Below are 144,179 nucleotides of genomic sequence, written 5' to 3'. Positions count from 1 at the left end.
AATGACATATATAATTGGGATCTCAGTCATCAGAGTTATATGGATATTCAATAAATCTATTTATCTACGTTCGTTCACTCAAAGAAAACTTCCCCCTTCTTACTCGAGGGGAACTTTTCTCATAAGTAATGGGTGCAGTCCATATAGGAGACTCGACCAGATCTCTTACCCATTCTCATTTCAAGAGGAAGGGTTTGACTATAACTCGATTTGGGGAAGCTACCAGAGATTGGAATCGGACAGTCTGGGAATATTTTCAAGAAGAAACGTAGACTCTTAGCACGCATAGCTGGTATTCAGAATGCTCTGGCGAGGAGAAGAAAGAACAAGGTTATGGCCCTCCTCTCCTCTCCTCTCCCTTATGGTCGAGCACCCTAAAGGGACGGAGTCACTCACTATTCATATGGTGAGGGTCCTCTCCTCTCCCTCTCCTCTCCCTCTCCTTAACAGTCGAGCACCTAAAGGTCCTTATGGTCGAGTACCTAAAGGTCCTTATCAGTCGAGCCTGCTTACGCATCCTTATCAGTCGAGCCCCCTGTCGGGTCCTCTCCCTTTTGGTCGAGTCTGCTTACGCATCCTTATTAGTCGAGCGTGCTTACGCACCCTAACGGGCCTTATGGTCGAGCCTGCTTACGCATCCTCGTCGAATCAATAATCCAGCGGTGTTCCATAAGTGCTGGCAGTATTTGTTCAATCCGGTTCCAACCATTCAATCTCCATCCAACCTTACCCTTTTACCTTCAGTGTGAACAGAAAACCTACCCACCCGAGTGAAGCAAGCCCATGAGTCATTCTCAAAGTTTAGGCAAGTAAGCAACTGGCGTTCCTAGCAATGCTCAAAGTGCTTACTCCCATTTCATCTCTGAAGTGAAAGCTGGCAGTAGTTAATAATTCGGGCAGTTGTGACGATCCAATCCAATACTGGTTGTTCCTTTCCTGTGTCATTTCTAGGCCAGCTGAACCAGGTCCTAGCGTGAGGTGCGAAGCATGCATAAAAGCTCGTCCTCCCTCCTTCCTGTAAGGGTCTGTATCGTGGTATAGTGGGTCGATTCTGGTCGATATCAAAAACCTCCCCTCGTACCTCAGGAGAGCGCCTTCGGTCCTTCCCAAACACGCTTTTGATAAAGAACAATTGTGTTTGTCGGGGACCCAATATGTAATATTCCACCAGGGTATTGAACTCTTTGTTTTTATTTAGCCAAATAGCTTATTTCCAGCACGTCAGGTGATTCCTTACTCTAAGGCAGGTGCAGAAAGGGGCACGAAGTGATAAGATTCCCATATTAAGGCACCAAGTTGGGGGTAGACACCCAGGTTGGGTGGTTCCGATCGATCCAAAAGGAGGTAGCTGTAAGACTTCCATTAATCCAGTAGGCATAAGCAGGTCCTTCCCTCCAAGCAAGAAATCAGAGCGTGTGGTGAAGTAGTTGGATTCTGAAAGCACTTATAAGCTGGGGTTGTAGGGTACTGTCTTAATTAAGAAATTGTATCCGGTGAAGCCTGTCCCCCCCAACAATCTCAATAGTGCCTACCCGCCCGCATGACTCCAGCAAGTGGTTGTTTCGAACGCCCGTCCCGTCCAACAGCTCTATGTGAAGCCCGTCCCCATTCCTATCGCTCAAAGTTTGGGGCATATTGGCGGGTTCTCAAACTTCATTTTCATAAAGCCAAATCGACTTCGTACCAGCATTTAAGGTGATTCCTTCCATCCAATAAGACAAGTGGCAGCAGGCGCGCAGCGGTGAGCGAAGCCTATTCAAAGTTAATGAACCTCAAGGCAAGTTTGGTCAGGGTATAAAGAATCAAATCCTAAAGGTGAGGAGCGGAGCGGTTGGTAACAGTGAAGTAAAGGCCACAAGTATAATAAAAATCAATGTTATGCCCGTGGGCAGAATGGCCGCCACACTACTAGAAGCCGCAGAAAGTTGCGAGCTGAGATCTGGGCCTATCAACCAGACAGCAATAGATGTTCACCAACCCAAGAACTAGCCTCAAGTACCGGCTATTGGGAACGGCTTAAATGCCCAGAACGGTTTCAAAGGGCATTTGCGTGCGACCGGGCAAGGTGAATTCCGCAAGGTTCTACTGGCGAGGGGAAGGTTATACCTTTCAGATCACCCTCTTGGTAACGCAGTTCAAGGTCCGGAGGGCTTGCGCTTCTGAGGGCAAGGTTGCCCTCTACATCTGCGGGAAGGCTATCCTTCGAGATAGGTCATTTAGTTCGAGATCTCGATTGCATAATGACATATATAATATATGCTTTGGCGGAGGTTTTCACATATTTATCTCCTCTCGATGGCGGCCTTAACAGTCGAGCCTGCTTACGCATCCTTAACAGTCGAGCCTGCTTGCGCATCCTTATCAGTCGAGCCGATGGCGGCCTTATTAGTCGAGCGTACTTACGCACCCTGCCGGACCTCTCTTTTGGGGCAATATCTCACATCGAATCTGGTATGACACATATCGATGCATTCATTCGTTATATACGTAATTACGCCAACCAAGCACTATGACTGATTTGGAAGGGATGGCTGGCTTTCTTTCTAGCTTTCTTTCTGGCTGACTAACTGACTGACAGGAACTTCAATGGCGGAGGTTTTTCAAGATTTCCCTTAATTTACTTATTGGGTGGGGGGCCTGGTCGAGCGTTAAAACCCTACTAATTTGGCCATTTTAGTTTGGCGGAGGTTTGAACATATTTCGATGGGTGAGGGATTATGAAACTCTAGATTATTAACCAATTATGAAGAACCGGAGAAGGTGATCCCTGGACTGATAAGGTCCTGAAAGGCAGGCCCCAACACTACTATTCTGTCTTTCTATGGTGTGGTGTAACTAGTAAGGTCCAGGCCAGGCGGCTATCCCAGTCAGTCCTTTCTTGAAAGAGACAAGCAACAAACAAGGAACAAACAAGGAGCCCTTGAACAGGTTTGGTAATGAACGAATCGAAATTTCCCTCTTCGCCCGCCTCGTAGTCCCCTTTCTTTATGCTATGTTATGGCTCTGTCTCTAGCCCTCTTTCATGCTATGCCCTGGCTTGGTCCAGCATCAGTAGTAGGGGCAACTTACCTTCGCCCAGTTTCATAATTCTAACCAGTGAATGGACCAGTCGGTCGATCCAGTTGATTCATCAGTTTCAATGCCAACAGATCCCCCGAACGTGCATTCACAGCCCCACGATATCAGTGACCCGCTCAAAGTGAACAATGGAAGTCGCATCAAGCATGTCCCGCGCTACAGGTATACCGCAACTACCGTAGCATTCTCTACTCCAGAACGCCAAAACTCTGCCTAGTCATCCGTCCCCTATCCATTCTGTATCAGCCCGGATCAATGTGTATCGAGAGGGAACACGCAGGTTCTATTGGTTCTCCATTCGCATTGATGAGTGGGTTATTGCTGCAGTTGAATGTGCTACGATTGGATGGGTGTGCTACTACGATTGGCTTAGTGTGTCGGTACTGTACTACTGAGCGTGTAGGGCTCCTGTAGGCGTTCTCCTCCTGTAGGTGCTTCTCTAGGTGCATTTGGTAGATGTGGTTTGCTTTGTTGTTCATCGGCATCATAGGTGTTACTTTATCGACTGTGTAGTTTCAGCGCTTTCGTTGTTCCCATCTCTCGCTTCCTTCCAGAATGAACGCACATTATACAGAATTATGAACCACAAACATTAGGTTGACTTTCCCTCGATACCAGATCCGCTTGCGGAAGGACATGAAACGAAAGGCAATTCCTTACACGACACGTTACAGCACAGCAAGCATTCCCTCTCCGTAGACAAAGAGGTGCCAGATATCTCTATGTAATAGAGTCAAGGGCCAAGATGAAACCATTCGCTGTCGCTAGATCTAACAAACCAAACCCCCACCAATAGCTAGCGGCATCGATTAGGTCTTTCTGCATGAAAGAATAGTATTCCAGGCAGGATTGGTGTAACCACCTCCTTCCTACCCATTGCCCATTGCCCCTTCACGCACGAGTTACATAAATGATTCTGACCCAAACAGGAAGTATGAGGGAGGAGAGTGAGAGCGTGGGTGGTTTACTCCCATTCATTCGTAGTCGTAGCCGCGCCTCTACCTAATTGATTGAGTACCGTGTCCCCATTATGCATGCAAGGGGTACGCCCTACACACACTGACTGAATGGCCGTTCCTAGAGAAACTATGAATTCTTTGTTGGTTGGGAGAGAGAGTGAATGCTTGCTATCTACCTCGCTCGACCTCCTCTATTCAGCAGGCGCATAAATGCTTTATTTCGGTCGATCACTGGGGCATTTCATGCCCGCCCTGCTGGGGGCCCTGCTGGGGGGGGGACATGACATGAATGCCCAATATATCATATAGGCCCAGAGAGAGTGAGTTCGCCGAATTATTTATATACATATTGATTCCCAAACTTATGGCACAAAGACAGATGGCCACGGGTTCAAACTAGGAGGTATTAATTAGTGAGCATTTATGTAGGCACTCGCTCGGCCTTTAGGGAGGGCTTTCAGGCACACACGGGAGAGCGGCCTGCCTTTAGGCGCGCCATCAATAGATAGGTAGAGGGGAGAGGTGATGTTCACAGGTCATTTATGCGGGGGATATATCGCAAATAATAACCACTACCTACGCCCCAGAGGGAGAGGGCATTTATGTATGTTTGCATATTACGTATATAAATAAATAAGTAATAACGATCACTACTTCGTTCCCCGCATATAAATTGAAATATGACCCACATAAGAAAGAACAAGCTTTGATGAGTATAAACGAGAGGAGGGAGCTAGACCGCCGCTATTACGCTTTATCTGAGGCCAATCAATAGGAAGGAGCCCTCCCTTCACGGTATACTATATGTATGTAATTGAGTAGTTGTATGCAAAAAGGGGTCACGTAGGGCGATGCCGGGCACACCCGCGGAACGGAATCAATTTCCGGAGTTGCAGAGAAAAAGAATGTGGTTGCTCCACCCAATAGTTTTCTTTCGTCCACCGGCATCGTATCATGGATCTTGAAGGTGTATATATTCTCTTTGTTCTTTTCTTCTTTCCGAAAGGTGAGGAGCGGCAACACCGCATAGACATATCACTGTTTTGCCTCACTTCCTTTCGCTCATTCCACATCTCATTTCCTCCCTTACTATAACCCCCAAAACGACTATTTCTTTATTGGCTATTGTTTTTGACTTCATAATCCAAACTAATACCTCTTTTTGTTTCGGTAACAAACTATATGCTAGGCCAAGCTTGAGATAAGTGAGTGCATAAGGGTCTTTATTCTCTCTCTAGTGACAATATCCAGTACCGTGTCATTACTTACCTTATATAAGGCATGATCTATTTGAGGGGAAGAAAGAAAGGGTAACGAGTGTCCTTGCATCCGTCTTTCTTTCTTTCCCTGCCCCACCAGGAAGCGAGCAGATAGTAAAGCACCCCCCCTCCCGATGAGTAACTTAAAGGTCAGAACCCTATGGGAATTATCCCCTGGTAAGGTAAGTGTCCTCCCTCGTTCCGACCGATAAGTGTTTTCAAAGCCAAGCCAATCGCCCTGTCTTTCAATGTTACCCTTCGATAGATAAAGAGATCCATAGAAAGCAATTGTGAGGGCTAACTCAGGGAATCATCCTGCCCGAAGGTCTTCATCAATGAGAAGGCTTGGCTAAGACCGAAGCTACTCCTGCTCCTGTTTCCGGCCGGTAAGAGAGAGCGGTACCGGTAAGTGAATGAAAAGTGTCTTTCTGGCTGGCCTGCCGTAGCGGTATGTAAGGCTTGCTCCGTAACGGTACTTGCTTTCCAAAGACTGGGCTATAAAAGCTTTGCTTCCCTAGGTCCCTGCGCAATGTCTGATTGCTCGTAGCTCGTGCTTGCTAAGAAGGCTGCCTGAGAGTTGTTCGTTCCTGTGCTATGCGTACCTGGAAAAGAGGTAGTAAAAATACAGGTGGGAATTCGTGGTATGTGGGCCTGTCCGTGCCCGAAGTCTATCCCTAAAGAAAGGGTGTCCATTCCAGCCTGTACGAGAATGCCCCATCAATCAATAAGAAGTAGTCTCATTTTTCTTAGTTTCACCTTCCTGGCAATGAAACATGTTAATACGTAGATAATGGTGAAAGCCCAAACTAAGTCTTTCCTTTTTTATCCTTCAATGGTATGAAAATGACGACTCTTCTCATCTCTGCAGTTCCTAAATAAGGTTTCTAATATCAATGGTTGGTCTAAAGCGCATAACATATCAGCTGCACCAGGGATTGAATCGAATGGTGATCCCTTCCAAACCTTCGGCCATCATCTACCTACTTTCACTAATATCTTCGTGTTTCTAATTCCCCTATTTCCCCATTTCAGTAAAGAACCTCATATACAAGCTTGAACCTATCGATCCCTGACCCAGTGGCTTAATAGTCATTCCTCGAACGAAAGATGATTGCACCTCTCTTATGAAAGAAATTAGTTCAAGGATGAAGCCGAACCTAGTCCGTAGGTAATGAATCGGTATTATATATGAGTTATCACAAGTGCAGGGGAGACCTACTGTAACTAAGAATGAGAAACATACTGTGTCTTTTGGGTTATGTCTCTAAACCAGTCTAGGGTGGGAAAGAAAGACCCATGAATGTATACTTTTTTTCACTACTTGAATAGGGAAATAGCCTATTGATCACTCCTATAATTAAGGATCCAGCCACCTACCTTGTAAAACAAACTTCTTATGTTGCTCAAGGCTGCTTTTTCAAAGTGTTCCATGGGTTCCTTAGGCTCTGGACATTAGTACTATGCCCTGAGTGAGGTGTGAAATAGACAAATAAACTAGTATCACATGCAAAGTCAAAGATGACATACATTTCTTGAAGCGGGAGGTTATAGGTGTCGGCACCTAAAAAGCTCCAGGCTCTCCCCACAAAGGTCTCCTAAAAGACAGGGCTTTATTCAAACTGTCAAACTGCCCATTGCGGAAGCTCTCAAGGGTCGATATAGTAACCAACCACCCCAATAAGGTTTCATGGGAGGGGGGTTTCATAATACCTGTTCTTACCTGAATGCTGGTGATACACCATTGCGGAGCAAGTACCTGTCGCGAACTAGTGCATCAACTTAATTGGTCTACTCTTTTCGGATATGACGTATCTAACAAGAGGCAAAACATGCGATCAAGTTTAGTTCCGAGGTTACAAATGGCTCAAGGCCACCGCTACAAATAGATTAGACTCCGTTGAGTTGTTTCAAAACTAAGAGGGAATCCGATAATAGAGTAATGTGAGCGGCACCGAGGGTGAGGGAATTGTCCAAGGCTCTTATGGCTGCTGAGTATTCTGTAGTGTTATTAGTTCCTCGAGGTATGAAGAGTCCCGTGTTAGAGATGAAACACCCGAACTGATCCCTCAAGGTCCAAGCGGCTGCCCATCTGCATGAATGATGACCGAGTAAGCACAACAAGGCGCCCCTACTCCAAGCTTGGTGTGAGCCTGGATGGGAAGATCCATCCAGGCAGGCTTACTTGTTCACTTCAAACGGAGAGTGGCGTTCCCGATGGGTTTTGATCAGATGATTGTGTCAGCTCAATTAGCTACCCTTGGCATAGGTCTTCACCTCTTTGAAGGAGAACTCATATAGGCGAGGAAATGATTAGGGTTCTTGCAACAACAAAAAATGAGAAGAGTTAGAGGAGAGCCCATTCAAGGGTGACTGAGCTTGCAAAAAAGAAAAAAAAGAGAGAGGAGCGAAAAGCACTTTCCCGCATCGGGGAAGGGGCGTGGGGTGAAAAAAAGAAAGATAATAAAGAAGAGCCGAAAGAAAACATGAGGAAGAGATGAAAGAGTACAGGGGGTATACCCGAATAGGGAGTTAGCATCCTTGAGGTGTAAGGAGCAACGGGTATGACGTGGCTTTGCAGAAAGGGAAGAGACTGCAAAGGCCTTGATCAAGATGAGGACCAAGTGAAAGCACCTGGAATGTATCCCAAGGACCTAGTAATCCTTCTAGAAACATTGGTCTCTAAGACTTGGATTTTGTGATAAACCCAACGAGGGGTGTGCAGTCCTGAAATAAAAAAAAGTAAATGAAAGAATAAGAGATCAGGACTGGAGAGGTTAAGAAGGCTTGGATTATGCCGGGTTGAGCAGGACTTATGCAGGGTGATGATTAGCTACAAGGACAAGGAGTCCGTCTCTTAAGGTTCCCCAGGGACACATGACGATCTCCCTAAAGGAAATCTACAGGATGCTGGGGGTGCCTATTATAGGGAATACACCCTCATACATAGAGGTGGATAGAGATGCAACATGGATGGCCCTGACAGGAGTAGAACCTACAGATCATCTAGATAAGAGGAGAGGCATGAGGCTGGTGAGCCACGCCTATATTACCATCGATCACCTATGGAAGGTGATTATGGCAGTGATAGGGGGGGGGAGGTTCTTCCTCACGTAAGCTACAGAGCTACTTTTGGTGTATACACTAACTTGGGTGGAGGGGATAGAGCAAGGAGAGATCTATGACTCGGGAGGTTACGTCTTAGCTCATGTATATTACGAGCTGAGTTCGGTGAGGTGAGCAGGATACAGTGGGCTTCACTATTGTTTTATATTGTAGGCATGGGCTTAACTCTATGGCTCTAGCAGCAGAATTGAACAGACCCTATGAACTGGACTCTGGTGATGGTCTCTCTGACAAGGCAGAACTTCTCCATGCGATTGAAACCCGCCATAGGAGAACATTGCCAGGACTAGAGCCATGCAAGCTCTTCTAGTAAGAGGTTGTAGTAGTATGCAAGTGAAAGTGAAAACGCAGATATGCACTTTAGACCTGCCTCATAGAGCCAGGACTTATCCCATGGCGATGAGGAGGAGCCTCCATAGTACCAGGTCCAACCATAGAGAGCGAGGAGACCAGCAGCCTCCTCTGGCAGGGGCTTTGTCTAGGAGAAATTAGAGCTATAGAGAGAGAATCAATGACTTTTTCATTACGAGATCATCATATATGAACCACGTAGACATGGATGAAACGGGCATGTATGTTGTTCATGGCCAAGTGGAGATATGCCAATATAAGCCAGGTCAATATGGCAATATCGCGTATATGAACATGACCACAGAGGCACCACCGGTGAAGATCCGACCGAGGACCAGGTTCATCCACTGGGAACTGGCCTTATGGCAGGGGCTTGGAAATTGCTTGCCCAGGACCATGGCGAGATCGTCTAGGAACTTCAGAGCAGCGGGGAAAACATCCAACCAAATCAACTTCAGATTGTTGCATTTGCGTGCGTTTTACGGCTACTTGAAAAGGCCCAAGCTGGGGACGGGACCTAGCGGGGACCTAAAAAATAGCCTAAAATGGCCATCGAGAGAGCGTGAATGCATATATTATATATGTTATTATGCCATGAATGATAGATCGATTTCTTCCCCTCAATTCAAAAGGCTGGTCGATGAACCAAGGTCCCGGAGGGGCTTGCGCTTCCTAGTGCAAGGGCCTGTTCTCGCTTGCTGGTTGAACCCGAGGCTTGACGAAATCACTCGAAGCTGGTCGAAAACCTCCGCCAAGCTAAAATGGCCAAATTAGTAGGGTTTTAACGCTCGACCACCGGGAGAGGGAAATATGTTCAAACCTCCGCCACCCCCCACCCAATAAGTAAATTGAAACTTTAGTTGCTCGACCATAAGGACCTTTAGGTGCTCGACCAAGAGGGAGAGGATGCGTAAGCAGGCTCGACTGTTAAGGCCGCCATCACCTTTAGGTGCTCGACCAAGAGGACCTTTAGGTACTCGACCATAAGGACCTTTAGGTGCTCGACTGTTAAGGATGCGTAAGCAGGCTCGACTGTTAAGGCCGCCATCACCTTTAGGTGCTCGACCATAGGGAGAGGATGCGCAAGCAGGCTCGACTGTTAAGGCCGCCATCACCTTTAGGGTGCGTAAGCACGCTCGACTAATAAGGACCTTTAGGTACTCGACCCCAAGGGAGAGGATGCGCAAGCAGGCTCGACCATAGGGAGAGGACCTTTAGGTACTCGACCCCAAGGGAGAGGATGCGTAAGCAGGCTCGACTGTTAAGGCCGCCATCACCTTTAGGGTGCGTAAGCACGCTCGACTAATAAGGACCTTTAGGTACTCGACCCCAAGGGAGAGGATGCGCAAGCAGGCTCGACCATAGGGAGAGGACCTTTAGGTACTCAACCCCAAGGGAGAGGATGCGTAAGCAGGCTCGACTGTTAAGGCCGCCATCACCTTTAGGGTACGTAAGCACGCTCGACTAATAAGGACCTTTAGGTACTCGACCCCAAGGGAGAGGATGCGCAAGCAGGCTCGACCATAGGGAGAGGACCTTTAGGTACTCGACCCCAAGGGAGAGGATGCGTAAGCAGGCTCGACTGTTAAGGCCGCCATCACCTTTAGGGTGCGTAAGCACGCTCGACTAATAAGGACCTTTAGGTACTCGACCCCAAGGGAGAGGATGCGCAAGCAGGCTCGACCATAGGGAGAGGACCTCTAGGTACTCGACCCCAAGGGAGAGGATGCGTAAGCAGGCTCGACTGTTAAGGCCGCCATCACCTTTAGGGTGCGTAAGCACGCTCGACTAATAAGGACCTTTAGGTACTCGACCCCAAGGGAGAGGATGCGCAAGCAGGCTCGACCATAGGGAGAGGACCTTTAGGTACTCGACCCCAAGGGAGAGGATGCGTAAGCAGGCTCGACTGTTAAGGCCGCCATCACCTTTAGGGTGCGTAAGCACGCTCGACTAATAAGGATGCGTAAGCAGGCTCGACTGTTAAGGACCTTTAGGTGCTCGACCATAGGGAGAGGATGCGCAAGCAGGCTCGACTGTTAAGGAACTTTAGGGTGCGTAAGCACGCTCGACTAATAAGGACCTTTAGGTACTCGACCCCAAGGGAGAGGATGCGTAAGCAGGCTCGACTGTTAAGGCCGCCATCACCTTTAGGGTGCGTAAGCACGCTCGACTAATAAGGACCTTTAGGTACTCGATCCCAAGGGAGAGGATGCGCAAGCAGGCTCGACCATAGGGAGAGGACCTTTAGGTACTTGACCCCAAGGGAGAGGATGCGCAAGCAGGCTCGACCATAGGGAGAGGACCTTTAGGTACTCGACCCCAAGGGAGAGGATGCGCAAGCAGGCTCGACCATAGGGAGAGGACCTTTAGGTACTCGACCCCAAGGGAGAGGATGCGCAAGCAGGCTCGACCATAGGGAGAGGACCTTTAGGTACTCGACCCCAAGGGAGAGGATGCGTAAGCAGGCTCGACCATAGGGAGAGGACCTTTAGGTACTCGACCCCAAGGGAGAGGATGCGTAAGCAGGCTCGACCATAGGGAGAGGACCTTTAGGTACTCGACCCCAAGGGAGAGGATGCGCAAGCAGGCTCGACCATAGGGAGAGGACCTTTAGGTACTCGACCCCAAGGGAGAGGATGCGCAAGCAGGCTCGACCATAGGGAGAGGACCTTTAGGTACTCGACCCCAAGGGAGAGGATGCACAAGCAGGCTCGACTGTTAAGGCCGCAATCACCTTTAGGGTGCGTAAGCACGCTCGACTAATAAGGACCTTTAGGTACTCAACCCCAAGGGAGAGGATGCGCAAGCAGGCTCGACCATAGGGAGAGGACCTTTAGGTACTCGACCCCAAGGGAGAGGATGCGCAAGCAGGCTCGACCATAGGGAGAGGACCTTTAGGTACTCGACCCCAAGGGAGAGGATGCGCAAGCAGGCTCGACCATAGGGAGAGGACCTTTAGGTACTCGACCCCAAGGGAGAGGATGCGCAAGCAGGCTCGACCATAGGGAGAGGACCTTTAGGTACTCGACCCCAAGGGAGAGGAGAGGTACTCGACCCCAAGGGAGAGGAGAGGTACTCGACCCCAAGGGAGAGGAGAGGTACTCGACCATAAGGGAGAGGAGAGGACCTCACCATATGAATAGTGAGTGACTCCGTCCCTTTAGGTACTCGACCATAAGGACCTTTAGGTGCTCGACTGTTAAGGCCGCCATCGAGAGGAGAGGACCTTTAGGGTGCGTAAGCACGCTCGACTAATAAGGAGAGGTACTCGACCCCAAGGGAGAGGAGAGGTACTCGACCCCAAGGGAGAGGAGAGGTACTCGACCCCAAGGGAGAGGAGAGGTACTCGACCCCAAGGGAGAGGAGAGGTACTCGACCATAAGGACCTTTAGGTGCTCGACTGTTAAGGATGCGCAAGCAGGCTCGACTGTTAAGGCCGCCATCACCTTTAGGTGCTCGACCATAGGGAGAGGATGCGTAAGCAGGCTCGACTGTTAAGGCCGCCATCACCTTTAGGGTGCGTAAGCACGCTCGACTAATAAGGACCTTTAGGTACTCGACCCCAAGGGAGAGGATGCGCAAGCAGGCTCGACTGTTTAGGGTGCGTAAGCACGCTCGACTAATAAGGATGCGTAAGCAGGCTCGACTGTTAAGGCCGCCATCACCTTTAGGGTGCGTAAGCACGCTCGACTAATAAGGATGCGTAAGCAGGCTCGACTGTTAAGGCCGCCATCACCTTTAGGGTGCGTAAGCACGCTCGACTAATAAGGATGCGTAAGCAGGCTCGACTGTTAAGGCCGCCATCACCTTTAGGGTGCGTAAGCACGCTCGACTATTAAGGATGCGTAAGCAGGCTCGACTGTTAAGGCCGCCATCACCTTTAGGGTGCGTAAGCACGCTCGACTAATAAGGACCTTTAGGTACTCGACCCCAAGGGAGAGGATGCGCAAGCAGGCTCGACTGTTAAGGCCGCCATCACCTTTAGGGTGCGTAAGCACGCTCGACTAATAAGGAGAGGTACTCGACCCCAAGGGAGAGGAGAGGTACTCGACCCCAAGGGAGAGGAGAGGTACTCGACCATAAGGACCTTTAGGTACTCGACTGATAAGGCCGCCATCGAGAGGAGAGGGAGAGGAGAGGGAGAGGAGAGGGAGAGGAGAGGAATTTCTTACTTGTCCCGCACCGGGCAAGGACCGGTAGGGGCTTGCTTGACGTTAGGAAAGCAAGGAACTTTAGTTGCTCGACCACCGGGAGAGGACCGGCAACGGGGCTCGACCACCGCCCCCCCACCCAATAAGTAAATTGAAACTTTAGTTGCTCGACCACCGGGAGAGGATTGGGGTTAATCGCAGTATTCTACTCCTCCTCTCTGCTAGTCTAGTGGTTAGTCCATCTGTTCCCAATAGTCAATTCCTAGATAGTAAGCTCCTAACCTACCCGTTATCGATAGTAGGTTCTGTCCGGAGATAGATCCGACCCAACGAATGAATAAGTCTTTCAATCCCACTCACCGAAAAACGCAAGCAACCCACTTACTTGACCCTATACTTATTGCAATGAATCAACAAGTCTCCCAATCTTTATTACGAATTTCTTCCTATATCTATAGTTGATAAGCAGGCGGTACCTCTATATTATGACACAATAGGATAAGGCGAGTTCTAGGGAATTGCTTCATTCAACATGGGTAGCAGTTGGAATTCAGGGGTAAGTCACTAGCCCGAATAGCTCATATGAATAGTATGAATAAGGCAATGCCTAAACTTCATTAATAGATGTTTCCACTTCACTCCCGGTTCCCAGACTAACCCCCTGGTAGTTCTGCCAACATAGCCACACTGAATGAGCATAGCTCCTTATCACCTACTATCAGCCATTGCAGAATGAGCATAGCCTCCACAGGACGGCAGCACAGGGCGGGAAGAAGTACGGTACCGGGAAGGTACACAGGGAATATAGTCTCTGGTAGTGCCAGTATGGGAAGGTAGGTAGGTAGGTAATGCTTGCCCGCATAATGAGAGATTGGTTATGGTTTTTTTGTGCCTCCAATGGGTCCTTTTGGTGCCCAAATGGGGTCCTTCCTCTTGGCTCTTCTAGCCAAGAGCACTACCTCACTATAGTCTTTTTCCCTACAAGCTATCGACCCTGCCTCAATATCTCTCGGAGCCTTGGGGAGCGAAAAAAGGACCCGGAGGGCGCTTTCCTGTAATCAGGGAAGGAAGCTTTTCAAATGCCAAAAGTGGGACTCCAATGGATATTGCTGGATGGTACAGCTGTTACTTGCTTTTCGTTACTACCTGGCTGGCTTAAGAACCGAGCTGGTCGAATCAATGGGAGGGACACCCTTTCCACCATGGGCTCTTAATAAAAGAAACGGGCTGGGATAAGAGCCAGGCTTGCTTGCTGCAATTGCTGGCTGGTTAGCTTGTTAGCTGGGGAGCTGGGGAGCTTGCTGGTTAGGCTGGCGGGTATCGCTTGCTTGCTGTTTGCTGGTTGATTAACCAAGAGCGAGGCCAGCATATGCTTTTCAATCTCAAAACCACCTAATGCTTTATACCCCCACCTCCTTAACATAGGCCACCCTGAAGTATTGAAATTACCAGGTCAAACCAAGGTCGAGTAAGCGGTTCGTATCTCACCCTCACCCTCAGCGGGACGAGCTATCCTTTTCATTAATTTCATCGCTTGAGAAACGTATGCATCATATAATAATGAAAAGTACTATTAATCGGGTTCTCAATTTACGTAATTCGATCATTAGATAAACGCTCTTTGAGGGGAACAAATATAGGAGAACCCTACCTTCTAGCTAGCGATTTGAGGGGCGCAGCGATAGAGGGGCCTTGCGATAATGCTTAATTGACCGTTGAACTTGGCAAACAACTGCTTATAAAGAAGGTGTTTCAAATTGACGGACCAGACCAATCGGCATTTTTATATATTGCTTCAGGAACGAAGTAGCTGTAAATCATCGATTTGGATAATGAAAAATGCGAGTTATCGACCCGGATGGATCTCGAAAGGCCCTATAATGTGTTGTAGAGTTATAATATAACAGAAGAGAAAGATACCTCATGAACTTAGAATAGAGGCTCACCTCACCTGTATAAGCTTCCTTCTGCTGTCACCTTATCGAAAGGAATCACCTTCACTGCATGAAATCATCGAGTTCCTTAAAGCCAAAATTGAGTTTTGGTGCAACTCTAGAGCAACTATCAAAGGGAACCACCATGGGAGATAACCTTAATTACTGCGAAGGAGTCGTTATAAAGACTGACTGACCGATATATCCTCTTCTAACGGATGGAAATACGGGTTATACTGGATGGGTCTCTTCTACTGACCTAATGAGTGAGGCGCTGGCCTAATGAACTGGTCTTATGAGTGGGTTGAGTCAGTCCCATTCAATCATTCACCCCACTATTCTCCTGGCACTGAAAGGAAGGAAGGGGTGACTAGTCTCTTGCTTATGTTATATAGGGAACATAGCACCACTATGAACTAGTCTTTATGATGAATCGTATAGAGCTATTCCAATCACGTATCCCATTACTATTACTCGTATCTATTACTAATACTAATATGAATATTAGGCAAATACACCACCTTTATTGATAACATAGTATGATTTACACATCATATAAGAGTGAACCAATGGAATTACATCACATATCTTGAATATACCATTATGTAGTATCCATGTCCATGTTTTCCCTAACCTTGTATCGATTGCATCTCAACGGGAAACCAAGTCCTGGTACTAGACTAATGGCATATCACTACTACTTATACCTGTGTGTATCTCCTAATCGAGATCATGCTTACTTGTAATGGTTGAACAAGAGCTTAGCTTCTACATGGAATGAACTATACCCCTCACTATAAGCTTATTACTACTAATATACCTTGTAACACTGGGCTCATATCAAACCTTGCCTTATCCTTGCCCTCAGAAGCGCAAGACCTCCGGACCTTGTTATAGTGTAGATTCGATGGTAGTAGTACTCCTTACCCTTATGGTACACTGATAGATTACGTGTCTAGTGATAAGGTCATTATATAAGAGTAATCCATATTCATTTCATATACTAGAACAGTCATTTCCACCATTATACAAGGCTATTACATCAACCTTATTAATTAGGCTAATATTGCTATCCTAATAGAAAGGTTACGTTACAGCTACTTAAGCTTACATAGGTTTCAATGGGAATCATACTAATATAGATACGTATAAGTATAGCTATTACGATTAGCTTGTACTCTTAGCTATAAGGTGAATTAGGGGAATAAGCTCAATCACTACATGCTTTACCCGGAATAAGCAGGTCATACTCTATTCTCCATATTCTATCTCATAAAATCTTCTTATTGCCATCATATTAACTGTACAGAATAGGTTAACTAAAAGTCATTACGTAAACAATAAGATCACATAATAAAGGTTGATTACTTATTTACCTATACCATTGTGTACTAACCATTCCCTATTGGTTCTTATCACTGCTTCACTAGTATGGATATTGTATATGTATGATTCAAACACTGATCTAACTGTCATTGAATATCGAGCCTTATCACACCGTATTCATACATAGTACCATCTCTGTACCCATTGTTGATGGAATCAGCTTCCATGTCACTTATAAGGTCAACACCCTTATTCTACATATTAACTATAAACATAACCAAATGTGAACTGGTGATCCTGAACAAGAGGTATAAGGGAATTGCTCTTACAGCTTATTCAGCTTAGATTGATTACTTATATATAAGGGAGATTCTATCTTGTACATACTGGAAGGGTAGTATGGATAAAGAACACAGATTAGGTAGTGTAAGCTCGATCTTCATAGTACTCATAACCATTACACTGTAATAGCTAGTTACCTTTTTGACAAAGCTTTACATGTAATCAGGCTTAACCATATTCAATTACATGACATAACCTTATCTTAGCTTATAGTTACTTGCTTATATGTAAGGGTTGTTTCCTAGCTTATACCTTATCTAAGCTTACTCTAATCACAGTGTGTCCATACTTGGAACCATTGACTAGTATCTAAGCTAGCATATGTAATAAGTCAAACATCTATGGGATTCACTGTTTCCATTAGTATAAACAAAGCTCTATACTCACCATAGTTAATGATGTGGTTTATTAAGAATCAAACGCTATACATATCTAAGCTTGAATCCCATAGCTAAGAGCATAGTAAATCCAGCTTTAGTTCACCATTGTACTATTTATCACTATGATGAATGGGAATGAGACTATTCAAGTCATTAGCTTCCAGGTAAAGGAAAGGTATAGTGCAGTAGCCACTAAGCGATTAATTCAAGTGGTACTAGGCTAGGTATAAGGCAGGTCTATTTCTTTCAGGTGGTAAAAGAGAAAGTGGGTAGCAGGCAGTATAAGTAAACTCAAGGCGGGTAGGTCTATTCCTTCCTAGCAGTAGTTTCTAATAACTGAATCGTATGGGCAAGGTTCGGTGGGAACAGTAGTTCATAGTGTTTGTTACCCATAAGAATTCCTAAGTAAAGGTTCGGTAGGGTAGTTAATAGCAATAGTGTTTTCCCACTAAGATTCCTGGCTGACTTAATTGGTTGTTAAGGGTGAGTAAGCGAACTCTCGACCAGCCCCCCCACCCAATAAGTAAATTAGGGATCACTCCATTCACAAAGGTTGGGTGAAGCGGTAAAGTATGAAAAACCACAGGTATATGCACGTAAGGAAAGGGTAAGGTAAGGTTGTATCATGCATGCCGTCCTGATAATAAGTAAATAGCAGTACCCATTAAGCAATTCATGAAGCAAGTGGTCTAGGGTTAACAGGTCTAGGTATTCAGGTGGGTGAGTTTGTAGACAAGGGAAGGGGAAAGGAAGGAGAAGGAGGAAGCCTTTCCCTCTAATTCAGACTCACATAGAAAGGTTGTAAGGAAGATGAAGCTATATATACCCGGACTCATTCAGCTTAGAAGCGCCTAGCCTAGAGAGATCTTTCCTTAAATAGGAGGATGGCTCACTCTTAGGGAGAGGAAGGAGGGGCAAGTCTGGTGAGCTTTAAGTAATAAAAGACTAAGCCTGACCCAACAAGATGAGCCCAGCATGACCATGAAGCTCTCAAACCCCTTTCCTTTCAAAGCCCGTATGAAGCTCCCCAACCAAACCCCAGAAGCTCAAGCCCTAAGCCAGAACCCGGCAAGCAGACCCAGCAAGCATCCCAAGCATCCAAGCAAGCATACCGACCCAGCATTCAGCATTCAGATCCCCTTCTTCCTCAATCAATCCCATAAGCTCAAGCAAGAAGCAAGACCCAAGCACTAAGCCAGGGAAAAGGGTTCTAACTAGGCCTAGGCTCCTCCGAGAAAGAAATGATCTAAGCTCCGCTAGGGTGATAAGGGTCAAAATGAGGTGATAAACGATCTAAGCTCCGCAAGTGAAGGTTCAACCATATAGCAACATAGCAACATAGCAACTTATGGATCCACTAACAGTAGCCATCTCTTCCAGCTCTTCCAGTATAAAGTAGCAGGAGTCAAGCCAGTTGCAAGAGAAGAAGCAAAGCATATCGATCTATTTTCAATCAGGTCAGATCGAAAATGTCTATTTCCCCTTATTCGATCGTAATCAGCTTGGATCTCAATCTCATCAGTGAAATACATAACACAATAAGAGCAATAAAGGCTATAGTGGTACTAGTAATCCCATAACTATCATGGAATAGAGAAACGATCATTACAAAGAGTGCAATACAAGTCTCGATCTTAGAGACCCATGTTACAACGGTAATGACCTATGATTTCACCTGTATACATAACATAGGGACCAGTTCATTATGCTAATATAGTACATATCACACTATTCATAACATACTTGCTGTTTCCATATTCTAATAGAGTAGATTGAATGCTTAGAACACAGATTAGGTCAATACTGTAGATATGACTAAGCTTGATAACACGTAACCAGTAGGCTTAGTTCCGTAATTGAGTATACAACCAGCTTTGTTTCTACATGTACCTGTATTTCATCGATAGGAGCTTCATGTCAGCTTTAAGCAAGCAGCTAGTATTTACTCTGTTTTCCACCCTTCTTGTTTCTCTCATAACCACCTATCGTAATAAGCATATTGATATTGCTTACTCCAATGCTCGTCGCACTATCTCAGACTTTGACTCGGGGTAGGTTATAGGGAGAGTATTAGTACTACTACACATTCACACAAACATAATCATAACAAGTGCAATCATAGTACATGCAGTAACTAGCTTGATCATGATAGCTGGACTAGATATACCACCTCTTTTGACTATTGGTTCCATATAAGGCAATCGATGGTATTGAGACTATTACTAAGGATTGAATATTATATATATGCTGGTATCTGTGTTTCACCTTTCATACGTACCTGCTTTGTATATCCTATATCAGTAATTAGGCTTACACGTTATCAAGCTTATAAAAGATATGTGATGATTACTTGATGAAACTAAGCTATATACCTTGCTTAAACCATATAGTATTGACACCAGTTACATATGGATATCATACTAGTTAACCAAATAAGCTGTAATACTATAAAGAGCAGTACTATCATATTACGTTCCAATTTCTTGTATTTCCATAAGTATCATGGTTGTTACTCCATGGACTACTAAGCTTCTACTATGCTTACTCTACTTACTGGGATAGTAGTGATATAAGATGTATTGTATTTACATAATATACATATACGTGATACCAGGGATAGTTAAGCAGGATGAAATGAGGTATAAGCTGGAGCTTACTGATGATTAGACTAGTATGTGCACTACTATTCCTGTGCAAGGGTAATAAAAGGCATTACTAATATATACCAATCCCGAGGAGCTGTATATGATGGATCATTGAGCTAGACATAGCGAATAAGAGATAGCATAAGACAAGCTACGATACAATAAGGGATAAGCAATGGTACTACTAAGATGATATGAGCTCTTAGTTAGCTCGGCATGGGATTCATAGGGATATACCAGTACTAGAGATATACAGCTCATTGTACAAGCCTAATCTAACTCTTTACACTATATGGGTTTAGTACTACCTATCCAAGTTAGATGAGTAATACATATAAGTAAGCATCACGAGCTTATGTTAGATACAGGAACGTGTCCTTTTATTAGTGTTAAGTTATACATAGAAGCTTACAAGCAAGCGTGTTGACTATGAATACGAGTATTCCATTACTTGTGTATCATATGCCATTAGTATCAGCAAACCCATATTCATTACTATACTGAGTCCAATTACTACAAGAGATGTGTTAGAGTCTCATTGATGACAGTTATAGGGAACCATACTACTATCCTCATTATTATACCAATACTTATAGCTTACTCTGAACACTATGTTGGATATGCTTTCACTAGTAGCTTGACCATTAATATGTATACTATTATCATATAAGCTATGTACCTTAATCACTACTCTTTCCAACTTGAACCGATTGACTTAAGCTAAACAGTAATCATTGAGCTATTAGAGTCATAACACTGATCATGACGGTAATAATACATAGAGTAACTATGGGAATAAAGGTCAGGTTACTGCTTATTGATAAGGGTAATTAGACTACCATTGTGATTAAGATGATAGCTCTGTATGTTGTATCTAATATAGGGTCCTTAGTTATCCTATATCACTAGTATTCAAACAAGAGTGGTATTCGAGTGCTATGATCTCTTGCTTATACCCAGCTTCTTCAAGCTAACATACGTATGGTTCTATAACAGGGCTTATAGTATTTACATAGATACAACTCCATTGGTCTCATATGATATACGAGGTTAATGTGATTACCTTTATAATCATATTGAACTTACACTGTTATGATTGATCCCGTACAATGGACTTACTTCATTACCACTATTACGAACATTGTATAAGAGATCACCTATGTATGAATACGCTTTTCTTTATATTAGAACTAGTATGATTACAGAGTGTAACTACCTTAGCCGGTTTGGTCCTAACCTCCACCTTGCCTAGCTGCTTTGGGCCTGACCTTCTTGCTGCGTTGGTCCTAACCTTGAGGCGGCCAATGAGTTGGTTCTCTCTAATACGAATGAGTGTTTTGCGAATGAGTGGTTTCTTGTTTATATTGCTTGTTCCTCTTGGGCGGCGCGGCGAATGATCTGGCTCTATTTACAAGTGGGTTCCGTACAAGTGGGGTTCAGCTGAGCTGATAGGTTGTCCCCTTGACCTCGTTCTTCCTTCTACTCTTGGGTGATCATCCCTACCTTGCAGCTAGTAGGCTCCGGTGCCTTCCCTTGCAGCTAGTAAGCTCGGACAGCTAACCATTGGGACAGCAACTCTCTCTTCACTAACCGGATATAGGTTGACACCCTTACAGTTGTTACCGGAAGCTACTAATAAAATACATTAGCTCACTGAACCAGGGCTAAACCAACCTGCTAACTCCAATAGTTGAGGTAGAAGCAGTGACCGAACCCTCCCTCGTACTTCTCTTGCTCGGCTGATATTCCCTTTGGTAAGCCGAGAATATGTATCCTGTTCCTAGGGCTTATTCTTTCATCCTACTTTGATAACATTCACTTTATATAGATTAGATATAACATCTATAGCAATTAGCGGAGGAAGTCATTCTTCCTTTGACAGCTTCCAACCCCGCTAAGCGAAACGAACGCAAGAAGGGTTGAGTGAGTAGGCGTAAAACGCAGCTGGTCTAGTCCGAAAGAAAGCTTCCTCCAGCAGTAGCTCCAGCCGCCGAAAGAAGTGGAAAGGTGGTTGTTTTTTGCCTTTCTATTGAAGAGAGGGAAAGCAACTTCAAGTTCCTTGCACTCGGAAGCGCAAGACCCTCCGGACCTTTCAATTTACTTATTGGGTGGGGGGGCTTATGGTCTTTAGGCCTTACGGCACCTGTGATGTCAACACATATTATATATGTTGCGGTGGTTTGTCCATTTTCGATTGGATCTACTGCTGTTTTGACTCGGTCAACTGCTTCATCAACCGGATCAACGGGGTAAAGATCAGAAGAAACTGGATCAATCTATTCCTCTATATACGCTACTAGGTCTACTGTTGCTGGAACTAGGTAAGCGACTACTGATGGTACTAGTGAAACCAGTGCTTATTCTACGATTGGTTTTTCCACTGATGGCACTACAGGTGCTTCCACGGGTCTTGCTGTTGGGCAAGACGGCTATATACATAGCTGCGGGGTAGGGGACAGCTATAGCTGCCCATTTGCTCTCTCCATATCAAAGTATAGATTTTCCACGTAAGTTTATAATAAGTTACTATATTCTATATTTTGATTTTAGGGAAAGGAGGAATCCGATCAAGTTCACAAGTCATATCTCGGAGCCTGACCTTAGAGCGGCTTAACCAACCAGCAACCTACACCTCTTGTCTTTCTTCTTTGATTGGCAAGAGGAGTCCGGCAGTATCCCGTAGGTCAGATTGCAACCTACTTGATAGAAGTGTTAACCCAGCACTAACTACTCTAAGAAAACATAACCCAAAGGAAGGATGGCTCACCTGAGGTAGGAGGGTGAGGAAGGATGGATCAAGAAAGATTGCAAAGAAGATAGATAGATGGCTCAAGAAAGATTGCAAAGAAGTGGAACTAGCCTTCTTAGAGCCATATAGAGTTGAACGATCAATCCATAGCCTTCTTAGATGAGTAGTGGGAAGTTTAACCAGCTCAATAGCCTTAAGAGAAGCTTAGGGAGGAGAAGTGGGAACTCACTACTCACTAGCCAAGACAGATCAGATTGCTTGCAAAGGAAGTGGAACTACTCACTAGCTAAAGAAGCATGCAAAGAAAGTGGGAACTCAATCACTACTTCTTAGAGCCATAGAGTTGGAAGTTTCACTCAATCACTCATATAAAGTTTGTGAAACGATAAACACTATATAGATTAGGTTGCGGTACAGACAAGAAAGATTCCGGGATAGATAGAGTCAGACCATGCACCATATAGCGCCCGGTACAGAAAGGCCTAATGCATGCATATAGAGTCAGGCCAGGCACAAATAAAAGCATGCATAGAAAGAAAGATTCCGGAACCATATAGTGTGTGGTTTCACTAGCCTTAAGAGAAGCTTAGAGAAAAGAAGTAGGTTCAAAAATGTCAAAAACTTCCCTTAAATTAAGAATAAATGGCGAAAATGCATAACTCTACGCTATTATGGTCCATCGATTCGAAATGGGTAGTGTACTACCATTACATGAAAATCGATTGAATTTGACGCCTGATCTAAAGTGTCTGATATTATTAAGTAAAAAGGAATCTCAGTTTATCGCATGGCACGGAATCAAGTGTCCGCTTCATCTGCTGAGTTTCAGGCGCGTAATATCCTCTGGTCCCATACCGTTAGTAAAGGCTAGGTAAGATGCTAACGCCCTGAAAGAAGGAAGGCAAGGCTCCGCTCTACGTTTCTGAATGATGAAACCCGAGCATGGTGAAACGCGATGCCTGTGTTGCCGCGGAGCCACTATCACGAGAGCCTCGACGGGGGATCATCCTGCTTAGGACTTGAGTTCTCCAAGGCAGGAGTCCTCGAGCTGTGGGCCTACCTGATTGATCCCGACCTCCTCTCTAAACTCGTCCTAGGCGTCTTGGAAAGGAATGGCTTGGCCTGGGGTTTTTTCGCTGATCGACCAAGGTGCGAAGCCGCTTGTCCCTCCGGGGGGCAAGGGCTCACGATGTTTGCGCCGACTCCGTAGCATAGGCAGGTCCAAACATAAATAAGGCACAGTGTATCGTATATTCTTAGATTATTAGTCAATGATTCCGACCAAAGCAGGTATAGGATCCGATCAGTAGACATGCAGGGGTGGAGGTAGACGCAGTAAAAGCATTGGTTTACCTTCCATCAGTTAATCCCGCGGAAACTCGGGTGTAGACAGTTCCTCTAGCCATTGATTTAGTTTACCCTGCAGTAACAGAACCAATTGAAGATGAAGTTTACCTTGTTTCGGTTTCCACTACAGAGGTAAGTGGGTAAATGAAATCAGCTGGTTCAGGATAAAGTGCTTCAATGGTTGTTGGTGGATAAACGGATTATGATTCAACGGGCACGGATGCTGCATTTTGATCTGCTCGATCTGGATCAATTAATACTTTTGTTTCTTCAACTGCTTTTGTCTTCCTTGCCTCTGTCTCTGCGCCTAGACCCCTTTCAATCTAGATATTTCATACCCTATCCCGTTAGGGAGAGATATTTCATAACCTAATGGCCTATCTATTTCATAATCTAAATCTGCTACTGGTGGATCTGGGTCTCGCTCTGGATCTATATCGTGGTGAGGTGATAGCTCTCTAACAGGCACCACGATATAGATGTGCACCCGCCCCTGCTTCTGACTCAGCTGCTGGGTCTTTATTTCGAAATGACATAAATGCTAGGCGAGCGGTGGCTAAGATGCTTGCTTTGCTCCAGCTACTTTTGGGTCTTGATCTCGATGTGGTGCTGGTGGTGCTTTAACCCTTGTCTCTCCAACCTATGCCTTCGCTGTCTTTCTGCTGGATAAGCTGTAGGTGCTGTAGCCCTTGCATATGTCTTTCCTAGTAGCCTAGTAGAAGTGCGAGCCTTTGTCTCTGCATCTTTAGCAACTCGTGCTGGATCAACAGCTGGTTATAGGTAAGCTACCTCAGCCTCTCCTACCTTTGCTTGTGCTGCTCCTGCCTATGCTTTGACTGGTGCTTTCCCTTAGTAAACTACAACTGCTTCTTAAGCTGCTATTCGTGCTGGTGGTGGTTCTATCTAATTCACATTTGCTGCTGGTGGTGCTAGAGGTAATGGTGGAGAAGCTGGATTGTGTTTCTGGCTTTATGGCTGCTTGCTATGGTAATAGAGGCGCAGTCCAAGCTATCAAGTAGGTTCTGCTTAATATGCTCTTGATTCAAATCTAAATTCAGACCCTACATATTAATGCAGATCGAGCAGCACCCAGAACAAAGTAATATACATGGACATAGGCATCACCCGCTAGCTAGGTTTAAGCATCTGAGTAAGCGGCAGCAGAGACAGGGTTAGAGATAGCAGCAGAGACGAAGGCAGAGACAGCTTACAATAGCAAGTGTAACGCTCGCCACTGTACTTTTCTACGAGCATCAACCCCAAATACAGTCTACCAAACCCACACACATACCTTTTGGAAGTTTGTGAGGATAACCTTTTCCACTACTAACAAATTGAGAGACTATGTATGTTGGCTAGTCTATTTAGGCGGCTTATTTACACACGGACAAGTTTCAGTCCTTCGTGATTGATCGATTGATGGGAAGAAATCATTTCCATTCGATCAAGTCATTCATGCATAATTACATATATGCGGTCGAGCCTGCTTGCGCATCCATATGCTCATATATAACTACCACCATTTCACCGGGCTATCAATTAGGAGGGCTAGATACGGCATGGTAGCATGGGTACCTCCTTTATATGCTTTGAGAAGAAAGCGGTAATTCTAGATATTATCTATGTCATTATGAAAGATCAAATCTCCACTGATGCTGCTATACGAACTGTAGTAAGAGATGTTGGGCAAGCCGGCGAGGGTGCTACTGGTAGTGCTGGTTCAAGGTCATCGACTGGAGGATATGAAACTGGTACAGGGGCTGCTGCTGGTGGTGCTGTTGAAACCCGGTAAGCTCGATCTCTAGCTGTCTATAGGGGAGCATAAACTCGGTAAACTGCCCTTCCCCCCAGGATACGCATCATCTACAATATCTGCTCCTGACTCGAATGCTGGCTCCCTTGCTTCTTAAGCTGCTATATAAACTACCCGGTTCACTGGCCCTCTAAACTCTTCATCTGGATCTCGAAATAGAAGGTATGCTTTGACCCCTGCACCTGCCTTTGCTCTTGGTGCCTTAGCCTATACCTCTGTAGGATCCGCGTCCGTATCTTACTTTGCCGTAACCTCTATCTCTACTGCTGGTAGTAGTGGAACTGCTCGCTTTGGTTCTAGTGCATCAACAGAATTGACTGAGTCAACAGAATCAGCTGCTTAACCAACTGGATCAAGATCAGAAGAAATAGCATACTTAACAGCTTAACCAACTGAATCAACCGGATCAGCTGCTGCTTAAGGCTCTGCTTCTGGATCTCGATATGGCTAGGCTGCTCCAGAGGGTGGGCGCTTCTGTCCCAACCTTTGCCTATTCTCGCCTTCTTACTCAGTCTATGCCTCTTATGCTGCTGGATCTACCAAGCCGAAGGGATGCTACTGGAATTGGATATACTAGTGCACCCACCCTTGCTTCTGCCCCAACCGTAGCCTTTGCTCCCGGTGTTGCTTATATACGTCATTATGTCGCTGGCGGTACAGGTGATGCTACTGGTATTGCTGCTATCTGGCTAGGTGGATCTACTGGATCAAAAGAACTAGTTCTGGGTCAAATGTTGATGGCGGTTCAAATGAAATGACTGAAACTAGATAATATAGATGGAACGGGTCCAACTGAAACTAGCTCTGCAATTAGTTATTGAACAAGCTCTCGATCCGCTCTCACCGGCAGGAAGGCAGGCAGGCCAGCCCCTCCCAGTTGTTTAGGCAAGGTCCCGGGCCCGAGACCCCCTCCTATCCTACAGCTACTGCGTCAATGGCTTAATCAGCTGCTTATTCAACTGGATCCGCTTCTGTCTATGCTGCTGGACCTGGAACTGGTACTTAAACTAGGAATATCAAGGTGCTCCAAGACTGAGCCATCGGCCTAGTAAAGGTTCAATGGACCTGCTACAGTCCTGATGACACTATGTGGGAGCATATAAATCAATATCTATAAGAAAGGTCACAGGCGTTCGAAAATGGTTACGGAATGAAAGCCCTAACAGTTAGGATTCAAAGCACGAGTTATTGTACTTTAAGTCTCATTACTCTCTCTAGGAAGGGTTACTAGGGTCACGTCACAAGATCCAGGGTGACAAGGTTACGCCTTCCTTGACCAGCCCAAGAAATCAATCCTTCTAGTCACATAACTAGCCATCTCCCCGATAGTAACAGACATAGCTAGCTATCTCCCCAATAGTAACATACATCACTCACTCTATTCACTCACTCTATTCATTCACTAGCGTGGGGAAATACAACGATTCATAGCCCTTTCAGTCCACCGCACTTTCCACTGTACTTACCACCGCAGTTGGCTTTTCTCTTTACCACCGAATACAGACCTGCCGGCCACCATCCGGATTCCTCCTTTGCCAGGGAACAACTGCTATAATAAACATCCCCAACCCATTATTTATACACCTCCTCAATTCAGAGAAAAACGACTCAGAGAATAAGGCAGTGAGTTACTTAGGTTTGGGAGAGTATAGATCCCGAATTCTTGCTATTGGTGAGGTGGGACAACTCTATAGCAGCTCTATAGGGGGAAGGCGTAACGAAGGGGATAGCGTTAACATATATAAGAGGGTTATATATAAGAGGGTTAGTTACTGAAGTATGTACATTAGTTACTGAATTTGAAAATTGACCTTAAACTTTGCTTTTGATCACTTTTCCTAATTTTCAATTTACTTATTTTTTTTTGACTTAATTTGGGGGGGCAAATAAGTCAAAAAAAGGGCCCTTACTTCTTAGGGGTCACTCACTATTCATATGGTGAGGGCCCTCTCCTCTCCCTTGGGGTCGAGTACCTAAAGGTGATGGCGGCCTTAACAGTCGAGCCTGCTTACGCATCCTTATTAGTCGAGCGTTCGTTCCTCACCCTGCCGGGGGCATGATGGCGGCCCGTTGGTCGAGCCTGCTTACGCATCCTCTCCCGTTGGTCGAGCCTGCTTACGCATCCTCTCCCGTTGGTCGAGCCTGCTTACGCATCCTCTCCCGTTGGTCGAGCCTGCTTACGCATCCTCTCCCGTTGGTCGAGCCTGCTTACGCATCCTACTAATTCGGCCATTTTAGCTTGGCGGAGGTTTTCACATCTTTCCCTCCTCTCGATGGCGGCCCTCTCCTCTCCCTTATGGTCGAGTACCTCTCCTTATTAGTCGAGCGTGCTTACGCACCCTAAAGGTGATGGCGGCCCTATGGTCGAGCCTGCTTACGCATCCTCTCCCTATGGTCGAGCACCTAAAGGTCCTTAACAGTCGAGCACCTAAAGGTGATGGCGGCCTTAACAGTCGAGCCTGCTTACGCATCCTCTCGATGGCGGCCCTCTCCTCTCCCTCTCCTCTCCCTCTCCTCTCGATGGCGGCCTTAACAGTCGAGTACCTAAAGGTCCTATGGTCGAGCGCCTCCGGTCCTTATTAGTCGAGCGTGCTTACGCACCCTAAAGGTGATGGCGGCCTTAACAGTCGAGCCTGCTTGCGCATCCTCTCCCTTGGGGTCGAGTACCTAAAGGTCCTCTCCTTAACAGTCGAGCCTGCTTGCGCATCCTCTCCCTTGGGGTCGAGTACCTAAAGGTCCTTAACAGTCGAGTACCTAAAGGTCCTTATGGTCGAGTACCTCTCCTTATTAGTCGAGCGTGCTTACGCACCCTAAAGGTCCTCTCCTTAACAGTCGAGCCTGCTTGCGCATCCTCTCCCTTGGGGTCGAGTACCTAAAGGTCCTCTCCTTAACAGTCGAGCCTGCTTGCGCATCCTCTCCCTATGGTCGAGTACCTAAAGGTCCTTAACAGTCGAGCACCTAAAGGTCCTTATGGTCGAGTACCTAAAGGTCCTCTCCCTATGGTCGAGCCTGCTTACGCATCCTCTCCCTTGGGGTCGAGTACCTAAAGGTCCTTAACAGTCGAGCCTGCTTACGCATCCTCTCCCTTGGGGTCGAGTACCTAAAGGTGATGGCGGCCTTAACAGTCGAGCCTGCTTACGCATCCTCTCCCTTGGGGTCGAGTACCTAAAGGTGATGGCGGCCTTAACAGTCGAGCCTGCTTGCGCATCCTCTCCCTATGGTCGAGCACCTAAAGGTCCTTAACAGTCGAGTACCTAAAGGTCCTTATGGTCGAGTACCTAAAGGTGATGGCGGCCTTAACAGTCGAGCCTGCTTGCGCATCCTCTCGATGGCGGCCCTCACCATATGAATAGTGAGTACCTCCGGTCCTTATGGTCGAGTACCTAAAGGTCCTTGGGGTCGAGTACCTAAAGGTCCTCTCCCTATGGTCGAGCCTGCTTACGCATCCTTAACAGTCGAGCACCTAAAGGTCCTTATGGTCGAGTACCTAAAGGTCCTATGGTCGAGCACCTAAAGGTGATGGCGGCCTTAACAGTCGAGCCTGCTTACGCATCCTCTCCCTCTTGGTCGAGCACCTAAAGGTGATGGCGGCCTTAACAGTCGAGCCTGCTTACGCATCCTCTCCCTCTTGGTCGAGCACCTAAAGGTCCTTATGGTCGAGCACCTAAAGGTGATGGCGGCCTTAACAGTCGAGCCTGCTTACGCATCCTCTCCCTCTTGGTCGAGCACCTAAAGGTCCTTATGGTCGAGCACCTAAAGGTCCTATTATAGCCACTATTTACCCACCCACCCCAATCCCCGGAGGTTTTCACATATTTCGATGGCGGCCAGTCGAGCATGCTTACGCATCCTACTAATTTGGCCATTTTAGCTTGGCGGAGGTTTTCACATCTTTCCCTCAATTTACTTATTGGGTGGGGGGGCTTATGGTCGAGCACCTAAAGGTCCTATTATAGCCACTATTTACCCACCCACCCCAATCCCCGGAGGTTTTCACATCTTTTGAGTCAGTCCGGGGCTAAGCATTGGGACAACTAGTAAGCTAGTAGAGTCGCTTACCCACCATCTTGTCCAGCGTACTTTCCACCTAGAGAGCTAGAAGTGAGAGAGGCACCAAGAGCAGTGGTAGATCCAGCAGCATCCATTGCTAGAGAGTAAGATTCTTATGTTCTTGATCGTGATAGGGATTATTACTTTATAGAGTGAGACCCTCGTAAGCGAGATTATGATTCATATACTCGTGGTCCAGATTCTAACCTTTATGAGCGAGATCCAGACCCATAGCCAGTCGCAAAGCATGGTAAGCAGCTAGCTAGACTAAGTTCAGTACCAGATACACCAGCAGCATCTAAGGCCAGATCCGAACGCACGAAAGGAGCAAGGGTGACCAGAGTAAGCAAGGCCAGGTTAAGGTTCTTTCTTGATCGTTGCAATGTAATACCTCTAAATATAAGGGTTATAGCCCGTTCCAAATCAAATCGATTATTCCATCATTAGAAATGAAGCACTAATGGCGGGAGAGGAAGCAGATCCGTAGCGAGAACCACCAGCAGGAGTTTCCAATCCAATTTTCGATTTTAGTAGCCTCCAGGGTGGACATTCTTCTATCCTTCTTGACTCAGGTTCCCTAATAAGGTTATGATGAGGCATGCTCCCGGGCATAGGTAAAAACAAGGTCATTTGCGTCTTCTCCAGTGCTTAAGTCCAGTGGCTCTCTTCAGTCCAGTGGTTCCTCTCCTCTCCAGTGGTTATTATCCATTGCTTTCCAGTCCTTTCCCGTCCAGTGAAAAAACCACCTACCTCTCCCCATCAGTGGTAGCACGACCAGTGAAAATGCCCCATAAGTTGGATGTTCCCATAATCTCTCTAGTGCATTCAGTGTAAGCCCTTCTTTCCAACACATAAACATAAAGCAAGCGATCAATTTACTTTTTATTTCCCCCTTGCTAGGCATACTACTGTCTCGGGTCTGTGTTGAAGGTTCCTCAGCTATGTGGGGCTATGTCAGAATGCCGTATGAACCTCAACCAGCGAATCATCGTATGTAACGCGCATCATTCATTAATTCATTCCATACCGTTGAGGTAGAAACATAGCGTTGTTCCGTAGCGTTAAGTGAGTTCGAGGTATAGGTTAGAGGTCTAGTTCAAGGGCTATGGTTCCTCCGTGGAGGGTCGAGTTCGAGGGCTGTGTATCCGTACAGGTCCGGTGGGAACACGTCATGCTGCATGGGTGTATAAGCAGTTGTAAGGGTAATCGGTGACCTCACAAACACTCTCGGGTATGAACTGAGGTATGGATTGAATGTATATAGATTTCACGTAGACTGAACTGAACGTCTTTCTTTCATGGCTGGAATGGCTGGAACATAAGGTGGCGTGTCTGCTTGAACCACCTCCTATCTAGTAACATTTGCCTGCCGTTCACCTAGAGCACAAGCAATGATAGCGTTATATACGTGAATATACACCCGTGCATAATCACCGCCCACCTCACACTAGTTCTTCCTTGCACTAGGAAGCGCAAGCCCCTCCGGGACCTTAACTTCCGTCGCCTCTGGCCACTCTTCCCGGCCATCCTCAGCATCAGAATAAAATAAGTATTGGTTACCTCACTAACACTCTCGGTATGTTTTCTGGCTTGAACTGAATGCTAGTGCCGTAGCCGTTGGACCGCCTTACCTCAAACTATGTTGGCTGTTATCGTCCCCGCCTCACCCCTTAAAGATGTTGTCTGTCAATCTACTAATAAATTACTACTCCTAATTGGTGACCACCCCACACAAACACAATTCTCGGTTCATTCTGGATCCGTCCGTTCGTTGGCCCACTCATCTCGCTCGAAGACCTCCCTACCCCTGGCATCCATCTTAGTCCCGCCGGGTGAAAGTATAAAATGAAATCCATTTACTGGTCCGTCCTTCCTTCTTCGACAATACGTGTCCTGGGCGGTATCCCCCTTGCTTACATGTACTGGACGATCGACTGGGTGACGGTGGACTGGGTAAAGCGTACTGGGGAATACAGATGAAACGGAATGGGAGAATGCGGATTGAACTGAAAGCGGACTGGGTAATCTAATGCGAACTGACTGGGTATATATATTAACAGCTACAGGGTTATCAGTATTTATAGGAATTATTACATGGAGTATGATAGAGGGGCAGTCCAAATTCGATCGATGACCAACAAGACTTTATCCCATCCATAAATAATAGGCATGCATATTTATTTGCCTTTATGGTTGGCTCCATTATGATATCACGAGTAGCGGAGGAATAAGCTTATTCGCTGGGGTGGGGTCGCATCCATTCCATTCTGAACATTTAGTGAAGTGGGTTTCAATCTGTAAAGGCAACCGCAGGAGCAAGATCTGGATAAGCTACGGAGGCAAGAACTGGAACAACTACAGGACCTGGAACTGCTGCGGCTGCTGGCAGAAGAAATGGGCGCACGGGCTAATAAAGAGAAGAATAACAAACGACGGGCGCGCTTACTTACGTGCTGCTTCCTGCCTGCCTTCATCGACCTTGCGACCGAACCGGAGACCTTAGATCGAACTCTTGCTGCCCGTCTATCTCTTGCTAACTGGAGACGATGAACTTTACACGGATGAATTGCTTTGAGGCTAGACCCTTTGGCTAGACGATTCCAAGTGAAGAAGGCAGATGTGTTAGTGGAAGCTCCAACAGATTGTGTTAGTGATGAAGGCACCTTGTCAGAAGGAAGTCGGAAGGAAGCAGTAAAGATCGAAGCAGGAAAGGGAGAAGAAGAAAGGTCGAGATCAGCAGGTAGGTCCCACTATGGCTTTAGGTGAACTGTGTAACGATGGGTGCCAGCCCTGATATAGGTGTGTGGTATGTCCAGGCAGGTGAACTGTGGAACTTTAGGTGAACGTACCAATAACTTGTTGGGCTGTGTCTCCAGGTCTCAAGGTATAGGAGGTAGATATATAATCGATCGGGCATTTGAAAATTGATTCAATCTGAAGTTAACACGAAGTGGAATCAACGTCTATAATGCGATGTGGTCTCTGCATCTTTTTATAGGATGCCTCATGTAGGCCCATGGATCTTGGCAGATGGGTTTTCATGAGAAATACCATTGCATTGCTAGGCGTCAGTTATTGAGACCATATTTAGCACTATGCTCCTTTCTCATGTTGAACCATAAATTGACTAGGATCCTCGAATAGTATATCAACGTATATAACGCCATGTTGTATCTGCATCTGGGTGTTATGGTATCATCGCTAACCTATTGGTGACACATATTCGTTTGTAGCACCTCATTAGCAGCACCTGTTCGTATCACCTAATTGTTCACTGCACATAGCCCGCCCCTCTCCCTGGTTCTAGTCCCTCCCGGAATACTGGCTCTAGGCCCTAGCCCCTCTCCCTGACCCTAACGGCTCAACCTAATCCCCTCTCCCTGCTGAGGTTTAGTTCTAGGCCTTTGGTAAACAGATCGTATATCTACTGTCTGTTGCATATGATCCTCAACAGGCTTCATCATATACACTTATAGCTTTCAGGTTATATATGAAATTATGCTATCGAATTCATTATTCGATCGATAGAGCGTGAATGCATATATTATATATGTAATTACGCTTTCTCGAATCCAATCACCGTACTTATCTGTTTGTTCCCCCACCCGCGGCACTTTGGTGAGGAATCGAACTCTCGACAAGGGGGAGAGGAACATCTTTCCCTTCTAGTTTGACTTGTTTCCCCACCGGCACTTAGTTCACTTTTACTTACTTTTTGATCAGCTCCCTTGGCGGAGGTTTTGGACATTCTCCCTACGAGATTGGCCATTTTCCCTTGGCGGAGGTTTGCAATATTGAGCAACGCAAGTCATTCATGCATAATGACATATATAATAGATGCATTTCAGAAGGATTGACCTTATCAACTCGTAGCGGTCCTTGCACTCGGAAGCGCAAGACCCTCCGGACCTTCCTTATTTCCTCTCCCTTTAGTCGAGCCCCCTACCGGGTCCTCACCATATGAATAGTGAGTCGACCAATGTATGTAGATCTAAAAGCATCTTCGGAGCATCTTTCTTCGGACGTTGTGTCAGCATCTAGGAAAGCTTTTCTCAACTCTCGCATGAAGAAGACTAGTGTGACCCTGCCGGGCTTTACCCCGCGTCCCTATCCTATCGGTCGAGCAGCCGATCTCGCAGCGCATTCTCTCTCAGCCGATTCCCTGGTTTCGGTTGAATCTGTTGAGGTTGTGAACCCCTCTATCTCAGGTGATTCCCCGGTTTCGGTTGAATCTATCTTTGAAAAACCTATTGGGTCAACTACAAACCTTCTTTCAGAAGAGTTCCTCTCTGTCTTTGTCTTTGCCGCAAGATCCACTAAACCTGATATTGATCCCGATTCAGTTCCTGCTCCTGAACTAGGTGGTGCTTTTGCTGATACTGAACTAAATGCTTACGTCGAGGATCTCCCTTCGATCCGGGATATCCTATTCTCTTTCTCCTGATTCTGATCCCGATCTTTATTCGGTTGAGGTTGAAGAATCTTTCCTATCCGGCTTAGTCTTTGCCGAGCTTCTTTCTTCCTTCCTTGGCTCAGAAGAGTGACTTTCGTTCCTATCCAACTCATGAGAATGCTTTCACTCATCCCCGGCTTAGCCGAGTCTTCATTCCCTTGCCTTTGGTTCACCCCAAGACTCAGTGATAAGATATACGCGGTAAGCCGACTCCCTTCTTTACTGCAAAGTAGACTGCTTACTATAGGGAATACCCGGATTAGATTGAGCCTTTCCTGTCCAAGATCTTATTTTCTTTCAAAGCTAAGCCTTCACTCCGCCATACCAACTACTGGTCAAGCTTAACTACTCTCCCTACGAGCTGTTTTCAACTCATATCCCGGTGCGAGAGTCTCTGGTGAAGAAGATTTCTTTACATCGCCGTTGGAATAGGAAGGTTCACTCTGCACCCCCTACTATTCATACTCATTAATAGACTGACTCGCTTCGCTCTTCTAATTGCATAGAAGAGAGAACATCATGTTGACGGCAGGAGTGGTACTACTGCTTCCAACTTCATGAATGGGAAGAGGATTTTGGATAAGGCTTGTCCTCGGGAATATCAGGAGCTTTTGATCAATGAGGTCCTGGACCCGATGTTTCAAATTGTAGCAGTTGTCCGTGTCATGACCAACTCCGCCGGAATGAAACTCACACCTCGAGTTGTACCATCTTGGTAAAGGATTAGGCCTTGTCCTTGGAGGGATGGACCTTAATGCTCTCAATTGCGGCAGAAGTTGTGACAGGGTCGAACTTTCGCACTCCTTGCTGCGACAAGCTGTTCTCCGGCTGTTGGTACCACTGTGCTTGCTTGGGGAACCAAACCGGTTGTACCTGTGATGGTATGAGGAAAAAGGCTGAGTCACAGCTGGTTGAGCATAGGTTGCTTGCTTTTGCGTATGATTCACCTTAGAAGCTGACACCATTTTCACTTCTCCTTTCTGAACTCCTTTTTGTGGTAGTCTGTTGCTAGTAGAAGCTCCGGACTCTTGCTCGAGTAATGCTCTTACAGCTTTTGTGTCTAACAACTCACCAGACCAGACGTGACTTTTTCTTGAAGGCAAGTCATAAGGCAAGCAAGCATAATTACTTCTCTAATGAGATCTTTGCTTGGTATACGATATTTTCTATGAAGGACCTTCCTTCGTTATCGTTAGAAGGGCAGTCCCTCCTCCCGACTAAGCAATTTTCATTGAGCAAGTGGTATATGGAGAAAGGTCTAGGTATTATGGTGAGTCAGGAGGTATTGCGGGCAGTAAGAAAGAAAGGTTAAGGTTGGTTGATCCATCCGTTCCTGAGAAGAGAAGGTCATGGGTAGGGCATCACTCCATTGACTAGGGTGAAGGTAGTAAGAAAGTAAGGTAGGCGGATAGCATGCACTTAAGTAAAGGTATCGGTAGGCAGGGGCGTAGCGGTAGTACTAGTGGTACCCCCAAGTAGGAATCTTGAAGCAGGAAGTTTCTCGAAGTCCTGTTCATGCTGTATCTGAAGCCCATGCACCAATGCTCTTCTTTCTATTTGATTTAACACCTGTGCAATGCTGCTGCATCGAAGCTAATCTAAGGAAGGGTTCCGCAGTGTATCTAGTGATGGTGGTTCTGTCTGTGTGGTGGGCAGTAATAGAAAAAGTAAGGGTAAGTTGGTTTATCCCGGCTGGAAAGAGAAGTCTCTAGCAGTCAGTCCCCACTAAGTGATTCATGAAGCAAGTGGTATAGGGCAGGTCTAGTTATTCTGTTGGGTGGTTGTGTGTAAACAAGGTAGGGGGTATCCCTCCTCTTCCTGGCTGAAGGCAAGTGTTTGTTGTTGGGTAAGGCAGCACTCCGTTCGTTGGGTGAAGACAGTAAGTCAAGGGTCTGGTAGAAAAGGGTCCCTTTAAATGGTATATTGTCAAGGTAAAGGGTATGGTACGGTGGAAAATAGACCCAACTTCAGACAAAATAATAGCAAGTGTGAGCCTGTGCAATGGCGTCTGGAAGTCCGTTGAAAAGGTCCTCCTCCCTCTCTCTATATCTATGGAAACCCTTCCCTTCCTAGGCTGTAAGTTGGGGGTGGGTAAGAAGAGTGTCAAAAAGTGAAGGTTGGGTAAAGTGAAATCGAATAGTGCCGTACCTACAAAGTATTCCTGGCTGAATCAATTGGTTGGCAGCACTCCCTCAATCCCTCCTCCATCCATATTCTAAGTAAGGTGAAGCGGTAAAGTCCGGTAAACAGAACAGGTGTATAGCATGCACATAAGTAAAGTCCAAGAGTCTTCAGAAAGGAAAACAATCAATAGCCCACGCACCCAAGCAAGCAAGCAAGCCGCTCCTATTCCATCCAATATCCGCTGGCTGTAGGTAGGTAGTTCCTCAATTCAAGAGGTAAGTTCGATGAAATTATTAAAGACGGTTGCTGTCCAAAAGAAAGGTAGTCCTGTAGGAGGCTGACCAAGACTGTATTCCAGCAAGAAAAGAAAAGAAAAGTGAGGCACGCTGCGCTTCACTCCGCTCTTCACTTCGTTGCTCTATATATATGATTCACTTTCGTGATCGATCTTGCATTTTCTGATCCGTTCTGGTTCAGTCCATGCCACGTACGGTCGGTCGCGTACACACGAGCCGCTCCATCTAGATCCAAGAAATCAGAATGATAATCCGGAGCCTCCTAATAATAAGCTGGATAATCTGGACCTGACGTTGAATTCTAAATCCCAATCTGCTACGGGTGTGGCTCCCACCTCCACTGCTGGCTGAGATGCTACAATAAGCTTAGTCCAGTCCGACGACAAAAACACCTGGAGTCACACCAGGGCCGAATTGCCTTCATAGTGCGTGCACCTTAGGTCGGGGGACCAACCTGGACTTCACGCTGCAATACCCGGGACTGGACTATACGCTGCCCGCCACGTCCCGTACTTCACCCTGAATCCGTACCTTACCGAGGGAACCACCTATAGGTCCTTCATGTATGGACCGGGGCCACTCTTATGCCCTCATAAAGCACATGGAAAAGGATAAACTCCCATGAATCTCCGCTCGTAGCAGGACCAGCAGACACGGTTACTCAACTCCTAGGGCAATCCCAACGAGTGGAATATAGCTATGGCTCCTCAGCTTTCCTTCGCTCTGTTCCATATCCAGTCGCATTTACTCCAGCAGATCGGTTATATAAAATATCCACTTTTATACATTACATATAGAGAGTGAAAGTTTTTGAGTTTCGTGATAGAGATTCTAATCATCCGTATGAAGTGACAACCGGACATGACATGACGTACCTTTCGGAGCTGTTTCTTGCATTTTCCGCGGACGAATATATAGTAAATACTACTGGTTCAATTTAGTAAGGTTATTCCTATATATGTTCCCCTCAAGGAGATCGCTCAGGTAAGGTCCTGAAAGGCAGGCGGTAACTAGTCAACCCAGTCCTGATAAACCCTCTCATTAGCTAGAAGGAAGGATGGCTCACCCGAGGCCCCCCGTCGACGACCTAGCTCAACCAAAGGCAAGGACCTTTGAATCCTTTAACGAAGCCTTGAAATGACATCACAGAAATGACATCACAGAAAGGGCCTTGAAAGGGCATCCTTTTCTATTATATACTCAGCCCCCTATAGCTAGGAAGATAGATAGATAGATAGAGAAAGAATTAATAAATAAAGCTACTGTGTCATCTTTATAAAGTGACTATACCTCTTTACCAGCCAGTAGAATTACTGTACACCTACTTACCATACCTTTAATAGGGTTATCACGCCTATCCTACTAACAGCTTACAGTCTTCTACTAACAACTAAAAGGCAGAGCATTGTCCCATGGTTTAGGAGATCTCACAGTACACGCTTTAAAACCTCAAATAATGAATGGATCTATAAAGTCCCCATGGTATAGGATAAATCCCCCATAGTATAGGCTTTATATACACAATCGGAAAAGAAGTCCCCTTAAAAGAAGTCCCCATAGTGCACACTTTATACCTGCACAATGAGTAGGCTTAAAGAGATCACATAGTATAGGCTTCAAGAAGTCCCGTAGTATAGGCAATCTACACAGTATAGGCAATATACTATGAAATCTCCAACATAATAGCATAGGCTTCAAGAGATCCCCATGGTAGTATAGGCTTCAAAGTATAGGTTTCAAACCCGAAACAACGAATTGGTATAGGCTTCACTCAGAAGCGAACATAGACCAGCTAACCTTATAGGACACATAGAATCGGAAGATGTAGAATGCATTAAATCAGAATAAAACCTTTATATACCGCGTAGAATAACAATTATAACAGAGTGGTACAGAAATAAGAAAGTGGCTTTAATACGCGCTAAAATGGCCTTTCAGGCGGTTTACCATTCATCCATGAACCCCCTCATCACTATATTTGAAACATTCTACCATTCTACTTGGAGAATTACGGAGAAGTTACGGAGGTTTGATAAAGAGAAATAGCTCCAAGCTTACGGAGTTCTTTATGAAGGACCCGACAGGGGGCTCGACTGATAAGGAGAGGAAATTGCTCCGAAAAGAGTTTGTGTTACGGAGACTTGTTAATTTCGTGCATATCATCATTGATTAGGGTAACTGCCCCATTACTCACCTCCCCATTACTTGCCTTATGAATAGGGGCCTTATGGGTAGGGGATGGATCTACTGGTTTGGATTAAGACCCTTAGGCCTATATTGGCTCGGTTAGTTCTGGCGAGACAGGTTTATAGCCCAGTTAGAGCTCCGGCGGGAAAGGGCAAATCAATTTCCCCGAATCCCCATAGGGAGGGGGAATTAGCCCTCCGCCCAGATAGAAAACCATCTCTAATGAGGAGCTTATAATTCAGATCCTTATTTATGTTATAATGGTTCCATCTTTGATGCCTGCTTAAACAATCTTCTATGCTCATTCCATTAGGCTCTTATATATGTAATAAACATGAATGAAAAGCCTTAATGAAAAGGCCTTATCAATGAAGTAATAGAAAATGGTAAGCATGAAGTGGTAAGCATAGAGTGGTAAAGGCACGGAGTGGTATGTAGACCGGTTCACTGACCTTAACTTTGAGCATTGTACGAGCTTGGGTCAGAGCACTTACTGAACTTACCAGCCTACACCAATACTGATGTTCGGACCTATACCAACAACCTAGCGTCTTGACCTTATATACCAGTTGGTTTTCAATTACCTGAACTTAGAGCATTCATTGCATGGGCCTTTGATTGAATACACTTGCTTGAGGCAAGAATTGGGGGTACGGCACTATCGTGCCTCTTGTCGGGCCGAACTGAACCCCCATATACGATTGATGAATGAAGACAGACAGCCAGCATTGCCAGGATATGGATGGGATGATGCTTGCTCATTCTTAGACTTACTGCATCGGACGGATGGAAGGGTAACTCACATAGAGTAGAGAGAGCATCAGTGTACGGGCTTCATACAGCATAGCATTCACCAGCGTTCCATAACACCGCTTACTGAATGAATCGGGTACCACGTATTACCCTATTGGTATGGCTGAGCTTTGCCGATACTTGGAATCAATTAGAACACACTGCAAGGAATAGACCTACCTGTCAGTTAATGCCTGCTACAATTGTGTTTTTGAAAGACCCAGAATATTGGGCATTCATGAAACACAATGTCTAAAAGGTTCAATTTACTTATTGGGTGGGGGGCTCATGGTCGAGCCTGCTTGCACACCTCCCCCTCTCGATGGCGGCGATGGCGGCTGCTATCAGCACACTCTTTACTATCAGGACACATTACGCCTTTCACATTCTTACATTCTCCTGCCCAGGAAAGCTCTAACGCTTTACCCTGTGTGAACTGGACAATAGGCACCGACCCTCCAGAGTGACTCCATAACTGCCTCAACCCAATAGCAATAATTCAGGATCTACGTCTATGCATGAGGTCCCCACTTGCCTATGAAAAAGACAGAGACATTTTCTGCATTTCCTGAGATTGAAAGCATATCTCCTTAATAGCCCTCTCCCTCTCCGGTCGAGTGACGGATACAATTCTCTCTCCCCAAGCCAAGCAAGCAAGGCGTACGGAAAAGCTGGAGATCGCCCCCATTGAAGTCAGCTACACTCACTCCCTAGTAGCCGGCTATGCAACTCGGTGAAAGCACTCTCACTAACCTACTGAGCAATCTTCCTCCATCTCCTAAACCATCGCCTATACCGGCAGGCGGGGATTGGGTTCGCCTAGCTACGAAGGGAAACCCTCGTCGCTGATCCCATTTTTGACCAATATAACCTATTGGTTATTTTCAATTCAAGTTGTGTACTTAGGGAATTTAGGTGTTTAAATGGAAAAGTGACACGTAGAGATGCGGGTCTCACGTAGATATGTGATATAATATCAGCTTTCACCTCCTTCCTATCAAACATTCCTATAAAACAAACCATAGCTATAGATTTAGTTCAGACAAACCAGAGCTATATATTTTTTTAGTTAAGAAGGACTAGATTTATCAGAAGGAATACTGACTAGCTATCATATAGAAACAAAATAAAATGTATAGTTTAGTATATAAAAAAAAAGATATTTTTCTTGCCCGGATGAATATGGGGATGGATTCATCTTTCCCATCAAAAATCAGTTTTGACTATGGCAAAATATGAAATGAGGAACTTTAGTTGCTCGACTGATAAGGACCTTTAGGTACTCGACCCCAAGGGAGAGGATGCGCAAGCAGGCTCGACTGTTAAGGAGAGGGACGGAGTCACTCACTCATTCCGATGCCCCCCCACCCAATAAGTAAATTGAAACTTTAGTTGCTCTTTGGTTACTTATTTGAGAGGGGCCAACCAATAAGTAAATTGAATGCGGAAGCAGGCTTTTTAGTTACTTATTTGAGAGCCCAATAAGTAAATTGAACCTTTAGGTGCTCGACCAAAAGGGAGAGGAGAGGATGCGCAAGCAGGCTCTCAATATAGGGAGAGGAAGTTTTTGAACTTATCCAACTCCACCTTATTGATTGTTGTGCCTGGGCCAAACCAAGTGGGTGTACACTTAGGGTGCTAATACAGAGCTATAGATTGATTTGGTTCACTATTATTTGGTTCACATAGATATATAAGAGAGAAACCTCATGAAAATGGTATAGTTGATTAACACAATAATATCCCCTACCCTATGCGGTTGTGCAACCTCATCAGCTGACCCTACTAATAGTGCTGCCCCTACTAGAAGCAAGGAATCATGGCTATCAGATATAAACTTCCTGAAATGGCATTCTAACTAAATAAAATCTCCATTTTATATACCCGCATAGCATAGCCTAGTAGAGGTGTTTTTTGTGGGGTTTCATCGAACCCATCAAAATGATGAGGATGCGCAAGCAGGCTCGACCGCTAGGGAGAGGTTTTGACTATGGAAAAAGATGAATTGTGAATCAACATATGTAACGCTTCATCATAGCATCCACCAGTCGAGGTAGTAACCTCGTGTTCTGCGCGTACAATCCTGTAGGGTCCCTATATATCGGGTATGTCAGTCTGGCTCTGACTGTATGGCTATGATTGGAAAAGTGAGGTTATGTTGGCTGCTACAGGTCGTCGTCTATGTTATCCGGGTGGTGCTGCTCTGTCTGGCTGGTAGGGTGTTTAGGCCTCCTGTTTAGTCCTCAATTGTCCATCTCGTGGGACCTGCCTATCTCGGAAGATCGGGCTATCAATCAATCACTATCAAGCATCATCACCAACCTCGCTTACAGGCACTGCTGCCTTCCTAGCGTGAAATAAACCTTGTGTCCTTTTGATGATCCTCAGGTGCATAGTAGGTAATGCATCTTCATGTCTTAAATTGTTCCGAACCATTAATCCTTTCCGAGTAGCCGGGGAGCTAAGCTAAGGAGCAAAGGCAAATAAGACACCCGACAAAAGAGAGACACCAAGTGAGGCCGCCATACGTGAGATAATTGATGGCTTGCTTTTTGGAAATGAAAAAACCGGAAGGTGCGAAGCCGCTTGTCCCTCCGGGGGCAAGGATTTCATTACTTCACGTGCTTCCTTGCTTATCTTACTGGCTGGGATGGGATAAGAACCGGCGCGCTTACTTACGTGATTACTGCTTGCCCGAAAAAGAAATAGAATGACTCGACCTTGAATACTTCCCCCTGCTTTGACGAACAAACTCTGAACGAACGGTACGGTTCCATCAAATAGGAGAGCAAAGAGCTTTCTCGCAAAGGTCCATCCGATCGGCGTCACGCTAAGAATTTAGATTCCCGCGTCTCGCCTTCTTAGTTGGTTTGTCTCCCCGGCGTAGCACTTGTGATTATCTGGTAGGTGTTCGCTGGTGGGCATTCCAGTTTTGATTGATTGGACGATGGGAATTGCACTTTTTGATGGTCCGCTGAGCATTGGGTTAACTAGGCCTACTGCTACTTGGTCAATTACAATGGATTATGGGTAAATAGGCTGCTTATCTGGTTCTTCGACTGAATGCGGAACGGATTATTCGACTAGATCAAATGGAGCTGGGTCAACTTCTGGATTTGGATCTGCTTGAACTCAATCTGTTTGAACCGCTGCTTATACCTCCGCTGCTGGATCATTTACTGGTTCTGGTCATGGATCGGCCTCTCGCGGCTCTTCCATGCAAAGAAAGAAGAGAACAAATGAAAATGAAAAGAATAAGGGACGGAGTCACTCACTATTCATATGGTGAGGGTCCTCTCCCTATGGTCGAGCCTGCTTACGCATCCTTAACAGTCGAGCCTGCTTACGCATCCTTATCAGTCGAGCACCTCTCCTCTCCTCTCCCTAATGGTCGAGCCCCCTAAAGGGACGGAGTCACTCACTATTCATATGGTGAGGGTCCTCTCCTTAACAGTCGAGCCTGCTTACGCATCCTTATCAGTCGAGCCCCCTAAAGGGTCCTTATTAGTCGAGCGTGCTTACGCACCCTAAAGGTCCTAACCAGTAAGGTGCATCCTTATCAGTGAAGTGCATCCTTACCAGCGCATCATGGGAGTGGATCCAGTCGGTTCAGAGAAAAGCGCGGGGAGTGGATCCAGTCGGTTGTACCTCACCCTATTCGATCGAGAGAGCGTGAATGCATATATTATATATGTTATTATGCCATGAATGATAGATCGATTTCTTCCCCTCAATTCAAAAGGCTGGTCGATGAACCAAGGGGCCTGTTCTCGCTTGCTGGTTGAACCCGAGGCTTGACGAAATCACTCGAAGCTGGTCGAAAACGAGGGCTGGCTGTCAACACTTCTTCTGTCGGTGGGGACCGCCTTTGGGGATGCGCTTTAAGGCTCGACCACCGGGAGAGGTACGTTAGTGACTCGACTGATAAGGACCCTTTAGGGGGCTCGACTGATAAGGAGAGGAGAGGGGAATCTTGAAAAAACCTCCGCCAACCTAAAATGGCCAAATTAGTTGGGAGAATGTCCTCTCCTTATCAGTCGAGCCTGCTTACGCATCCAAAACCTCCGCCAAGGGAGCTGATCAAAAAGTAAGTCAAATAGGTGCTCGACTGATACCTTCCTTCATTTCATAAGGGCAAGTATTCATGAGCATAGTGTAAGGCATAAAATAAGGTAAGACCTGGCTGGTTGCACCCACCTACGGAGACTAGTGTTGCTAGATACCTACGGAGACTAGTGTTGCTAGATAGGGACCTTGACAAAGTCTTAGTGGATTGTGCTAGATAGCTGCTGTACTTTAAGGAAAGGGCCTAAAGGACCTTTTTAGACAGACTCCCCTTTTCTTTCAGACAAACTCAGATTAGGTAGGTTCTGATGAGATGAGGCAGATGGGAATCGAAGAACATATATTGGCTGGCTGGTAATGACAAACTCACTTTCCTTCGAGGTAAGCCAAGGTAAGCAGTCATAAGTGTCAAATCAGGACCCCTCACACGCACCTACCGGTGTAAGGACCTATCTTCCGGCAATGAACGCCTGCGAATAGAGGCGAGAATAAGGAGGGGCGGATGATGAGATAGGTGAGATTAGTTCGGGCGAGACCAGTTCGGCCGGACATGCTTGCTTGTTATTACGGCCACCATTATAAAGGGAACCCATGAAAGGGAACAACCATTATCGAAGTAGGTAAGTGACCTGGGTGAAAAAGTGACCTGGTCAATGTCCGTATTTGTTCTTCCCTACTGTCTTACCGTATTTGTTTGGGGGGCTTTGTTGCCGGCCATCTCCTTGTGCCGCATCTTCTTGTTGCCGCATCTCTCCTTGCTGCCTGCACATCTTAGGTCGGTGGTGGATCCGTTATAACGTGTAGGGATGAGTTTGTGGTTTATATGAGGAGGAGCCGTCCTTCCTTTCCTTTCTTATTAAGAAGAGTTGTTGGATTGGTGCTTCCTTAAGATGCTTGCTTGCTGGTTCATGGGTGGGGGTTTGAAGAGAAAGAATTTCTCCTTTGCATCAACGTCGTCATTCATTGAGCATTGAAAAAAGGTAAGAGCATCGTTCAAGTAGCAGTTAAGGTGGTTCTTTTCCTTTTTACTGACTCTTGCCTCCTCCTTTCTCTCTCTCTTTGACTAACTGATAGAAAGTGATAGTCGAGAGTTAAGCGAAGAAATATCATCACTATTCGAAGGTGAGCCGTGTGGGTAGCCGTAAGGGATGGGAACTGTCTTTCTAAGGCTCTCTCAAGGGGGATCAATGGGTGATAACCGTCGTGAGAGGTGAGGAACCGAAAGGGAGAGATTGAGAGGTTGAAGGAAGGTAACTGTTCATTTCTCACGAACGCATTCATTGTCTTCCTCACAATATATGAAATCGCTTATTCATTCGGCTTGTTAAGGTATAAAGCATTATTACGTATATAAGAAACTATGACTGAACGGCTTTCACTTACTGGTGGCTTCTCTCTCTTTTTCCTCACACACAATATTGGAAAGAAGGGAAAGTTGACTTCTCTTCAATAATAAGGAAGCCAGCCATAATTACGTATATAACGTGCGTGACACCGAATCTACCCTACCCAATGACAAACTTCTTCCTTTTCTTGGTTGATTTGGTCAAACTGAAAATCGAAATAACGTATAAGACGGGTTGACGCTGATTGAGATCTCCAAGAGAAATGGCAAGTTGTGACATAATCTCATATGTAATGAAAACACCATGTTTCCCCAAATGCTCTAGTCGAAGTGAAAAACGTAGTCGAAATAGGAAAAGTATAATATCATATATAACGAGCATCACCATGTGACCAAGTCGAAGTGAAAAGAGATAATGGACCATGTTAGATCCTTCAACCGATGACTTGCCGCCGATGACTTGACTCGATGACTTGCCGTCGATGCCCCGTATATTATTTCAAGCTCTCCTGACCGAGAAAGTAATTACCAGTTCTTATCCATCGACGAACCCTTCTATGACCCATTGTCTTGGTTGGCCAGGAAAGAAATGCATAATGACATATATAATAGATCTCATTCATGACTGGAATCACTGGTCGAACTAAAGCGTTGTCGAAGGATTGACCTTGTCAACTCGTATCGGATTGATCGATTCTTTTCTCAATTCTTCGATAGCGTAATGACATATATAAAGAATGACTGGAAGAACGTTTTCAGCATTCTTAGAACACCGAATTGTTATTACATATATAAAGAATGACTGGAAGATCCCTCCACATTCTCGTTAGTTCAATAGAATCTGTACGAATTCTATAGTCAGTCGCGCTCAAAATGCAAGGCACTGCACTCTAGATCTGATCTAGGCGAGGCTCATCTAATCCACAGTAAGGCTTGGTTATACTAGACAGCGAGTAACCGGCCATTTCTTATCTATCTATAGACGCCCATTCCCGTCCCGGTTCTGGGTTCAGGGTTGGCCATTCCGGAACTCTTCTCGAATGCAGCGGACAACCTTAGATAGTACTTGTGAATGTGGGGAAGAATACGTTGATCGTAGTCTCGGAATGGAATAAATGGCGTTGTTTCCATCTCCTGTTTCATCTTCGGGTGGGGATCTTGATAGATAGGGGAGGTGGTTTATTGGCTCTCCCGACCGGTTCTTCCGCAGCGAAGAGACCTGGCCGCCCACAGACGTTGGGGATCAACTACCGGTAAATGGGCCTGCGATCAACCAACCACTTCATCAAGTACCGCTCCCTACCCACCCACCGCACAATATATTCAAGGCTAGCCTCACAAAAAAACACTCCTCAAATACCCATCACTGCCACTCCCAGAGGGGCGGAGTGGTCAAATTCTTCTGCCACCTTGGCCCACCACCCCAGGGGTGGGGATATAGAAGTTCGCTGGCGCAATGGAATAGTTGCTCGGGTGGATAGGGAAATCAAAACGTTGATTGGCACGCCTTATATTCCCACCTACCTTTCATATATGCAGTCCTCCTTCCCTGACAACGTGAAACACCTATGTTCGCGGAGATAGGAAGCAATGTAGGGGTATAGGGCCTCGATGGAATGTTCTGCTAACTGGATCTTAATATAATACCACGAGGAGTGCAACGACCTATAGAGGGCGATTCGAAGTTCTGCCGCCCCACCGTTCTTAATGCTGCGTCGCCCCTGTACTGCGGCAAAGAAAAAGTGGCTGCGTACCGGCATTGCAATAACAGGTAGAAGCCTTCCCTACCACCTTCTGGTCGATGGAAAGGTATGTACGTAGGTCGATTCCTAAGCATATTTGTCGATTGAAAGGGTCCATATTATGCCAATGGAAAGATCCCTCACCATATGAATAGTGAGTGACTCCGTCCCTATGGCGATCGTATGAGTCAGGAGGCGGGGAAAGAGGAGTGGTTCTTTGGACATGGATTACTACCTTGTGCGTGCATAGATCATGATGGGCTTATATGCTAGGGGGAGGGGGGTACCTTTTTGTCTATTTGAGAGATATATGGTCTGCCGCTGGTAGATCAACGAGTGCTTCAACAGGTTCAACCACAATAGGTGCTAACCTTGCCTCCGCCCCTAGTGCTTTCGTTGCTGGTGCTGCTTGCTTTGATGCCTATCCTGCTGGCGAAACTGTTTCTTTGCTGCTTAAACAAATGCTACTTCTACGGCATCTTTGTCCTGCCCTTGCCCTAGCTTTTGGCTTTGCATTTCAATCTGGGTCTGGAACCATAATTGCGAGAGGATGCTAGGCGAAGTAGTGCTACTTAAGGTGCTGGGACTGGGTCAACCACTTATGGATATGGAATTCAATCTCGAGCTGCTTCCGGCTCAAATGCTTATGTTAGTGAGGGTTAACCTTCCGCCTTGACTCGGTCAACAGGCACAGGATCAACTGGCTTTTGAAGGAGCTCCGCATCTAGAACCGTATTTGCTCGACCTCCCTGAACCCCTGAAAGCGTCACCCATCCATATAATACATGGTTGAAGTCGCGTCGGTCTTGGCCGATCAATCTCTCTCGGTAGTGGTTCTGTCTTTCGCGAGAATCTATTATTTCATTCCCCTCACTTTGCTTTTTCAGGTATGCCCCCCCTGTGCTTTGTTCCTGCCCATCCATCCTGTTTCATAATCAAAGCTTCCCACCTCCCGCTCTGGCAACTCTGCCTGTTTGATTGTACTGGTTCGTGCATAGTCTTGGTATGGTATAGTCCAGTAACACTCGTATGACTGACTGTCAGGGGGTCCGACAGCTGCCGAAGAAGGAGTAGCTTCTTTCTGTCTGTCCTGTGAATGCGTATGAATGGGTAAGAGTGTCCCTATTGTATGTAGCCGGATGTCTGAGTGGAGCTAAGTATGCTCCCTTCGGTAAGACTGTTTTCTGCCCCCGAAATAATGAGTCGTCTAAGTGGTAGCTCCTTTGTCTAAAGGATGGATAGGGTGTAGTTCCACTGGTTGGTGTGAATTCTTTTGCTGACATTGTCGCTGCCTGCCCATTGATTGGTTTTAGTTGCTCTGCTCGCCCGTAATATAGTGAATGAATGGCTCTCGTACATGACTGGGTGATTCTGGTAAATGAAAGAAATCGGATGCCTTAAGCGATAAGGCACGTTGAGTGTGCCTTTTCCCTCACTCCAGCCCGCTTTCTCTCGGGGTGACCTGTTGGGGGCTGATCGGACCAATCCTTGTTCAACTGTCTCGCTTGGCTTTCTCCTTTCCATCTAGTTGTTTGGTTGGATTGATCGCATTAGAAATAATAGAAACGAGGATTACTTATGATTTGGTTTCTTTGTATTGATAAGTGTGTGCGTAAATAGAGAATTCCCAGCAATGAATAGAGCATAGGACCAAGAGATACAAGGAGAGCAACGAGGATGCGCAAGCAGGCTCGACTAAAAGGAGAGGACCCTTCGCATCAAGAAGCCAGACATAGCTGCACTTGTTAGCCCTGAACCTGTAGCCCAACTCGCCCGGGGATAAGAAATCCCTCACCATATGAATAGTGAGTGACCCCTATAAAGGAGTAGGGGCGATGGCGGCCCGGGAAATCCTAAAGGTCAAGGCCCTCTCCCCCTCTCCCGGGAAAGAAATCCTCACCATCGGAATGGTGAGCCCCTACCGGTCCTCAAGGCTAACGGCTAACTTTCGGTAGGTTGAGCACCTTGCTCTCTCTTTGGTCGAGCAAGCGGCTTCGCACCTTGCACTCAGAAGCGCAAGACCCTCCGGACCTTGCCGAAGTACTTATCGATTCCTTACCCACCATCCCTCACCCATCGGAATGAGTGAGTGACTTCGTCCCTAAAGGAGATTGAAAGGCCAAAAGGTAGGAGATGGCATAATGACATATATAATGATATATCTCTTTGTATACGATATTCTTCTCCAGTTCCTCTCCTCTCCCGCTGGTCGAGCCCCCTAAAGGGTCCTCTCCCTATGGTCGAGCGCCTCCGGTCCTTGGAGCCACGTGAAAACATTTTAGGCTATTTTTTAGGTCCCCGCTAGGTCCAGGCTATGATGGTCGAGGGATTGGGAATCAGCCCCGGTAGTGGTTGTGGAATCGTAAGGTATTGGGAATCCGCACTGGTATTTCAAGCCCTCTCTCTCCATCTTCTGTAACGCTTGCCTCCAGTTCTCAACCGACCATTAATTGATTCCGGTCCTGCCCGTCTTTACAGTTTAGTTGTTAACACATATGTAATGGAAGTGAGGTACTGTGTCTGGTGGATAGAGTTCATGAGTGGGGAACCCGACCCTATGGATGAGTGCACCGTGATTGATTCATCGATCCCTATAACCTTAACTCGCTCTCTCAAGCATCCATCTGGAACTCAACCTCATAGAGCATTGGTTACAGCCTGCCCTTGCATTCCACCGGTGCCGGATCCCTAACTCCTATCTGACCTCATGGGATTCGACACGAGCCTTCCACCGCCCGAGCAGGCTACCTATTGGATCGCCTTGGGCGCTCCTCCCCCTGCCCCATCGGACCCGAGATAGCTCTATCCCCAAGTGCAATAAAAGAAGCCGGTAATGGAAGGATTGAGGGGTTTCACCCCATAAATGATTTTATCATTTTGGTATTGGGGAACTCATTGAGGAGGGAAGGGTCTCCTAAGAGAGTCTCTAAAGTCCACAAATTGTCTAAGGATTCTCTCTTCAAGTTGTTGCATGTAGGGCATGAGTTCATCACATATCCTATATGAGGTAGTTGGTTGCAAGTTGACTTGGTTAGGAGGAGGGTACAAGTTGTATGATAAACATGGTTGGGAACAATGAAAGGCATCATGTTGGAGGAAGTGGTTAGTATCCTCCATGATGAAATTGATTCACCTAGTATGGGGTTGGTCCTCCTATGTGACAAGGCTAGATTCGAATTCTTGTATGAGTAATTAGATGACTATTGGAAGGCATGTTAAGCACACTTGTCTTAGTGAGGTGGGATAGATTATACATATTTTGAGTATAGAGCTGGTTGATCCCAAAATGCATGGAACTAGGGTAGAAATAGTTAGAAGGAATACAATAATAAGACTGCAAAGTCCAAGAAACAAGGGACGGAGTCACTCACTATTCATATGGTGAGGGAATAAATCAAAATCATTTCAAATCTGATTGACGAATTTCATTATAACACTTCTTTCATGGGCATGCCTGTGTATGGTGAATGTCTTACATCGAGCATGTGCTATCTGAGATGTAATTCTTCAATTCAAGAAAGAGAATGTAACATGTATTTATGTAAGTTGTGAAATGAAAAAGATGCATTGCTGCAGTATAGAGCTAGCGTAAATAGCTATAGCCGGTGAGAGAAGCCGTAGTGAGCGAGACTAGCTAGCGATAGAAGCAGTAGTAAGTAGTTCCGAGTGATAGCATTAGTTAGCTGCGATGCCAGGCAATAGGTTCGGGTAGACCAGGTTCAGCTTCGGTATTGATGGTTTGGTGGGGTTGGTTCGCGAGGGATGGGATTGATTGTGAGTGATTGATGAGATTGATTGAGAACTTAGTTGGAGCTGGAGCGGTACAACGGACGGACTACAGATCACATAGTTTGGGGTAGGGCGGCCCATCGGACGGACGATAACAGCCTCACCCACCAGACAAGAATAGAGGTTCAGACCAAACGACTGAGACGACTCACCTTCACCACGTCACACATCCATCCAACACGCTAAGAAGTGACCGGGGGACGGATAGAAATACCGCACCGGGAAGAAGGTACCGCAACCGCTAGGGAGGGCACACCCAACATTGCCAACTCACCTTCACCACGCCACATCCACCCGGCAATAAATACGGCACCGGCAAGGGACAGAGCCGCCCGACAGAGCCGACTGAAGCGACGATCAGACCCACCCGATCAGACCCGCCAATCATAGCTGAACTCATCGAGCCCGCCGATAGAACCTCATTACCCACCCGTCAATGCCAGCCGAGAGCCGATCCACAGGATGGAGGTTAGGTACCCATTACCCTCCGATTCACCATTGACGATGAGGGAGCACATACCCACTGAAACATGCATGCAGGCCGAGAATCGTTCAATTTGAGCGGCAAGGAGAGGAGGTAGGCACTTACTGCTTTGTATTGACCTGCTACCCGCTTAGATTACTTTATGTGCGACAGCAACCAACTCATGTTGTCTTAAAAAACCTTGATAGACCGGTTCACTGACCTTAACTTTGAGCATTGTACGAGCTTGGGTCAGAGCACTTACTGAACTTACCAGCCTACACCAATACTGATGTTCGGACCTATACCAACAACCTAGCGTCTTGACCTTATATACCAGTTGGTTTTCAATTACCTGAACTTAGAGCATTCATTGCACGGGCCTTTGATTGAATACACTTGCTTGAGGCAAGAATTGGGGGTACGGCACTATCGTGCCTCTTGTCGGGCCGAACTGAACCCCCATATACGATTGATGAATGAAGACAGACAGCCAGCATTGCCAGGATATGGATGGGATGATGCTTGCTCATTCTTAGACTTACTGCATCGGACGGATGGAAGGGTAACTCACATAGAGTAGAGAGAGCATCAGTGTACGGGCTTCATACAGCATAGCATTCACCAGCGTTCCATAACACCGCTTACTGAATGAATCGGGTACCACGTATTACCCTATTGGTATGGCTGAGCTTTGCCGATACTTGGAATCAATTAGAACACACTGCAAGGAATAGACCTACCTGTCAGTTAATGCCTGCTACAATTGTGTTTTTGAAAGACCCAGAATATTGGGCATTCATGAAACACAATGTCTAAAAGGTTCAATTTACTTATTGGGTGGGGGGCTCATGGTCGAGCCTGCTTGCACACCTCCCCCTCTCGATGGCGGCGATGGCGGCGATGGCGGCCCTTATGGTCGAGCACCTAAAGGTCCTCTCCTCTCCCTAATGGTCGAGCCCCCTCTCCTCTCCCTTGGGGTCGAGTACCTAAAGGTCCTTATTAGTCGAGTGTGCTAACGCACCCTAAAGGGTCCTTAACAGTCGAGCCTGCTTACGCATCCTGAAAATGCTATAATAGTAGGGTGAGGCAACGAACGCTCGACCACCGGGAGAGGGGAATCTTGAAAAACCTCCGCCAAACTAAAATGGCCAAATTAGTAGGGACGTAGTTGCTTGTCCGCATCGGGCAAGGGTTTTAACGCTCGACCAGGCCCCCCACCCAATAAGTAAATTAAGGGAAATCTTGAAAAACCTCCGCCATTGAAGTTCCTGTCAGTCAGTTAGTCAGCCAGAAAGAAAGCTAGAAAGAAAGCCATCCCTTCCAAATCAGTCATAGTGCTTGGTTGGCGTAATTACGTATATAACGAATGAATGCATCGATATGTGTCATACCAGATTCGATGTGAGATATTGCCCCAGTAGTTTAGGTTCAGTATGGCGTAATGACATATATAATGATAGTGATTTCCTAGCTAGAGAGAGAATAAAGACCAGTTATTGTTATATATGAGCATGTGGTAGTTGCGGCTTCATAAAATAGAGATTCAGATCGTAATGACATATATAATTCAATGTAGACCTACTCGATCTATCTCTCTTTAGCTAGCCTATGTTGCGGTAGTTTTCCAGAGGCATGCATCGAGAGTGGAATCTCGTCTGAAAGGATGCGTAAGCAGGCTCGACTGATAAGGACCCTTTAGGGGGCTCGACTGATAAGGACCTTTAGGTACTCGACCCCAAGGGAGAGGAGAGGAGAGGGCATTTGCGCGCGTTTTACGGCTACTTGACATGCTCAAGCTGGCCCTCGCTGGACGAGCTTTGGCGAGAAATATACGTATGTCTGCTCATAAAGCGCGTAGAGTAATTAATCAAATTCGTGGTCGTTCATATGGGTACCTGATAGAAAATATGGCACGAAGACTGCCCGAAAGGGGGTCTCATCTCTCACCGCAGCACTTGCCGCCTACCCCTGAAATGGTCGAGAAAGTAGATCTGGTGAACGAACCAGACAGAGAAGTTGCACTTCCAGTACCAAGTTCATATTCTAATCGCAGGATCTATAAACGAGACTGAAAGTCGAAGTGGACTACAACTCGATCTCGTGATTGCTCGGGTCTTGTAACATCCGGTTGCTGCCTATTTCACTAAGGCTCTCTCTTGACCGGCTTGGCATTGGGGAGCGAAGCGATCGATCTTGTTTGCCTGAGGTGCTCACTGGGTCTTTCAGATTGGTAGCTTCTTTCCCGTCTTGGTCCGTGTCGAAGATAAATATGGAACCCATCAATGCCCAACCCTAGACTTGAATGAAGCAGCCCGTCTTGTCGCCTCCTATTACTGGTGGGCCACTCCCGCTTTTCTATGTTGTATAGAGGTACGACAGTCACATCTAGTCGGCTAATATGGATGAAGCGAGTAATCGGAGTGACAAATGATTACGGTTGCGGAAACCGGAGACGGCTATACTTGTATGTTATCGTTATGATCAGGACTTGGATGAGTTCTTTCTTCATCTTCCTTCTTTAATCGATCGAGAAACCTAAGGCCCAATAGTGCTAAGTCCCCCATCCAACATCCAAGAAGTAGGTATCCTTCAGGAAAGATCAAAGAGAAGGAGAAGGCTTTCTTCGTCTGCTTGATCTGCTACGGATGCCCATTAAAAAGATTCATTCCCCGGTGGATTGATTTGGCTATTGCTTTTCAGCCTCTTTGGGCTTTGGAACATTCATTTACTACATTCTCCTCCCACTGGCCATCCTGACAACAGCTGGTTTATGGCACCGGGCTAGCGAATGAGAATCGGAGTTGTCCAGAATCAGATCTCCTCAGAGCACTATTCACCAGCCTTCCTTCGCCCGGGAATGGTGACAGTTGCTGCCTGCCTTGCGAAGCTTTGAGTCCTTTCCTCTCTAGATCTGACCTCGCCCAAAGGAAGGTGTAGGTAGCATAGCGAGATGCTTCACGCAATTGCGCGAAAGAATACCTAAGCTCAAGCAGCAGATACTACCACATACAGGAGAAGAAGCTCTAGCTCGAGCTATAGCGCTTATTAGGAATTGTCCAATTCAATTAATTCCAGGGTCAGAGGGAGAGTCACGAAGGGCTATTCTTCGATGGGGTATGATTCCACTTTCACCTTCCCAAAGGGATCAATGGTATACCGAACGAACGGAACTTTATTGCTCAAGTTGAGTTTCGTTAGGGACCGGGTCTACGTCACTTTAGAGGTGGGCTTACTTTCCTTCCCCACCCCCTTAACGACCATAAGCCTTCCCTTTATTGATGCAATGCCCCGGAATTCAATTTCACTTCCAAAGTATGATAAAGCAGACACTTCCGCATCAGCATCCGAAGAAACATCCGCAGAAGCATCAGCTGAAGCAGAAGAGGAGAAGTAGGACTTTCTTCCCAGAATCGGCTAAGGAAGAATTCAAGGAAGTCCATTACTGAGAGAAGTGGTGATCTCGTCTGACGCTCTAGGCACGTCAAGCGCTAACCTGATGAAGAGTCATGAAAACTGCTAGTTGCCTTACTGGATAAGCTACTGAAGCCGTTTGCGAGTGTTTCGTAGTAAGCAGCTCGGCTCGCTACGGCAATAGGACGTGCTAGGTAGTTTGCTTGTTTCGGTCTCGCTCTTTGAACCGTGCCAATTGATGCGCACTGTGGCATTGGCAACTTCAACGTTGGGCGGATGAGGCGTACTTCAAGTAGCATCATCTGTTTGCTCCTCCGTTTTATTGCTGGATAGAAGGAAGCAACTGTAGCCGAGTTTACAGGTTAAGGGGCTAAGCTACCTCCCTATTATGTTAGGTCTTAAGTCCCATTCTTGGACGCATAAGTCCTCTTCTTGGACGTGTAAGTCCTATTCATAGAGTAGAAGTAGCTACGAGCTCATACTTTTTCCTATCTTCCGAAGTTGTTTAAATCGGGTGTATCGCAATAGGGCAATAAGGAAGGTGTTACTGTAAGGAAGAGTAGCTCAAAGGGAATACCTGGAAGTAGAGGTTATAGGAAGACAACTCGTTCCAGCTAACCTAGTTGAATGGGGAAGGCCACATAACTGCAATTTAGGTACGCACCCCAGTCTGTGAATACATCTTCTGGCATTATACTTGATAGGTCTAGTCTTCCATTACCGGCGGCGGTAGTAACATAAAGTGTGTAGCTTTTCGGTGGCGGTTAGGATGTTAAGCGGATCATAAGAGAAGTGAATGCTATAAATAGTACAGGTGCATGCGTGCGAATAATAGTAGAGGTGGAAGGGGTGGTAGGAGGTTTCATCTCTCTTGTTCTATTCCCTCCGGCTGTGAAGCTTTATTTGAGGAATTAGTCGGAGGTGAGTAGTAGGCCCACGATTAGTGGGTGCATTAGTATGTCTGTATGCCTGTGATAGTATAGGCAGGAGTTGATAGCTTGCCTGTTCCATGACCGAAGGTTGAAGTAAAGCGATCGAAGGTTTCAGAAATCAAGGGAAAAGATATTCTTCCCCACACCTGATCGATAGTCAAATCGCCCAGTTGATTCCGAAACGGGGGAAGCTTACTCACATAAAGCGAAGGATTTGGTTCTTCTTATTCATATAGACTTTAACACTAGCTCAAGAAACAGGTTAACAAAGAGGCTTTTGAGGAGGATCCCTGCTCTTCGTGCCTCTCACTCAGTCATTCAGGAAGCAGCACCTTGGGCCCGGTTCACCAAGCCCGATCTCGATGTGGAAAGTGCCTGCGAACGCTGAGCCGTCTGTCTCTAGCTGCTGGCTTGCTACGGCTGCTCCGTAGTTTGTGCTTTGCTTGTTTGCTTGGCCTCAGTTCCCAGGGCCTCCGATTGACCAGCAGAAAGAGAAGTGAGAGAGGAGGAGCCTGCCTTGTAAGCTAGGCCCCTTTAAGCTCTTTCTGAATCAAGTTCCTAGTTTGTTTCCCAAGCTCAAGCTGAAAGCAAAGTCGATAGCCCCATCTCTTTTCCAGCAGCTTAGGCCCTTCCTGTATAGAACCAGGTGAACCGTCTCCTTCCTTTCATTGCGTCAAGCGCTTACCTTGCCTCCGGAGGAGTTGCTTCCTACCGGCTTTGGTTTGCAAGGCCTGGTACTATTGAATTCAATTCATATGATCCTATAGCAAGAATCCTAATCAAATGACTATTTGCGAAGAAATCCCTACTTGACTGGTGCCGCTTAGCTGACAGTGAAAGCCGGAGTGCCCTCGCCCTAGCTTGATCACCTATTAGCCTTTCCTAATCGCCTTCCCTTCCCTCCCAACCATCCAATCTCAAAAGTACTATATAAACAGAGATGCGCTTCCTCGAGTCCCATCCCAGGTCTCGTCGGGGTGCGAAAGTGCCATTCCGTTTGCCAAAGGACAAGACCTGAAGGAAGAGGTATTACAGGACCACATTCCTTGATCTTTAACTACGGATCAAACTACGCGGGCAAAGGCAAAGAGACCGCCCCATCTTTTTGGTGATTGAAGGCCTAGCGTCACATCCTAAAGTGATGCAACCTTCCGAACTCTACTAAATAGATCATTCAGTTGGTGTCTTGAGCACCCGTCCCTTATCTAGCTACCGCCTTGGTTTTGGACTTATTTATAAAGTGTGGCACAAGGACCCGGAGGGGCTTGCGCTTCCTCTCCCTAATGGTCGAGCCCCCTAAAGGGTCCTAGTGCAAGGGGATGGTACTTTTCTTCTTCCTGATTTACCCGTTGTTCCGAAAACCTGAACCGACACGGATCCACTCCCATCCCACTCTCTCTGAACCAAACTGGATCCATTCCCATTGGGTCCACTCCCGCTGGATCCACTCCCACTGGATCTACTCCCACTCGGATCCACTTCCACTGGATCGACGACCCTCACCATATGAATAGTGAGTGACTCCGTCCCTTTAGGGGGCTCGACCAGCGGGAGAGGAGAGGAGAGGATGGATACGGGTCCACTGATATGGATCCGATCCTCACCATCGGAATGGTGAGCCCCTACCGGTCCTTCTCTCTCTGAACCGAACTGGATCCACTCACTCAGGACCGGAGGCGCTCGACCATAGGGAGAGGACCCTTTAGGGGGCTCGACTGATAAGGAGAGGAGATGGAGACGGGTCCACTCCCGCTGGATCCACTCCCATCCCACTGGATCGAGGACCCTCACCATATGAATAGTGAGTGACCCCTCTCCTTAACAGTCGAGCCCCTCCGGTCCTCACCATATGAATAGTGAGTGACTCCGTCCCTATGAAGAAGTAAGGGCCCTCACCCATATGATGAGTGAGTGTTAAAACCCTCTCCTGGACAGTCGAGTGTGCTTACGCACCCTCACCATATGAATAGTGAGTGACTCCGTCCCTCTCCTCTCCTTATCAGTCGAGCCCCCTAAAGGGTGCGTTAGCACACTCGACTGTCAAGGATGCGTAAGCAGGCTCGACCATAGGGAGAGGACCCTTTAGGGGGCTCGACTGTTAAGGATGCGTAAGCAGGCTCGACTGATAAGGAGAGGACCCGACAGGGGGCTCGACTGTTAAGGATGCGTAAGCAGGCTCGACTGTTAAGGACCTTTAGGGTGCGTAAGCACGCTCGACTAATAAGGACCTTTAGGTACTCGACCCCAAGGGAGAGGAGAGGTACTCGACCATAAGGGAGAGGAGAGGACCCTTTAGGGTGCTCGACCATAAGGACCTTTAGGTGCTCGACTGTTAAGGAGAGGGAGAGGAGAGGATGGAGACGGAGGACGGATACGGAGGACGGAGATGAGACGGAGGACGGAGATGGAGACGGGTCCACCACTCCCACTGGATCCACTCGATGACGGATCCACTTCTAGTTCAGGAGGCGGAGGTTTTCTTCCTTGGCATGGTGGTAGTTAGTTATATATGAGCATGTAGTAGTTTAGGTTCAGTATGGCGTAATGACATATATAATGATAGTGATTTCCTAGCTAGAGAGAGAGAGAAAGACCAGTCATTGTTATATATGAGCATGTGGTAGTTGCGGCTTCATAAAATAGAGATTCAGATCGTAATGGCATATATAATTCAATGTAGACTTACTCGATCTATCTCTCTTTAGCTAGCCTATGTTGCGGTAGTTTTCCAGAGGCATGCATCGAGAGTGGAATCTCGTCTGAAAGGGTGCGTAAGCAGGCTCGACTGACAAACTAAAATAAATTAGTAGGGACGTAGTCGCTTGTCCGCATCGGGCAAGGACCGGTAGGGGCTTGCTTGACGCTAGGAAAGCAAGGGTTTTAACGCTCGACCAGTTTAGTTACTTATTTGATAGGGGCCACCCAATAAGTAAATTAAGGGAGAATGTCCAAAACCTCCGCCAAGGGAGCTGATCAAAAAGAATATGGTCGAGCCTGCTTACGCATTCTTATCAGTTACTACTTGGCTACGGAGCTTGAAACCTTGGGAGTGGATCCAGTCGGTTAAGCGCGAAGCCCTAACCAGTCGGTTCAGAGAGGGAAAAGTGCGGGGAGTGGATCCAGTTGGTTCCGCGCCCTAATCTTATCAGCGCATCGATCAAGTTGGTTCAGAGAGAAAAGCGCGGGGAGTGGATGATCAGCCTCCTGTACGAGCTTGAAATGATGGCCAGCTTCGCTCCGAGGACCTCCCCCGTGTGCTTTCTTCCTCTACCTCCCCCCTAAGTATGGTATACTACATGATTGGTAAATGCTATTGAAATTGGCTCAGATGCTTGCTTTGATGCTTTCTTCGCTGCTAGTGAGACCCGATCAACATAATCTACTGTGGGGTAAACCGCTCCTTCCTCTGTACCCGGATATGGAATTCGGGATGGATCATCAACAGGCTTTGGATCTAGGACTGGTAGTGAGGATGCTACCTTTACCTTCGCTGCGGGGTATCGATTTTGATCTGGGTCACGAATTGACATTTTCACTCTAACTAGCTCTCTAATACTAACTAGCTCGCTAATAGGCTCTGGCTTTGGCTCTGCATCATCAACCGGCTTAAGATCTTTATCTTTACCTTAAACTGCCTCTGCCCCTGCTGGTGGTTATGTAGATAGCCATGGAACTGGGACTGAGCGAGGTGGTGGTTGTAGAGAAGCTGGAACTTTATTAGATGCGGGGTCTCGATCCGGAAGGGATGCAGCTTCCACTGCTTTCTGTGCAGGTTATGAGTAAACTGCTATTGGCTCTGCCTTTACCTCTTATGCTTTACCTGCTGCTTTTATTCCTGTTACCTTTCCCGTTGCTCCTGCCCTTGTCTCTGTCTATGTTTTTGCTCCTGTAGTCTCTGCCTCTCCTGATGGTGATCATCGAACTAAAGGATCTTATGCTGTGTAAACAAGGTAAACTCCTGCTTCTGGGTCATCAAATGAATCAATGGATCATGGGTCATCAACTGAATCTCGAATAGGAAGGGGTGCCGGGCGAAGTGAGGGCTCTTTAATAGGCTATTGAACGGGGATGCCGGCTTTGCCTTTGCTTAAACCGCTTATTCCGCTGATTATGTAGCTGGATCTTTAGACGGTGCTGCTTCACCGACTGGATCATCGACTGGTTCACGAGCAACTGCAGAGGCTGCTACTGAATCCGCCGGTCATTCACTGGTTTTTTCATGTGCACAACAAGGCGGGCTTAACGGATAGGACCATAATAACTAGTTAGCTTATTTACGACCAGAACGAACCAAGCAGGTGCTTAGCTTACCGAGGACATACCTTAGCCACAGGGAGGACGGGGCTTAGACAGACACAGGTCGGAACAGTACTGAGACAGGAGAACAGATAGGGGCATAGGGCACTAGGCGGAGTAGCATTTGGTTGATCTTAACCACTTCGGCTTGGGCAAACAACCAACCTATCAGAAGAAGGAAGGTTAATATATATCTATTTCGGCGTCGCTAGTCCAAACTACTTATGCAAGCAAAGAGGGGGAAACATCACACCAAATCCTTTCCTTTGGTTACACTTTTGGTTCTCTGGCTACACCTTCCTTCGGCCACACCTTTTGGAAGGGAGGGTTACTATGTGTGGGAGGACAAGGAGAAAGAAAGATGTAACTGAACTCCCGGGAGGCAGGGAAAGCTACCCAGGTAGCAGGGCAACTGGATCAAGCTCACGCTGTAGAACCCGGGGGTGTAGGCTAGCTAAAATGAAAGCATGCTCGAGCTAGATAAGAAATAAGGGAGGGGCCGGTAGAATTCAATTACTTCAATGTAGTTTCCTTCCTCCCTGCTGGAATAGCACTAGTCTACTCCTTATCCTTGTTGCCTTCTCGTTCACTCCTCCATGAACTCGTCGCATTGATTTATCCACACCCGATGGAAATGAAAGCTCAGGTAGGCCGGCCATTAAGTAGGTAGGCTCCTCGTTTACTTCCGGTTGAGCTATAACTTATATCTAGTTGTATGGAGTTGACTTCCTTCCTTCCATCCTTACTTACTTCCTTCCAGCTGGTCCCTAAAAGAAGTGGGGGTCAACTTCACTGATGGTCCTTCCTTCCGGGAGGGAGGGAGCAGGAGCCCAGGATGGTAAGACCTTCCGGTTGAACGAACAATCCATATTCTGGAAGGCCAATATAACGTATGTAAGGATAGAACTAGCCGTCCTTCACCCTCTATCGGAAATACAGATTGATGTTCTAATACTCTTCTCCCCTCCCCAGAGCAGTTGTTCTCGACGACCGACCCTCGCCTACACAGGATGGAACCAGCCAAACAAGACAAATCGACTATCGGGGGTGAAGGATGGAACCGAGGGTGAATGCCCAAACAATCAATCGGGGGCAGTTGTTCGAGCTAGTCGTTGGATGGAAGCTCGTCCGTTAGTTTAAGCTTTCACTCATCACCTGAGAATCCTAACCGGAAGTAAGGAAGGCAAGGGAAGCTCGTCGAAGAGTTGGATGGAAGCTCGGAAGGCCAAAACATTCATTCAACCGGAACCTGGCGGTGCTTCATTTAACCGGAACCTGGCACGCGGAATCGGAAAGCAGAAAGAAGGTCCCGGAGGGGCTTGCGCTTCCTAGTGCAAGGAGGCTCACTGCTTGCTGGATCACATACATTCAGCTCCCTTGGCGGAGGTTTTGGACATTCTCCCTAATAATTTGGCCATTTTAGCTTGGCGGAGGTTTTCAAGATTATCCTCTCCCGGTGCTCCTGCTCTATCTGAACCGAACTGGATCCCATGATAATGGATCCACTCCCACTGGATCCACTCAACGGGTCCACTGATCAGGATCCACTCAACTGACGGATCCACTCCCACTGGATCCACTCACTCAACTGACGGGTCCACTGATCAGGATCCACTCCCCGTGCTTTCTCTCTCAGCCTAACTGGATCCACTCCCACTGGGTCCACTCCCGCTGGATCCACTCGAGGATGGAGACGGAGGACGGATACGGAGGACGGAGATGAGACGGAGGACGGAGATGGAGACGGGTCCACCACTCCCACTGGATCCACTCCCACTGGGTCCACTCCCGCTGGATCTACTCCCACTCGAGGACCCTCACCATATGAATAGTGAGTGACCCCTCACCATCGGAATAGTGAGTGGCTCCGCCCCTAAATAATATAGGGCCCTCACCCATATGATGAGTGAGCGTTAAAACCCTCACCATATGAATAGTGAGTGACTCCGTCCCTTTAGGGTGCTCGACCATAAGGACCTTTAGGTGCTCGACCAAGAGGGAGAGGATGCGTAAGCAGGCTCGACTGTTAAGGCCGCCATCACCTTTAGGTGCTCGACTGATAAGGAGAGGAACTTTAGTTACTTTCCCTCCGAGGGGAAGGGTAAAGGGGCTAAAGAAGCAATCTAATAAATCACTCCTAATCGGTACCACCTCAAACACTTGTAAGCCGTGTACTGTGTGCCGCCTTGGTTTCTTCAATACGTGTCCTGGGCCCTCTTCCTTCTTCTTCCTTAGGCGTACTGGGCGTTGTTTGACGTGTGGGGATGCGGGCATGACTGTGAGAATGCAGGTAGAATGCGGGGATGGGAGGATGCGGGTATACTGGTTATACTGTTATACGAGACTGGTATAATGCATATTGAATGGGTGACGGTGGACTGGGCAGGTGTTTGAGGCGTACTGTGCCTTGGGTGCCGTGGAGTTGTAGGTTCGGGTAGGATTTTTTTGTAGTAGGGGAGTTTCTGCGGATGTTACCTCCTCATATTGGGACGTTATATGGGGAGTTGATCGGTACGTGAGATGGGTATGAAGGGGACGTGATCTGACAGTGAATGATGGGTACGAAAGATTTCAACACTAATGGTACATGAGATGTAATCAAGTAAGAAAGCTAATCTGTCAGTTTTGTATTGGGACGTGAGATGTGTATATGACGGGTACGTGATCTGTCAGTGAATGCTGGGGCCGTGAGATGGCTACTTATCGGGCCGTGAGATGGCTACTTATCGGGCCGTGAGATGGCTACTTATCGGGCCGTGAGATGGCTCGTATTGGGACATTAGATGGGTTGATTGGGCCGTCTGTGAATGATGGTCCTAAAGCTGTGAATGAGGGGTACGTGAGATTGAACCTCGATGGGGAATGACCTTATCCCTTGATGGGGACGTGATACAAGATCAGGTAATAGAGCTTATTAGTCAGTATGGGTATGAAGGGGACGTTATATTGGGAATGAAGGTACGTGATCAGTCAGTGAATGATGGGAACACTTTTCTTGGGAGATGGGGCAGTTGTCTGTGGTAGGCTATCCCGGAAGATGTGTCAGTTTTGAAGCTTGCATTATATACGTCATTATACAACAATGGGCTCAGTCACTTTTCAAAACAGGTGCATCGTGATAAATATCGTGCATCGGTTCCAAAACATCCAAGAAAGCATCGACACCTGAAATCGAGTGCATTGACAAGCGGCATTGACTTCTGGGGTCACCTCTATCGGAAGATGTGGCATTTTTGAGTTTGGAGTTTGGAGTAGGGGAGTGTGGAGTTGTAGGTTGGGGTAGGGCCTTTGAGAGGGAATGAGGATTTCTAAGAGGATAGTGAACCCGGTGTTAAGGAGAGGTTGGGTGCTTTTACCGCGAGATTCATCCCTAGTCACCAACTCTATCCCTCCTCTAGTGTAGTGGACTTCACATCCCGAATTAAGACCTTGGGGGGAATTGGATAGTTTATGAATCATACTATAAGTAGTATCGAAACCGGATCTAGTGGCTACCATCCGGATTCCACCTTATATTCTCACTAGAGAAACCCGAATCCAGACCATTGGCTTACACCTTGGACCCTACGTTACACTTACTGGGCGAAGACCCCGGACCAAAACCCTTGGCCATTATTCGGGTTAGGCAAGAACCACGTAGGCGAGGATACACTATGTAGGTAAGAATACACTACGTAGGCAAGAATACATCGAGTCGAGATGTGCTTGCTATCACTTCGATTATACGAATACATCGTGGAGGCAGGGCCACACATTTGGTCGGGGCGTGTCGGCCTTTCTCCTGGGTGGGAAAGAATACATTATGTAAGTGAATACGTGTATAGGAAACTCTCCCTATTCACAGTGGGGTATTCTTAAAACGCCCTACTATTATGAATTCCAGCCCCCGTATATTATTTCAAGGGCGCCCTTGCCCCCCGGAGGGACAAGCGGCTTCGCACCTTAATAATAGTGGGGTTGGAGATAGAGATAGAGAGCACTCGACTTGTTAGATGACTCTACCTTTATGCTGGAACCGGGAGAGAGCGGAGGGTTTGATTCACTCGACTGCAGATGACTCGATCTTAAACTCGACCGATCACTCGAATTACCTGTTGATCATTCGACCTTCATGCCATGCCACCTGTTGAAATGCACTCACTTTGAATCAGGCGCCTATCATACAGAAACCATATCTGATATTGATGCAAGGGGGATAACATTCTTGGCAAAACCACCCCCATCCACCTACTGATTGACCTTGGATTCTTGGTTGGATCATGAATCTCAGCCCGCTTCTACGATGTAACAAGAACCTCCTTAGACGTTACTTACAACCTGAAGATACTAATACATAATCAATTACAACCATTACTCTGGTGAGATAAGCACTTGGTCAGCTTATTCATATTCATTATGTAGAACACATGTACCCGCGTGTGTTAGTAGTGGTGGGATGGGAGTGGTGTGTGCTTCTGTAATCAGTTAAGAGAGAGAGGATGGGTGGGATTGGTATGAGAGAGAGAGGTGGGATTGGTATGAGAGAGAGTTCGTTTAGTGGAGAGAGGTGTTGAAGATAGCTTGGCTTTGGAGACAGGCGGGATAGAAGCTAGGCACGAAGACGCAAGCTTGAGCGAGCTTTCTCCTTGTTGAGTTTGCTAGCTCAGGTTCTCTGGTTCAGGTGAGATGATACGAGATTGTTTCTCAATGTGTCCAAGGCCATTAAGATTGCTGTGCGCTTGACCCCATTAAGATTGGGGCTTCTGGGATCAGTGCCTTTCTCATGTGCCTTGACGAGAGAGACAACCAACCCTTTCGATTCAGTGCCCGACCAGAACCATCCGTTTAGGCTGGCCTTAGTGTGTCTGCTGGTTAGATTGCCTTGGCTTATCTGCCTTTCCCAGTATATAAAAAAAAGATTCGTTTGGGTTGTACCGTGAAAGAAGTGTCCAATATATATTCGGTGGTAAGGTCCCGTATTCACATTGCCCAGTGATAAGTAGATCAATATGTATGTGGATAGTGGAACCAATGTGATATGGGGGCACGGCTCAATACAGTCAAGTGAGGAGAAGGAAAAGGGTCTATATTCACATAGGGAGTCCGATGGTGACCAACAACCATAACCCTCCCTCCACCTTAGGGTTCAATGTGGATATACACGGTTTCTGTCCATCCATGGGCAAAACCATTCGTTCGTTTTGACTAGAACGGGCATAGGTCCAAACACCAGCCAGGCAGCATGATCACTTCGTTACTACCCCTCCTTTATGGATGGATTTTTAGGGTCGGTGGTTAGTGGCTCTGAGAAGAGGGCTTGGTGCCGGTGTAAGGATTCACTGCCATATAGGCGGTTCTTATGCAAGGAGGAAGACCGATTTGCTACCATTCAGAGTTCTTTCATGGAGAAGTGTTGAACTACCCTACTTATGCTAAAGATATCTTTGCCTTAGTTCGAGCAGTCAATAAATCATCGTATTATCCTATTATATCTAGTTACCGATATATTAGAGATCATCACTTCCTTATAGAATAGATAGCGCAGTGGAAATCTTTTCCATGACTTTCACTCACTTACCTAATAACTCACTTTCCTGGTGGGTCATGCTCCCCATACTGCCTACCTAACGTAATGACATCCCCAGATTCTAGGTACCCAATACACCTACCTTAAGTAACTCACCTATCCCTTTCCCCTCACTCACCTGCCTTAACTCTCTATCCTACCATTACCTGGGGAAGCAAGGTAAGTCAAGCCCCTACCTGCCTGGGAGAAGGAATGGAGCTTCCCACTTAGCTATTCGTTCACTCCTACCTACGTCGTTCACTCATGCATGCATAACACCATACCTTATCACCTTATAAGGAGGGAGTAAGACCATACCTGATGGGGAAGTCAGTAGTGATCTCCATAGAATATAAGGTAAGGAAAAGGGAAGATAAGGTGAGAAAGATCTCCCTCAAATTGAAAAGGGAAGGGAAGTGGAAGATAAGATGAGATATACCTCCATAAGAAGATGACAAGAAATATAGACCCTTAACGTGCGTGTCAGATAAATAGACTCCACAAGATATCTGTGCAGAGGCTCGGCTTAAATACGAACCATGCCTTAGATACGAAATACTAAAGCCTTACACGCACGATGAGGACATCTTCACTTAGGGGCCTACAACGAAGCATTAGACAGGGGCCTAGAGGCAAAGGGGTAACCAAAGCATAAGAAAGGGCTGTTCCCTGCGAAGGAAGCATTAGAAAAGGCCATAGAACAAACTTAGAACCTGGGAGCTGACCTTTTGAGCAGTCTAATCATCTTATTACAGTCTTACAACCTGCAGTCTTACTACCTTAGGAAGAGTATGCCGATACTCTGATCATGCTAAGAAGATTAGGATCTTGAGTTCAGTCCAATAACCCTCTCCTCTCCTCTCCCTTATGGTCAAGCACCTAAAGGTCCTTATCAGTCGAGCCCCCTAAAGGGTCCTGGACAGTCGAGTGTGCTAACGCACCCTCACCATATGAATAGTGAGCCCCCTAACGGGTCCTACCGGGCCTCAAATTAGATTGCGTAATTACGTATATAATGAATGAATGCATCGATATGTGTCATTACGCTCCTACCTACAAGCCCTCTCACCTGCCAAGCAATCTCACCTGCCAAGCAATCTCACCTGCCAAGCTGAGCCAAGCCATCGAACCAATCTAATAGAATATATGCGTTGTCTGCAACGAGAGATCTTATATATGTCATTTCGGTTTCTGAAGGAGAGAGATTGAAAGCAGATCTTATATATGTAATTTTCACCCCTATTTTGATATATATAGCGCGGAGGTTTTTGAACTTTTAGCTCCTATTTGGCCATTTGATGGAGGCGGAGGTTTCTTCTCCCTACGAGATTATTTGATGGAGGCGGAGGCGCTCTTCCCTCTCCCGTTGGTCGAGCGATGGCGGCCTTATTAGTCGAGCGTTCGTACCTCACCCTGCCGGGGGCACGATGGCGGCCTTATCAGTCGAGCCTGCCTCCGCATCCTCTCCCGTTGGTCGAGCCCTCTCCTCACCATATGAATAGTGAGCCCCTAAAGGGTCCTTGCTTTCCTAACGTCAAGCAAGCACTACGTTCCTCTCCTTAACAGTCGAGTATGTAAGCGCGGGGAAGTGATAGGTACCGAGGACCAAAAAGGGGGCCAGTGTGTAAGCGCGGGGAAGTGATAAGTACCCGAGGGCATCCCCGGATAATCCTTCTTTAGGGGAGACTCATTAAGACCAGTTAAGACCAGACTGGCAGGAGGCGAAGTGCACCCAAATGGGGCGGGTTCAGCCCTCACAGAGAAAAGTACCCACCCGCCCTGGCCACACTTTAGAAATAAGACGCCAGAAGCAAGAAGCAGCGCCACACTTTAGAAATAAGACGCCAGAAGCAAGAAGCAAGAAGCAGCGGGGCCCCAACCAGCCGGCCCCAACAAGAGCCAAGAACCAAGAACCAAGAACCAAGAACCTACAACGCCGGGCGGTAGCGAGAAAATAGATGGGTGGGTAGCGAGAGCTTAAAGTTTCTAGCTGATCAATAAAAAAGCGCCGAAGGGTAAGCGGGGTGGGTGGCGCAGATAGAGGGTTACCGTCGGCTAACGAGTCGAGCTGTAGCCCTCTGACCATAGCCTACAGCCAGTCGATCCAACAGTTGAGTCAGTCGATTATGTCGATTATGCAGTTGTTTATAAAGCCCAAGAATTGAGGTAAAGGATACAAATTCTAAGCCCACAAAGGAAAGTACGAGGGAGGGATGGGGATCTCAATAAGCACCCAACTGCCCACCCGCTTGCTTCATTCACGCACGAGATTTTGCAGGAACATTCCTCTCCCTCGTAACCTCGGCCGAGTCCCTCACCTCTATGAAGAAGGTGAGCAATAAATCCCTCACCATATGAATAGTGAGTCGATGGCGGCCTTTAGTCGAGAGTTCGCTACCTCACCCTACCGGGCCTTGTCTGATTACAGACAAGCGATATTCATTCCTCGACCTCGTAACCTCGGCCGAGTCCCTCACCTCTTTGGGGAGGTGAGTGAGAAATCCCTCACCATATGAATAGTGAGCCCCTACCGGGCCTAACGGGCCTCACCATATGAATAGTGAGTCGATGGCGGGCCTACCGGGCCTTTGGTCGAGCGACTACGTACCTCAAAGAGCGCATAGCGAAGCGTTGGGATTTTCTTCTCTTTTTTACCCTCACTCCATTTAGGATTTTATATTCTATTACTTCTTTTATTTTCTACTTTACAACATGCTCGTAAGTAATATGCTTTTGAAAAGCATGCAGTAGTGCCTAGCCTGGCATACCAGGCTAGTGGGTAAGCCTGGTTTGGGTACCGAGTGAAAATGAGAAAGAAGGGTTTCCTAAGAAGTAACGGTAGCACTTCAAAGGCAGGGTTTGATTCCGGGGCTGCTTGTTTTGTTTCGTCAGATGAGGGAGGGGCTGGTTCGGTTTATTCTTCCGATGATCAGGGGGGGCCCGGAATCTCGTGTAGTGTAAAGGTGGCCTATTAAATAAAGGCAAGACCTATTGGACCTATCCAAGTGGTCAATCCGCTAGTGATAAGGTACCGTATCGGGATGATAGAGAGTGCGAACATGGAAGGAAACAGACGCCAAATTTGAGAGTGGCAAAGGAAATAGTTATCCATTATACGTCTTGTCTACGCCTTTTCACTTGGCAACCTAAACTGGTCAATTCGCTAGTGATAGGGTTTAAATCCAAGAGCCTTTACCTTTTAGGACCTGCTACCCACCCACCTATAGACACCCAACCCTACTTATATCATCCATTGCTTCAGACAGCAAGAGGAGGGGAGGCATGCTATGACCCCTTTACCCCCGACCTTACCCTTGTTTCCACACAAACTAGTTACCCACCTGAAGAACTAGACCTGCCCTATCTTGAGACCTAACACTTTTGGACTAGCCTCGGGAACCTATGACCTAGACCTGCCTATGCTATCTGCCTTGGGGAACTTCACCTACGCCTTGGGACCCTTTTACTAAGACCTCCACCCTGACACTCCCCCCCCCCTCCAGCCAGGAATACTCATTCATACTGCCCTGGTACGCATACTTGGGAAACACTACTGAGGGAGGTCACCAATTACACAAACCAACCCGATACTGGTATGAATGACGTCTTCACTTTACTGAGGACCCTTTACTTACCCTCCCTTACCCCTGACATCCGCCTTTCTTTTCGCCATTGTACATTCGCCATAGAAAGAGTTCAGAATAGGAATAGTTCGCAGCCAGAACCCCAGTGAGTGAGGTGGGTGGGTGCACTCATACAGATTTGATTCTTACAACAGAGGCTGGCCGGGCGGGAGGAGCCGCCAAAGGAAAGGGGACGGAATAAGTTTGCAGGAGGGTAAGGAAGGAAGAAAGGAAGTGCTTAGCTTATTGTGTGTTTGGAATATTCACGTATATAATGCAATCAGAACATAGTTTCAGTTAGGTGGCACAACCTTGCACATTACCTGCCGCTACAAACAAATGCAAAGAAAAGAGGCAGGATAGGAGGAGGTGGGTTTTCATGCATACCCATTATGTGAAAGCCAGTCCTATAGCTCTACTATATGACCTCCCTACTATAAACTACTCGTCCATACTGCCTTGGGAATAGACACTTTTTCACCTATGCGTATGATCTCACCCTTTGGAACTTCACCTCCTCCTTGAGACCATCCTGAAACTCAGCCTATGACCTCATCCTTTTGAACTTCATCTCCTCCTTGAATACCTACTTACACTCTTACTCGGGAAACTCCAACTTATACCTTTACTAGCCTCTGAAATCTATGCATCAGACCTACTCCTTGGGGTTGGAATAGACTTTTGAATTAAGACTTTGGACCTTACCTTACACTCTGACAGAATGCCTCAGCCCTATGAACTATGAATGAGCTTTGCCTGAGGAAGGAACCTTGACTTTGATGGAAGCCATGAGCGATTTTCTACACCTGAGCTACTTTCTTCGCGTGCCATACCTGACTGAGCTAGAGAGAGAGCACCGGAAAGGCGGAAAGCCCACCCTGTTATTGAAACGGGGAGAGCAACTATAGTGATTTTACTTATTCCCTCACCTCTTCCGGGCCGGGCGCTACATCTTATCTTCCATTCCTCTGGGGTTGGACCAGAAAAGAAAGTATTTATGAATGGGAAATGGCTTTTCCTCCAACACCGAACCTACTTGGAGATAGGAATCTTTTTCGAGAGGTATTAATCCTCGATCAATATACCAAAGTCTAAAATACCTCGCTCGCTTGCTCATTCCACTTACGAAGCTGGCTGGCTACGCTACCAATACTACTACTATTATGCCCCGCCCCCTTATCAAATAATAGAAGGTGGGTCTATGGGGTCTTTACAAAGCCAAGAGAGCCAAGGCCAAGAAGATGGATTTCTGGACCTGCCCTTTCGAATGAAGCTCTCCCACCCCAGAGAGGGTATTTTGCCTTCCTTAAAGTTGTCCTTATACTTTTTCCCAATAGAGAGGCCATTTTCGAGTGATGCCCACACGACGCTAGCTCCTTCCTTGCTGACAGTATAAGGCTCCTTTCTGGCTAGCTGCTTCCTTCCTTGCTAGCTCCTTTCTCGCCAGCTCCTTCCTCGCTAGCACTCGGAGTAAGGAGAACTAACCTTACATATGAATTGAGGGTAAAATATTAAGATTCGTTAGCAAGTTCGGGTTTGATCGGTCTCCTCGCTAACGCTAAGCGCCAGGCTTATCGCTAACGCTCGAAGGCAAGCTATCCAAGCTTTAGATAAGAGGTTATTCCTTTGGGTTATGTCTTTCTTTTAGGAAGGAAGGACACACGAAAGAATCTTTCCTTTACAACTGGCTAGGAAAGAGAGGGAGAGGTTAGGCTTCGAGGGTAGGCTTTCAACGTGACGAGATAGAATATTTCCTTTGGTCCTGCGATTAGGGTAGGCTTCGAACTAACTCAAGTATGGACATTTGCGTACAGTTTGTAACTGCTTGAACCCCTTTCAGGTGTCTTGATCCATCTTTTTTCATCTTTTTCTACAAAGAAAACAACCAAGAACAAGCCTTGAAGCCAAGAAGAAAGGTCAAGCCCTATGTGTTGGCTTGGTGATATACTTGTTTACATAAACCGAGTACTCATTGTTTGCATGGTAGTTGGTTGTTGTGTGCAGGATACCCTAAGAATAGAGGCCTTGCAACCATCAGAAGGACAGAGACCTCTGTACAAGACTATGAAGAAAGGCTAGAACTTAATTCCACTAAGCTTCTGTGTTGGTGAAGCAAGTGGGCTATAAGTCTATCATTTACGGATCACTATTTCTCCAACACAAAAATGACCTACACTTTGGAGGAGTGAGCATCTATTATAAGTTGCAATATTTCTCCTTTAGGAATGTCAAGCTTGTCTATCTTGTAGATAAACCCATCCTAGAGATGGTAGGAAGCCTTGCTATCACCTTCTTCTTCGCGAACTTGGGCTTGTAGCTGTTGAAATACCTTATGAAAGTCTTCATCTTCTGTGTATTCCTCTTTGTATGCTTCGTGGGTGAAAGGTTCCATATGCATTAAGAGTACCCAAAGCTGTGATCTTGGGTGTGAGTGGCCTTGAAAGCACGTCTTCCAACTTATAATTAAAACCTTCTTCTATTTTATGATAAGAGGAAACTGCTATCAAATTCTAATCCACTGGTAGTGTCTTGTTTTCTAAATCTTACTCTGGGCCTTTCATTATTGTAGCGCCCGGTGATCAATGTGGATGATGGTTTCCTTGCCCATCAGATAGTGCTTCCATTTCTTAACATCTTGAACCAAAGCATAGAGTTAGTTCCTTGTCATATATGGGTAGTTCATGAGCTAGGGAGATAGAGAGTAAGTCGTTAAAGCCAGGTAACTCGGATATATTTCGTTAGTAAGATTGTATTACATTACATATGATATTTCGCTTTCTCGTTCGAGGTAGTTATAGGTGAGGTATTCATTACATAAGTCATAGCAGCTTATGTCAGACCCCCTTTCTTTTCTTGACGTTGCTACGCTACATGCCGTTGATGAACAATTGAATGATCTTCTTTCTTTAGCGCTCCTCCTGATTGAGCTAGCCACCAGCCTAACTCAGACAGGCACTTACTTTGCGGAAGACAGCAGGCACCGAAGACAGGCAAGCACTCGGCCTTTCCTTCAGGGCACTTAGCCACATACAGCTGGCACGAAAGACATACACTCACCCACTCACTAACTAACTAACTTCCCTGCCGAAGACAGGCAAGCACAGTCTTGTATTTCTTCCCCTTCTCTTGCTAAAGGTGCGCATATAAGGCATTTATACGGAGGTCCGGAACAAAATAATATACCTCTCCCGGTGGTCGAGAGTTCGGCAGGCTCACCCTATAGCTTAAGCTTATCACGATTAAGGCATTCAGGCAAGCTGAGTGTCCTGGGCCCCGGCACGAAACCACACGACACTACACACCACACTTCATCGATGGACGTCAATAATGAAGTCAGGTCCGGAACTAATTCATATTGCTCTGGCTGTAGGTTAAAGCACGACGTGAAGGTCCGGCACCACATCATATTCCTAATCTGTCTGTAGGTTCGATCGCGTATCTAATCCATAAAGTAAGGTCCGGTACGAATCAATCTTCATATGCGTTTAGGTTAAGGCGCTCAAATAAAGGCATAAAGTAAGGCCCGGTACACAAATGAATCTATCTCTGGCTTCTCGCGCATATCAAATTTTGAAGTAAGCTCCGAGACTAATCAATCCTAATCCGCCTGTATCTGTTTTCGCATATATAATGCATTCAGGCACTTAGTGCACTAGAGCACTACATCTGATCTTTGGTTGGCTTCTCTATCTCTCTATCTATCTATCTTTCCCTAACCTAATGAGCTACGGTACCGGGCACTATCAATCCCTCCCTTTGTCAAGTTCTAAAAAGAACCTAACTACCTACCTATCGCGGGCAGGTTCCATATTGCAGGCAGGAAGGCATAAAGTAAAAGGTAAGGTCCTGAACTAACCAGTGGCTAGCTGCTGCTGCTAACAATTAGTTACGGTAAGTTGTATCCTTCTTATCCGATCTTTATACGTTATTTCCAGCTGCTAAAGGTGGGAACAGGGAAAGGTGGGAACAGGGTGGAACCTGCTAATGCTGCTGCTGCTGTTGCCCGTTGTAACAAAAGCATACTGGTTATAATTACATATATAATGAACGAATGGAAGAAACTGATCAATTATTCGATACCAGAATATCGTATACAAAGATATATATCTAATGACTAATCATTCTTTATCTACGTCATTCCCCCTCCCCCTCCCCCTCCTAATCTAATGTCAGGGGAGCCGCAGACCTTGATTTCGGCATCACACCTGACCCCTTCCTTAACCGGAGGACCTGAGCGCTTCTAAGGTAGGTAAGAAAGGTAGGCTAGGCAGGTAGGTTGGGTAGGTTAGGCAGATAGGCAGATAGGTAGATAGATAGATATAGAGGGGGTATAGATGGGGATAGATAGATAGCTGTAAGATGGGTATAGAGCTAGCTGTAGATAGAGTGAGTATAAGCGGTATAAGCTGTATAAGGGGTATAAGTATGAGTATGATGGATGGGCTAATTGGCTTGGAGACTCTCCACACTTGGCCACTCTACTCGGCTTGGCTACTCGGCTGGGCTGGGATACTCAGCTGCTTGGATCGACCGCTTGGATGGCTGCTGCGCTATTTCGACTGGACTAATCGACTGAGCTACTCACTCTACTGGGATACTCAACTGGGATGGTGCGCTACTCAACTTGGAGAATCCAATGGTTCTGCTGCGCCAGGCAACAAACGGCAGGGCTAATCAAATGGTGGGATTACGCTGCGCTATTCGAATGGACTAATCAAATGGGGCTAATCGAGTGGGCTAATCAGTTTAGCTACTGGAATTGAATGGGATTGGATTGGATTGGATAGGGTTGGATGAATACTGACCATGCCTAGAAGTGGTAGGTCAGTGCTAAAAAACCTATACTCAGTGAACAGTTCTACGTGACCAGGAGGTTGTTACTGCCCAACAGTCTCATTACACCCTGCCCAGGAGGTTATTAGTGACCAGTTCTCGATCCACCGTGTCCAGTTTGTACGTGTCCCGCTTCATAGACAGTTTCAGAGCCAGCCATAAGGGCATTGGCAGACAGTTAAGTCTCAGACATACCCGAGATATTCAAATCCTAGCGGGAAAGGCACTTACCCCTATGGAAACGCAGTTCCTACCCGGCCTGGGCTACCCAGAAGATCCCATTGGACAATACGCTGGAATACACTGATACTATCTGATGGGGCTAATCCCACTGGCCCTAATCCGCTATAATAGCTAGGCTCCGCTAATACAACGGCTATTACATTGGCTTACCCTAGGCTACTCCACTAATACAATGGAAAAGCTAATACAATGATATACCATAGGAATATTCATCCGCAGGTGATCCAATGGGAATCAACGGGAATAATGCAGAGAGGGCGGGCCATTACCTACAGAGGCAGATACTCATACAGAGACACAATTAGTTAGGTACACTTAGAAGTGGAGTGGTGGGTTACACAATCTAATTTCCCCCATACCCAGAGGTATATTCTATGTGCGTTACCTCTTCTCTTTCCCATGTGCCCAGTCAGTGAGTTAGTGTAAGGTGAGGCAGTTTTAGGTTGTGAGTCAGCGAGTAAGGTTCATTCCCAATAGCACCAAGCCCAGTTGTTCTACGTTACCTTTTCTAAATACCATGTGCCCAGGAAGGTGGTTTACATGTGTGTTACCAGTTAGACGTTAACAGGAGGTTATTTTGCGAGTTTCTCATCCCCCACGCCCAGGAGGTTTAGATTCCCTTGTTGAGCCCCAGTCCGCCATTCCCATTCCCACCCGCTAGGAATAGACCTAGAGCCCTCTCTTTTTAGTCGAGAGTTCGGCAAGCTCACCCTAGACCATGTCACTTAGGAAGGAAGGCTATGAACCTACCTTAGAATAAGACCGGAAATGAACGCTGAAAAACTGATACATCTTACGGCGGGATAGCCGTTACCACAGACAAATGCCCCATCTTACGAGAAAAGCGTCCCATCATTCAATGACAGATCCATACCCTATCACGGCCCAATAAACTACCCATCTTACGGGAGACAAGTTACAACTGATTCATCATTCCCCGTATCACGTAACGATCATAACCGCGTATCTCGTACCCTTCATTCCCCAGCTAACTACCAATACGTGGTTAATCTATCACTCCCAATACGATTCATTCTCACGTACCCATCATTCACAAACAGATATCACGTACTCATCATTCACAGCTCACGTACCGATAAGATTACGCATTCCCCAATACCCAATCATCAGGAAGCTTTCAGGAACCAAAACTCAATCAAAAGTAACCCACATTCTCACTTTCTCCCAGTCCCACATTCTCCCATTACGTTCAATCCGCATTCCCCATTCCCGCATTCAGTTCGCATTCAGGTCCGCATTACCCATTAACCTTTCAACTTCTCCCCTTTCACTTGCTCTGCTTGATTTTACACGATGCTGCTTCAATGCATTATGTTACTTCGATTAGGGAGGTTATATTGAAGCTACTCCATGGCCGGTAGGATAGGCCAAGTTGTTGATGAGCCCCCGCATGCAAGTGGGTGGTTGCTCCTGATTTACGCCCTCGATCATACACGCCCCCTGGATTAGGAAGGAGGATCGCTACCGCGGGATGAGGAATAATGATTGATCGCTACCGCTTTATGAGTTTCAAGGGATCGAAACCGCTTTATGATACACCCCGCTTTCCCCATTACCACATTCCCCCTTTCTTCCCCCTTTCACTTACCCCGCCCAAGCTCCATTACCCATTCAATCCGCATTCCCGCATTACGTTCAATCCGCATTCCCGCATTACGTTCAATCCACCTGCCCAGTACACTCACCCAGGAAGGACCATGAAAGGATATCGCCAATAGAGGAGGTGCTGGTGATAGCCACAGTCTCATTGGCAGGAAAGAGGTCGCCATAAAGAGGTGGTCATTTACAGTGGGCGCCGATAAGGAGGTGTCGCTGATAAGGAGGTGATCATTTACAGGAAAGGAGGTGGTCCTTGTCGATAGCCCCGATCACTTCTCATGAAGGAATTCATTCGCTGTTATTTCCTTCAAGGGTGTAAAGGGTGTTCTTTCTAACTCCTATAACCCGAATGATAGGGATGTCGGTCACTATAAATAAAACCTCCAACTGCTTTAATACGTTATTTTTACTATTGACTGTTACTAGCAATTACCGGTAGGAGGTAATGACAGGGCAGACCCAAACCTTCCTATTCTCATTTCACAACGTTTAGAACTAAAGGCGAACTGATTAGCTTGGCGGAGGTTTTCAAGATTATCCTCTCCCTCTCCCTCTCCTTAACAGTCGAGCACCTCTCCTTACTAGTCGAGCGTGCTTACGCACCCTAAAGGGACGGAGATGAGACGGAGGACGGAGATGGAGACGGGTCCACCACTCCCACTGGATCCACTCGATGACCCTCACCATATGAATAGTGAGTGGCTCCGCCCCTTTAGGGGGCTCGACCATATTTTACTTATTTGGGGGGGCCAATAAGTAAACCCAAGAGGGCCACCATCGAGAGGAGAGGAAAGATGCTATTCAAACCAATAAGGGGAGTGTAATTCTTCTTCCAATTGTTACGATGAGCTGAGCCTTGTAAATTGAGGGTGTAATTATTCTTCCAATTCGTTCCATTCATTGGTCATATTCTCTCCCTGATAGCGAAATTCCTACATCGTCTTACATATCGTAACAAGCGGTTGGTAAAACACACAAAGGCGGGAACCCATACCTACCCATCGTTCCCCCGCCACCCACCACCTTTGATCAATTGTGTTTTACTAACTAGTTGGTCATATGTCAGAATTGGTTCCGAGATATGGGAGGGGCCTAACGGACCAAAGAGGGTCGGTTCAAGCCCATCGCTTCACCCCAGCATGATCGGCTCGGCTATGAGGAAAAGAATTGATCCCATATTTCTTCTATCCTTCCTAACAAGCATTTCCTATCTATTCGCCCGCCCAGAACCTCAAAGTGGGAAGGGCCCGCCGCCACTCCCTTCCCCCCCCAGGAGGTATAGATGGATAGGCCCGCCTATTCCTCCGGGGGCCTTAAGAGACAGATGAAGCAGAAGTTTCCGTCTACGTCACTCCATATTTCCGCAACTCCATCGGAATACGAATGAGATCAGAAACGCCATCATTGAGGCAGACAATGCAATAGCTTCGGTTAAAGCGAACCCCGAAATGGCATGACCAGATAATTGTTTAGCCAATGATGGATTTCGCGCCACGGAATGGATCAAGGAACTAAGAGCGTTTCCAATACCGGCAGCAGCTCCCGCTAAAGCAATTGTAGCTGCTCCAGCACCTATTAATTTCGCACCTTCCAGCATATTGAGAAGGAGGTTTCTGTCTTGTCAGTTCTTTTCCTAGTCTTTCTCTTCGGATTTGGTTTCTCTTCGTTGATTCTTCCCTCTTTCGGCGTTCCTTTCATCAATACCTACCTCAACTGGCATCTCTGGCTATCGCTAAATCATTACCTAACCAACTACGGCTATTTTTACCTCACCTCTCCTCATATTTTGGTTGAGGAAAGTGTTGCCGAAAATAGGCGTACTGGCTCGGAGAAATATCGCCGGGAAGGGGATGATGATGAAGAGCCCCCCACCCCCCCGGTTTCCAGAGGGGGCAAGAGGCCTTGGGACAGCATATACATCCCAAGGTCTCTTGGATATCCCTGGCCATCGTGAGTTCGTGCGGAACTCGATACTCCGAGAGCCAGGGCGCGGCGCCCCGATGCCAGGGTTGCACGTGTTCGGGGAACAGGTGCGCCCAGCTGAGATAGCTAAAGTAAGTGCCATCATGAAGGGGCCACCAAACGAAAGGCCCCTCCATAGGTGGCGTTGACGCCGATGCAGCCGCCGCCCCTCCTTCGACAGCAGATCCGGATACGGTGTCTCCCGGAGTCGCCGAGCCGACCCGCCCCGTCCCTTGATCGGGATTTAAGCTTTGACCAAGAAGGTCATCCCAATTTAGTGGGGGGGCCTCCGGAGTACGAACCAGTGCTCCGAGCGAGTCCTCGGAGGATGGCTGGCAAAGGGCGGCCTCGAAGCCGCCGTTACCAAGGCACAAGAATATCAAAAAGGAACAAACAAACCGGACTAGAATCTCAACAAAGATACTAGCCCACCAATCAGTCGGCTGGCTCCAAGCGTCGCCAGTGCCAGTTTGTCGGTCCCCAATTATCAGTTCCCGTTGACCACGGCCTATAGGGACCAGGCTATCCACCGCTTTTAACCCTGTTTGCATAGGTTCGTGCACAGATTTACGTTCAATAATACCTGGGGCTTTAGCTTCGACACGTCTGAGTAAGTGCTCGCTTAAAGCCCCTTTACCATCAATAGGTACTCCCAACGCATCAACCACACGACCTAACATGGCCTTTCCCACAGGAACAGACACAATAGATCCAGTGCGCTTGACGAGAGATCCTTCTTTGATGGCGGTATCACTACCAAATACCACGATACCTACATTCTCATTCTCAAGATTCAACGCTATTCCTTTCACACCGCTGGCAAATTCGACCATTTCCCCAGCTTGAATCTCGTTCAATCCATAAACACGTGCAATACCATCTCCAACTGATACCACTCGACCGATCTCATCAACTTGTAGATTGGTACAATAGTTGTTAATTCTCTTTTCTAATAGAGTAGTGAGTTCCGCAGCTCCAGGATCTAATTTCATACTTCAAGAATGAATGGATAGGGAGAAATCTACTTTTTGACAAAATGAGAAAGAGAATGGGGCCTGAAAAAGCTTTCCTGTCACGAAATACTTCCCCGCATATTGACCGCTTAATGCCATAAAAGAGGAGGATCTTATGAAGAAAGTGGGGTGTAACATGATGGTGCTCGGTACCGCATAAAGGTGACAGGATTTGAACCTATGACTCTCTGTACCCACAACAGATGCGCAGATGCGCCACACCCTTTTGAGAAAAGAAATTCTGTCCGATACAGCATTTCACCTGCTTCACACCGCACCACCGATGGCGGCCTTTTGGCCGAGTGTGCTAACGCACCCATCAATCACTGAAACTTGTTCGTGATTCCAGTCATTATATACGTAATTACGCTTTAGCAGATAATGCATATATGGGCATATTTCATTATGCATGAATGACTCGATATATGTCATTTCGCAAGCAATTAGATCGATCTCGCGAACCTCTGCGCGAAACGATGGGGGCCTTCCATTCATTCATTATAGCTGCTATTATATATGTCATTACGCTTTAAGGCTCAACCATCCGTACGGGGAGAAGAAAGACTAGTTCGTGTCTCCTTGCACTAGGACCCTTTAGGGGGCTCGACCATTAGGATGCGTAAGCAGGCTCGACCATAGGGAGAGGACCTTTAGGGTGCGTAAGCACGCTCGACTAATAAGGATGCGTAAGCAGGCTCGACCATAGGGAGAGGACCTTTAGGTACTCGACCCCAAGGGAGAGGAGAGGGAGAGGATGCGTAAGCAGGCTCGACTGTTAAGGCCGCCATCACCTTTAGGGTGCGTAAGCACGCTCGACTAATAAGGATGCGTAAGCAGGCTCGACTGTTAAGGACCTTTAGGTGCTCGACCATAGGGAGAGGATGCGCAAGCAGGCTCGACTGTTAAGGACCTTTAGGGTGCGTAAGCACGCTCGACTAATAAGGACCTTTAGGTACTCGACCCCAAGGGAGAGGATGCGTAAGCAGGCTCGACTGTTAAGGCCGCCATCACCTTTAGGGTGCGTAAGCACGCTCGACTAATAAGGACCTTTAGGTACTCGACCCCAAGGGAGAGGATGCGCAAGCAGGCTCGACCATAGGGAGAGGACCTTTAGGTACTCGACCCCAAGGGAGAGGATGCGCAAGCAGGCTCGACCATAGGGAGAGGACCTTTAGGTACTCGACCCCAAGGGAGAGGATGCGTAAGCAGGCTCGACCATAGGGAGAGGACCTTTAGGTACTCGACCCCAAGGGAGAGGATGCGCAAGCAGGCTCGACTGTTAAGGCCGCCATCACCTTTAGGGTGCGTAAGCACGCTCGACTAATAAGGACCTTTAGGTACTCGACCCCAAGGGAGAGGATGCGCAAGCAGGCTCGACCATAGGGAGAGGACCTTTAGGTACTCGACCCCAAGGGAGAGGATGCGTAAGCAGGCTCGACCATAGGGAGAGGACCTTTAGGTACTCGACCCCAAGGGAGAGGATGCGTAAGCAGGCTCGACCATAGGGAGAGGACCTTTAGGTACTCGACCATAAGGGAGAGGAGAGGTACTCGACCCCAAGGGAGAGGAGAGGTACTCGACCCCAAGGGAGAGGAGAGGTACTCGACCATAAGGGAGAGGAGAGGACCTCACCATATGAATAGTGAGTGACTCCGTCCCTTTAGGTACTCGACCATAAGGACCTTTAGGTGCTCGACTGTTAAGGCCGCCATCGAGAGGAGAGGACCTTTAGGGTGCGTAAGCATGCTCGACTAATAAGGAGAGGTACTCGACCCCAAGGGAGAGGAGAGGTACTCGACCCCAAGGGAGAGGAGAGGTACTCGACCCCAAGGGAGAGGAGAGGTACTCGACCCCAAGGGAGAGGAGAGGTACTCGACCCCAAGGGAGAGGAGAGGTACTCGACCATAAGGACCTTTAGGTGCTCGACTGTTAAGGCCGCCATCGAGAGGAGAGGGAGAGGAGAGGGAGAGGAGAGGGAGAGGAGAGGAGAGGTCCGGCAGGGTGAGGGTGAGCCTGTCGAACTCTCGACCTATGGGAGAGGTAACGAACGCTCGACTAAAAGGCCGCCATCGCCCTTTTTTTGACTTATTTGAGAGCCCAATAAGTAAATTGAAACTTTAGTTGCTCGACTCTTTTTTTACTTATTTGGGGGGGCCAATAAGTAAACCCAAGAGGGAGAGGAATGAAAATCGCTCGACTAACAGGCCGCCATCATGCTACAGCATGGCTCGACCGTAAGGGAGAGGAAATATCCGCCTGATCTATGGTATGGTTGAGCTCTTGCCTCGGATAGAGGGCTCTTAAGGTGATTCACGCTTCTTTCTTCGGCGAGCAACTCAACTCTTCTTTTTCATTAGTAAGGTGGTTTATTTCAAAAAACACAGGACTTCCGGATCACTCTGAACGAATGCGGCCCAACCCATTGTGTAAACTAGCTTTTTCACACCCACTATATATATATAGTAAGGATAAGTAGGAGAAAAGGCAGCAGAATAAGGATCCTCATCAGCTGCTGAATCACGGTAGGTCTGTGGCGGCCGGTCTTATTGGGGTGGGGGAGGCGGTCATTAAACTACCTAATCCGGTCCGGTCTGGGACCTAATCGGGTAAGAAACCTATCCCTATTTCTATCCCTATCCGGTCATAATTCCAATCTCCAATCAGGCCCTAATGGTTCTATAGGGCGGGTATCCGGTATCTGGTAATGAATCTATCCCTATCCGGTCATAATTCCAATCCCCAATCTCCGATCTCCTGTAGATAATATAAGGCGGTCGGAAACAGAACTGTCTGGTCCGGTCAAAAACCCCCTCTGTATAGATGGAGGTCGAGGCTTATACATAAAGAATACGAATGATAGCAGTAGCTGGGTTACTTGGCTCGGATACTCGGGCTTGGATACTTGGCTCGGATACTCGGGCTCGGATACTCGGGCTCGGTTTGAATACTTGGCTCGGATACTCGGGCTTGGATACCTGGCTTATGGTGGTCTTGGCTGAAGGTGAAAGGTGAATGGCTTCTGGTTATAGGTGGAAGGCTTATGTCTAATGCGAATGGCTAATGGTTAATGGCTAAACCCTGTCTCAATCCCTTTCAGAGTACCCTTTGCGTATGATCCCTAACTGGCGAATAAACGTCTTTGAGGGGAAGAAATAGAGTGCCAGGACCTTACCTTCTAGCTAGCTATTTGAGGGGAAGAAATATAGGGTCAGTCATATCTTCCCGAACCTCAATTTCACCCGGTAAGTAATGACCTTCTAGCTCAGCAATTACGATCTATAGTGATAGAATGGAGGTGATCCCTTTATGTTCCGATCTTGCAGTAACTCGGCCCTACGACTATCTGTTAGGCCATGTCGGTAAACATGCTTATTGGCCTTTTCTCTTTCTGCCCAACCGAGATGGTCCTATGAAACAATTGGAAGTGGGTCCACTCGGTCAAGATCTGGATTCGGGCGAGATGATGGCTATTGAATCGGCGAGAATGTTGGCTGGGATACTTGCCTTTGCTTCTCTGTCTTTGCCTCTTATGCTTTTCCCACTCTAGCTGACCTTGGCCCACCATACTCCTTTATTCCTGTTCATAAAGGTGCCTGCCCGGAAGGCTTACCGAAGACGGGTTGCAATGGGGTGGATGGATAGCGGGGGCATAACGCAAGACTCATAATTCGATAGCAGAATCAAACAAATCAATCAGGACCAGCATCCGAAGCCGGACAACCAATCATGAGAAAGAAAGGGTTGGGATGATCCTTACTGGATTGACCTTTCAGGACCTGGACCTACCTTCCTTTCATAACCTTATTCTCGAAAGTATCTGTAAGTAAGTTATCTAAGGGTTGATCAGGACCTTACTACTGGGTGGGCAGGACCTACTGCCTGAAAGGACCGACCCTTCGCTACGCTCGCTCAGGTAAGGAAGGTAGGTAGACTTTTCTCTTTTCCCGAACCATATATAAGCTAAGATAAGGGCTTAGGAGATGGGATGGTATGGAGAGTCAAGGACAATCAGTCAGAGAGTGAGTGCTGTTTCTCTGCTACGAGGCTTTCGCCTAGTCCCGCCAGCCCAGCGTTGTTGGTTGGTTTCAACTTATCTGGGACTCTCGTGCGTGTGAGTTTCCGTGCGGTGCTGTCCCTCACTTTTATTGCTTCCTTCCCCCTTTCTTTCCCTCCCCCCCCTAATCCCGATATTACGCATTCATTCCGTGCTCCCAATATCATATAGAGAGAGAAAGGCAGGCTGCCCCTGTTTCGTGCGTGTAGGTGCCGTACATGGGTGGGTAATACTAAAAGGCCATACTGCCCATTAATTCATTTCTGTATGGGCCGTTAGGGAAAGATAGGCGGGCAGATCATCGCATATTATATATGATGCTATGCCATAATACTAGTGGTTGATCATCCAACCTATACAATACTGGCTGGTTTTTTCAGACCTGCCACAACCCTGACACTATCGGGCGGTCGGGCACTATAACTAGAATTGGATCACCGAAACCGATAGGGAGCATGGGACCGATGGCGGGCACCGGGATATTTTCTACGATGATTTGGTTGGAAGGTTGGATTTGGCCCCTCAAAGAGCAGAGCGAAGCGAAGGTAAGGCTTGCTGGATCAGGAAGTTAGATGAGGGAAACAAACTATATAGATATAAGGGTAGCTGACCTAGTGAAAGGAAGGATATGATAAGCCATCTTGAAACTATTAGAAGGACCTGCCGACAAAGATGGATGCATAAGTAAGTAGTAAGATTATGTCAGTGAAAGCTAGCATTGGACGGTGAAGGGATACTGAGCACACACCGGAATGGTTATGGGGTTAGAGCCTGACGAAGAAAGGTATTGTCCTCAGGACATGAGCTATGGTGTTGGTCTTTCCTACCTGAGCAAGGACTTAGTCATCCATCTATTCGGGGGAAGGAATTAGAGAAGAGAGGTCACTTAGTTTAGGTTCTGGTTGGTCAACTTTGGATTGGAAAGGGAAAGCGGGCAGGACCTGACCTACCTTCCTTCCTTTATGGAGCTTCCTTCACTAGATAGGGGGGGAAATACCATGTGGTTTCAGGTGATAGAACGCTAGGAGTCAAGACATACATATGGGCAGGCGGGCGACGAGTCTGATAAGGGGTATTCTTAATGTGAAATCCACTAGGGCCATGGTATCATTATATCAGGAGGGAGGCAGGGCATTTTCTATTTGGTTAGGGCCGAGCCAGCCAGATTCGATTCAGCCGAGCCAGCCAGATCGCGTTTCATCGCTAATTAGCTGAGGAAGGGCTAATGAAATAACCCTCCTACCGGGCTACAGAGAGAGTGCGTTCCATCAAGCCAGAATCTCGTTATTGGCTTCACCCCATTTCCTTTGGTGCCTTAAGGAAGCTCTGCCTGCTTCAGCATGCATAAGATGTAAATAGCGAGAGGGCTTCTCCTGGTCATGGGAAGTCCACCCTTCGATCAGTGGGACCGCCCGACCGCTAAGTTCTTTCAGTAATTCATTATATATGAGATTATGCAATTTCATATAGGCTTAAATAACTGATAGCGGGAGAATAAAGTGCCGGGAAAACCTTGCCCCCGGAGGGACAAGCGGCTTCGCACCTTGAATAACTGGTCAATTTAAGAGCGAAAAGGAGAAGCGAGGGACGAGCGAGTGGTTCTATTTTGGGGTGGGGGCCCCAAAATGGAGGTGGCAAAAAGTGTAAGTTAGTCATCAGTTAGTCAATGGATCTGCATGAATCTGGCACTGTACTGGTGAATTCCCCATCACGAACGTGGCCTTGTACCTGGTTATTTTGAGAGAGTGAACATGGCATTTGCTTGGTGATTGATCAATCAAAAGGGGTACCAAACAATAAGTAAGTCACACGTAGGGCTAATCGATCAGACTAAGACATAAGCCAATAAGCACCACTACACGTGCTCAGCTGAAGAATAAAGCAGCACCCCTACACGTTGCGTCGTCGATCATCCCTACCAGTGAAAAGCTCATACACGGTACCAAAACACCCTTACCGGTGCTAAGATCCTACCCTTATTGAAGGTCCGTTAGCTACACCAAAGGTATCATGGGCAGGTGCATGGAAAGCACCGGAGGCAGCAGCACAGTCCACATCTTAGTAAGCATAAGCAAAGATGACACCCAAAGTAGAAAAGGCAGTTTTGAACCTAATTTGATAGCGAGATTTAGATTCAGTAGATCCAGCAGCAGGGACGGTTTACCTTGATTCATTTGATCCCGCAAAGGCATAGCCCGTTCGATATTTAGTAGCATCTCTTCTTGTTCGAAAGCCGGTTGACTTTTGTCGATGAAGCAGTTTATTAGCCAGTTTACTAAGTGGAAGCGCCCGTTGAAAAACCCATTTCTCCGTAAGTAGCATCAGTCCCGCGGGGGGGGGAAGCTGTACAACGCGCCATCCTAGTCATAACTTCGCCCGGATCCAGGCCCACCGGGGGCAAAGTACGAAGGAGCAAAACCCGCAAAGTAAGAAGGTTGAGTATGGAGCAGTTGAAGTCGATCCAATTAAGGAGCCCCCTTATTCAAGTTAGGTAGCCAGCCAGAAGCAGTTCGAGATGCAATCAATGAGTCGGAATTCAGATCCGATGCAACACGCAGATGAACCAATTCCTCCTGAGTCCGAAGCAGTGGAGATGGCACAGAGATAGCAACAGGAGATACATAGCCAGCATAAATCCCTTCCATTTCGACAGCTATCAGCTTTCTTTGTTGCAGATTCAATTGACCTTGCCCCTCCTATTTCTTCTCTGGCGGCTTCGCACCTTGTTTAACCAGCAGCTAAGCAAGCAGCATCTAAGGCAGCAGGAGGAAAGGCAGGAGCAGTTTCAGATCCTCTAGTAGCAGATCCATCTAAAGCAGATTAAGTCCCAGATTCAGTTGATCCTTAACCAGTTATAAATCCATATCCTCCAGCAGCAGAGCGAGATCCATATGCGGTAGACCCATTTCGAGAGCCACCTGTTTCAGATCCATAGCCTCCTAAAGATCCAAATCCAGAGCCTTCTGATCGAGATCGATACCCAGCAGATGATCCTGTTCCAGATCCTAATCCTGTTCTAGTCCCATAGTCAGTCTTTCAATTTTCTAAGTAACAAATTTGATAGCTTGTCATAGAGTCACTATCATTTTTCTGGATAGGGTAGGTAAATGAATAGTAGAGGCAGGCAGCAGGTCGATGAAGCAGAGAAATGCGTCAATAACAAATTGGGAAAAGAACAACAACAGATCGCGCAACCCCAAACACAAGGAGTCAGTTATGCGTCGGTCAAAGAACAACAACAGGTCCGACACAATAGACAACTCCAGCCAGAGAGTACCGGGACCCCAGCTCCACACAGGAGACAGGCTGTTTTATAAACACAACGAATCCATCAGACAATGCTCAACTTCGAGCAGCTAGGTGGACAACGAGCACAACATAACGATGGCAGTACAATGCAATAATCCACTCCACACACACGAAAGAAGCAGACCTCCACACCAAACCAACCTTCAAAAATATTGAATCAACACCTTGGGAGGATGCACAGAAACTCTCCCATCTCTGGTCTAGGTACCCTCCCTTGGTCAGGATCACGCAGATAGATAGCTATCACTCCCTATAACATTCGCGAAGGGATAGCCTTGCCTTCACCTCTCCATACAGCACAGGTAAAGCAAACTTCAACCACTCAGAGATAGCTAGAATTTGATCCTGTTGATCCTGTTGTTGATCCAGATCTAGATGCAAAGGCATAGGCAAGGACAGGTGCATCAGTTGATTCTGTTGATCCTGTTGGTTCAGTAGATTCTTCTTTAGATTCTATCGTTGATGAAGCAGATGATCCAGGTGGTGAAGATCCAGAGCGTGATCCACCAGATCCTGGCTTTCGTGATCGTGATGCTGATGCTCGTAGTAGATATTTAGAGCCAGAACCACCACTAGCATAGGCAAGGGCAAGATATAGGTAGGTAGGAGCAGGATCGAAGGTGGAAGGAACAGAGGCAGTGAAAGCAGTCGATGATCCAGGACCAGCAACGGAGGTCAAAGCAAAAACAGTAGTTTATCCAGTACCAGTTCCAGTCCTATACTCAGTAGCGGTTCCAGGTCTAGCACATCGAGATCAAGACCCATAAGCAGGAGAAGCAAAGAAGATAGGAGCAGCAGTTCATTCTGTTGATCCTTCTATTGGTTCAGCATTTGGTTCCGCAGTACCAGGTCCAGATGAAGCAGCACGAGCAATTCCAGTCCCAACATCCCTTCTAGTTATAGGAGGACCAGGTGAAGCAGTCGATGATGCGCTTGACTCTGTGGATGGAGCAATACCAATAATAGCATTTGAACCAGCAGAGCTAGTCGTAGACCCGGTTTCAACACCACCCGCATCAGCCGTTTCTGAGTTTGATGCAGTAGATTAAGCCATTGATTCAGCCATTGACGCAGTAGCTTAGCTGTAGACCCATACCTATATCCACCAGTTTACTTAGTTGAGACCCAGTAGCAAATGCGGAATGTACAGTGTTACCCTCCATGTCGTATTCGCCTCAGAAGATGTAGTAAGTATTCACCGACTAAATGTAGTATTTGACGACCCTCTTCTTGTTTATTCGGCCTTCTTCTTGACGGGTACAACGAGATCTGGCGATACTTGCTTGCTTACTTACATTATTCTTATTGCTCCGACTGAATATCCAAAATTGACCTTGATACGACATGATGAGATCCGTCCGATGGGCCTAGGGATGCGCTTGATGCTCGTGCTGTGAGTTATGTTCCCGATGATGTGTGTGTTTCCTTTTCTTCGCGCTGGAGTACTTCTACATGTGGGTGCTGCTCGCTCGGGAGCGATCCCCATAAACTTGACTGGATCAAAGGATGGGATGGATCGACTTTAGTAGTTCCCTTGGGGCCTCACCGAAAGAAGGAAGGCTCCCCACATGAACAGAGATCGGGGAAGATTGAAGTCTTAGATAGATGTTGGGGTGCGTCTGCCTATTCATGTTCGCCAAGCTGGTTTGCTTATGTGCCGGTAGCTACAGGGCTGGCTACGGGTCTGATCTTCCCGGTGGAGGAAGACGAGTCAATACTGGACTTGAAAGCTGAGTTAGCAAGTAAAAGCACAAGACAGATATCTAGGAAAGTCTTTGAGGGGAATAAATCAAATTGAGGGGAATAAATCATTGATAGCTCGAGTGCTTGCCTTATTCTTCCTTGAACTTACAAAATATGCTGAGTTTACCCAGCATCCTATCAGCACCAGTATCAGTAGAGTAAGAAGCTGATACGGGGTTTAGACAGTGGTTTCTTGAGGATGCGCAAGCAGGCTCGACCGCTAGGATGCGCAAGCAGGCTCGACTGTTAAGGACCTTTAGGTGCTCGACTGATAAGGACCTTTAGGTACTCGACCATAGGGAGAGGAGAGGATGCGTAAGCAGGCTCGACTGTTAAGGACCGGCAACGGGGCTCGACTGATAAGGACCTTTAGGTGCTCGACCATTAGGGAGAGGAGAGGAGAGGTACGTTAGTGACTCGACCAACGGGCCGCCATCGATTTCACATCGATACCTAAACTACCACATGCTCATATATAACTACCACCATTTCACCTATCCTCTTTCGTAGCACCTACCCTTCTTCGTAGCACTTATCTTCCTTGCCCTCAGAAGCGCAAGCCCTCCGGACCTTCGAATGAATGACTGGTCTTTCTTCTCTCTCTCTAGCTAGGAAATCAATATCATTATATATGTCATTACGCCATCTCGCCCCAGTTGAATAAGCATCTGATCTATCTCTATTTTATGAAGCCGCAACTACCACATGCTCATATATAACTACCACCATAACAAGGAGCCGTAAGGCCGCTCGACCATAAGGACCTTTAGGTGCTCGACCATAGGACCTTTAGGTACTCGACTGTTAAGGACCCTTTAGGGGGCTCGACTGATAAGGAGAGGAGAGGGAGAGGATGCGCAAGCAGGCTCGACCATAATGACGTAATTACGTATATAATGAATGACTGGAATCACTGGTCGAAATGAACCAAGGACCCGACAGGGGGCTCGACTGATAAGGACCCTTTAGGGGGCTCGACTGATAAGGATGCGCAAGCAGGCTCGACTGTTAAGGCCGCCATCACCTTTAGGTACTCGACCATAAGGACCTTTAGGTACTCGACTGTTAAGGATGCGTAAGCAGGCTCGACCCTTTTTTTGACTTAATTTGGGGGGGCCAATAAGTAAATTGAACCTTTAGGTACTCGACCATAAGGACCTTTAGGTACTCGACTGTTAAGGATGCGTAAGCAGGCTCGACTGTTAAGGCCGCCATCACCTTTAGGTGCTCGACCATAGGGAGAGGATGCGCAAGCAGGCTCGACTGTTAAGGCCGCCATCACCTTTAGGGTGCGTAAGCACGCTCGACTAATAAGGATGCGTAAGCAGGCTCGACTGTTAAGGCCGCCATCACCTTTAGGGTGCGTAAGCACGCTCGACTAATAAGGATGCGTAAGCAGGCTCGACTGTTAAGGCCGCCATCACCTTTAGGGTGCGTAAGCACGCTCGACTAATAAGGATGCGTAAGCAGGCTCGACTGTTAAGGCCGCCATCACCTTTAGGGTGCGTAAGCACGCTCGACTAATAAGGATGCGTAAGCAGGCTCGACTGTTAAGGCCGCCATCACCTTTAGGGTGCGTAAGCACGCTCAACTAATAAGGATGCGTAAGCAGGCTCGACTGTTAAGGCCGCCATCACCTTTAGGGTGCGTAAGCACGCTCGACTAATAAGGATGCGTAAGCAGGCTCGACTGTTAAGGCCGCCATCACCTTTAGGGTGCGTAAGCACGCTCGACTAATAAGGACCTTTAGGTACTCGACCCCAAGGGAGAGGAGAGGTACTCGACCCCAAGGGAGAGGAGAGGTACTCGACCCCAAGGGAGAGGAGAGGTACTCGACCCCAAGGGAGAGGAGAGGTACTCGACCATAAGGACCTTATCAGTCGAGCCCCGTTGCCGGTCCTTATCAGTCGAGTCACTAACGTACCTGGGCATGGTGGTAGTTAGTTATATATGAGCATGTAGTAGTTGCGGCTTCATAAAATAGAGATTCAGATGCTGCCGTAATGACATATATAATTCAATGTAGACCTATTGTAAGATCAGAGCCAGTAGTCGACGATAGCCAGTCATTGCTTATCGATCATAGATAGACACCGATCATCGTTGATCATAGCCAGAGGGTCTAGCGCCATAAAGAATAGCCAGGAGGACTAGCCGAGCATAGCCTGTATCATAGGCAGGAGGTTGCCAAAGGGGTATTGACAGCCAGTCGAGAGGGCACGCCAATAGCAGCCCCTATCATCAAAAGAAGTAAGTACAGCTGGTCATTTCCAGCCAACCGATAGCAGCTCATTATCAGCCAGTCATTGTCCGGTCATCCAATATGAAATGATTCCCAGCAGGTGCCCATTCCCGCTAGTTGATGCTGTCGATCACTCGATGACAGGTTTCAATCACTCGATCCAGGTGTCGATTTCTTCTTGTCCGTTTGCGAACCGATGTGGATGCTTGTAATAATTCATTGTCTCCATGTTCCCTGTTATGTCTTCTGTTCACCGATGTCTTCTTTTCTGTTTTGGAAGAAACCAGTGGTCGCCAATAAGGAGGTGGTCACTGAACCATAGCCCTCTGCCCTATACCCTATAACCTCGAGCTCACTTACGAATACGGCCGGCCTGGTTCCTACATCCGCTTACCTTACGCCTGACGAGTTCTTACATCGAATGGATTGAAGGTCCCGGAGGGGCTTGCGCTTCCTAGTGCAAGGACCCGACAGGGGGCTCGACTGATAAGGATGCGTAAGCAGGCTCGACTGTTAAGGCCGCCATCACCTTTAGGTGCTCGACCATAAGCCCCCCCACCCAATAAGTAAATTGAGAGGAATGAATTCTTAAACGTTATATACGTTGATGAAACATTAGAGGTCATCCGCTTCCGTTCTTACGCTTCCGTCGATTTAATACGTCGATTTGTCCACTTCCGCTCTTATTTATGAAATCGTACGCTTCCATTCAATCTGCTTAAGCCGTTAAAGCCTTAATAGTGAAAGAAAGGTAGTAGTGTATGTGCAGTGTTCAATCGAATATGTACAGTGCTCAACTATGTGCATGCGACGGAGTGGGAAAATTCTGAAAACTCATAAATGATCACGGGATGTGCTGCACAGAATGAACCCATATGGGGTGGACGCTTCGGGGATGCTGTGCTTTGAGGCTTTCAATCTACCAGAAAGATTATGAAAGTGCATATTTCATAATGTATTAAACAATAACGAAGGGAAACACAAGAAATATCATTCATTGGATCGATGGGTCTGCATATGGCTTGATAGGTTATTCTCTCTCGCTGATGAAGGGGACAACGGCATCCTGCCTATCCAAGGTAAACGTCCTTAAACAACCTAGTTGCAACGAGGCTGGATACATAGTTGGGGCGAGGCTTGCTTTATACCTAGTTTGAACGAGGCTGGGCGGGGACGAATGGCGCAGGTGGGCTCATCCTAGAAAGAAACCCCGGCTGGGATAAGAACCGGGGATTGCCTTTTTCTCGCTTGCTGAAGAGATGGATGTTTCGGGTAGGTGGGGGCGAGGAAGGTGCACCGAATGAACCGCGGGTAGACAGATACTTCGAGGGATACCGTGAAAAGATTTAGACTGCGATGCTTATATATGTTGCTACTCAGTAGCTTTTTTTATTTATTGATAGATCGTTACCCGTCTTACCAACACAAACATTGCTTACATCTCGTGACACAGACTGGTCACATGCAGCCAACACTGCGAGGAAGGATGCGTAAGCAGGCTCGACCATAAGCCCCCCCACCCAATAAGTAAAATGAAATTCTTTTTCTTTTTTTCTTTTCTTTATTTGAGTGAGGAGCTGGATGATTAGTCTTCAGCCAACCGATCGATGAAGAGGTGGAGGAGTAGGATGAGGATGAGTCATCTTACCCAAATGGCCAACCAAGCGAACCACCAATAACCACAAAAGCCATAAGCAGCCTTAAACCTTTAGCCAAGTCCACCAATTCCACTATAAGCCTTTTGCCAATCAATCACCGAGGGTCCTCACCCTTACCTTTTTGACTCCCTTCACCCAATTTGGAGTGCTGCCAACCACTTGATGAATGAATGCTTAGGAGGTACTGCTAGAGAACCGGGCGGGATTGGATGGCATGACACAACAACCTCACCCTTACCCTTTATTACTACCTTCAACCTAGTCCATGGAGTGATGCCTTCCCATTGGATGAAGCCAGGAACTAATAGGAAGACGAGGCTAGGCATGGCAGCATGCTATGACACCTTTTCCCTGCCTTACCCTTTACTTTAGTATTACCCATACACCCTAAGGAGGGGAGGAGGAAGGACTTCTATTTTAGACCCTTCTATTAGAAGCGCACCGGATGGATCGATCTCTTACCCTTCCCTTGATTACTCTCCTGAACTTATACCACTTGGATTCATGAATCGTTTAAGAGGGAGAGCTATGAACCCGAGCAGAATTATGAATGGCATGGCGGGCAGGATGAGATGGCATGAAACAACCTTACCCGCTACGCTCCTTAACTTATGTGTTTATTACTTTTGCTCTATACCAATTTGATGAATGAAGCGCTTAAGAGAGAGGTACAACTAGAGAACCGGCATAGCATGGATGGCACGATACAACCTTCTTACCCTTACCCCTTACCTTCAGCCTTACTACCTACCCACCTATAGAGATATAGATATGCCTTATACTACTTGGATTCATGAACTTTCTACGCGCATCTCCTTTCAAAATGAGTTACCAGGGTAATCCAAATCCGGATGGAGAAGAAGACCTATTGTTGACAGTTCCTTGATGTGGAGATGTGGGCGAGCGAGTAGGTAATTGCCCTCACTGCCGTTGCAATGACTTTTGCCGCTGATTTCTATTTATAACACGGCTGGGAGGAAAGGTAGCCCGCCCAGGATGATTGGTTAGAGCTGCGGGCAGGATAAAGGTTCCTGTCTAATAGGATATTATAACCGAGTGAATAGAAGAAGGGAGGTCAGGTTATCCCACCCAAGGTAAGGAGATCCCTTATGCTATGCTCAGGTTGACCTTAAATATGAGATTCAATGGCTGGCTGGCAGGAGCGGCACTATACCCATAAGTGTTTTCGGGATCAATACTACCTCTACCTCTCCCACATCGAAAGGGAGCGGAGCGATAATTGGCATATTAGGGAACAGAATCGATTTCTCCCTCGGTCATATCCTTCAAGTGAGATTGATTGGTCTAGCTGGGGCAAGCTCATTTCTACTGGCAAGTCGAGTGGCTTAAGTGATCGCTTATTAGATGGAAATAGTTATAAGCATAGAGTGGTAAAGGCACGGAGTGGTAAAGGAAACATGACAGGTTAGGTCGTTAATTTAAGTAATCAAGTGGGCGGGCTTAAAAAGGTAATAAGAATGTTCAAAGTGCCAACCAACGTCCCTCCAATCTAAGAAGTTCTGGTAGTAGTTCCGCAGTAGGTATAAACGCTATCCGGTGAATATTGATCGAGGTGGAAATCCGGGTACCTGGCTGGGGTTATATAGTTCCCCGGCCGGTGAAAGTACGAGTTCTTTATTGCCAACCAGCCAGTCAGCCAGAAAGAAAGCTAGACATACAGTCAGACAAAGCTAGCCAAACAGCCTTTCTTTCCGGAACCATCTGTCCCCTGCCTGCCCGATGAAATGGAGCTCTGTCTGTCCTAGCACTCAAGGCGCATAAGACCGACTGCACCTCGTCCGGTCCGGATAAGGCGTCTGGAGACGGAGAATCCGTGGGTTATTGGGTATCCCATAGGGTAGGGCCGGGTCCGGGTTTAGTGGTATTGTTGAGTGAACCTTAGCGATCGATCCAAAGGAACATCTCTATCTCTTACTACTTCACTTAGCTAACGAACTAAGAAAATGAGAATCCTACCGGTTGTCACCATTAGGGGTTTCCATCCCACCAATGGGCCGGGTGGGTTAGGGGTTTGGTCCTTTGGATCGGCGCCATTGGACCTGAAATAAGTAAGTCCAACTCTTAAGCAGCCCCGGAATGAATGGAACTGGTGTTTGCCCCTACAGACGGCCAGTCCAGACGGCCTGCACAGTAGGTTCCGGAAACAGACAGTAAGCGGAACCCAACAGCTAACGTATGACAGTTATGCTATTTAGATTCTCGAAATAATACTAGACAATGAAACGCATACCCGACCGAAGGGAGGAAAACTATAGCTACTAAGGAGGCAGGCGGAGAGTGAGCTCACTTACTCAAGCAGTCCAGCCCAGCCCGACCGTAAGGAATCTCGACTGTTTCTGGTTCCCGGCCCGACCGAACCCCGACCGACAGACAGTGAGTCATCAATGAGGCGGACAGATAAATGAGATTCTTATTCCTTCTGCAAGCATTTAAAGGCACCAGCGTAGGGAGGTGCCGGCGCTCGTGTAGAGATGCTAGATTTCTGCACTTTCTTTCTCGGAGTTGTGGTTCATCTAGATATAGATGATCTACTCGGTTATGACAGAGAGAGTCTTATTATCTAATAACGAACTATCCATCCTCTCCCTATCGGCTCCGCCCCTGCAGGCAGGCAGAAAAGATGGTCATTCCTACTCACTCGGTAAGGAATTCCGAACCGGCCGGGGGAAACATACGACCAGGGAGAGCATAGGGAGGAAGCGTGATCTACGGATCTCAATAAATAAGGGCCAGAATGAAACAAAAGGGATAGCCACATCCGGCTCTGTGAGAATGAATGCCAAATGAGATTATTCCTTCCTCTCCTTATTCTTGCATGGGGGGATGGGGAGGGAGTATGCCAATATGATCTCCCATCCAGTTGGTACTTGTGCGCTCACTTCACTCACTATACTCTAGATTATATCTACCCACCCTCACTCAGTCCTATTTCGTATCTAAGAAGTTAATGAAGCTCTTCCCAGGTATCTAATGGTGAGAGTTATCATCTGACAACGTAAGTGGGGAAGGGATAATGAATGACTCCCTCCCTCATGGTAGTTAGTAAAGTAGCCAAGCGGCCTAGTGCCTTGAAGACCTTGACCCTTCAGGCGGCTGGCGCAGGCATATTTAGCGGAATTCACTCACTATATTATATATGAAACACGGTTTTCCAGATGAATCACTTGGCTTGGCCTTCAATGAGTGGGAAAAGGGAGGACCGGAGGGACAAGCGGCTTCGCACCTTTATATATGTCATTTCGACCAGTGATTCCAGTCATTCTTTATATACGTAATTACGTCATTCATTTTCGACTTCGAGACCAGAGAGAGTGACATTCATTATATATGTCATTATGCATTCATTCGTTGCTCAATATTCCAAAACCTCCGCCTCCTGAAAATGCTATAATAGGACCTTTAGGTGCTCGACCATGAGGACCTTTAGGTGCTCGACTGTTAAGGACCCTTTAGGGGGCTCGACTGATAAGGACCCTTTAGGGTGCTCGACCATAAGGGAGAGGAGAGGAGAGGGAGAGGAGGGGAATCTTGAAAAACCTCCGCCAAGCTAAAATGGCCAAATTAGTAGGATGCGTAAGCATGCTCGACTGTTAAGGCCGCCATCGAAATATGTGAAAACCTCCTCAAAAAGGAAGGCTCTTGTTTCTTCGTTCTGTCCCGCTTTGTCTGGTCATTGAGGTTGTTCTAGTTTCTACAATGGATGCTCCGAGGTATAGTCCGATCTGGCTTCTTTCCCATTCGTTAAGGGTTAAGACCATCGCATAGCAGTTCCCGGGATCTCTTTTGTCTGGTTCCTGCAGCGCAGGGCTAAGCTTTTCACTATCATAGATTATGTGGTTTCTATAAGTAGAGCTAAACCATGCTTCTTGTTTATACTATAAACACTATTCACATTACCATGGCTATTATAGTAATGATGATTCCCTGTATGCACTCAACATAAGTAAAAAAAAGAATCAATACGTGTTCGTACTCTGGATAAGGTATTGAAATCTTCAGTAGCATGACCGATGTTCCTATAGTGGCCTCATTTCACTATTTGTGGATGTGGGCAATCTTTGGAGATATGACCTATGTAATGACAATTGTAACATATTATGGGAACTGACCGTCTGCCAACCTTTCCTCCTTGATAACCTCCTCCATACCATCCCTGGTAGCTGCCCCATATCCTCCTTGGTCGCTTCCTTCTACAACCACATTATTGGTCTCTTCAAGGTGGGTGGTGGGTGAAAAAAAGGTAAATGCGCTAGGCTACTGGAAAGAAGATCTGTTCTGAAAGTAGACCTTCTTAGATAGTAATAACTCGAAGTAATACTAACATGTAAGTGGTTATGACTCTTCAGAGACTGACTCTTCAGAGACCTCACCACTTCCATCGATGTTACAGTTGCGTCTTCGTCTTTGTATTCTGATCTCTGATCTGCGGCTGGTTTCAGTGGGGCATATTTTCTGTATATTTATATACGTAATAATAATAAGATGGGAATTGCTGTATGGAGGATTAGCTGTATCCTGTGTATTTGAATAGCTCTGGATGGAATGTCTGACCTGTCAATGAAGGGTAGTGTTCGAATCCCGGGTAGTGTTTCATTCAATCCCAACAATATTCTTATCTTCCCCTCGACCTGCAATTAATGACTTAATGACCTGCTATTAAAGCTTTTCCCGTAACGACCTTCCCCTCAACCTGCAATTAATGACCTCGTCTTAAAGCATTGCCCCCTCCTATTCAAGCTTTCCCCTTGACCGGTGGTAACATCGTCTTCGTCTTGAGGTGTTTCTTTCATCTAATTGCAGACAATGTTGCTATTATATATGTCATTACGCTTTAGCGTCGTATGGGATCGTAGCTCGAATCATCGATCGTACCCGTAATATCGTATACAAATAGATATCATTATATATGTCATTATGCATTTCTTCCCCTCACCCTCACCCTCACCCTACCGGGCCTTTGGTCGAGACGGGCTTAACGCCCTCCTAGTTTAGAGGTTTGAGCTGGCGGATGTTTGGAATATTGAGCAACGCCCCCACCCAATAAGTCAATTGAAATGCATAATGACATATATAAAGAATGACCAGCAGCACGATCTCCAAAGAGTTTGAGGGGAAGAGAAAGTAAGACCTAGCATGAGCCATGATCATTTGGCCCCGGTCATTAGTATCCGAGCCTCTTGAGATGCATCGATGTTATATTATTGCTTAACTAAACGATCAAATTGGTTACTAAGCTTGGTTATATGATACTCGCATATCTACGCCCGGAGGGAATCATACGAGGTTACGAGTGTGAGGTTTCACTTGTTCATGTTGCGGGTAGGGCGTATATTTAGTGTGGATTCGAAGGTGGCAGGGATGGCATTCTTTCCTCCCATCCGATTGTGGTGGGGCGGGTGGATCACCTTCCATTGCAGCTTCTCCCTCCCTAGCCAGCCGGAATTCGAGGAGTAGATAGCCCGGTCAGTCCGTCGATTTCAATTCCACAGCTGATGAAAGGATCTCCTACTTGCTTGTCAAGTCGAAAGATGGAATGGGTAAAATAAGATAGGGGGGAATATCAATGTGCGCGCTAGAATAAGAGGAGGGGAGGCCGAAATTGAGTGTGGTGTATCAATCGGATTCTCTCTGAAACTAGGGATGGCTGGATGGGGATACGCGGGTAGTATCTACACCTTGAAGCAGCTTGAGCGGCCTTGGGATACTTCGATCGATATCCAGATCCACGAATAACGCTTTCTTTCAGGGTAGGAAGGGCGTTTGACAATGCTTTAGGTTCGAAGTGGTACAGTGTGCTTGCTTTTGTAACGTATGGGTACGGACTATGTTAGGTATGGGTGATAAGTCGAGTGGAAGGAGGTGATTTGCGATGAAGAATGTTTCCATTAATTCGAGGGAAGAGGGATACGTATATAATTCATGAACCAATCTCTCCTCTCCTTATCAGTCGAGCCGATGGCGGCCTTATTAGTCGAGCGTGCTACGCACCCTGACGGACCTAATCAGATCAGTTACAATCTTTGGTTGCACGAGTAGTTCAAGATGATGCGGGGGGCGAGACGGGAGCCTCATAAAGCCTTTTGTAGGGATCCCAATCCTCCCAGTGACATGCGGGACAAACATCGTTATAAGTTGCCTAAGTCGCCGAGAAATAGTTCCTTTGCACGAGTAAGAAACCGATGTATTTTCACTGGTCGCTCTCGCTCCGTATATAAGTTATTTCGCATTCCTCGTATCGTTTCTCGTGGATTAGCATCTCGAGGTTCTTCGATGGGCATAAAGAAATCGTCTCGGTAGCGGGCGGTGGAACAAAGGTTAGCTTGGCTGTCCGCGAGGTCCATTACCGGCTGGCTCCGGACCGTAAAAACCTACCTAACGGAGCAATCCCTCTCCTCTCCTCTCCCTAATGGTCGAGCCCCCTAAAGGGTGCGTTAGCACACTCGACTGTCAAGGATGCGTAAGCAGGCTCGACCATAGGGAGAGGACCCTTTAGGGGGCTCGACTGATAAGGAGAGGAGAGGGACGGAGTCACTCACTATTCATATGGTGAGGGTCCTCTCCTCTCCCTCTCCTTAACAGTCGAGCACCTAAAGGTCCTTATGGTCGAGTACCTAAAGGTCCTTAACAGTCGAGCCTGCTTACGCATCCTGGACAGTCGAGTGTGCTAACGCACCCTCACCATATGAATAGTGAGTGACCCCTAAGTAATATGGGGCCCTTATCTCTCTCGAATATGCTAACGGGGATCTAAGTGGGAGACCTATCTACCGCACCTCCCCAGACATGGACTACGTACGGGGTAGTACTCTTGGAAAGAAAGATGGAATATCACCCAGGCCGGGAACATAGAGTGAGTTGCGAATGTCACTCCCCCTTTAGCATCGACCACTATTACCTACCAATTGGGAGAGAGAGTCAGGTCCTTTCTTTCAGGACCTTCTTTTTCGCTCTGCTCAGGCTTTGAGGGGAAGAAAGAAATATAGGGGATGACCTTGAATAGTTAATAGTTCCTCTCCCTTTGGAGCTGCTCCTCGAGAATAGGTCCCATCCTTATCATGATTGGCCCAATCATGAGAGAAATATCATGACATGATCGGGGCGACCCCGATCATGAGTTAATAGGAAATCGGAAACGTACATTGCTATTCTAGCTGAAATACCTGGAATAATCATACCACTTCTACTAGGAGTAGCCTTCTTAGTGTTAGCCGAACGTAAAGTAATGGCTCTCGTGCAACGTCGAAAGGGTCCTAATGTAGTTGGATCGTTCGGATTGTTACAACCTTTAGCAGATGGTTTGAAATTAGCTATGAAAGAACCTATTTCACCAAGTAGTGCTAATTTATCTCTTTTTAGAATGGCTCCAGTGGTTACATCTATGCTAAGTTTGGTTGCTCGGGCCGTTGTACCTTTTGATCATGGTATGGTATCGCCAGATTCGGACATAGGTATACTTCATCTGTCTGCCATATCTTCGCTAGGTGTTTATGGAATTATAATAGCAGGTTGGTCCAGTAATTAGGGGGGCGGCCGTTCGGTCGCCTATGATACTAGGGCCGATGGGTCAAAAATTGGTTCGTGCCGCAGGTGCTGAACGATCCACTCTACACAGGTGTGGGCGGGCTGCTGGCTAGGGGCCCATTCACGAAACCTCAGTATCACTCTCATTTCATTCGATCCCAATATGGAACCATTCACTTTTCCGGGATCAATCAATAAGTGGAAGTCAGTCATAATATATATATGTTTATCTACCTCAGTCAGATGGATAAGGAAAGACGTTGGGAAGGAGGGAGTGAGTCTGTCTATATGCATGCGAATCCGTAAATATGAAGAGCATGCCGCAAAAGTATGATGTCCGGTCCTTCCTTGCACTAGGAAGCGCAAGCCCCTCCGGGACCTTTCCGGGACACAAAGAGAAGTACCTAGCCCATCATGGTGAACCTCTCCTTGCGATCGGGATGAGGTAGGTGCCTCCCAGCCGGCGGATCGAATCGGAGTTTCCTCAGGTAGCCACCGACCTACAGTTATCCCCACCCAAACTCCCGTGCTTGGTGGAGAAGAAGCGAACAAAGGTACGCTCGCTGTCTCCTCTGCCGCGGACTGGGATTGCTCGCCAGCTGGGTCAGATCGGAGCAACATTGTATGGAAACATATTACCCATATTATTTCCTATTGGGGACAAGGGACGGAACGACCTCTCGATCTACTGCAGCCCAGGACGTCGTCTAGCCTGTCTTGTTGCATTTACTCACCCACAGGACGTTGTCTGGGCCAGCCAAGAGCCATAGTGAGTTGCTGTTCCCGTTTCCATAGGTTGTGATTTAGATTGTTGTTGTTGATACCGGCAAGACCCAGCCAGATGATATATTGTCTGCTGGTTGGTAGTGGGAGGACTCTTAGTACCCGCATACCCGAAAGGAGTGAGGGTGGGCGCTAGTCCGAACAAACAATCATTTTGTTCCTTGCTCTCTCTTAGCAGCGGGAAATGAGTCTATATATCTGCCTAGCTTTGGTAGGTAGATTTTCCCCGACGCAATCCACAAACTCAAATTCCATCCCATCCTTGGTGGATAAGTCCGACGACTCAGCAGTGCGGAATGGAGTTTCTCGTGGATCTTCGGATCTATCTATAGTTCCGGGGGAAGGGATACATACATACCAAAAGGTTCGAACAGAATTTGTGCCACTTACTCATATTTATTCCCCTCAAAGAGCTCTGCGATAACCTGACCTCCTTCCCTCCCTTTCCTTCTTGCTTGGTCTGATCTTGGTTCTGGTTTTGGAGATCCAGAGGTCTAACAACGCGTCCAATCTGTGCTGGAGCCGTATTCACTAACTAATTGGTATTGGATGTATCGTTAGGTTGTCAAATCTGCACGGTTGCAGAGAATAGATCCCTTACCCTTAGTCAGTCGGCGCCAAAATGATGAAGAAAGACGAGGTCCTTTCCAAATCGAGGTAGGCAGGTGCTATGGATCCTCTGACTCCCAATCGGGTTGCCTTCCCTTGTGTTGGGTCTCGCCGGTGCTGCCTGTAGGTCGCAATGTGCTTCGAGATGGCCGTCTCTTTTCCCCCCTAGGTGGGTAATCCGCTCCCGGTCGCTCTGTTGCGTCTGGCCTGTCCTCTATCTAGGCACCTTTGGAAGGCAGGGAGTGTTACAACGTACGTTCGCTTTTCCGGTTGAAGGGACGGAGTCGCTCACTATTCATATGGTGAGGGTTTGGTGGCCCGAAATTGACTTGGCTTCGCCGACCGAAAGGCCTCATCTCTAAAAGCATCAGGAGGCTCGCGAGGCGTCCTGGGGCAGGCTCCTACCATCGGGTCGGGGGGCAGGTAGGGCCATCCCCCCCTCGCCTCGCTCTTGCGACATGCTATGTTTCCCTTCTCCGTTCTCGAGTAAGGGTGGGTCCCATGCTTCGTTTGTGGATCGCGGTCTCACTACGGGTATCCCTACAGGTTGTAGTAGGCCGCCCTACCTAAACCGATCATCATATCGGTCCCTAAGCCCCATTGCTGGCTGGAAAGGCTCGGCTTCAGAACCGTACGTGAAGCTTCCGCCTCATACGGCTCCTCCCAGGATCGGATATATTGGCTCGGTTCGAAGAAGCGATATGGCAGGCAGTGCTTGTGTGGGGAGTTTCAGGTTGTTGCACGCCCCCCCATTCCCCTCGTGACACTCGGGAAAGGTTTTTCCTCTCCTTATCAGTCGAGTCATGCTTACGCATCCTCTCCCGTTGGTCGAGTCATGCTTACGCATCCTCTCCCGTTGGTCGAGTCATGCTTACGCATCCTCTCCCGTTGGTCGAGTCATGCTTACGCATCCTCTCCCGTTGGTCGAGTCATGCTTACGCATCCTCTCCCGTTGGTCGAGTCATGCTTACGCATCCTCTCCCGTTGGTCGAGTCATGCTTACGCATCCTCTCCCGTTGGTCGAGTCATGCTTACGCATCCTCTCCCGTTGGTCGAGTCATGCTTACGCATCCTCTCCCGTTGGTCGAGTCATGCTTACGCATCCTCTCCCTCACCCAAGGGATTGGGGTGAGCGTTAACACCCTTTGGTTAAGAAAAGATTTGGTAAGTGAGAACCTGATCTTCGACAATGCTGCTATTATATATGTCATTATGGTCATTACCGCTAGGGGCAAGGCAATATAGAGTTTGAAGGGGTAAGTTATTCAACCGCGCTTTGCTTTGGGCGGGTAAGAGAGGCACATTATAGATAATGCTGCGGAACTCAAATACTTGGTAAACTTGAATGGGCCAGATTATGTGACCAGTAGAGGAGCCTTTTGATTAGGGTTGAAAGCGATCGTGACCAAGATGCAGCAGATCCATATTCAGATTTTCCAAAGCCAGATGCATAAGAACCTACAGAAGCACCAGTAGCAGTTGATTCCGTTGATTCTTCTCTTTATTTCGATTATGCAGTTGACTATGATCTTTAATAAGCACTTCATAAAGCAAAGGCAGAAGCACTTACATCCGACCTTTAGAAGAACGAATAGGTGCTAGTTGAATCATGTGGCCTACGTAGCTTACATAACCGGATCGGACAGGAGGAGCTAGCTCAGCTGGCCATGGAAATTAGCAACACAATAGCTGAGCTGGGAGTGATGAGGGAAGAAATCCATCGTCAATAGAATGGCACCTACGCAGAGTGTTTTTGGACGCCGCCTACAGCTTACAATAACGTAGGGAGGTCATTCCGGAGTTTCAAGTTGCCATAGACTTTGTATCCCATTGCCTCTAGGACGAGAGCTTGACAGAGATGGGAGCGCTGTATACCATTGACTCCACCACTCACAGCAAGCACTCCTGATACAATTAGTTGAATACGTCCCACACATTGCGATGCTTCCGGTAAAACACCTATATACCCCAAAACACACCCTAGTCCAACAAGTACAGGGGGAAAACTTCTATCACTCACTACACTCATTACTGAAGTGCTGCGGGCTATGGCACTCCAAAGAGTCAAAGATGAAAGGTAGGGTAGTGGCTTTCTAACAAACGATCCGGACAGGAATGCGCGTGCACCTGGGGCTTTATCTACATCTACAAACTCCACTAGGCGCTTAGCAACCTTTTCAACTACTCGATCTGGTCCTGCTCCTGGAACATACGGCTCTGAATACCGATCACGCTCACGAGCATCTTAATTACCACCATGAGCATCCCACTTTTCATATCCATAAACCGCCTTAGCTCCTAGGTCAGAAACTGCTATTACCACTATGACTCCAGCTACATATTGATCCGCTACTGGTGCTGCTGGTTCATCGACTGGATCAACTTACTATTAGGAATCAACTGCTTCATATTAGGATCGATCATGTGCTATACACACGGTTTCATTCACGCTAGTCAGGTTGTGCCACTAAGGGAGGTGGGTTGCGCTTCTGAGGGCAAGGATATTGATTATTTACAGATGCGATTGCTATCAGTTTACTGCCTCCGTATGGGTTAACTGCCTCTATCATTCGTATCGGTTCACTGACTCACTTTAGAAAGTCACGCTGGTCTGGCTCCTCTTTATCGCGAGGAGAGGTTATAACTGTCTTAACTAGACCCCACGGAGCTACTTTCTTTCTTTTATTAGATATTCTCTTTCCTTGATGCTTATTGGGTGGTGGGCATATGAATGAGTGAGCAATCCTCTCCTTATCAGTCGAGCCCCCTGTCGGGTCCTTGCACTAGGAAGCGCAAGCCCCTCCGGGACCTTTCAATTTACTTATTGGGTGGGGGGGCTTATGGTCGAGCGGCCTTACGGCACCTTATGGCTCCCTCGTGAAGCAAAGCATTCACTTGTGAAGCAAAGCATTCATTCGTTAGCAGCAAAGTAACACTCGTTGGAAACACTTCCTTCATTGGCAGTAATCAGCACTCTTACTTCAGTGAGAACTAGTGAAGATGATACTACTGCTCTTATTGGTCCTCCTTCTGCTGCTTACGGGTATCTATGGTATGCATCTTGGTCACCAAGGAAGGTATCCATATGGGTATAGATCTGCGACGGGTTAATATGGCAACACCTTGAACCTTATTGATAAGGAATCCCCTACTATCTATATAACGCAACTATCTATATAACGCATATGTAACTGAGCCAAGGAAGCAAGCTAGGACGGGATAAGCTAGAAGGAAGGAAGCTACCACTAGTGGGTATGCATCCACCGCACAGATTATGGGACTGATACAGGAGTGGCACCTGGGTATGCGACTCGATCTGCTGATGTTAGTGGTGCTAGTACTGGATCTGCTACTGAGAATGCCCTTGCATCTTGGTCATTATGCTCTATATAATATGCTGCTTCTATAGCTACTGGTGCCTTTGCTCGGTCAATGAGGTCAACTTCTGACTGGATCATCGGCTGCTAAGGCTGGCGGAACTGGATCTACTCTTTTTTCTGCTTACTAGGACTATACTACTAATGTTGTTAGTAGTAGTGTTGCTGGCTATGGCTCTATTATAATGTGACTGGGTCAACTGCTTGCCTCTGCTACTATAGCTTACTCCGCTGTGTGCTTTGCCACCTTAGATACTACCTTCGCCTCTGCAATGAAATCCGCTCGATCTTCTACTGGGTTTCACTTCTCGGTCAATTGAATTTACCTATACTATTCACACTGGCTTTTAGGTAAGCGGGGTAACCCCGGACCTCAACGATGGTATCACGCTTTATACATCCATACTAGATGTTCATTCTTGTACCTCGCCTTGTGAAGCTGTGGGATCTACTAGTTCTAGGTCATCAAGGTAACCTGGAACTGGGTCTGACTTTGCTACCTTTGTTTCTAGTGGTGGTGAACCTCCTGCTATGCTTGGACTTTCTTCCCCGCCATTAACAAGGGCGTAAAGATATATATCTGTATATAATGTGCATACCACAAGTGTGTAAACATCTTTCTAAAAGTCATCGCTTAGATGTATAGTATACTTTCCGCACGTACTAGTCATCACGTGTACTCTCAACATAAGTCACACATAAGCCGGGCATTGGTTACGACTTACGACCATCAATTGGTCAGTCAATAGGCGCTACGAGCCCTCCTAAAGGCAAGCGAAAACAAAGCAGAACCCAAGCATATCCAATTCCAAGTACAAATTCACCAACGCTAGGATTTAGTTTGACCAGTTTACCTGGTAGCGAAGAGCGCAGAAGAAGCCTTTCACTACCACCTCGGATCCAGATTAAGATCCCGCGGATCAATATTGAACTCCAGGTCAAGATCCTGTCCTAGCTTACCTTCGCCCAGTAACAAGAAAGGTAGAGACAAAAGTCAAGGCGGTGGAAGCTATTGATTGAGTTACAGTTTCATCCATTGATCCAGTTGATTCTTTAGTTGTTTCTCGTGTTTACCCCGATCAAGTTGACTAAGTTGTTTCAGTTGCATATCCAGCAGATCGAAATTGAGGCCCCATGGTTGGAGACTGAGTTTATCCCGCGGAGGCACCACCCTCAGCTAAGGTGGTCAAAGTAGCTGTTGACCAAGTGAAAGCAGAGTATGAAGGGAGGCTGGCCTACAGCTTTATGTCAATAGAAGATTTGGCCTTGAAACTGTGTATTTCGGATAGGTCTGTTCGCTTCTCTCAATGGTTGGTCCGCTGCGCACAGCGATGTAATTTGAATTCCCGGCCTGGAACCTTTTGAATCTATGGCCTTTGACATTTGGCGATGAGCTGTTGATCCTCCCTCTACAGGGTGTGACTTCCACACTCCGCGATGTACTTTCGATGTGCATTATAGACCTTTTACGAATCACTGTCTCAACCTTACGCTATGCGCTGTTGATTCACCGACAGGGCTGCTATATCCAAGGCTTTCCGATTCAGCTAGACGCACTTTTTATCGATTTGACGAAGGGATGGCCTTAGAGATTACCATACATGTGCCTTTGGAATCTCCGCTTTGGAATCCCCCGCCCCGAGGGTATTACTGGGGCTCTGTCAAAGTGTATGAATGCGCTATCATATCATCTCGTGTCGTGTCATATTATCATCCATCCATATGTGTCTATATGTGTCCTCATCCGGATCTCCGTCCGTTTGGCTTATCTGGATCTGCGGGTCTAATGCCTACTCGCTATAGTTGTTTCTACTCCTCGGCCCTGTCTGTTGGGAATGGGATCTCGCTCCTGGCTCTGTGCCTATATAGTACTGTAATCTCGCTCCTTAGTTTACTCATCAGGGAAAAGGACTCCTGCTCTCCGGTCATCAGGCTCTGATCCTCAGTCTAGTGTTCTCTTCTAGGGTATCTTTACTGTTCATCCGCGGTGGTGAACGTTATCAATCCTGTGGCATGGTGGGTGTTCCAGGCGAAGAGGGTTGCTAACCCCTTGCCGTCCCTTAGCTTGTGTGTTTTATCTAATAGGCATCTGTGCATGGTTATCTGAGGTAGCCCTTAAGTAAAGCACATATACATATGGCCGTCCCTCCCGATTGCATAGTCCCCTGGTGTAGCTCGGCATAGTGGAATCCCCGAGAACTAGGGCATCACCTAGGGAGTGAGTAAGCAACAGCTAAGCCGAGATGGGTTGATGTAACCAAGCAAAGGGGCCCTTCACTGTGCCTATTTGTCAATCCTAAATAGGGTTGTACATATCATTCATTAGTATTTCTAAATATAGAAATAGGTTCAAGTGCTCCCAAGTCCCAATATATGTCATTACGCTTCAAAACCTCCGCCTCCTCTCCTCTCCTTGACAGTCGAGTGTGCTAACGCACCCTTTAGGGGGCTCGACCATTAGGACCTTTAGGTGCTCGACTGTTAAGGATGCGTAAGCAGGCTCGACCATAGCCCCCCCACCCAATAAGTAAATTGAACCTTTAGGTACTCGACCCCAAGGGAGAGGATGCGTAAGCAGGCTCGACTGTTAAGGAGAGGACCCTCACCATATGAATAGTGAGTGACTCCGTCCCTCACCCATATGATGAGTGAGCGTTAAAACCCTCTCCTTGACAGTCGAGTGTGCTAACGCACCCTTTAGGGGGCTCGACTGATAAGGAGAGGAGAGGGAGAGGAGAGGATGCGTAAGCAGGCTCGACTGATAAGGAGAGGACCCTTTAGGGGGCTCGACTGATAAGGAGAGGAGAGGGAGAGGAGAGGATGCGTAAGCAGGCTCGACTGATAAGGAGAGGACCCTCACCATATGAATAGTGAGTGACTCCGTCCCTATGAAGAAGTAAGGGCCCTCACCCATATGATGAGTGAGCGTTAAAACCCTCTCCTGGACAGTCGAGTGTGCTTACGCACCCTCACCATATGAATAGTGAGTGACTCCGTCCCTCACCCATATGATGAGTGAGCGTTAAAACCCTCTCCTTGACAGTCGAGTGTGCTAACGCACCCTTTAGGGGGCTCGACTGTTAAGGATGCGCAAGCAGGCTCGACTGTTAAGGCCGCCATCACCTTTAGGTACTCGACCCCAAGGACCTTTAGGTACTCGACTGTTAAGGATGCGTAAGCAGGCTCGACTGTTAAGGAGAGGACCTTTAGGTACTCGACCCCAAGGGAGAGGATGCGCAAGCAGGCTCGACTGTTAAGGAGAGGACCTTTAGGTGCTCGACCATAGGACCTTTAGGTACTCGACCATAAGGACTGGAGGGGCTCGACTGTTAAGGACCTTTAGGGTGCGTAAGCACGCTCGACTAATAAGGAGAGGTACTCGACCCCAAGGGAGAGGATGCGCAAGCAGGCTCGACTGTTAAGGCCGCCATCACCTTTAGGTACTCGACCATAAGGACCTTTAGGTACTCGACTGTTAAGGATGCGTAAGCAGGCTCGACTGTTAAGGCCGCCATCACCTTTAGGTGCTCGACCATAGGGAGAGGATGCGTAAGCAGGCTCGACTGTTAAGGCCGCCATCACCTTTAGGTACTCGACCATAGGACCTTTAGGTACTCGACCATAAGGACCGGAGGGGCTCGACTGTTAAGGAGAGGACCTTTAGGGTGCGTAAGCACGCTCGACTAATAAGGAGAGGTACTCGACCATAAGGGAGAGGAGAGGGAGAGGAGAGGGAGAGGAGAGGGAGAGGATGCGCAAGCAGGCTCGACCATAGGGAGAGGACCTTTAGGTGCTCGACCATAAGGGAGAGGAGAGGGCATTTGCGTTTTACGGCTACTTGAAAAGGCCCAAGCACTCCTATCTGCTTTTTCCAGTCCTTCCTTTCCGCCGTTCCGTTGGACCACCCACTCCCCTTCCTTGGTTCTTGGTATATTGGTTCCCGGTCAAAGCCGGTCGTTCGCCGTGAAAGCAAGCAAGATAGGATGAAGACATCCGTCTCGTAAGATGGGTATGAGTATAGTATATGTACTCAGAGGTCACTTCGACTGGGCTGCCCGCTGACTGAGGTAAGCGATCTGTCTTAAAGAAGAAGATTGGCAGGGTGAAGAATGATTGATTCTATTAGCCAAAGGTGTAGAGTAGTCAGATCAAGGGCTTAGCGCCAGAGAAGAAGCTAGCCAAGATTGGTAAGTCTAGAATAGAAGAAAGAGTGCTTATGACTGACTCCACCAACTCCAAGGAAGAAGGGAAGCAAAGCTTAAATAGAAGTAGATGAAGGGAATAAGGAAGTGCCCCCAGAAGGAAAGGGGAGGAAAATGCCACGGGTTTGCAGACAGCGGTCCCTTTTGTACATTTGCTGAGGTGCGAGATGCGCTTCTTTAGTGCCCCAAGAGAAGAGAGGGCTTTAGGACTGAGACTGAATAGGGGGAAGGCTAGGGGAGCTCTACTGAGTTGGAGAGGGTGGGACGTTAGTTCAGGTTCGAAAGGACAAGGACCAGGATTTTCTTTCCAGGTCGATTGAAGAATCTTTCTTCCTCCTTTTTCAATGCAGCCCTTATCTTATAGTCAGTTCATTGAAGAAAGTACTATGAGATTGGGATAGAAGTAAGGGTAAAGGAAATTCTAATGAAAGTGTTGGCGCTATAGTCAGTCATTCCCCTTTGCCCATGCCTTTTAGGAGTGCCCCTGGTGCTAGGAGAAGAAAGCCAGCTAAGCAACTAATCAAGTAAGCTAGTGACTCATTCAGTCCAAGGGGATATTCTATATTAAGAAAGGGTCAGGGAAGTTCAATAAAGTAAGCCAGGTTCTTTCTCCCACGGGGAAGGTTGTCTTTTAAGCTAGTAGTAAGTAAGCCTATGAGCCTTGGAGGAGTAGGGAAGGTGATTCAAACCTAGCCCTGCGCTGACGAATAAGCTCAGTGCCCTCAAACCCTGCGGATAGAGCTAACATAAGTTTCTTACTCCCAAGTGCTAGTTCTGTAGCAAGAGCTAGTCATTCCCACGTGCTATCAAGTAAGGCGAGAAGGTGCCAGAAGTTGCAAAGTAAGCGTAAGTATGCCTTGTAGAAGTAAGGAGGGTTCTTTTGCCACGGGATAAATAGAGGAAGCGCGCTCAGTCCCCAGGATCTTTCATATTCATAAGTCAAGTCAGGTTCTAGAGTCAGCGTTGTAGTCATTCCCTCGTGCTGTATGGGCAAGCAAACCCTGCCTTTGAGTTGTAGGAGTTAGCCTCGTTCCCTACCTACCCTCTTTTCCAGTAGTTAGTAAAACGCTCTCTCAAGTAAGGTAAGGAAGGGGATCCTAAGAGTAAGGATAGGATTGGGATAAACCATCTATCAAGTCAGCCCTACGCTCTAACCAGTGAGTCAGTCAGCCTGCTATCGTACCCCTTTTTCTATCTATACTCTCGTTCGAGTCAGTCATCAGTTTCAGTTCAAAGTTCCCAGGGATGATCGTAAGTAATGGGACAGTAAGCAACCCCTATCTCCCATGCAAGCAAGTAAGCCATAGCTAAAACCCCTAGATAGAGTATGGGAAGAAGAAGCTTTCAAAGGCTAGAGTAAGCAAGGTGATAGTAACCCGCACGTTAATCTCTTTTGCTAGAGGTTCTGACTTTACTTGAAAAGGAGAATCTAAAGGAAGTAAGGAAGAAAGAGAAAGGGACCTAGCGGGAAAGATTCTACAGACCTTACTCCCACTTATACCCAAGGAAGAAGTGTGATCGCCGTCCGCGAACCTCATACCACGATAGCCAACTCCTCTATTGACGAGAACACCGAAATGCAGAAGCGTCCTTATATTCCCGAAAAGAAAGGAAAGCATTTGCTTGTCCCGCGTAGGGCAAGGAAAAGGACAGAGAGAAGGCAAGCTCTAAGCGTTTGATTCCCACTCTCTAGAGGTTCGAGTTGAGTTTACGCTTTTGAGTTCCATCTAGTGAAACAAAGAAGTGAAGAAGATAAGTTCAGAGGGGAAGGAAGAAGGGTTACTTAATCTCTTTTGCTTCTCATTTAGTTGGGGTACCCTATTGAATGCCATAGTATAAGATGTTATCCCCCCTAATCATGAGAAGGAGCAGAAGTTCGTGTAATAAGAGAGCTTAGACGATCTGAGGTTCCCGTCTCTCCGGCTCCATTTCGGTGCACGATTGGAGAGCTCATTGGGCCCGACCGCTTTCTCGCTCTACTATCTTAGACTGCCTTCTGCACATTATCCTAGTTTCAAATCCTTCTGGTGATAGCATGGGATACCGGCAGTGACCTTAGTATGCTTTCTCACTTGGCTATCTCCCGTTAGGATCAGACATAAGGTTCAAGGGAATCGAACCCTTCTCCAGTATCCTATCGCCGGATGCTGATGCTCCCTCTCGCATAAAAGAGATTTCCGTTTCATTATCACATCTCACTTCTTCTCTAAAGCAATTTCACTTGCCAACTCTCAACCCCCGGCACTCCGTCCTGTCTTTGAAGTCTATTGCCTAAACCCTGCGCCAAACGAGAGTCGTGAAATAGAAAGCTTTGTTTTTTCCCTTATTCTCTTTAAACCAACCCTTAAGCCCTTCTTTAAAGCCTAAACAGGACTTCTCCCTATTCTGTTTCGTAGGGAAAGGAAGAAGAGTCAAAACTGAGGCTAAGTACCGGATGAAAGAAGCTCAGCAAAGACTATGACGGAAAGGTTTGGGTATTGGGGTTGGGGGATAAGCCCGAATATGATCGACCAAAAAAGCCAAGGTTCGGAGATTCCTCGCCAAGGTCTGAAGATGCTAAGGGATCTGAAAATGCTATTAAATAGGGAAAGGGGGTAGTTATTCCAGTCTAATAGCATTTATCTATGCCCTTTCCATTGTAAGCTAAGAAAGTAGACATGCCCTACGCGTGGGAAAGAAACCTAATCGCTACAGGTGAGCATTTCCAGCCAGCTATGCTGCAGTTCTGGTGGAAGGTTTTTTCAGTATTGTAGTTCAGAATAGACCTTCTTAGATTATGTACCCGGGGGTGGTAATGATAAATTGGAACACCTACTACGGATGGCTTTGAATAGTAACTAACTATAAGTGTTTGCGGGGTATTCATGCCATAGCGTATCGGTTCGTCTTGCCGGCCTTACGAACCTATTATTCTTTCCCACCGACACTTCTCTTCTGGCTGTATTTCAGGCTTCAAGCCGGGCCTTATAGCCTGGCCCATGCTATGTCAAGTGTAATTAGGTCCTCTCACTAGCTAAACTCTCAAACCGATACGGAAACATCGGATTATTCATGAATGTCATCTATCCCTCTCTCTAAGGCTTCTTTGAGCTAGCAGGGGTATGGATTTCCGAAACCAACCTCTTAGACTAGACGCCCCCAGACGCTCCCACCTGTTGAAATCCGCTTTCAGAACGTAGGCTGGCCTCTTCGCAACAAGGGAAGTAATCTTTTTTTACATGTTATTATGATCTGCTGACACGGAAAGTAGCTAAACTCATTTGCCCAGACCCGGATGCGTTTTGGGTCTCAAGGAGGCAATTCTCCGCTTTTTATTGGGTCAACTTACATGTGATCGATCGAGCTAGACTTTATGAATGAGTTTGAGTTGGGCTTACGAGCGAATCACCCTTTCACCTATTCTAGAGTAGTACTAAATACCTAGTCTAGAAAGTCTCTCCCCACTGGCCTTCGCTCTATCCTTCGCACCAGCCTCAGACGCTAATGCCACTAGCTAGCAGACAGCGAAAATCGCCTTCTCTCTCCTATCCCCGCTGGCATGTCAATCAGTAACCTTCCCCCTTTTTATAGAAAAGGAGGGCTCCTGTTGTCTGTTCATTCAAATGGGATATGAAACTAACTGACGTTCTATTGATCGAGCTAAAGCTAAAGCGAAAGCGTTGAATTCATCGATTCGAGATTAGGGATCAATCAAGAAGGATATTGCGGCTTGGACCGACTTTCCTGTGTGCGCTGCTTACTCCTTGTTTGGTCAGTTGGACCCGCGTAAGTCAATATTTCAGTGATCCTACTCACCCCACAGGAATCACGCAATGCGCTTTCTTCCCCACCATCCCTGCCTGCGAGCCTAGGAGCGCTTAGCTTTGATACTGATGGTAGCATAGCGTATTCGCGTAGAAGACACCGAGGCAAGGAAGGGAGGTAAGAGTAGCAGCGACGGGGACAGAGATAACAGCAGTGGCAAAGAGAGTTTTCGTAGACTCTTCCTTATAGTAAACACCTTACCTTGGCGAGTATAAGTGGAAAAGAGCAGTCGTTACGCCGATGAAAGCCAGAACCCTAGATGCAGAGCAGTCGTAAGGGGCGTTGCGTATGCGTGAGGTGCATCTAGCCTTAACCCTTGGGCCAGTTAAGAGAGTCAGTCTTCTTCAGTATCCCATCTGTCTATTAGTCAAAGCGGAATCACAACTGTCTCACGAAAGAAGGGTCTCCAGCAGTGTATTCATGGTCACTCCAAACATAGGATTTTCGGCATATACCATTGAAGAGTCGCTTTTCCTTTCCGCGTGCAGAGGGGATATCTTGAGTTTAGTATTCATCCGCTAGTGGAAGGCGTCGAAGGTTTAGCCTAGCCCAGAATAACCTCTTGGAGTTGTAGGAATAACCGCAGTTAGGTGCCTAGCCTGGAATGCTTGCAAAGTAGCTAGGCCTGTCCTCGTTCTAGTAGTGGGCAAATAAATCCCCTGCTGTTAGGAAGAATGAATCCGAGAGTGCTAATTCTGCAACTGCATGTGGAAAATCCGGTGCTAGTCTTAGTAAGAATCCCCTGCGCATTCATCTGACTCTATCAATTCCCCTTTTGAATGGACATCGACCTCCTTAGATTAGATTCAAGTAAGGGCATTGGAGCTCTTTGATGTTGATGCTTGAGAAGAACCTGTGGCACTGACCTGACTTTCGGAATAGTCCAATACGGACACAACCGGAGACCTGGGATATTATTGATTGATACCCGTCGATTGAGAGAAGGTCCGGAGGGTCTTGCGCTTCCTAGTGCAAGGAGAGAGATTTATGACTGATCATTATATATGTCATTTCATACATGACCAGAGAGATGTGAGTGAGAGAAGGTCCGGATGGAAGAAGTTCACAATTCGATCTCTCAAAATAGCATAATGACATATATAATATATGCATGATCTGCTAAAGCGTAATTACCTATCTCATTCAGGCAGGGAGATCGTCATGAATTCGATCATGACCGTAATGACATATATAATATATGAATATGAAGGCTGCCGGCATTCGAAAGGCCCTCTCCCGGGGGTCGAGTGTTCGTTACCTCACCCTATATTATTTAGGGGCGGAGCCACTCACTATTCCGATGGTGAGGACCGGAGGGGCTCGACTGTTAAGGAGAGGGGTCGCTCACTCATTCATATGGGTGAGGGGCATTTGATGCTCAAAATAGATCATACTCAAAAAAAGAGTTTGATCCTGGCTCAGAACGAACGCTAGCTATATGCTTAACACATGCAAGTCGAACGTGGCTTGCTTCCCCATCCATCCACGTGGGGGCAGAAGGGCAAGATGAATGGCCCCCTCCTAGCGCGTGCTCACTCACTCAAATGATATGCGAGTGGTGCGCTGGGCGTGGGGCACAGCAAGCAAAGTGGCGAACGGGTGCGTAACGCGTGGGAATCTGCCGAATAGTTCACTCCAAATCCTGAATAATTCATAAAGCAAGCTAATTCGCGCTGTTCGATGAGCCCACGTAGTATCAGGTAGTTGGTTAGGTAAAGGCTGACCAAGCCAATGATGCTTAGCTGGTCTTTTCGGATGATCAGCCACACTGGGACTGAGACACGGCCCAGACTCCCTCGGGGGGCAGCAGTGGGGAATATTGGACAATGGGCTCACGCCCGATCCAGCAATATCGCGTGGGTGAAGAAGGGCACTGTCGCTTGTCAAGCTCTTTCGTCGAGTTTCGATCATGACAGGACTCGAGGAAGAAGCCCCGGCTAACTCCGTGCCAGCAGCCGCGGTAATACGGGGGGGGCAAGTGTTATTCGGAATGACTGGGCGTAAAGGGCACGTAGGCGGTGAAAAGGGTGGAAAGTGAAAGTCGCCAAAACACTGGCGGGGTGCTTTCTTGACCATTTCACTTGAGTGAGATAGGGGAGAGTGGAATTTCGTGTGGAGGGATCAAATCCTAAGATATACGAAGGAACGCCAACCGCGAAGGCAGCTCTCTGGGTCCCCACTGACGCTGGGGTGCGAAAGCATGGGGAGCAAACAGGATCAGATACCCTGGTAGTCCATGCCGTAAGCGATGAGTGTTCGTCCTTGGTCTGCCTGCCTACTAGGTAGGATTAGGATCAGGGGCCCAGCTAACGCGTGAAACACTCCGCCTGGGGAGTACGGTCGCAAGACTGAAACTCAAAGGAATTGACGGGGGCCTGCACAAGCGGTGGAGCATGTGGTTTAATTCGATACAACGCGCAGAACCTTACCAGCCCTTGATCCTAGGGATGAAATAAAAAGCTCATGTACAAACTCCTAGACCACATCTAGCCCAAGATAGGACTTCCTCCCAAGTTTATCATATGATGATCTTAAATGATGAAGCCCCTTTGCAAGCTGACCTGATCAATCTCCAAGACGATGCTACTAACATAGTGTTGGGAACCCCGCCTGATGGGATTTTACACCTTACTTACCCCACCATTTTACATCACCCTTGAGCTCCAATATCTCCGTGTACATAACTACCTATATGATTATGGAGCCTCACACTCTTTGATGCCCTTAGCTGAAATGACAAAACTAGGGTTGGACATCGCCTTACAAAGACCTCTATTCCTTTGATTCCACAAGAGTGCAATGGTTGGGCATGATTAAGGACTTGGTTGTGGGAATGGTGCCAATAGGCTAATGGACTATTATAGAGGCTTAGTTGAGTTCTATAGAGGCTTATTAGAGGCCTATTATAGACTGATTCTAGGCTTTATTAGGCTTCTTATAGGCTTCTTAGAGCCTTATTAGATTAGAGCCTTATTAGTTAGAGTCTTATTATAGGCTTAAAGGACAGGATTACAGTAATTACAGTTTCAGGACTCCTCTTCAGGTTTATTCATCTTGGTAAGGACAGGGATTAAGAGTACAGGTTTACAGGATGGATCGGATCTTACTATTCTTTAGGGGTTCGGATTGCAGGGACAGAGTAGTATCTGTAGTGTACAGGATTCAGGATGGAGAGGACAGGGAAAAGGAATTGATTGGATCGGGACTCGTATTTGCTTTTTCCGTACCCTTTATAGCCAGTTTCACCATATCCACGAGGCCTTTGTTTTCCTCTTGAGATTGATTGATATCCCCCAAGTTGCCACCAGACGAGAGAGATTGAGTTCCCCCGAGATAACCGAGAGAAAAGGCCCCCTTCATAAGCGAGAGAGAAGGTCCACATCAATAGCCGAGAGGAGAAGTCCCCCTTCACACACAGGATACCCGTTCACCATACCCACTGTTCAACAGACCCTGTTCATCATCCGTTCAACATCCATACCCAAACTTACCGCTTATGGAGGAAGATACAGAAAGAGATAGGATCACCCGCTAAGCCAAGAGTACTTGCTTTAACTATACCCCAGCCAGCAACAGTTCCTCCCTCTAGCAACACCTCTAGCCAAAGCCAGTCCAGCAAGAAGTAGACGTCAGCCAATCAATCTTAGATATGCTGTTACTAATGTCACCTTTCGTCAATTTGTGACCGAGGACCGGTAGGGGCTCGACCAACGGGAGAGGAGTTTCAGATCCACTCATGTTTTTAGAATCAATCAGACAACTTAAGAGCTTACAAGGGAAAACGAACTTCTTGCAATGTGAACTGCTTCAGGTTCACTGTGGACTTGAGGTGAACGTCCCTAGGTATTCGTGGGTGTAAGTGTCTAGTGCGGTTCTCAGGTGTGGTGTGTCCAAGCGGGTAATGCTGCTATTCTATTGGTCGTAGAGGTGCTGATTCTTGTCGAGCGAAGCGTTCGTTATGCCAGTTCGTCGTTCTCCAGATCGGAAGGTCGAAGCAGTAAGTCAGGCGGGTATCAATCAGCAGGCATCAAGAGATAGAGAAGGCAGTAAGGAAGGTCTAAGTTAGGTCGAAGGAAGGTCCGGCGATTTCTATTTCCCCCCCACCACGTGCCCGATAGGTAAGAAAATCTGTTGGCCATAAATCAATCGCTCTGCGGACAAGTATCTCCATGCCAAAGATGAGGCGGTATCTCCTCCTTGTATCTCCCGAAGACCTCGCTGCCTTCATCGACCGGAGACCGAATCGGATAACTTATTTATACGACCTCGATTGCCGGATATCGATTGACGATACCCGGATCTATCTTATCCCGATCTAGCGACCTTAGAGATTCAATCTTGATACCCTTTCTCTTATCGCGAACTGGAGACGATGAACTTTACGGCGGGCTTGCTGCTTGCTCGCTGGCTGGCTTTGCGGGCTTTACAAACATGGATGGCTGCTGGGAGAATGAAACCAGGCTGGTCTAATCACCCGGGGCTGGGAGGAGATGAAATGAAACGAGCTGGGTAATAACCGGCTGGTTAGCTGGCTGGGTTATAGCTTGAGGCATGGTTAGCTTGATGGCGGGTCTCGCTTGCTTGCTGCTTGCCGAAGGTAGAGATCTTGCTATCCCTCCTGGAGATGAAGAACTTTGGTTGCTTGCTTTCTCATTGCCCCCTATTTCCCACCAGAATACATTGAGCATGTTGTTGACTTACGAGCATATCGAGACATGTTACCAATAGATGAGATTGATTGAGTTCAGCAGATAGAGAACTGCATCTGATGCTGCTGCTGGCCGGATGGAGGAGCGGCCAGGGGGAGGTGAGTCATCCGCCCACCAGATGAGAGAAAAGGACTTACCAACGGACGAGTGAGAGCCAGGTTGTGGCACCAGACGAGAAAAGAGAAGTCCGCCAAGTTCCCGACAGACGAAGAGAGAAGTTCCCCATCACTGGCCGAGAGGAGAAGAAACCCAAGTTACCACCAGACGGGAGAGATTAGGCCAAGTTGTTCACATATGTGATTTCAATTTACCCAAGTTATTGCCATACGGGAAGGGACACATCGAACCAACACGGGGACGGCACGGTACGGCACGGAATGATCGACACTGTGAGTCACACTGCCTGCTTATCGGTTGAACTTGCTGCTTGCCGAAGGGAAGTCTCTTGCCTTTCTCATCTTGCTATCCCTGGACGAAGGAAATAATAAGCTTGGCGCCAGGGCTTGTCAAGTGATGCTAGAATGTTTGGCGAGACAATTGCGGCTAGACGTGTGGATTGACGAGACAACCCGAGCGAGGCTGGCGCACACATAACCACAGTTCCCAACATAGCATAGTGAGTCTGGAAATAACAGTTCACCTAGCATATCAAGCACCCATTTCACCCATCGATACACAATATTCAATTTCTTTTTTCCCATATTCCATGATACGACGGGACACATCGAACCACCACGGGGACGGGTATCCTGTGATGTGAAATTCTTTATCATGTATCCTGTGATGGTTAACTTAACCGCTCTCGGATATCCAGTGATGTGTTCCTTTTCTCGTGGTCTGGCGGTAAGTATACTTCCCTCCTATCATCTGGTGCCACCCGCTCTGGCTCAATCGCTATGCTCACACCTGGTAACAACGTGAATTCCCTCACCATATGAATAGTGAGTCCCTACCGGGCCTCGACCTCGTAACCTCGATCGAGTCCCTACCGGGCCTCACCATATGAATAGTGAGTCCCTACCGGGCCTCTCCTCGTCTCGTGTCGACTTGGGGAGAATCATATCTCGGGTATGGTGACTCAATAGGTGACTTCTCCTCTCTCGGTTATGTTGAACGCGGGGTAAGGTGAACGGCTTAAGGCTTCTGGCTTATGGTGTGGCTTCAGTTTCAAGGCTCAAGGCTTATGGTGACTGGTGACTGGTTCGTTGAGCCCCTCCAAGAAGACTCAATCCCCTCCATTCCTTCATCCTCCATTAAGAAACCTTTGCACCTACCTATTGAGATCAGTGACGAAGGGCAGGGGCGGAGCAGGTAAGTCGCAACTAACTTCCCCCAGCTACGCCCATTTATTGGACGGTGTGCTACAGGGCATGAGCCGCAGAGGAGTTTCACAACACAAGATAAACGCGAAGGAGGGGCAGAATCCGAGCTTCAGCCGTTGATACTGGGACTGATCCGATTGTTCCTGTCCATCATGTGGTAGCCGAGGTTCCATCCATGGCAGCCTAGGATGTTCCGCGTAGCCGAGGAGGATTAGAAGCTACTGCTTTTTGTTCGTCGGGAAGGGCAATCGCTAAGAAGAAAAGCTCCATACCTTGTCGACGGTCTGGGATGAGACTAATTGAACCGCCCCGGGGGACCTACGTTCGGAATCCGATAACCCGGTAGGCATCAGGTTGGATTGTAGCAATTTAGACCCGCCACACTTGACTGGTAGGCTGAATGCGATATCTGATTCACAATTACTGCACACGATTCACTATGAGGGATACCAAGAGCCTTTATTCAGCTTAGGTACCCCGGATTGACCTGATCCACGTGGAAGCGGGCCGAGCGCTCACATTATATATGATCGAGCGCATACTTGAATAGGCAAGCGTAGAGCTTGACAGGCGTTGACGCACCGGCCCCTGTGAGTGAGATTGCCGCAGGGTTCTTTCAAACGTTCTTACGTTATGAAGGGCCAGATACTACCACAAGGAGAATATCTGGAGAAAGCTTCCAAGTCCAGCCACAGAGCAGCCTTGCCGTTCATTCCGCAGCGCATCTGTGACCTAACGATAATGCCGAAACGCTCCGGATGCTGAACCAGGTGATAAGCCCGCCAAATAAGAACTGCTCCTCCCGAGTCTTAATCCGTTCATACATACGATTGAGTGGTTTCCTTATTCAAGTACCCCCCCATTATGAGGTGAATAAAGTAATAGGGGCCTTCAGTTTTGGTAGTCGGGGAAGAGATAAGCTGGCCCGGTCAACCTATTTCCTTTCTTAATGCACCACTCGATCGTATAATAAGGTGAAGTGCTGGTCCGGTTCTCTATACATGGTTGAGTGGCGGGAAGAGCTTGGAGCTTGCTTCTTCAGTCTTTTTAAGATACAGATAAAGCCTCACAATGGGAACGATTTAGAGACTGGCATTTAGAGATTAGTTCGGGACCTACTCCTTCATACCGAGTTCCATAGGATCAATACCTACCTCTTCGTATTGGGCTTATTCGGATCAAGCTCCTTTTCTTCCTATTACTCAAGACCTAATGGCCAAGACCTAATATAAATCCTGCTCCCTACTCCCTCATCATTGCCCAATTTAAGGTGCGAAGCCGCCAGAGGAGAAAAAGGAGGGGCCGGGGGGCAAGGAATTATAAACCAAAGGACTCCCGCCTCCACACCTTCTCTCTCCATGAGGCCGAGGCAAGCAGCAAGAGTTCGGGCAAGCACTGGGGCTTTCTAAGATCGATGAATTTGAAAACCCGGGAAAACCCGAGCTAAAGCAACCCCATTTAGAATCTATCTGAGACTATCCTTATTGGTAGAGGGAGATTTATGGTTAGCATTTCGAATAAGTCATATAACATGGGTGGGAACGGCACGAGATAAGATCGTGGGTGTGCACGCACAATTCAGTTGTTTGAACAACAGCGGCACATCTTGGGACATCGGCTGCACTGCGATTCGGAATGGATATAGCAGCAACGCGGCCGAGCACCTCCAGTTGTAGTTGGCTAGCCGCCCTTACTGATAGCAACGAATAAATAGGCTCAACGTCCATGAAATTTGAAAGTAGCCGATCGCGGCGCCGCTTACCCTCTAGCGCTCGCTCATGAAATGCGTTAGTTCTGATAAAAGAGTTTATGTATAGTATGTCCTTCCACCCCACCGTGCTTCTCTTAACCCATACCGCTACCTTAACTACAGAACTCCCGCCCCGGTCCGATTGCGAGCCCCAGGCCTCCAAGAAAGCACGCATTTCTGCCTCCTTATAACTATGTCACTTTCTTTTCCCTCTTTATTTCCCTTGATAAAGAAGGGCAAGGTGCTCAAGCAGAATGAAAAATTACCTATGGTTAGTGAGCGATAGGGAGAGAGGCAGGCAGATAGCCTATCCCGCCTGGCTTGACTGTCCGCAGGCAGTGCGCGGTGAATCAAGCTAATTCATCTGTATATGAGCAAGTGACTTCGAGCCCGGTAAGCCAGCTAGGCAAGCCGAGCATAACAAACTCATCTCCGTGCTTTTCCCTCTATCCTTTTCCGTATCCATGCCTTAATAGCTTAATAGGATGGTCTGATGCATGTAATATGAAGTAGGCAGGCGTTAGAATGCTAGGATCAGGAATACAGCTGTAGGTTGAATCGACGGTCATCGAAATCGAACATCGATCACTGCGATTAGAATGCCTACTCTCAGTAGAAGGTGCGAAGACTGCATCGTCATATAAGATTTCGTGCATTTCTCTCTCTTCATCGAGACTAAATTGGGTTATACATTTTGTTATTCGATCACTTGTTCATTACACGTTCTATCTATATTGAATAGATGGTTATTCTTATGATTATGTAGTATAAAAAGGCCTTATTTATTTGAAGTCTTCATCCCTGCCTGACGTGAGGGCCTTTCAATTCATGCCTGATTGCCCATTGATGCTTTTTATGTGTGTCCGCTGGTGATGGACGTACGTCTGCTGGAGTTGGTGCTGTTGGCGCTGTGACTATGTCTGATGAGGGTGGGTGGGAGCTATGGCTTCTTCAGATGAGGTTGCTTTTCTTCGAGATAATATGTCTAAACTAGATGGCTCAACTAGAAATAATGGTCTGAATCCTAACCAGACTAAGTATGTCAGAATGTGTGGGCATACTTCCAAAGCTAATGTAATCTTCAAGCTCAAGGTTCAGGTTCTCATGAAGTCTGGTAAGCAGGGACTAATCCTAAGATGGTTCTATGGTTTGATGATTTGATGAGACTAACTAAGCCAAGGTGTGTTGGCATACTTCCAAGGCTTCTGTCTCCTCAAGCTCAAGCTCTTCGTGAGTTTGTTTGTTTGATGGGCAGACTGCAGAATGAAGCTAACGATGTATGGGCATACTTCCTAGTATTCTGTGTCCTCATGCTGAAGCTCATGTGTCTTTGGATGGAAAATAGACTAACCAGAAGAATCAATGCTCAAGTTGGTGTGATTGTAATATCGCATGGAGACTAATAATGCTCAATGGTGTGGTGTTGGCATACTGCAAAAGCATCTAAATCCTGAAGCTCAAGGTTCGTTGTCTTGGTCTGAAGGGTGCTTGTAAGGGGAGTTCTAGTTCTCGAAGGTAATATAATCCTAAGCCTGGTTGGTTGTTTGGTTGGCTTCTTGATGGCTACTAGCTCATCCTCAGGTTAAAGCTCCTGGTGAGTGTGATTGGTAGTTCCTAAGCATCCACATGCTCAAGCTAAAGGTGGTTTTTTGGTTGGTTTAGATGGATACTAGATTCCTGTAAGACTGGATGACTTCAAGGTCAGAGGTGAGTTCAATTGTTATAAGGTTGGTCTAATCATCGGCATGGTGCGTATGTGAAATACTAAGAAGCATCTGGGTTCTGACTCTAAGACTCCTAAGCATCTTCAAGTGTGTAGGCATACTTCATGAATTGTAAGACTCCTAAGCCGGTGGTGTTCTAAATCCTTCTATGAGATGTAAGGTTGTTTGCTTGTAGGAAGTTTGTCAGACTGTCTTAAGGTGGCTAAGCTGTTTCTAGGGTTCTACTGCGTCTAGTCTTGTTCTGAGGGTTTGAAGGGAGTTATACAGATAAGAAGGTATGCGGATTCCTTCCTAAGCAGGTATTGTAAGGATTCAAGGTCTAGTGTTTAATTCCAAAGATCTAGCTTCCTCAGTCCTTCTAAGCTAATGTCTCAGACCATCTTCAGATTGTCTCTGTCCTTCTTCGGAATGTTGGTTTGCTTCTTGAAGGATACTAGAGCCTATGGTGTAAGCAGCTTACGTATTATTCATATATTATGATAGCTTGTTTCTCTGTATTGGTTACTAGTAATCACAATGCATAACCTTATGGACAGTGTTCACATAATCTACATGCCTTAATTACGATAAGCTCTTGTTCCTGTATTAGTATAGCTTGATTACAGTGATATCATAACTCTTACATATTACTGATATAAGCTCAATGTAAGGATATGGAATATGAAGCGTATAGTCTAATCACTTACACGGTATCAATTGATGTACCATATATAATTTACTAAGCTTAAACTCCATATTAGTAGAAGCTGTAATACATTTATACCTATAACTATTTCACACATATGGCTCCGATTCCCATTGAATTGATTACAATGATTACTCTTATTCAAGCATTGTGTTAGCTTCTCACTTCCATGGGACTAATCTGATGAATACCTTTCTTACTAGTATATACTAAGCTTATACGAGCTCATATTAACCCTTTCTATTCATTATGGTATTCCTTACATCACTATTACTAGTATGATTAAGCTCTCTATGTGTAATAACAAGCTTGTGTTCGTAGATACGTGTTACTTATGTAATCATATCGAGTGAGCTTAAAGCCCTATTCCATACAAATCATACCTTGTTGAATATGAAGCTCTATGGGATTAGCTCATCCTCATACTATGATTAGTTTCCAATATCATGGATAACATACAACACATTAAGAGTGATTGATTACGGGAATAGGATTGGTCATCATTCAATGAACACTTAAGCATGAGCCATCACTAACCTGTAGACCAACCTGTTATGGAGTTGAACCATATTGCTTCTATTGCACTATAAGGGTAAAACAGGTAGTTAATCAAAAACCTGATAATACTTGTACACATAGCTTGAATCAATGGAGTTAATTCATCTTATCATATAAGGTGCCGTAAGGCCGCTTGACCGTAAGGGAAAGGTGAGTAAGGCCGCTCGACTAACAGGCCGCCATCATGCGAAGCATAGCTCGACCGTCCTCTATTCTCATTTTTATCGGATGTTTTTGAGAAGGGGCATCTGGGGGGATGACAGCTTCTTTGTTGGCCTTTGTCAAGTCAATGAATTCCTCCAGGTCTTTTGGCTCATTTTCTATCACAGGGACATCCCCTAATTCATCTCTTCCTTTCTGCCCTATCTATTGTCCTAGTGCAGATTCTTATCCACTGACTGCGGACCTTGACAACCCTGCTTGAAAACCCGGGGGGATATGTCAACTATTCTTGAGAGCTGGTAGGAAGTGATTTGGTTCCAGAAGCTCCACTTGTACTATGTAGGGTTAACTAATGTGTGATAAGTATCGGGGAAGAAAAAACTGAAGATAGATTAGTGGTCTTAGTGGGCGGAGCATTTGGATCTCCCCCTAAACCTAGGCCTTTGGGCCTTTGCACTGGTCTAATGGGCTCTGTGATGCCCTGGCCTTCTTTCCCCAGTCCCCCTTCTCCTGTAAATCCCATGGATTGCATCATGGGAGTGGCCTTGGGATAAAGGGGGAGTTCTAATGTTTCAGGAGGAGGTGGCTCTATAATTGAGGCATGAGGCTCCTGTTCTACCTTCTTGATTATATCCTCCATTGGCACTATCTCCCCCATATCCTCCACTGTCCACCCCACATCTTCGTCCTCATCCTCGTCATGCACATCATCATATAGCCTGGAAAATGCCTCATCTTGAAGGATGCTTGGGGCATGATCCTGTTTCAGAAACATCCTCATTCTCCACCACGCCCCCCTTTTATGTCTGCTAAAGTTGTCTTGTTGAACTTCAGCTCGCCTCTGCTTAGTTGGTGCCTTGAACTTCATATCTTCCTTGGTGACAATGGCACCAGGAGGCCTATAGAAAGTGTAATATAGTGGTAAGCTGGAGCTCTGAGGTTGAGGCACTTTAACTAATTGCTCTTCAGTCCTTGATGAGCCACCCTCCCTTGTCAAAATGGCATCCACCTCCTCTCCTTATCAGTCGAGCCCCTCTCCTTATTAGTCGAGCGTGCTACGCACCCTGACGGACCTCGTAGCTCTCTTTGTTTGCCAGCTTCTCCTCCCCCGGTCTAGTCTCGTGATCTTGAGGATCAGGTACTTTTAGTCTTTTCTCAGTGCCTATAAGGAAGTAAGGGTCATACTTCCAAGGAGAATCCAAAGGAAGATCTAGACTTTTGAGTAGTTCCAGGGCTTCTTTAATGCCCCTCTTCTCATTAATAGCATAGCCCCCCATGACCACAAGGAAAGTCATCCTGCCCTTCTTCTTAGATTTGGTGAAATGCAAATTATCTATCTCTACCATCAGCCTGACATACTCCAACATGAATACCCTTGGGGTGAGTAGCCTGGGTAATCTGTAAGGAGCCTATTGGGTTCCATATAGCCTTATCACAGTGAAATCAGGCCCTAGGAACCAATCTCCTCTCTTGAGGGCCTCTCCTAACTGTAGATAGGGCTTAATTTCTGCTGGCATCTACTGGGGGGACTGGTTGTCAATTATGGTGTAAGCTTGGTGCATTAATTCCTTTGAGGGGAAGAAAGAAAGTCAATTCGATCCAGCAAAAAGCATAATGACATATATAATAGCAGCATTTTCTGCTAAAGCGTAATTACTAATTGAAATGCATAATGACATATGCCCATAGCAGCATTGTCGAAAAAAAGAATCAGAAATGCATAATGACATATATAATGCCTCTCCCGGTGGTCGAGCGATGGCGGCCTTATTAGTTCTTCTCGTTTCATTTTACTTATTGGGTGGCCCCTATCAAATAAGTAACTAAAAAAGTCACTAACGTACCTCTCCTCTCCTCTCCTCTCCTCTCCTCTCCTCTCCTCTCCTTATCAGTCGAGCCCCCTAAAGGGTCCTCTCCTCTCCCTCTCCTTAACAGTCGAGCACCTAAAGGTGATGGCGGCCTTAACAGTCGAGCCTGCTTACGCATCCTTAACAGTCGAGCCTGCTTACGCATCCTTATCAGTCGAGCCGATGGCGGCCTTATTAGTCGAGCGTGCTTACGCACCCTGACGGACCTCCCACGTTCCTCTCCTGTTAGTCGAGTCACTTAACGTACCTCTCCCATAGGTCGAGAGTTCGACAGGCTCACGATGGCGGCCTTAGCAGTCGAGCCGATGGCGGCCAGTCGAGCATGCTTACGCATCCTGCCGGTCCTCACCCTGCCGGGGGCATCCTCTCCTTTATAGTCGAGCCTGCTTGCGCATCGATTGATTTCGGTAACTAGAGAGATAATAAAGAGAAGACATAACTCCATAACACTTACTTTAGCCCATCAAGAAAAGGAGGCGGGGAATACTTACATAAGGCATGGCTCCCAGTAAGGCCTTGAAAGTCACGTTCGGGGTGAATACTGTAAGGCCTTTCAAGGTCCTATTTGAAGGTGAATCCTTCCTTCGTTCGAGAATAAGGCCTTGAAAGGGCCTCCTAAGCCCTTATTTCATGAAAGATTGACCTTGAAAGGTAGGTCTAAGGTCTGATTTTGAAAGGCCTATCTAGTAGGGTTGGCGAAAGGTAGGTCTTATCACCTGAATGAAAGGTCAATCCTTCTCAGATAAGGTCCTCTCCCTTATGGTCGAGCCTGCTTGCGCATCCTGAAAGGCGAAAGGTAAGGAGGATAACCAACCCTTCTGCTCAGGTAAGTGAATCACCTGAGCTCTGCGAAGGTAAGGTTATCCCTTGAGCAGAGCTCAGGCTTTGAAGGGAATAAATATAAGTAGCCGCCGGCAAGAACAAGTCTTTCGATTCAGCCAGCCCAGCAAGGTGAACCCTATCGGTTATACCCCCCCCTATAGTCGAGGGGAAGGTAGGTCTCGGTATAACCTTGCGGACTCTTCAAGTCATTATTGAGAAACGAAAAGGAAGCCTTTACGGATAACCAATTAATTTTCGAATATCCGAGAGATACTTCACCCAATAGATGGGTACATAAAATGGAAAGATCGGAACACGAAAATAGATCATATACCGATACGGACTACCCATTTCAATTGTTATGGTTCCCAAAATATAATACCTATACGCGTTTCCAAGTTTTGATCGATATCCGCGGAGTTGATTATCCCTCTCGAAAACGAAGATTTGAAGCGGTTTATAATTCACCAAGTACTCGGTATAACCCACGCATTCGTGTACAAACCAGTGTAGACGAAATAACACGAATATCTCCGGTAGTCAGTCCATTTCCATCAGCCGGCCGGTGGGAGCGAGAAGTATGGGATATGTCCGGTGTTTATTCCATCACTCATCCGGATCTACGCCGTATATTAACAGATTATGGTTCCGAGGGTCATCCATTACGAAAAGACTCCCCCCTGAGTGGATATGTGGAAGTACGCTACGATGATCCGGAGAAACGTGTGGTTTCTGAACCAATTGAGATGACCCAAGAATTCCGCTATTTTGATTTTGCTAGTCCTTGGGAACAAATGGCGCGTAGCGACGGATCGGATAATGAATAATCTAGGGCGGGCGAATAGATAGGAAATGCTTGAAATACCAAGCGTCGAATGCGGAAGTTTCGATCAAGATATTCGAGGGAGGGTGGGTGGAGAGACGAAAGCTTGGCTGCTTTACCCCACTCATTTCAATAAGGGAAGGGGTTCGGTTCGAATCCGGACGTATCTGTTATGTATAAAGGTTCCTAGGGGCATATGTCATTATGCTTTTCTGCCATTTCGATTTCTTCCCCTCAATTCAAAATGAGAGGGTTTATCAGGACCTTGAATAAGGGGGGCCTGACTCTTCAAGTAGCTTCGCCTATAACGTTACAGGGCCTTGCGCTGACCAAAGCAGAAAATGCTGCTATTATAACAGTAATTACGCTTTCTTTTCTTTATTTGGGGGGGTTTATCTATTGCTCAAGGCTGCCTCTAGTTACTTCAATTATACGAGTCGATATAAGGAAGCAACACTTCGTCAAGTGATCTATATATCTAGGGAAAGAAACAGCTAGTTAACCCTCCACAAGGATAGAGTAGTACTCAACCAAGTCATCCTCCTACTATCGCCCTCCTACTATCGCCCTACTACTCACGCTCTACTACTCACGCCCTACAACCATACCTCCAGTTCAAGCCCAGTGGACCCCCATCAGTAAGGGAGGGTACATTCTATCCACCGCACAGGAACGATTGACTCGGCCCAGGGGCCAACGACTAGAGTCTAGTCCTATCCTTACAACCCCCTATCCTTCCCACTTTATATCCCTCGCCCAGGAACGATTGCCTCAGCCCCAGTGGGGGAGCTGGACAACCACCGCTTATTCCCAACTATAGAAAGTTCCCTGATTCCGAAGAAACAGCAACAGGATATCGGATCTTTTATAGAGCGGGATTCTACCATCATTTTGATTTCGGGGTGATTCTATCTTCAGCTACTATAGTACCTCCGCCAAGCCGGAGAAGGAAGCCTACTGCACTAACCACAGCAATAGATGGGTACTCGGCTGCTAGCCTTACGTTACCACAGGGATACCAGAGTCAAGCCCTTACTCCTACCACTCGAGACCGGGCCCACCATATCTACTGCTCGAGACTCTTCCAAGGACCCTGAACCCAAGGAGCGGATCGGCACTCACTTGCCCTCCCACCAGGGCAGGCTACTAACCCATCCTCGTCTCAATACCCCTTTATGAACAGACAATTCCATCGGTGGTCTGATGGGGTGCTACCACCTACAACCTCACAGATGAAAAACTAGCTCTCTTAATGTATATGCCCATTATTTACACCTACATGCATTAATCTACTTTATGCATGACTCCAAGGTCTTTCTTAACCAACAACAAATGGTGCTCACTCATAAGGTCCGGAGGTCTTGCTCTTCCGAGGGCAAGGAGAAACGCCAAATGGAGGGAAAGGTTTCGTATGGTCTCGTCTGGTCCGTCGTTCCAACAATAACGAACATGGATGGATTTGCTATTCCAAGTGGTGTACTTAGTATCTTAAGACTTAGTATCTTAAGAAGAATCTCCATTTTAGATCCCTGATGAGGAGGAATGTGATTCAATTCATCGGATCCATCAAAAATAGGTTTGACTATGGCAAAATGTCAAATGAGAAAGTATGGGGGCTTTTATTAGTCCTCATTGGATGGGAAGGGGAAACGACGATATGGCTCACTCAGATATGGCCCACTTATATATAGCCTAACTCACCTCACCTGATGATAGTGTGCTCTTCTCTACCCTATGTGCAGTAGTGGAACTTCATCAGAGCGTAGTATGCTCCATTCTCCTCAATAGAATAGAATAGAGTGCAGCAGTTGGTAGTATCGTTTCCTCTATAGAAATATAATGGAGTGGGGGTGCTAAGGACCCCCTCCTATTAACAGGACTCATGCTGGATGTGTAGTAACACCTCTATTGGTGGACCTACCTCATAGATGTGCTCCTAATCAATAAGGTTTTGACATTTGAAAACCACAAAATGAGCGAAGGTTTTTCAATATCGTACCCACCCGAACCAACACATATGGAACCGGGTTGTCTATTATGGCAAGGACGTAGATATGGCGCGATCACATATGTATCATCTTGAGAACGTCTATATGCAATTATATGCAATAATAATATATAATTGAATTATGAACTTGCTAATGCTAATTAGAACTAGTGCCCACTATGATGATAACGACTATTGTGGATGAGAACACTGGTGCTACTATTGTGGGATGACCGGGCTAGCAATGCTTGACCTATATTTTCACATAAACTGACGACGACCTATCGGCGGACTTATTGGCTGATGTCAACCACTAGTAGTGGAAATGGACCTTCCCGATCGATAAGCCAACATTCACTTTGGTAGCTGACATCGATTCACCGTGTCTCGCTATTAAGGTCCGGCAGGGGCTCGACTGATAAGGATGCGTAAGCAGGCTCGACTGTTAAGGCCGCCATCACCTTTAGGTGCTCGACCATAAGGACCTTTAGGTGCTCGACTGTTAAGGAGAGCCCCCCCACCCAATAAGTAAATTGAGAGGAAAAAACGATTCTTCGCCGACTCAATTTCTATCATTCCCTCCCATCCAAGGATCGAGCAGAAGTAGATACACCAAGGAGTCTTTCCAGCAGCATTTCTCTTACCGTAAGCTAGCAAGCACCGCTCTTCCCGTCAGCAAGCATCCCTCCCATTAAGGTCCGTTAGGGAAAGAGTTAGCTTGCTCATCTTCTTTCCATCCAATAGAGATCTCTACGATCGAGATTCTTTCCAATTGATTGTCCGAGCCCCAGAGCCAATAGAGTAGTGGTGGCTAAAAAGAAAGTAGTGGCCCCAGGCCCCCCTTGCTCCTGGATCCGACCTCTATCCCCATTCCCGCTTCTATGCCCCATTCCCCACCCTCATTAGTGCAATGCGCCCCTATAAGTTTAGTATTATTACCGGCCTGTGGGATGAAATCATAATAGGGGGGCGAGGAGCAAACAAGCTGTTCTAAAGGCCATTGGGAGGGCGAGTCATATCATAACTGGCTGGAAGAAGTTCACAATTCAATCTCTCAAAATCTAATAATAACATATATAATATATGCCATGACTGGAAGAAATGCATAATGACATATATAATGAATGAAATGAACAGATCCCCGATGCCAGGACACTAGCGTTATAGTTTCCAATCCGAACCACGGCGCACGCGATAGTACAAAGCTGTATGGTTAGGCAGACACCCCGAACAATGGGGCGTCTGCCTAACCACCGGCTTTGTCCTGCCAAGCTTCTCTTCTGGACACCGTGGTTGGAAAAGGTATCCTAGAAGAATCTTAATGCTCTCAGGCTATCTACATTACACTTACATACATTTAGTAGTTATCTAACTACTCTATGCATACAAGAAAAGAAATGATCCTACCTAAGTTATGGAAACTCACTTGGCTCATGTTACAGCACTGAGGCTATTATGGGTTATAAATTGAAATGATAGAATGAATTTAGGGCAAGCACAGCACTAGGCCAGGACGGGCATAAAACTTCATTAATCAAATCATGAAATGTTAGAATGATGTTTTGTTGTCATTTAAGCTAGCGGGTTGTGCACAGTGCCTACTGTTCAGTCAAGGTGGCAGAGGCTTAGTCTTGTTGGGCTGAGCCAGGTGTTATCATGGAAGATGCACAAAGCCCTTATGAGCATGAAGCAGACATCATAGGTGAGGACCTGAATGGGATCAATTCAGAAACTGAGTCCAATGGACAAACAAATAAAAAGACCTCTCCCAATATTGCAGAAACCATGAGGAGCTTGACAGTAGAACTTCAAAGCTGCAGAGCAGATAATGAAATGTTGATAAAATCTAAGGAAGAACAGAACCAGTTGAAGGCTTCCATGCTGCAAAGTTTGATAGACATACAAAGACAAATGCATTATGGACAGAATTCAAACAATCATGCTAGTAGGACCAGGGATAGCTCCAGGAGTCATACTCGCAAGGGGTCCCACAGTACCAAAAGAAGGACCTCCGGTGATGATACATCTACACCATCAGCATTCTTGAACAGTGAATCATCTACCTCTGGAGATTCATTGAGCAGTTCGAGATCTTCTTATCATAGGTAGAAAAATCATAGGTAGAAAAAGAGAAAGAGGCCTTATAGAGATAACTTTCAGGGAGAATTCAGGAAAGTCAAACCACCTACTTTTGACAGTGAGGTCAAATCCGGGTAGGAAGCTGAGGCTTGGCTTCTTGGGATAAGGAAGTATTTCCAGGTTCATGATTACTATGGAAACATGAAGGCCAGAATCGCCATATTCAATTTGAATGGCAGAGCCTCACTTTGGTGGGAACACCTCGAACAGAGAAATCAAATCAGCGAAAGAAAGATCGTCTGGAAGCGGTTCAAGAAGCACTTTCAGTAGAAGTACCTCTGTGGCAGATACTATGATTGTCAAGTCAAAGAATTCCATGAGTGAAAGCTGGAATAGATGACCATGGATGAATATGTGAATAAGCTATTGGAGCTACTGAGATATGTCAAGTACATCAGAGATGATAAGGTCAAAATCCATCATTTATGAAGTGGATTACCTAAATACTATAGAGACAAAATTGAGTTTGATGAACCTCGAACTTTGGATAAGGCCATAAGAAAGGCTAAGTATTGCTATGAGCAGAACAATAAAAAGCCCGAAGTCCACAAGGATTGGAAGGACAAGAAGAAGTCAAAATGTGACCAGAGAAAGAAAGGGTTCAAACCCCGCCTTATAAAAAGAAGCCAAATAGTTATAAACAGAATCAGCCAACACAAAGTGAGACCAAGCCAGCTGAAGCAAAGGGGAAAAGGACAAGAGAGCCTATTCGATGCTGGGGATGTGGAGAATAACATTCACTCAGAAATTGTCCACATAAGAAGGTCCGGAGGTCTTGCTCTTCCGAGGGCAAGGAGAGAAACACCAAGAATGTTCACAACATTCGGGGGGCTACAACTGTTAACGATGTAGCAAAGACTATCCCTAGGATCTATGCTACCCTGGAAGACCACCAAGCAGATAATCAATCAACAGTACTGAAAGTTTCAGGTAAGATTGCTAAGCAATACCTTTCCATTCTAATAGATCCAGGATCTAGTCACAGTTATGTTACACCTAAAGTGGTTTCAAAATGTGCTCTTAAGAAGTGTAAGCATAGCAAGTCATGGCTAGTTCAATTAGCCATTGGAACCAAGATAGAAGTTAGTGAAATGGTGGAGAGATGTCCACTAGAGCTGAATGGAATCTTCATACGAGCAAACTTGAATATTTTACCACTTGGTTCTTATGATGTCCTCATTGGTATAGACTAGTTGGAAGCACATCGAGTTCAACTTGATTGCCACAATAATACTTTTGATTGCATTGATGAAGTAGGTTATCCCAGGGCTAAAGGAGATGTTCTAAGTTCCCTTTATTAGGAAGACCGCAACATGGTTGATTAGGTTATCCTTATCTATTCTATCTTATTTATAAAGAGTCTTTCCTTCCTCTTGGATCAAACTTCCCCTGGTCCCTGTGATAGCAAGGTACTTAGAAGAGGTATTGAGCATTCGAGCAGAGATCACCAAGAGGAACCCTAAGCTGTAATTGAACAAGATCAACACCTATTTTCTGGAAAGAAAGCTGAGAAAGCAAGTAAATAGAAGGATACCTTACAATATCGTATGGAATACGAATTAATATACCTCAATCTCAACCAGAGAGACCGACCGGTGAAACCCCGGCTCTTTCCTTCCATCCCCCATCCATCTCCTGCTCTGAAGGGAAGGTAAGTGAATCAGTTGGTGCTCTAGGTATTAAGTCATTATCAGAGGAGGTCCAACCCATTGTTCTTCTGCTCTCAACCTTGATCCTTCATTTGACTTATTGGGTGGCCCCTCTAAATAAGTAACTAATAAGCCATCCTTCCTAGATCAAATTGAAGAGGATGACTTCCTTCTGTGCAGTGCTCCCATCAACCAGGGGCACCAAGAGACAGAGTGATAGCAGCACCATGAAAGACTCTAGATCAATGCAAGAGGGGCCCCCTTCCCCCCAGGCCACATCCCCAAATCCCTCACCATATGAATAGTGAGTGACCCCTCACCATATGAATAGTGAGTGACTCCGTCCCTATGAAGAAGTAAGGGCCCTCACCCATATGATGAGTGAGCGTTAAAACCCTCACCATATGAATAGTGAGTGACCCCTCACCATATGAATAGTGAGTGACTCCGTCCCTATGAAGAAGTAAGGGCCCTCTCCCTCTCCCTTATGGTCGAGCACCTAAAGGTGATGGCGGCCTTAACAGTCGAGCCTGCTTACGCATCCTCTCGATGGCGGCCCTCTCCTCTCCCTCTCCTCTCCCTCTCCTCTCCCTCTCCTCTCCCTCTCCTCTCGATGGCGGCCTTAACAGTCGAGTACCTAAAGGTCCTTATGGTCGAGTACCTAAAGGTTCAATTTACTTATTGGCCCCCCCAAATTAAGTCAAAAAAAGGGTCGAGCCTGCTTACGCATCCTCTCCCTTGGGGTCGAGCACCTAAAGGTGATGGCGGCCTTAACAGTCGAGCCTGCTTGCGCATCCTTAACAGTCGAGCACCTAAAGGTCCTTGGGGTCGAGTACCTCTCCTTATTAGTCGAGCGTGCTTACGCACCCTAAAGGTCCTCTCCTTAACAGTCGAGCCTGCTTACGCATCCTTATTAGTCGAGCGTGCTTACGCACCCTAAAGGTCCTCTCCTTAACAGTCGAGCCTGCTTGCGCATCCTCTCGATGGCGGCCCTCTCCTCTCCCTTATGGTCGAGTACCTCTCCTTATTAGTCGAGCGTGCTTACGCACCCTAAAGGTCCTCTCCTTAACAGTCGAGCCTGCTTACGCATCCTTAACAGTCGAGTACCTAAAGGTCCTTATGGTCGAGTACCTAAAGGTCCTTGGGGTCGAGTACCTAAAGGTCCTTAACAGTCGAGCACCTAAAGGTCCTTATGGTCGAGTACCTAAAGGTCCTATGGTCGAGCACCTAAAGGTCCTTATGGTCGAGCGATAAATCCCTCTCCTGGACAGTCGAGTGTGCTAACGCACCCTCACCATATGAATAGTGAGTGACCCCTCACCATCGGAATAGTGAGTGGCTCCGCCCCTAAGTAATATGGGGCCCTTTGGTCGAGCGTCTAAAGACCCTCACCCATATGATGGATGAGCGACTCCGTCCCTTGAATTAGGGAATTTCCCACGAGATAAAGGAAGGAGGCAACCCTATTCATTCCCTAATCACTATCCAACCAATACTTTTTTTAGTTAGTGCTACTTTGTGTCAAGCCTAAAAGAAGACAGGCAAGACAACGATGAAGAAAGAAAGGTATGCTGATGAAGATAGATAGGGTCCGGCACCAAGGGATTTATCTGTACGCATTAAACCTTGTGGCACTGTCAGGGTCTTACGTATCGTGTGGGGGTGGTTTATAAATCATAGCCAAAAGAAGGTTTATAGAGCCTAGTCCCTCACCATATGAAACTAAAGGTGGGGGGTGGTGGAACCAGGAAAGGAGTGTCATGGGCACATTCTGGAAATAGAGAAACCGGGCTGGGGAGCTTTTCCTAATTCTCAAATAAGGGGATACTAATTCCCTTATAAGAGGCTGATCAAAAAAGCCAATACTAACTTCCAAAAGGTGTTGGCGGTTTGGGTCAAGGGCCTTCGATGGGTGATTCGATCTTCCAAAAGGTGTTGGCGGTTTGGGTCAAGGGCCTTCGATGGGTGATTCGATTTCGAAGGTCCCGGAGGGGCTTGCGCTTCCTAGTGCAAGGAAGCATGAAAGGTCTTGTCGGAGGGAAGGTTCAATCAGCAGTCAAGGGAGAGTCAGCCGTAAAGTGATTCGTCGGAGAGAAGCAGGAAGGCAGTCAATATAGAAGCATGAAAGTTCTAAGTGGGAAGGTGGTTCCTAAATAGGTAGGTTAGTTGGCTGGCTGGCCCCCCCAATCAGGTAAGGTGGGTCGGATTAGTCGAGCGAAGCAGAAAAGGTCGAAGTCGGAAGGTGGGTAGGTATTTAGGAAACACAGAAGGTAAGGTATAGAAAAGGGAAGGGGTTGTGTCATGCCATAAAAGCCATCCACGCTATTCTGCCCGGTTATCTAGCTGCTGTACGTACCTCTCCTCCTTAAGCGCTTCCTTCATTCATCCGATTGATATAGGGAAGTAGTTAGTAAAAAAAAGTGAATAAGTAAGGTCCGGAGGTCTTGCGCTTCCGAGGGCAAGGGAAGATTGGTTTTATGCCATCCATCTCCATGCTATGCAATGCCATTCCTTCCGCCCGGAGACTCTAAGGGTTCATAGCGAGACTTACTAAGCTAAGCGCTTCATTAATGCAAGTGTTCTAGGGCAAGTAGTAGTTAGGAAACACATCCATAAATGGTCTAAGTATAAGGGGCACGTTAGTGTCGGTCCTTCTAAGAGGGTTCTTAGCGTCCGTTTCCTAAGCATTAATTAAGTAAGTGTTATAGGGATCCAGGTCTTCCGGTGGACAGGTAAAACATCTATAAGTAAGTCAGGGGTGGTTTAATGCCTGCCATGCTATTCATCAATCTGGTCGGGTCTATAGCCCATACTTGCCTAAGCGCTTCTGAATTCATCCAATTGGTATAGGGCAAGTAGGGAAACACATCCATAAGTAAGGTAGAAGGAAGGGGTTGTTTAATGCCATCAATGCTATGCCATTCATTCTAGCTGTAACACCGTACCTTGCTTTCCTAACGTCAAGCAAGCAATAAATTCATTTGACTTATTGGGTGGGGGGGCGTTGGTCGAGCCGATGGCGGCCAGTCGAGCATGCTTACGCATCCTACCGGTTCAATTTACTTATTTGGTGGCCCCTCTCAAATAAGTAACTAAAGAGCAACTAAAGTTTCAATTTACTTATTGGGCTCTCAAATAAGTCAAAAAAAGGGCCCTTACTTCTTAGGGGTCACTCACTATTCATATGGTGAGGGCCTGCTTATGCATCCTCTCCTCTCCTCTCCCTCTCCTCTCCCTCTCCTCTCCCTTATGGTCGAGTACCTAAAGGTCCTCTCCCTATGGTCGAGCCTGCTTACGCATCCTTAACAGTCGAGCACCTAAAGGTCCTTATGGTCGAGTACCTAAAGGTGATGGCGGCCTTAACAGTCGAGCCTGCTTACGCATCCTTAACAGTCGAGCACCTAAAGGTGATGGCGGCCTTAACAGTCGAGCCTGCTTACGCATCCTCTCGATGGCGGCCCTCTCCTCTCCCTCTCCTCTCCCTCTCCTCTCCCTCTCCTCTCCCTTATGGTCGAGTACCTCTCCTCTCCCTTGGGGTCGAGTACCTCTCCTCTCCCTTGGGGTTGAGTACCTCTCCTCTCCCTTGGGGTCGAGTACCTAAAGGTCCTTATTAGTCGAGCGTGCTTACGCACCCTAAAGGTGATGGCGGCCTTAACAGTCGAGCCTACTTACGCATCCTTATTAGTCGAGCGTGCTTACGCACCCTAAAGGTGATGGCGGCCTTAACAGTCGAGCCTGCTTACGCATCCTTATTAGTCGAGCGTGCTTACGCACCCTAAAGGTCCTCTCCTCTCGATGGCGGCCTTAACAGTCGAGCACCTAAAGGTCCTTATGGTCGAGTACCTAAAGGTCCTTAACAGTCGAGCCTGCTTACGCATCCTTAACAGTCGAGCACCTAAAGGTCCTTATGGTCGAGTACCTAAAGGTCCTCTCCTTAACAGTCGAGCCTGCTTGCGCATCCTCTCGATGGCGGCCCTCTCCTCTCCCTTATGGTCGAGTACCTCTCCTCTCCCTTGGGGTCGAGTACCTCTCCTTATTAGTCGAGCGTGCTTACGCACCCTAAAGGTCCTCTCCTCTCGATGGCGGCCTTAACAGTCGAGCACCTAAAGGTCCTTATGGTCGAGTACCTAAAGGGACGGAGTCACTCACTATTCATATGGTGAGGTCCTCTCCTCTCCCTTATGGTCGAGTACCTCTCCTCTCCCTTGGGGTCGAGTACCTCTCCTCTCCCTTGGGGTCGAGTACCTAAAGGTCCTCTCCCTATGGTCGAGCCTGCTTGCGCATCCTTATTAGTCGAGCGTGCTTACGCACCCTAAAGGTGATGGCGGCCTTAACAGTCGAGCCTGCTTGCGCATCCTCTCCCTTGGGGTCGAGTACCTAAAGGTCCTCTCCCTATGGTCGAGCCTGCTTGCGCATCCTCTCCCTTGGGGTCGAGTACCTAAAGGTCCTCTCCCTATGGTCGAGCCTGCTTACGCATCCTCTCCCTTGGGGTCGAGTACCTAAAGGTCCTCTCCCTATGGTCGAGCCTGCTTACGCATCCTCTCCCTTGGGGTCGAGTACCTAAAGGTCCTCTCCCTATGGTCGAGCCTGCTTACGCATCCTCTCCCTTGGGGTCGAGTACCTAAAGGTCCTCTCCCTATGGTCGAGCCTGCTTGCGCATCCTCTCCCTTGGGGTCGAGTACCTAAAGGTCCTTATTAGTCGAGCGTGCTTACGCACCCTAAAGGTGATGGCGGCCTTAACAGTCGAGCCTGCTTACGCATCCTCTCCCTTGGGGTCGAGTACCTAAAGGTCCTTATTAGTCGAGCGTGCTTACGCACCCTAAAGGTCCTTAACAGTCGAGCCTGCTTGCGCTTCCTCTCCCTATGGTCGAGCACCTAAAGGTCCTTAACAGTCGAGCCTGCTTACGCATCCTTATTAGTCGAGCGTGCTTACGCACCCTAAAGGTGATGGCGGCCTTAACAGTCGAGCCTGCTTACGCATCCTTATTAGTCGAGCGTGCTACGCACCCTAAAGGTCCTCTCCTCTCGATGGCGGCCTTAACAGTCGAGCACCTAAAGGTCCTTATGGTCGAGTACCTAAAGGTCCTTAACAGTCGAGCCTGCTTACGCATCCTTAACAGTCGAGCACCTAAAGGTCCTTATGGTCGAGTACCTAAAGGTCCTTGGGGTCGAGTACCTAAAGGTCCTTAACAGTCGAGCACCTAAAGGTCCTTATGGTCGAGTACCTAAAGGTTCAATTTACTTATTGGCCTCCCAAATAAGTAAAAAAAGGTCGAGCCTGCTTACGCATCCTTAACAGTCGAGCCTGCTTACGCATCCTTATCAGTCGAGCCGATGGCGGCCTTATTAGTCGAGCGTGCTTACGCACCCTGCCGGTCCTCAACGAAGACTCAACTAGTAAGGAGAAGACAAGCGGCTATGATGGATAGAGTAAGGCAGTGAATTAGGCAAGCCCTCCTTCCTTGCCCTCCTATTCTTCTCCGATCTTCTCTGTTTCATGTAATCCCAGCTAAAGTGATTGGGCCAGCTAAAGTGATTTGATCGATATAGATCAATACGTTACGCCTTGATAGATCGAGATAGATCTAGCCTATCACTTCTATCCTGTCCCCTACGAAGCTAGGAGGTGTTAGTCGAAGCTATGAGGTGGCCTGCAGAGCTAACAACCCACGCCTAGATGGATAGATTCTTTTCATAACCTTTTGATTTGAAAGTGATATAACAGCTATCCTTCTGACTAGACCTATAGAGATAAGACTTAGCCCAATCAACCAGACATACACTTACATAGAAGGACTGATAGATACCCTACCCTACAGCTAACTTGGCGGAGGTTTTGATGCGTAATGACATATATAATGAATGAATGCATAATGACATATATAATATATGCTTTGAATCTCCCTCATTCATCAGAGTGGAATTTCGTATATCTGAGGATGCGCAAGCAGGCTCGACTAAAAGGAGAGGATTTGATTACCGCTTTAGTCAGGTGACTTCGGTTCGGGCAGGATGTGGTACAACCGAACGAGGGCTTGAAAACATAACCAACCCGAACAGGAGGCCGTAGGGCGTGTCAACGCGAGACCCCCCCCCAATATGAGGTTCTTGGAATGCGACGGGACCCTTCGCTATGCTCAGGCGAGCTTGTGCTTTATATCTTCTGTACCGTCGTATGATCAATCGGACTAAACACCACTAGCTATCTATGATCGAACCTTCCTATGATCGAGCTAGCTATGGTGCTTCCCACATTCATTTGAAAATAATATTCGGATCGGATAAGAGCGAACCTATTCATGATTCCAGCCGGCAGGACCAGGGAAAGAATCAATCAACAATGTCACATATCTTAGGAGCGAGATTAGTTCCCAATGAACAAGTAAGAATCGCCCCAACCGAAATTGGTGGAATTGGACCTAAAGAAGCCACTCAGGTTCGTTATCGATTAGGTATAAGTGAGAACATAAAGGTGAATGAGTCAACTAAGTATCAGATCGACCAAATTGAACGAATAATAGGTCAAGATCATGTTGTTCATTGGGAATTGAAGAGGGGAAAACGAGCAGACATCGAACGATTCATTCCTATTTCTTGTTATCGTGGAATTCGTCATCAAGATGGATTGCCCTTACGCGGTCAACGAACTCATACTAATGCTAGGACTTGTCGCAAATTCGGAATAGTTCCGATCGGAGCAAAAAGAAAGAATGATGGCGATCCATCGCACGCAAACAAATATGAAGGTTATCCATATTTCTTCCCCTCAAATTGATTTCTTCCCCTCAATTCAAAATGAGAGGGTTGATCAGGACCTTACTGGCTGGGTTGACCCAGGACCTGAACCTTGAAGTCCCAGAAGAAAACCCACACTAAATACCCCAAAGGCCTGATTCTACGACCAATATTTTCACCTAGCAGAACAAAATAGGTTACACTGTGCTTATAGCAAGACGACGGTTAGGAATGGAAGCTGAAATGACACCCGCCGACCCACTGATACCTTGACTGCTTCGCCTCACCTTACTACTTCGAACTTGACTTATTCGACCCACCTTACTACTTCGAACTTTCATGCTTGCCCAGCGTTTTGTTGCCCAGCCTGAGAGGAACCTGAAAGGACTGCTTGCCCTTAGAGTCATGCTTCTTTCACCTTACCTCCGACCTTGATTTACTGCTTCTTCACTCGACCTTGAGACTTACCCCTTGAATGCTTGCCCAGCGTTAGAGTACTGCTTGTGTGAGAGTCATGCCACCTTCCGAATACCTTGACTGCCTTCCTGCTTCTATATTGACTGCCTTACTTCCGACTTACCTCCGACTAATAACTTGACTGCCTTCTAGATTTCATGCCGCCTTCCTGCTTCTCTATTGACTTCCGCCTTCCTTCCGAACCAACACCTAATCGATTAGGACCCGCCGCCTTACGAACAAACACCGCAGGGTAGACGTGGACGGATGTTCTCTTTTGGAGATGCCCAGTTAGCGCAAGTATGAGGGATTGATTGATTTATATGGAAGGATGAAGTCTTCGGTAGATGCCCAGTTAGCGCAAGTATGAGGGAGATGCCAAGCTAGCTGAAGGAAGGATGAGGGCCCCTACTCCTTTATAGGGGTCACTCACTCATTCCTATGGGTGAGGGATTCAAATGGACGGATTCAGTCTTCGGGAGATGCCAACTTACCGGAAGGATGAGGGCCCTTACTTCTTCATAGGGGTCACTCACTCATTCCTATGGGTGAGGGATTGAAATGGACGGATTCAGTCTTCGGGGGATGCCAAGTGACTGGAAGTCTTCGGGAGATGCCAAGCCCACCACCTAACCTACCCAACCATATTGGGGGTCATTTCACCTAACCATATTTTGGGGCCAGCCAACCGACTACCCTAACCATTTAGGAACCGCCTTCCCACTTTTCACTTGAATGCTTCGAACCACCTTCCGACCAAACACCTATCCTACCTTTTTAGGACCTGCCTTACAAACCACCACCTGACCCACCTATAGACCTAGACGACAGATCCCTATACCACGAACTTCATGAATCGCTTAGGAGGTACAGCTATAGATAGACCGGGATGGGACCGGGTCAACCAACCCTTACCCTTCTTACTGCCCAACTTACCACTACACCACACGATAGACTCATTATACTTCACACGTCTTAGATTAGCTTCGATACAACATCCACCAGCGTTCCAGAACACTGACTGAATTAAGATGCTGGGTATATGAATATTGTCCCAGCCCGAGGGAGTATATCAAGCAAATCGGTTCATGATTCAACTGAAACTTCAGCTCAATCAAATTCTCAATATCAAGTAGAAATGATGTCGGACAGAGCCCAAAACGAGCAATTTCAGTGGTGCAGCATCGCGTCTCGGTCAGTGATTACTTAGTCAACTCGCAGGTAGTGGCCAGATTCTTGTTCCAGAAACACGCTTATTCCGGGTGGTCACTTAGGTTCGATTCGGCCAAACCTATAGTGTCGATTCTTGCCACAGAAACATGCATATTTATATATAGACGAGATATACAAGCACGCTGATCAGTCCCGCGGATTGGGAGAAATTTCGATCGATTTGGATGGGAGAGAGAGAAACTAGTCTCAGCCTAGTCTTGGCTAGGTTTTCCGTAGTCAATGAGAAATAGTAAAGGAAAGGGCCTGCCCGAATCCCACCTCCCATTATTGCTACGTTCTACCCTATAGTCCGGTTCCGCAGGCATATGTACGATAAATAAACGCCCATAGTAGGCATATGGGATAGGGCCATTCGAATGGAGAATGAGTACGTCGGGATATCATTTCATATGTTCATTATTGATCCAGTGCAGTTGCAGTTTCCCCACTAGTTGCATAGCCGTAAATAATCGCTGACCAAGTTGATCCTGAAGCAACTGATCGAGTTCACCCAGTCAGAGCAACTTTGACTCTTCGGCGCAAAATGAGTTTTCATCCTCTAAACCCCGGCCAAAGACCACCTAGAATCATGCCGGGACCACTACGAGCAAGAGCAAGAGCAAGAGCCCCAATACTGCCCCGAATAAGCCGTGTGAACAGCCGGTTCAATGATAAGGAGAAGCGCGTCGGGTAGAAGGCGTAGATAAAGAAACGCTATGGGGGCAAGAGCATTTATGAGAGGTGTGTAGTGTACTATGATCACAAATCAAAGTGTATCCCTCTGGCCCCTGAACAATCATAAGGTGCGTCAGGAATAGGGCTAACCAGAAGCCCCCGTAGAGAACAAGATCAATGAGGATCAATTCCAAAGGCCCGGTTCCTATCGAGGTCCATCCTAAGAATTCATAAGACCGAAAGTGCTCTCGATTAGGAGAACAAACCCAAGATCTATATAGCGCTGCTATAGCCTTGCCTCTATCTCTGCGACCCACCTTTACTCTGCTAATTTCATTTTTAGAGCCTTGACGCCCAGCAGGATCTCTTCCGGCACCTACCTTGATGTGTTTGTATGGAAAAGGCATGGGGAAATAGCCTACCCTTGTATTCACTAATGAATGAATGAAGCAATCAATTCCTTACCCTTAGACCCAACGAAAATGATTATGAATCATTGGAGGAACTGAAGATCCAATGCTTTGCTTTATGTCCCTAGTCTTTTCTTTTTGATGATACTACTTAAAACAAATAAGAAAGGCGGTTCTTTTCGAAGCTATTCGACGCGGCGTTGTAGCATGGATGATAAAACACCAGCTATTTGGAGGGCCACGATTACGCCTATTGTCTCGGACCCACAATGACTATTCTCGGTGAGTGGTGTTGTTAATACGTATATATTGACTGATAGTACGTACGACTGGCTCTCTTTCTTTACGATAGGACTTTGTTGTTGCTAATAGCATATAATAGACTCGACCCTTTAGCTCCAGAGGGAGATCGAGGGGCGAGTTGTAGAGCCGCTCTATTGACTAGCCAGCCACAATTAGGTGAGCGAGGTAGCTGCGCTTTGAAATAGGCGGTGCAAGACCAGACAGATATCGCACTTATAAGATTTCCTAGGCAGTACTTATCGAATGCATCAGCCCTTCCAGCCTTAAGAGAGGGCTCGGAACTAGGCACTTCAATTTTCCCGAAGATGATGTAACCACCCTCGAATCGTGGCTATACTTATCGTGGCCATACTTATATCTAATCTTATATCTAATCCGTTCTAATCCGTATTGTAATGTGTTTCCGGAACTCATATTTCCTTATTCCTTCCTGCCTGCGGCTGATAAGGTAGCGAGGAGGAACCCGTCATTGTCGAGATTATTCCTGCGATATGAACTAGCCAGCCTAGCCAGTGATTGGTCTAGCCAGCCACATCCTAGCCAGTGACTGAAGGCGAGTGACTGATCTCCTAGCCAGCGAAATATCTGACCCTGATGGCTGTAAGTAGGTGAGTAGCAATAGTAGGCGGGGTATGGAGAGAATAGGGAAGTAGGTGGCTCCTCCTAACGAGTCAAAAGAATCTAGTCTGAAAGGGATTGATGTAATTAGGTGTACTGCGGCTGCTGCTTGTTCTCTTCCTCGATCTAGGAACCCGCCCCCCCCCCTTAACTAAATAAGTAGAGGTAGCTGGGCGTATGGATGTGCTAGTTTCGATCACAATTTGGCTTTTCGCCTTATCTTGATGAATTCGACCTTGCTTGACCTTTCTCTTCTTGATATCTGGGTGACCCAATGAGATCCGATGGGCATAGGCGTGCGTTTTCTACCGGTGCTGGGAGTTCTGGTTCTGATGTGGGTGTTTCCCTTATTCGTGATTGGTGTTGAACTTAGTGGGAGTGCTGCTCGCGCTGTGAGCCCATACGGGGTTGAAGCGGACCTCATCGACCTTTCCTTAATAATGACCATGCTTCACTTTATCGCTAATTGACCTGGATGCGTAAGCAGGCTCGACCATAAGCCCCCCCACCCAATAAGTAAATTGAAATTTCTTGCTTGCTTGACCTTTATATTAGTAGAGCAAGCTTCCAATTCCTCTCCCCTCGGGGATTGGGGTGGGTGGGTAAATAGTAGTCGAGCCTGCTTGCGCATCGTTGGTCGAGCGATTTTCATTCCTCAATTTGAGTGAGTAAGAATAATAGGTAGAAGTAAATGGAGAACTTAATCAATTTATGATGAGATTTAAACACGACGTTTCCTGGGGAGTCGGCATCCGTTATGTGAAAGTTGGGTTACATCGTGGATGTACATAATGAGAGATTTTCTCCCTACTCCTTTTCGAGAGCTCGGGATCACTGCTTTCTTTTTCCCGAGATAGGTAGATCCTTTCACTCTCACTACAACTGGCTTCCCTCTCTTTTTTGCGGATCGCCCGACATGTTCTGCAGTTGCTTCAGCAGCATACTTGGTCGAGCGACGAGACCCCCCTTTCATTTCCTCCAAGCAACCCGCGGAGGCCCCAGTTTTTTTATTCCCCTTATCATCCGTCGCGGTTACAAAGGTATTATTGTGGATTGGTGGGGAATGGACGAAATCTTTGTTCTTCTCCCTATTTCTTTTCCGCTCCGATTGCTCATATTCCTCCGGGATGCTTTGTACAAAGTTCATGGATCTGAAACTCCTGTCCGCAATAACTTGTTGCTCTACGTGATCCTGCTCCGTCGTTTTTCCCAAGTGCTTGGGTTTTCTCATCATATTAGAGGTGTTTATTCAAAACTATAGCTCTATGCTCTTCGTAGCGCTCCCACTCACTCATCAGTCGCTTCTTCTTTCCTCGTTCCTTCTCTTTTCATTCCTAATAACTCTTCTTACTTATATTTCTTCCCTTCAAATTGCTAGAAGGTCCCCTAATTATTTGGTGGGGGGCCGGTCGAGAGTTCGCTTACTCACGATGGCGGCCCCACCAAAATGGTCGAGCAACTCAAGTTCCTCTCCTTAACAGTCGAGCCCTGCCGGACCTATATTTTTGACCCTCAATTCAAAATGATAAAGGTAAGGACCTTACTGGGCAGGACCTTACAGGGTTTACCTTTCATATCTTCCCGAACCTAATTTGAACCCGGGTTGGGATAACCTACACAAATTCCCGCCTCTCAGTTAGGCAATAATCTATTTGAAGGATCAGATCCTCTATCAAGGAGTCAGTCCCCTTCCCCGCACCCTGAAGATCTGTTCCAGCATTATGGTCGCCTACCTACCTGGAAGTAGTGGTCGTGGTGGTACAGCGGTGGCCGGCCTATTCACCCAAAAGAATTTCCCAAAGTCAGTCAGTCGATTCGGGACTGGAGGAGTTAGGTGTTCCACTGGCTGCATTTGACTTTCCTCAACCACACCACCCTTCTTGACCTTCATGTATTTAGATAGGTTTTCAAATGGCGAAAAATGGGAAGCTTGCTCCGTTCGTCAGTACAGATTTGGATGGAATTGAAGAGCACCAGTTCATATTCATAATTGCACACACAGATC

At 46.9% G+C, this 144,179-nt stretch overlaps 1 protein-coding gene and 1 long non-coding RNA gene across 7 annotated transcripts; one reads left to right on the top strand and one right to left on the bottom strand.

Annotated features, from left to right (window-relative positions):
* Positions 1 to 27,994: 27,994 nt before the first annotated feature.
* LOC149195802 (uncharacterized) lies at positions 27,995 to 136,473 on the top strand. Of its 6 annotated transcripts, none has more exons than XR_016254619.1 (5): positions 27,995 to 28,130; positions 28,193 to 28,335; positions 28,871 to 29,103; positions 132,409 to 132,523; positions 136,210 to 136,473. It is a non-coding gene; the product is annotated as an uncharacterized LOC149195802 (long non-coding RNA). The 6 variants fall into 6 exon arrangements; XR_016254620.1 differs by having other exon boundaries at positions 28,193 to 28,217; positions 28,847 to 29,103; positions 136,210 to 136,472; XR_016254617.1 differs by lacking the exon at positions 28,193 to 28,335 and adding an exon at positions 135,033 to 135,112 and having other exon boundaries at positions 28,001 to 28,130; positions 136,084 to 136,473.
* A 6,016-nt stretch (positions 136,474 to 142,489) lies between these two features.
* LOC149195801 (small ribosomal subunit protein uS11m-like) lies at positions 142,490 to 144,070 on the bottom strand. The gene has a single exon (XM_089408829.1). The coding sequence runs from the start codon at positions 143,406 to 143,408 to the stop codon at positions 142,896 to 142,898; it is 513 nt and encodes a 170-aa protein (XP_089264955.1). The 5' UTR covers positions 143,409 to 144,070; the 3' UTR covers positions 142,490 to 142,895.
* Positions 144,071 to 144,179: the final 109 nt, after the last annotated feature.

The sequence above is a fragment of the Pinus tabuliformis genome, chromosome 2_2, assembly GCF_031772625.1.
Source record: "Pinus tabuliformis cultivar Carrire ecotype Pingquan chromosome 2_2, CPIR1, whole genome shotgun sequence".
NCBI lineage: Eukaryota > Viridiplantae > Streptophyta > Pinopsida > Pinales > Pinaceae > Pinus > Pinus tabuliformis.
Note: the sequence above shows the minus strand (reverse complement) of the source record. Positions and strands in the feature narration are given on the sequence as shown.

What these genes read in the sequence shown, in the direction of transcription:
- LOC149195801 (XM_089408829.1), bottom strand. Translation starts at nt 143,408, where the DNA reads ATGATGAGAAAACCCAAGCACTTGGGAAAAACGACGGAGCAGGATCAC.